The sequence below is a fragment of the Thalassophryne amazonica genome, chromosome 4, assembly GCF_902500255.1.
Source record: "Thalassophryne amazonica chromosome 4, fThaAma1.1, whole genome shotgun sequence".
NCBI classification, from domain to species: domain Eukaryota; kingdom Metazoa; phylum Chordata; class Actinopteri; order Batrachoidiformes; family Batrachoididae; genus Thalassophryne; species Thalassophryne amazonica.
The window spans coordinates 133,053,844-133,198,022 of NC_047106.1; the positions used below are offsets into that span (position 1 = coordinate 133,053,844).

Below are 144,179 nucleotides of genomic sequence, written 5' to 3' on the forward strand. Positions count from 1 at the left end.
GTATCGCCTTGGGTCCTGGATAGCAACCATCCAGGCAGACATCAATCTATCCCAACCTCTGTAAAGTTACCATCTACACTCACAGAAACATTTAACCCTAACTTTTAAGATTTATGTAATTTTATTACATGACAAATTGTCATTTACTTTTTTTTTTAGATAATTTTAATAGAAACCTACCAAAAAACCTTACATGATGCATATTCATTACTGTAATAAATCCTATTTATTTGAAATGCATAATCCTCAGCTTATGTATTTAGTATTAATAAAATATAATTACTCCTAAATCAATAATAATGATAGTTATTATTTAAATACATAAAGTATATTGTTTGAATTGCATACTAATTATCAAATCAAATCCATTTTTATTTATATAGCACCAACTCCAAAGAAAACAGTCGCCCCAAGGTGCTTTATATTGTAAGGCAAAAGCCATACAATAATTACAGAAAAACCGCAACGGTCAAAACAACCCACTATGAGCAAGCACTTGGCGACAGTGGGAAGGAAAACTCCCTTTTAACAGGAAGAAACCTCCAGCAGAACCAGGCAATTGGTGTCTTGTATAGGTAACAATTATGTTACCTATACAAGATAAATGGCATAAGTAACATAATTATATTATTTAGAGTAATATATTTATTAATACTAAATACCTAAAGCTGAGGATTATGCATTTCAACTGAATAGGATTTATTACAGTAATGAATATGCATCATGTAAGGTTTTTTTGGTAGGTTTGTATTAAACTTATCTAAAAAGTAAAATGGGAATTTGTCATGTAATAAAATTACATAATCTTAAAAGTTAGGGTTAAATGTTTCTGTGAGTGTATCTGACACTGCCAAGCTGACACGTGCATGTCCTCTTAGCCTTCTCCAGGCCAACAGTTTGGGGAAATGCTGAATTCTTATTGAGTATAAATCTACTTTACAAATTTGTCAAAAGAATAAAAGTAGTTTATTTGAAAACAAAATTAGTATTTAGTAAAAACATTCCAAAACTTAGTAATTCAGGTGGGCACAAAACTCAAAAATCTATTCCAGTAAGCTGCCTTGGAATTTTGAGTTTTGTTAACTTTTTAATTTATATTGTGTGCCAGATTGCAAAGTTTTTTTTTAAATTGTAGACATATTTGTCTTTCATCTTTCTTAAAATATCCTGTTCATCTTCTTACATTAAAAGTACTGCTTTCTCTCTCTCTCACTCTCTCACACCGTCTGACTATATGACCTATGACCTGGATGTGCAGGGTGATGGCGTCCCTCCAGCATGAATGCTGTTACATAATATTGCCGTGACATTGAGCCTTGAGTTCAGGTAAATAGAAAGAGTATTATTTAATCCATCTTGGATATATGACAAAAAAAAAAAAGAGATAATATCTCTGAAGATGCTGCCTGCAACCTGGGCAGATTAAAAATTTTTGTTTGGGCCTATCTGCTGCACTGCAACAACAACCTTCCAGCTGTGCAAGGAGACTAATCCCTGCGTTTTAATCTGCCTGAGCGGGGAGGTGATCCAAGCCCTGGTTCTGAGGCCAACCAGTGCCACAGCGTCGCTCAGACAAACCACAATGCAATGATGAGCGGTTTGGAACTGACCATATGTTGTTGTGTTGTGTGAAGGACTGCAGGTTGAGGATTAAATCTGTGCGTGCTCCTACACAGATGAGCGCTATGGGAGAAAATGTCCACATGACATCTGGTGAGAGTCAAGATCAAACCTCTAGATGGTTGTGGTGGGATTTATGCCTTGGTGTTGTTATTATTTGGCCTCTTATGCTCATATGATGTTTGTGTGTGTATGAGCGGGCACGCCTCCAGTACACTCATAACAGCACGGCTTTGAGGGAGGCCGAAATAGTGTGGGGATTTTTTTTCTCTCCCTCTCTTTCAGCCTAGTTTTCAGCAGTTCTCCTCGTTTCTGCCACACCACTGTGATGATTGCAGGAATGAACCCACCGGGCATTCATCGAGGCTTCCTAAGGAAATATGGTAGGACCATTTGATTACTCCATGAATGTCGTCTTGCGCTAAACCACAGGCCACACCTCTGTGCCACAGTGCATGTCGCTTTCTTTCTTTCTTTCTTTTTTTTTTTAATATTATTACTGTGGCTGTGTGTTTGTTACAGGAATGAGGTCATATTTTGTCATTGCCCTCAGGGGGTTGTTGTGACTTCATTTGGGTTGATTAAAACCACTGATACAGGGCTGGTGTTACTCAACTGTCAGTATGTGTGTGTTTTCTTCATATGCTGGTCTTAAAATGTATATTCTAATAGCCAAGTGGCCTCTGTGTGCGTGTATGTGTGGTATGGCTTAGAGTACGCAAAACCGGAGAGAGCTGACATTTGCCGTTTGGTATGCTTATGTATTTTGGGGTCAAAGATGAATACGGTAAAAACAGAAAGTTGATAGGACTAATATTTTTGGAGAAATTAGCAATTTTAGATTAACAGTGTTGTTAGTGTCATTGATTTATTGTGATTTTGTAGTTCAATTGGTTTAGTCACTTTAGTTATGTTATGTAAATTCATTCATTCATGTTGCCGTTACCATAATTGAGTTCAGTCTCATGTTGCTGACACCTTGAATGAAATGTGTATTGTGTTTGATCTCTACCTTGCTTGTGTCTAAAATTAGAAGCACCTGCATGCAGTGAAGACAAATAGCATGTACGCAACTTTTACCAGGAACAAACAGAGCACAGCTGACATTTGCCGTTTGGTATGTGCATGTATTTTGGGTCAAAGATGAACACTTCAAAAACAGAAAGTTGATAGGACTAATATTTTTTGGAGAAATGAGCAATTTTCAATTAAGTGTTGTTGGTGTCATTGATTATTGTGATTTTGTAGTCAATTGGTTTAGTCACTTTAGTTGAGTTACGTTATGTAAATTCATTCATTCATGTTGCCGTTACCATAATTGAGTTCAGTCTCATGTTGCTGACACCTTGAATGAAATGTGTATTGTGTTTGATCCCCACCTTGCTTGTGTCTAAAATTAGAAGCACCTGCATGCAGTGAAGACAAATAGCATGCACGTGTTATTAGTTCAAATTGTTTAAATTATGTCCAGAATGATTTCTTTATTAGTGCTTGCATTAACTTGGTCCCCCCCACCCTTATTTTTCGCATTAATATAGTTTAAAATGCTTTGTGTCACTTGTAGACTCACCTGTTTTACCTGAAGTAATCGTAGGGCAATACCCATTTGCGTCAGAGGGTGGCAGTATTGGCTTTGTAATGAAGCTGACTGGCGCTGTAATCCTGTTGTAGCAGGAAGCAAGCGCAGTCATTAAGCAGAAGACGGTCAAGATAGCAGCACAGAAAGCCGATAGTCACTGAAGGCTGCTTCTATTTTCTGTTTTACAGGTGAGCAAAGTGCCAAGCATCCCTACAGTTCTGTTAAGTTTATTGTAAGTTGTGGTGCTATATTTATATGTTTAGAATGTAGTCAACGTCCAGGAATAAGGCAGCTAACTACTGCTAGCCTCAGCTGCTAACACAGTGTGTGTGGTGCCTGCCGTAGCGGTCGGCTGAGAGCCATGTGTAAGTGTTAATGGCGTCCATGCTACAATGTAGTAGCCTTATCTTGTACTTTTGTTGTCATGTGAATAAATCATAAGCTCAGAGGTTATGGCAAACAGGAAGCAGGTGCTACAAAAGGTTTAAATCTGCTGCATCTAAATATTGTGTTCAGTAAGTAAGATGTTGAATGATTAATATGAGCAGTTTAGTAGGTACATTCTGTGTTTAACGGTAGAACAGTAATGGTTGCATTATTTGCTTAACGGTAATAATTACATTATTAGTTACTGTATTATTAGTTACTGTATTATTAGTTACTGTATTATTTGTGGCACTGTAATCCTGTTGTAGCAGGAAGCAAGCGCAGTCATTAAGCAGAAGACGGTCAAGATAGCAGCACAGAAAGCCGATACTCACTGAAGGCTGCTTCTATTTTCTGTTTTACAGTTTTACATTGTGAACCATACAATAAAGTCACTGGCACACCAGGTGGGACGTCGTCGTCATTGTACGAGTGTAACAACTTGGTGAGCCAGCCAGGAGGCAGCCGTAAGGACAAGGAAGACACGGCCCCTCTATTAGAGACGAACCTAGAGGAACCAGCACCAACACAACACAAAGATGGAGCAGCTCCAGGATGAGATCAGTGCAGTGTTGTGGACACTTGAGAACCACAGCTCATTAAGGTGTGCCAGCATCTCAAGTGCAGTGAAGCCAGCAAGGGAGGGATTCAGAGGACAGTCCCGTCGGGCCCTGATTCGGCTAGCTGATACCACTTTGGATGAAATCGAAACGAGGGAGGAATCTCATGTGTTCCAGCAGTTCATTCGTGATCTCCAGTCATTATACAGTCATTACAAGAGAATGTTACTGATGATCCAAAACTCAAACTGAGCCTAGTGAAAGACAAAGACTGCAACAAGAGTATATACAGCTTCAGCAGGTTCAGACAGAGGCATGATGTGTTTTAGAGGACAAGATTGAAGCATTGGGGTCCCAGCTCAGCAGCACAACATCTGTAAGAGAGGGAGAAATCAGTCATCCTCCCCCTCCCACAGCACCAGAAGTGACTTTGAGAAAAGACTTCCGGATCTGGGGTCAGATAGGGGAGGCTGGGCAAAAGGACAAATTATCTTTCACAAGTCTGACCAACCAAATTGAGTCTGGGCTTAAGAAAGGCTACTCAGAGACTGAATCATCGAGGCTGTGATTAAAGCAGTAAGCCCTGGCCTTCATCTCCGAGACCTGCTGGAAGTCAAGCAGACCTCACACTTCCCATACTAAGAACCATACTTAGAGGACATTATAAAGTGGACTCATCATCTGACTTGTTGCACAGACTCATGAACATATATCAAGATCCCAAAGAATCAGCGCAAGACTTTCTGTTCAGGGCAATAGAGCTCAGAGAAAAACTGCTCTGGAAGTCTGGTGGTGATGCAGAAGGGGAACAGTTCAGCTCAGACTTAATCCACCGCAAGTTCATGCGCTCACTAGAGACTGGTTTGCTGAGTGAGGCAGTGAAGTTTCAGTTGAAACCTCACCTTAGCAACCTCAAAGTTACAGATGAAGTCCTGATAGAAAAGATAAATGAGGCTGCTAGTCTTGAGCTAGAGCGGCAAAACAAGCTTAGGAGAAACATTACAGTCAAACCACCCAGGGTAAATGAGATGCACACAGGGCAGCCACCCAACATATTCAGTCACCTCAGAATAGTGGAAGAGATGCAAATGATGAAACACAGTTGACAGGGGGTGTGGAAGCCACCACAAAGAAAAAACAAGGACAGAGTATAGAGCTAGACTCAGAGACTGTTAAGTTGATTGAGGGTCTCAAGGCTGATGTTCTTGAGGTGAAGAAAATGTTCAATGAGGCATTAGAGGCAACAAAGTCCAGGCCCGGTACAACCACCCGGACACTGTCAGCTGCAAGATGGGTTAAAGGATGTCAAGTATGCAGAGAGGCTGAAGTTGGTGACACATGTAGACACTGTTATCGCTGTGGGCAGGCAGGCCACCTTTCCCGTGGTTGCAGGCAGAACAGGTTCTCTCAGGGAAACGAGAGGGGGCTGCTGAGCCGGGACCCACAGTAGTCCACCCACTCTCCAGGTCCCAAGCATCCTATGTGCCCCTCCAAAACGCCCCCTCTCCTGTACAGGAACCACCAAGTGACAACACAGCCCCACACTCTGCCATCTCTCAACCAGACAACAGCAGACCGACAGTAGCCCACTCATTCTCTGGGCCCCAAATAAAGTCTGTGTCCCTGCAAAACACCCCATCTTCACTTGGACCCTCAAGTGACCACAGAGACACCCTCCCTGGCATCCCACAGCCGAGCAGCAGCGACCCACCAAGTGGTTATGAGCCCTCACAACGCCAAACCAAGCTCATTAGTCTCATTGGAAGACGATGCCTGGTCCAGTGCCATTTGGACAACATACCAGCTGAGGCTCTATGGGACACTGGAGCTCAGGCGAGCCTCATCAACAATGATTGGCGCAAACAACACCTCCCACACAGCACTGTCAGGCCCCTTTCTGAGCATTTGGGGGCAGAACCACTGGTAGCCTTAGCTGCTAATGGGAGTGAAATCCCATATGATGGATGGGTTGAAATAGAGTTTTACCTGGACTGTGATGCATGCCCTGGAAAGACAGTCTTTGTTCCCATGTTAGTATCCAGTGACCCCAATGTTGCAGAACAACCCATCATTGGATTCAACGTGATTGAAGAAATAGTGGGCAAATGGGGCAAGCGGCAGCCTAAAACACATAATATTCAGAAAATGAGCGGAATCTTCTCAGTGTCGGTGAAAAAAAGCCAAATCAATGTTAAAAATACTACAGACACCAGACCCAAACCACAGTGTGGGGACAGTTCAGACAGGCAAGAGGGGAATACACCTGGCTGCTGAACAGATAACCACCACGTTTGTTCGTGCACGTTGGAGCACAGTTTGCAGGAGAGAGCCTGTTGTTTGTTCCTGATGTTCCATAGACAGAGACAACTGAACAACACACCACGCAGCATCCTGTCCAGCGAAATGAGGTAACTAGCGACCCACAACACAGCCATAAGCCATCTCATTGGGATCCTCCTGTGAAATTAAACCATCTCAGTGAGGACCAGCAGCAGGTTGTGAGGCAGCTGTTAAGAGAGGAGTGTCATGCTTTTGCTTATGACGACAAGGACGTGGGATGCATTCCCAGCTTGAGCATGCACATCACACTGCATGACACTACACCTGTCCAAAAAACCTACATATCCGTGCCAAAACCCCTGCACCAAGAGGTAAAAGAGTACCTCCAAGACCTCCTGAACCGTGGGTGGATTTCAGAGTCAAGGTCACCCTACTCCTCCCCAATCGTCTGTGTCCGGAAGAAGTCAGGTGAATTAAGGTTGTGCTGTGATTACAGGAAGTCGGTGCCAGACAGGCATCCGATTCCCAGGATCCAGGACATGCTCAACTCCCTGCAAGGCAGCTCCTGGTTTTCAGTTCTCGACCAGGGTAAAGCATATCACCAAGGGTTTCTGGACCCAGAGAGCCGGCCCCTATCAGCCTTCATAACACCTTGGGGCTTGTATCAGTGGAACTGCATACCCTTTGGCCTCAGCTCAGCCCCAGCAGAGTTCCAAAGGAGTATGGAGGACTGCCTGAAGGGTCTTTGTGATGTCATCTGCCAACCATACCTAGACAACAACCTAGTCCACTCACCCTCATTCAGCAGCCATGTGGACCACGTCCGTGCTGTCCTGCAGAGATACCAAAAACATGGTGTCAAACTCAGTCCACAGAAATGTGATGTCTTTCAGCAGAAAGTACGTTTTCTTGGCCGTGTGGTATCAGCAGAGGGGTATACCATGGATCCGGCTGAGACTGCTCCAGTTCAAGCTCTTAAAGACAAACCACCAGCCACAGTAGGGGAGTTGAGCAGAGTCCTTGGCTTCCTCTCCTACTACAGGGCCTACATTCCAGACTTCTCTAAAGTGGCAAAAACCGCTTTATCAGCTGCTGGCCCTGCCTCGAGACAGAACTCCATCACTTGTGTCAAAAACAAGGCAAAAAGAGTTAGTACGAAGCACAGGGGCAGGCCACCACCCACTACACCCATCAGTTGGACTCAGAACCACCAGGATGCTCTCAACAAGCTGATTGGCTGTCTAACAGAACCCCCCATTCTAGGTTATCCTGATTTTGCTGAGCCATTCATACTCCACTGTGATGCCTCACAAGAGGGCCTGGGAGCTGTGTTATACCAGCAAAAAGAAGGCAAGATGAAGGTGATTGCATATGGTTCACAGACATTAACACTCCCTGAGAAAAATTATCACATGCATTCCGGGAAGTTGGAATTCTTGGCCTTAAAATGGTCAATCTGTGAACGCTTCAGAGATTACCTTTACTATGCGCCCCATTTTGTTGTTTACACAGACAACAACCCCCTAACATATGTACTGACAACAGCAAAACTGAATGCAACAGGCCATCGTTGGGTGGGCGAATTGGCTGACTTCAACTTCACAATCAGGTATCGACCTGGTAAGAAGAATGCAGATGCTGATGGCCTGTCCAGGTTACCCCTTAACATCAACCAGTACATGGCCCAGTGTACAGCAGAGGTAAAGCAGGATGTAATCAGGGCTGCTGTGGAGAGTACAGTGTTACAGAAACAGAATGTCTTCTGGGACACCACTATAGTCAACCAGAGTGCCATCAGCCTAGTGCAAGACTCCACACCACTGTCTGCTGGAAAGTTGCTCTCCCAAGAGGAAATCAGAACAGATCAAGAGAACGATTGTGTGATTGGTCGTTTCCTGCACTTCAAAGCCAATGACTATCTGCCAAAAGGTCGTGCTCTGAAAGCAGAACCCCCTGATGTCAAAATCCTGCTGAGACAGTGGAATAGACTGCATGTAAATGATGAGGGAGTCCTCTACAGGAGAGCCAATGGCCGAGACCAGCTTGTGCTCCCCAAAGAACACCAGGACACTGTTTTCAGGGAGCTACATAAAGAAATGGGACATCTTGGGGCAGAAAGAACTCTGGGGCTGATAAGAGACAGGTTCTATTGGCCCAGAATGCAAAGTGATGTGGAGCATTTTGTGATGCATGCCTGTGAGTGTCTAAAGCGGAGACGACCAAGCAAGATCATCAGAGCACCACTGACCTCCATTACCACTACTTATCCCTTTGAGCTTGTGTCCATAGACTTTTTACATCTTGAGACCTGCAAACATGGGTATGAGTACATCTTAGTGGTAATGGACCACTTTACACGTTTTGCACAAGCATATGCAACAAAAAACAAGTCAGCAAAAACTGTGGTGGAAAAAGTCTTCAATCACTTTGCACTCACCTTTGGCTTTCCTGTAAGAATCCATCACGACATGGGGAGAGAGTTCGAGAACCAGATGTTTTCCCGGCTGCAAAAGGTCTGTGGTATGCGTGGATCCCACACAACTCCATACCATCCACAAGGCAATGGCCAAGTGGAGCGTTTCAATAGAACACTCCTGTCCATGCTGAGAACACTAACTGACACTGAAAAGGCAGACTGGAAAAGCTCGCTGGCAAAAGTAGTGCATGCCTACAACTGCACACGGAGCGAAGCTACTGGGTTTTCTCCATACTACCTGCTGTTTGGCCGCACACCACGACTCCCGGTAGACATCCTGTTCAACTTACCATCACAGGAGCAGCAAGTCAGCTATGGGGAATATGTGGCAAAATGGCAGTCACAAATGAAGGAGGCCTATGAAATTGCATCAGCAACAGCTCAGAAAGAAGCATCAAGAGGAAAAAATCATTATGACCAAAAGACCTACGGAGCCCAACTCCATCCTGGAAGCAGAGTCCTGCTCCGCAACCTTACTGAAAGAGGAGGACCTGGCAAGCTTCGTTCACACTGGGAGGATGCTGTGTATGTGGTGGTGAGTCAAAAGAGCCCTGACATTCCTGTCTTTGAGATCAAACCAGAGAGGGGAGGAAGAAGCCGCACAGTACACAGGAACTTGTTGCTCCTGTTGTGAAAGTGTAGTGACACGGACCCACAACAGGGGGCGTAAATGAACGGACAATGAAAGAGTCAAATATGAACACTTCACTGTTGTGAAAAGCACAACCAAACACAGCAGATTACAGAATATGTACAATAGTCAATTAGCAAAGGTGACGTGTGGGCAGGCTCGAGGATAGAGGACGTCTGTCCTGAGAAGAACCGGAACCACACGATTTCCTCCGCCACCGAACCTGGAGAATACTGGAGCCGCCAAATCCCGAACACCCCAGGTGGCCACTGTCTCCGCGTGTCGGATCTGGTACTGCTGGCGAGGAGCAGAGACAATCAGATGTGGGTGTGTGAACACCCAGTAACTACAACGGTGGGAATTCCACCTCCACCTCTAACACACACTCGTGCAGTGTCTGAGTAACCACTTATCTGGATATGCAGGCTGAGAAGGTTACCTCCTAAGGTAGACGATATCCAGGCAACGAGGTGGAGATGACGTCCGGTCTTTATGGAGTGGGATGATGAAGTGTAGCTGGGTGACAGCTGTCAAGAGATAATGAGTGACAGCTGTCACCCCCGGCTGTGTCCGTGGCGGCAGCGCCCTCTCGTGCCTGAAGCCCGCACTTCAGGCAGGGCGCCCTCTGGTGGTGGGCCAGCAGTACCTCCTCTTCTGGCGGCCCACACAACAGGACCCCCCCCTCAACGGGCGCCTCCTGGCGCCCGACCAGGCTTGTCCGGGTGACGGCGGTAGAAATCGGCCAGGAGGGCCGGGTCCAGGATGAAGCTCCTCTTCACCCAGAAGCGTTCTTCAGGTCCATACCCCTCCCAGTCCACCAAATACTGGAACCCCCGGCCCATCCAACGGACGTCCAGGAGCCGGCGCACTGTCCAAGCCGGCTCCCCGTCGATGATCCGGGCAGGAGGCGGCGCCGGTCCGGGAGCACAGAGGGGCGAGGTGTGGTGGGGTTTGATTCTTGACACGTGAAAAACCGGGTGGATCCGCAGTGAAGCTGGGAGTCGGAGCTTCACTGCGGCAGGACTGAGGATTTTGAGGATTTCATACGGTCCAATGTACCTGTCCTTGAGCTTTGGAGAGTCCACCTGGAGGGGGATGTCCTTTGTGGATAGCCACACCTCCTGCCCAGGCTGGTAAGCAGGGGCTGTGGACTGCGGTCTGCATGGGTCTTCGCCCTCGTCCGGGCCTTTAACAAGGCAGAACGGGCGAAGCGCCACACCCGACAGCACTTCCGCAGGTGGGCCTGGACCGAGGGCACACCGACCTCTCCCTCCACCACGGGAAACAACGGGGGCTGATACCCCAAACACACCTCAAATGGGGAGAGGCCGGTGGCAGAGGACACCTGGCTGTTATGTGCGTACTCGATCCAGGCCAGATGTTCACTCCAGGCCGTCGGGTGGGTGGACGTCACACAGCGCAGGGCTTGCTCCAATTCCTGATTGGCCCGTTCTGCCTGTCCATTGGTCTGCAGGTGATACCCGGACAAGAGGCTCACAGTGGCCCCCAGTTCCCGGCAGAATCTCCTCCAGACGTGTGAGGAAAACTGGGGACCATGATCAGAGACGATGTAGGTAGGTATCCCATGCAGACGGACGACGTGGTGGACCAGGAGGTTTGCAGTCTCCTGGGCCGTGGGGAGCTTCGCAAGGGCCACGAAGCAAGGACCTGAAGTACATGCTGGACATGAGTCTCAGGGTCCGGGGAAAAGATGAGAATATCGTCCAGATATACGAAGACGAATCGGTGCAGGAAGTCCTGCAAGACATCGTTTACCAAAGCTTGGAACGTTGCGGTGGCGTTAGTGAGGCCGAACGGCATGACCAGGTACTCAAAGTGACCTAATCGGGTGTTAAATGCCGTCTTCCATTCGTCTCCCTTCCGGACCCGAACCAGGTGATACGCATTCCGAAGATCCAATTTTGTAAAGATTTTGGCTCCATGCAGGGGGGTGAACACGGAATCCAACAAGGGCAACGGGTATCGATTGCGAACCGTAATCTCATTCAGCCCCCTGTAATCAATGCATGGACGGAGTCCGCCATCTTTCTTGCCCACAAAAAAGAAACCTGCACCCATCGGGGAGGTGGAATTTCGGATCAACCCGGCAGCTAATGAGTCCCGGATATAGGTCTCCATTGATTCGCGTTCAGGTCGTGAGAGGTTGTACAGCCTGCTGGACGGGAACTCCACGCCTGGTATCAAATCAATGGCACAATCGTACGGACGGTGCGGAGGAAGGGTGAGTGCCAGATCTTTGCTGAAGACGTCAGCAAGATCGTGGTACTCAACCGGCACCGCTGTCAGATTGGGAGGGACTTTGACCTCCTCCTTAGCCTGTAAACCGGGAGAAACCGAGGATCCTAAACACACCCAATGGCAGGTTTCGCTCCACTGAACCACCACCCCAGACGGCCAATCAATCCGGGGATTGTGTTTCAACATCCAAGGGAAGCCAAAAATCACGCGGGAGGTAGAAGGAGTCACAAAAAACTCGATCTCCTCCCGATGATTCCCAGACACTACCAGAGTTACTGGTTGTGTCTTGTGCATGATTAAAGGGAGAAGGGTGCCATCTATCAATCAATCAATCAACTTTTTTCTTGTATAGCGCCAAATCACAACAAACAGTTGCCCCAAGGCGCTCCACATTGCAAGGCAAGGCCATACAATAATTATGAAACACAGTCTACGTCTAAAGCAACATAACCAAGGGATGGTCCAGGGTCACCCGATCCAGCCCTAACTATAAGCCTTAGCGAAAAGGAAAGTTTTAAGCCTAATCTTAAAAGTAGAGAGGGTATCTGTCTCCCTGATCTGAATTGGGAGCTGGTTCCACAGGAGAGGAGCCTGAAAGCTGAAGGCTCTGCCTCCCATTCTACTCTTACAAACCCTAGGAACTACAAGTAAGCCCGCAGTCTGAGAGCGAAGCGCTCTAATGGGGTAATATGGTACTATGAGGTCCCTAAGATAAGATGGGACCTGATTATTCAAAACCTTATAAGTAAGAAGAAGAATTTTAAATTCTATTCTAGCATTAACAGGAAGCCAATGAAGGGAGGCCAACACGGGTGAGATATGCTCTCTCCTGCTAGTCCCCGTCAGTACTCTAGCTGCAGCATTCTGAACCAACTGAAGGCTTTTTAGGGAACTTTTAGGACAACCTGATAATAATGAATTACAATAGTCCAGCCTAGAGGAAACAAATGCATGAATTAGTTTTTCAGCATCACTCTGAGACCAGACCTTTCTGATTTTAGAGATATTGCGTAAATGCAAAAAGGCAGTCCTACATATTTGTTTAATATGCGCTTTGAATGACATATCCTGATCAAAAATAACTCCAAGATTTCTCACAGTATTACTAGAGATCAGGGAAATGCCATCCAGAGTAACGATCTGGTTAGACACCATGCTTCTAAGATTTGTGGGGCCAAGTACAATAACTTCAGTTTTATCTGAGTTTAAAAGCAGGAAATTAGAGGTCATCCATGTCTTTATGTCTGTAAGACAATCCTGCAGTTTAGCTAATTGGTGCGTATCCTCTGGCTTCATGGATAGATAAAGCTGGGTATCATCTGCGTAACAATGAAAATTTAAGCAATACCGTCTAATAATACTGCCCAAGGGAAGCATGTATAAAGTGAATAAAATTGGTCCTAGCACAGAACCTTGTGGAACTCCATAATTAACTTTAGTCTGTGAAGAAGATTCCCCATTTACATGAACAAACTGTAATCTATTAGACAAATATGATTCAAACCACCGCAGCGCAATGCCTTTAATACCTATGACATGCTCTAATCTCTGTAATAAAATTTTATGGTCAACAGTATCAAAAGCAGCACTGAGGTCCAACAGAACAAGCACAGAGATAAGTCCACTGTCCGAAGCCATAAGAAGATCATTTGTAACCTTCACTAATGCTGTTTCTGTACTATGATGAATTCTAAAACCTGACTGAAACTCTTCAAATAGACCATTCCTCTGCAGGTGATCAGTTAGCTGTTTTACAACTACCCTCTCAAGAATCTTTGAGAGAAAAGGAAGGTTGGAGATTGGCCTATAATTAGCTAAGATAGCTGGGTCAAGTGATGGCTTTTTAAGTAATGGTTTAATTACTGCCACCTTAAAGGCCTGTGGTACATAACCAACTAACAAAGATAGATTGATCATATTTAAGATTGAAGCATTAAATAATGGTAGGACTTCCTTGAGCAGCCTGGCAGGAATGGGGTCTAATAAGCATGTTGATGGTTTGGATGAAGTAACTAATGAAAATAACTCAGACAGAACAATCGGAGAGAAAGAGTCTAACCAAATACCGGCATCACTGAAAGCAGCCAAAGATAACGATACATCTTTGGGATGGTTATGAGTATTTTTTTCTCTAATAGTCAAAATTTTGTTAGCAAAGAAAGTCATGAAGTCATTACTAGTTAAAGTTAATGGAATACTCAGCTCAATAGAGCTCTGACTCTTTGTCAGCCTGGCTACAGTGCTGAAAAGAAACCTGGGGTTGTTCTTATTTTCTTCAATTAGTGATGAGTAGAAAGATGTCCTAGCTTCACGAAGGGCTTTCTTATAGAGCAACAAACTCTTTTTCCAGGCTAAGTGAAGATCTTCTAAATTAGTGAGACGCCATTTCCTCTCCAACTTACGGGTTATCTGCTTTAAGCTACGAGTTTGTGAGTTATACCACGGAGTCAGACACTTCTGATTTAAAGCTCTCTTTTTCAGAGGAGCTACAGCATCCAAAGTTGTCTTCAATGAGGATGTAAAACTATTGACAAGATACTCTAACTCCCTTACAGAGTTTAGGTAGCTACTCTGCTCTGTGTTGGTATATGACATTAGAGAACATAAAGAAGGAATCATATCCTTAAACCTAGTTACAGCGCTTTCTGAAAGACTTCTAGTGTAATGAAACTTATTCCCCACTGCAGGGTAGTCCATCAGGGTAAATGTAAATGTTATTAAAAAATGATCAGACAAAAGGGAGTTTTCAGGGAATACTGTTAAGTCTTCTATTTCCATACCATAAGTCAGAACAAGATCTAAAATATGATTAAAGTGGTGGGTGGACTCATTTACTTTTTGAGCAAAGCCGATAGAGTCTAATAATAGATTAAATGAAGTGTTGAGGCTGTCATTCTCAGCATCTGTGTGGATGTTAAAATCGCCCACTATAATTATCTTATCTGAGCTAAGCACTAAGTCAGACAAAAGGTCTGAAAATTCACAGAGAAACTCACAGTAACGACCAGGTGGACGATAGATAATAACAAATAAAACTGGTTTTTGGGACTTCCAATTTGGATGGACAAGACTAAGATACAAGCTTTCAAATGAATTAAAGCTCTGTCTAGGTTTTTGATTAATTAATAAGCTGGAATGGAAGATTGCTGCTAATCCTCCGCCCCGGCCCGTGCTACGAGCATTCTGACAGTTAGTGTGACTCGGGGGTGTTGAATCATTTAAACTAACATATTCATCCTGCTGTAACCAAGTTTCTGTTAGGCAGAATAAATCAATACGTTGATCAATTATTATATCATTTACCAACAGGGACTTAGAAGAAAGAGACCTAATGTTTAATAGACCACATTTAACTGTTTTAGTCTGTGGTGCAATTGAAGGTGCTATATTATTTTTTCTTTTTGAATTTTTATGCTTAAATAGATTTTTGCTGGTTATTGGTGGTCTGGGAGCAGGCACCGTCTCTACGGGGATGGGGTAATGAGGGGATGGCAGGGGGAGAGAAGCTGCAGAGAGGTGTATAAGACCACAGCTCTGCCTCCTGGTCCCAACGCTAGACAGTCACAGTTTGGAGGATCCCAAAAAATTGGCCAGATTTCTAGAAATGAGAGCTGCTCCCTCTAAAGTGGGATGGATGCCGTCTCTCCTAACAAGACCAGGTTTTCCCCAGAAGCTTTGCCAATTATCAATGAAGCCCACCTCATTTTTTGGACACCACTCAGACAGCCAGCAATTCAAGGAGAACATGCGGCTAAACATGTCACTCCCGGTCTGATTGGGGAGGGGCCCAGAGAAAACAACAGAGTCCGACATTGTTTTTGCAAAGTTACACACCGATTCAATGTTAATTTTAGTGACCTCCGATTGGCGTAACCGAGTGTCATTACTGCCGACGTGAATTACAATCTTACCAAATTTACGCTTAGCCTTAGCCAGCAATTTCAAATGTCCTTCGATGTCGCCTGCTCTGGCCCCCGGAAGACAATTGACAATGGTTGCTGGTGTCGCTAACTTCACATTTCTCAAAACAGAGTCGCCAATAACCAGAGTTTGATAGTGCCCGCACCTGCAATGGTGAAGGAAGATCACCAGAGGGAGCCCTGCTTCCCTAGCCCATCTGCTATCCAGCAGATTCCCTTCTGACCCCGTGTCCACCAGTGCTGGGGCTTGAAGGGTTAAATCCCCACTCAGGATTGTAACTGGGAGTCGTGTGGCAATACGTGTGTGTCCCATGTGCATGTTATGACCCCCCTTTAGCCCAGTCTCTAAAGGCGAGTGCTGTCGTTTTGGCCGTTTGGGGCAGTTTCTCTGTATATGCTCCTTTGAGCTGCAGAAAAAACAGTCCCCGTGGACCAGCCTCCTCATTCTGTCATTTGATCTTATATTGGTCCTGCGCATTTCCCTAGCAACACCAGCAGGGGGTGCTGTTGCCCCACGGAGCGCTGTGGCTGTGGAGCGTGGGGAGGGCGGAACCTTTTCACACCCGGAAGGGAGAGGGACGGCGCGTGCCCGGCCACGTCCTTCGTCTCGCTCCCGACGGCGTTCCTCTAACCGATTGTCTAACCGTATAACGAGATCAGTAAGTCCATCCAAATCCCGCGGTTCGTCCTTGGCCACCGGGTGCTCCTGCAGGACCGACGACAGTCCGTTTAAGAAGGCGGCGCGGAGCGCAGCGTTATTCCAGCCGGACCTCGCAGCCGCAATGCGGAAGTCGACTGCATAAGCGGCTGCGCGCCGGCGTCCCTGTCTCATTGACAGCAGCACAGTTGAAGCGGTCTCTCCCCTGTTAGGGTGGTCAAACACGGTTTTGAACTCCCTCACAAACCCAGTGTACGTATGAAGAAGCCGTGAATTTTGCTCCTAAAGTGCCGTAGCCCAAGCGCGTGCCTCTCCTCGAAGCAGATTAATTACATAAGCTACTTTACTAGCATCAGACGCGTACATGATGGGACGTTGTGCAAAGACGAGCAAACACTGCATGAGAAAGTCCACGCACGTCTCCACACAACCTCCGTACGGCTCTGGGGGGCTTATGTATGCTTCAGGGGATGGTGGGAGGGGTTGTTGAATGACCACTGGAACATTCATATCCTGCACAGGGTCGGCAGGAGGAGGAGCTGCAGCAGCGCCCTGAGCGCTCGCTGCCACCTGTGCGGAGAGAGCCTCCACCCTGCGGTTCAGGAGGATGTTTTGCTCGGTCATCTGATCCAACCGAGCCGTAAAGGCGGTGAGGATGTGCTGCAACTCACCAATCACGCCTCCTGCAGACGCCTGTGCACCCTGCTCTCCCATTGGCCATTCAATGGCTGGGTGACGCCCCTTGGAGTCCATGACGCTGGCCGAGATATCCTGTTGTGAAAGTGTAGTGACACGGACCCACAACAGGGGGCGTAAATGAACGGACAATGAAAGAGTCAAAGATGAACACTTTACTGTTGTGAAAAGCACAACCAAACACAGCAGATTACAGAATATGTACAATAGTCAATTAGCAAAGGTGACGTGTGGGCAGGCTCGAGGATAGAGGACGTCTGTCCTGAGAAGAACCGGAACCACACGATTTCCTCCGCCACCGAACCCGGAGAATACTGGAGCCGCCAAATCCCGAACACCCCAGGTGGCCACTGTCTCCGCGTGTCGGATCTGGTACTGCTGGCGAGGAGCAGAGACAATCAGATGTGGGTGTGTGAACACCCAGTAACAACAACGGTGGGAATTCCACCTCCACCTCTAACACACACTCGTGCAGTGTCTGAGTAACCACTTATCTGGATATGCAGGCTGAGAAGGTTACCTCCTAAGGTAGACGATATCTCGGCAACGAGGTGGAGATGACGTCCGGTCTTTATGGAGTGGGATGATGAAGTGTAGATGGGTGACAGCTGTCAAGAGATAATGAGTGACAGCTGTCACCCCCGGCTGTGTCCGTGGCGGCAGCGCCCTCTCGTGCCTGAAGCCCGCACTTCAGGCAGGGCGCCCTCTGGTGGTGGGCCAGCAGTACCTCCTCTTCTGGTGGCCCACACAACAGGACCCCCCCCTCAACGGGTGCCTCCTGGCGCCCGACCAGGCTTGTCCGGGTGACGGCGGTAGAAATCGGCCAGGAGGGCCGGGTCCAGGATGAAGCTCCTCTTCACCCAGGAGCGTTCTTCAGGTCCATACCCCTCCCAGTCCACCAAATACTGGAACCCCCGGCCCAACGGCCCACACAACAGCTCCCATGTGACAGCCTACCTGTGGAAAAGCCAGGGACAAGCAAGCAGGACAAAAGAAAGAGAGGCCTGAGACAAAACAAAGGGAGAGCTCAGCAAGAGTCGCAACTTCAGGAAACAGACATGGAAAGTGAGGATGAAAGTGAACTTGTGTGGAGGTTCTCACACCAACACAACTGTAATGGCAGAGATGATGCTCCAACTCCTGAAACTGAGGCCTCGAAACAACAAATGGAAGCACAGCAGACAAGAGACTGTGAGCCAGAAATACAGGCTGTGGAAGAAGAGGAACCTGAGCTGCAGACATCACAGGATTTACAGGGGCAACAAAAAGACCAAACATTTGATGAAGAGGAGCAACACCAGCAAGGAGAGAGAGACTCTGACATAGATCCAGGGCCATCACCTCGGGCCCAGCACATCCACCCCCCGAGAGAGCGACGGCGGCCAAGGATGCTGATGTACGACACGTTGGGACAACCAACTGTCAGGCAAGCTGGGATGGACAGCAATGAGGTGGGCGCAGCAACACCTTGCTCCTAGACTGTGGAGACTATGGGTGCCCACAGAAACACAGACAATTTGCTAGAGACTAAAGTAAGAAATTGCTAGCAGGTCAAATACACTAACATTAGGAATGGAAAATAGTTTGAACTGACATTGACAAGAATGGACAACAAAAACATTAATCTTTAGTACATACTGTAGTGCCACAGACGCTAATTTAGCTGATGATAAACATGTTATGGTGCTTCAGACTGTAGACACTGGGAGTGTGGTAACAGACTAATGTGGAGTGTTGGCCGATTAGTGAGTCTAGTTACAGTAGGATGTCTATAAGTCAAAAAAAAAAAAAAAAGAAAAAAAAAAAGGTTATCCTTTACGAGAACTAGTATTCTGCATCATTAGAGCAGTACAACAGTCTACTATGGGTTTAGATGTATTTAACACAGTATAAAAGGGTTCTGCCACTATACAGCATAGCGGTTGTTTGAGAAAAGGCACCAGTAGTGCAGTAATAAGTGTGTATGGAGTTTAAAAAAAAATGTATAACCTTTTTTTTTCTTTTGTTTAAGTAGGGGAGGGTGTGGCACCCTGGACATGTTATTAGTTCAAATTGTTTAAATTATGTCCAGAATGATTTCTTTATTAGTGCTTGCAATTAACTTGGTCCCCCCACCCTTATTTTTCTCATTACTATAGTTTAAAATGCTTTGTGTCACTTGTAGACTCACCTGTTTTACCTGAAGTAATCGTAGGGCAATACCCATTTGGGTCAGAGGGTGGCAGTATTGGCTTTGTAATGAAGCTGACTGGCACTGTAATCCTGTTGTAGCAGGAAGCAAGCGCAGACGGTCAAGATAGCAGCACAGAAAGCTGATACTGAAGGCTGCTTCTATTTTCTGTTTTACAGTTTTACATTGTGAACAGTACAATAAAGTCACTGGCACACCAGGTGAGACGTCGTCGTCATTGTACGAGTGTAACACACGCAACTTTTACCAGGGACAAACAGAGCACAGCTGACATTTGCCGTTTGGTATGCGCATGTATTTTGGGTCAAAGATGAACACTGTGAAAACAGAAAGTTGATAGGACTAATATTTTTGGAGAAATTAGCAGTTTTAGTTTAACAGTGTTGTTAGTGTCACTGATTTATTGTGATTTTGTAGTTCAGTTGGTTTAGTCACTTTAGTTGAGTTATGTAAATTCATTCATTCATGTTGCTGTTTCCATAATTGAGTTCAGTCTCATGTTGCTGACACCTTGAATGAAATGTGTATTGTATTTGATCTCCACCTTGTATGTTTGTGTCTAAAATTAGAAGCACCTGCATGTAGTGAAGACAAATAGCATGCATGCAACTTTTACTAGGGACAAACAGATCACAGCTGACATTTGCTGTTTGGTATGCTTATGCTTGGTATGCTGGGTCAAAGTTGAATGCATCAATTTTTATTTAATACACTACATGGCAGCTGCCATCTTGGTTAGGGTTATTATGTGTTGTCAGCCATTAGATTAAACAGAAATACATGATGTGCTGACTTAAACTTGGGTTAAAGTGATCTGGAAATGCCATTTTGTGCAGCGTTCAGGTGCAGCAACAAGCTGACAAAGGATTGTGGTGTGACCTTTCATAAGTGAGTATTATATGTAATATTAATGATTTGGGGAAATTACTAAAATCTCTGAAAAGCAGGGGTGGTGGCCAAGTGGTTAATGCGCTTGGTTTCAGTTCAGAAGGTTCCGGGTTCAAATCCCACCCCTGCCACATTTCTCCATGTAATGTGGAGTTGCGTCAGGAAGGGCATCCAGCGTAAAACTTGTGCCAATTAAACATGCAGATCCACCTTGGATTTGCTGTGGCGACCCCAAGTGCAAAACAAGGGAGCAGCCGAAGGGACTACTTTACTAAAATCTCTGAAAAAAAGGTTAGTAAATGATTTAGTTTTTAGCATAGATCTATATTCTGTAAAGTAGTGACTTCAGTTTTACTGCCTGAATGCTTTGTCGTGATAAATATCTCACCATTCGTTTAGTGATTCAGTTAGAAGTCTCACTTTCATAAATCTCAATTGATCCCTTTTTAATTCACCTCGGGTTTTTCCTTCACATCACGTTTTACATCTTGAGATTTTCTGTAAGAGCAAATTCATAGAAAGGAAATGTTGCTAACCATCTTTGACATTGTATATTTTGCTACTAATATAAGAATTTTCAGAAGTGAGATTAATTTCTGTTTGATATGTTTCCCAATGTAGTGTGTCAGTTTTCTTTCATCTTGGTCTGGAAATTATTTCCCATCTTTATCATGACTTCATAATGAAATTAATTCAGGATCAGACTAGTATCTTGTGTCATGGCAGACAGTTTGTTTATATATGTTTCTGTTTGACAAACTGATGGCATTATTTTTTTTATCTTGATATATATAAACAAAATTCATAACTCCAGGTGAACTCTTCACAACATCTGGACTGGGACTAACAAATTCATTCAAGTCTATTATATAAATAGATTATATATTAAAACTATATATATTGAAATTCATATAAATAGTCTGGTCCTCTTCTGTATTTGTTTTGACAAACAGTGGCTGCACAAATGTGGGACTGAGTTTGAATTAATGTAACAGCACAGAAAATACAGATTTATGGTATAATTCCCATTGATTTCTATTTATGCCTGGTTGATGGCGGCATTCTGGCCAGTGAAGGAGCTGATTGTCCTGGTTCTCCATCTAGTGATTAAATAGAAATCCATGGGTCAGACCCACAATGGATGAAAACTTTTCATGCTCAATTTAGTACTTTTGCTGTTAGCACTTATTTCTCCATACGGAAATGCAAAAACTCTATAGTCCATTTCATACACTCCATTAGTAACTGCTAGCTTCAAGCTATTATCCCTGTCTGTAGTTTTGTTTACGGTTGCACACATCTCACTTTTATAAGAGATTTATAGTTCCTTTATTCTAATAAAGGACTAATTATGCATGAATTAAGGACTAATTCATGCATTTATTTCCTCTAGGCTGGACTATTGTAATTCATTATTATCAGGTTGTCCTAAAAGTTCCCTGAAAAGCCTTCAGTTAATTCAAAATGCTGCAGCTAGAGTACTGACGGGGACTAGAAGGAGAGAGCATATCTCACCCATACTGGCCTCTCTTCATTGGCTTCCTGTTAATTCTAGAATAGAATTTAAAATTCTTCTTCTTACTTATAAGGTTTTGAATAATCAGGTCCCATCTTATCTTAGGGACCTCGTAGTACCATATCACCCCAATAGAGCGCTTCGCTCTCAGACTGCAGGCTTACTTGTAGTTCCTAGGGTTTGTAAGAGTAGAATGGGAGGCAGAGCCTTCAGCTTTCAGGCTCCTCTCCTGTGGAACCAGCTCCCAATTCAGATCAGGGAGACAGACACCCTCTCTACTTTTAAGATTAGGCTTAAAACGTTCTTTTTTGCTAAAGCTTATAGTTAGGGCTGGATCAGGTGACCCTGAACCATCCCTTAGTTATGCTGCTATAGACTTAGACTGCTGGGGGTTCCCATGATGCACTGAGTGTTTCTTTCTCTTTTTGCTCTGTATGCACCACTCTGCATTTAATCATTAGTAATTGATCTCTGCTCCCCTCCACAGCATGTCTTTTTCCTGGTTCTCTCCCTCAGCCCCAACCAGTCCCAGCAGAAGACTGCCCCTCCCTGAACCTGGTTCTGCTGGAGGTTTCTTCCTGTTAAAAGGGAGTTTTTCCTTCCCACTGTTGCCAAGTGCTTGCTCACAGGGGGTCGTTTTGACCGTTGGGGTTTTTCCGTAATTATTGTATGGCCTTGCCTTACAATATAAGGTGCCTTGGGGCAACTGTTTGTTGTGATTTGGCGCTATATAAATAAAATTGATTTGATTTGATTTGATTTATTCAGTAGTCGTTAGCATCGTGCACCATCTTGGATACCTATACAGTACAAATGAAGACAGATTCACTTGTCTTCATTCAAAGTAAGTCTCACCTGTTGTAACAATGACTGTGTTCCAATTTAGCGGCTGTACGTTGTAACGCTGTAATGGTCTGCCATGTCATACTGTTTGTGGCATGACTAGACTGTCCCATTTGAGAGGTTGCTTGTGAAGTGACCCATGTTCACAGCCTTCATTCACTCGCTAACGAAGGATACGTCAGGCGATAGAATTAGAGAGACTGGAAGGCCAACTCAAGATCTCGTTCCATTGTGTTCCGTTTGTGAGCTTCTAACCCAGAGATTTCAGCTACTCGGGCGCGAGAGTTGAGGTAATTCACTTCCAGTCATCTGGCAGCAATAACACCAGATGTGCTTGTAAAGGGCAGTTTCTGTGTGTTTTCTTATGCTTTCTGCCATGGCTTCAGCAAGTTATCCCCTCGAACTATGTTCAAAGTGTAGCTTGAGTGAAGTTCTTGTTGATTTGACATCGTATTCAGGCCAAAACTTGTTAATATTATTGAGCATGCAGACTGTCAGCAACTGTGGTGGAAAATCACGGTCAATAATAATAAATTTTTCATAAAACGTCTATAAAAGTACAATAAAAGCACAAATTCTTTGTCATTTAAAAAAGCATAATAGTGAAACTCATAAATATAACAGTATAAAACTCGTAAATAGCACAGTAAAAGTCCCTCAGATAAAACAGTATTTAGAGTAAAACAGAAATCAGCAGTATTCACAGAATTAACTGAGTTAATCTTGTTAAATCCATATAAACATACAGTAGAAAGGTGAATATATTAATGATACAAGGATGACACGATAAAGCATAAAGGCTTATTTCCATTGTGGTCCATGTGAGGCTAAAACTTGACAATGAGGAGCTCGATTAAATACATACAGATTGCAAAGACATTATAATCTCACCATTTAATGTAAGTAGCATTAAGTGTAAAGTTTATATATAATCTTTTGAACTGAATTACCAATGAAATAAAATAAGTACAAATTGAACAGAGAACAATACGATCTTAATAAATTAAAATAAATAGCAACTGTATGCCTGTGGAAGCGTAGACATCAACAAAATTAGCACCAAGTTTAAGACAAAAAAAACCCAGCAAATAACACAAGAGATTCAGACTAAAAAAATAATGGACTAGAAGATAAGATCATCTTTTGGACCAGAAATCACATAAAAAAAAATAAAAAATAAAAGGGTGGTGTGATCCTCTTCCCTTAGCTGACTGAATAAAATTGACTTCAACTGTCTTTTAAAACTTGCCTTGTTGCAGATCGACTGCAAGATCTATATTTTATGTAAGATATATTTTAGCTGAATAGCTCCCGACATGTGGGATACGTGGATTATATCTTGATCTTTCAACCAAACTGGTTGTTTCCAAACCTTTGCAGCAATAACAGTTCGGCACCGACGAAGCATTTTCATTTTGAGAGCAGCGTGACTTTGTGAACGATAATCGGGGCAGCTACAAATTGTAAGGCTCTGTAAATTATTCAGACTAATTGATCAAAATATATGTTAATGTTTAACCTTATTTTGTGATATTTGATGTCGTTGATTCCCAGCAGAATATTGGAGTTTATAATACTGTACCTGTGAACGCAGCACTGGCTGCAGAGCAAAAGATTGCAAGTGAAGAACCCCAAGTCCTCTCATGCATGCGGGGTACAACCTCAGCCCCGAGATCAAAAGTTGCAGTTCCATCTCTCTACTTCTATGATAAGGTGGATCCTTCAAGGCCCAAACAATTCCATGAGTCACTGCACAATTTTTTTTCAAGACAAAACAGTTGGTAAGTTTCAAAAAACACAAAAGGACACTTTAAGCTTTGTATGTACAACCGTAGATAAGTAATATTTATAAGTAAAGCATAAATAAATAGAGAAAATAATGACTAAACTACCTGTAACACCAATTACGTGATCTTGGTGTATGCAGTTGTACCAGAAAAACACTCCCTGGGCTAGAATGCCTCATTTCAGAATAGTGGAGAAGCTTGAATCTTCGACTGGACTGGGTTGCTTGACGCGAGGACGTTTCACTTCAAATCACAGAAGCTTCCTCAGCTAAAATTCTTGCTCTGGTAGTCTGACTTCTATCTTGTGAAACAAAGTGCAGAAGTCCCAGAGAACAAAGAGACCAGATAGAAAGGAGACGGAGACAAGAAGAAGAGGAGTGTCTCTCCCTTATTTAGCAGGAGTAGGGGAAAAACTACAGAAAATCTTCAGACAGCACAAAATCCCAGTTTACTTTAAACCGGTTAACACCTTGAGACAGAAATTAGTTCACCCTAAGGACATGATCCCTAGTTACAAACAGAGCAATGTAGTGTATTCTGTAACAAACACTACATAGGTGAGACTAAGCAACCTTTACACAACAGGCTATACCAGCACCGCAGAGAGGGCACCAGTGGATCTCAGTCTGCAGTTCATCTCCACCTTGAAGACACCAACCACACGTTTGAGGACAAGGAAGTTAAAATCTTAGCCAGAGAGAAGAAATGGTTTGAGAGAGGGGTCAAAGAGGCTTTCTATGTGAAACAGTTGAAACCCAGCCTTAACCGAGGAGGGGGTCTGAGACACGCTTTGTCCCCTGTTTACAATGGGGTACTCAGGTCAAAGCAGTTTCAGTCTTTTGTTCATGCTAATGAGTCAGCTGCCCTGTCATTAGGAGGGTGCTAACTAGAGCACAATAGGTGCTAATTAGAGCTATTGTTTAGTCACTAGCATATAGCAGTCTGTCTCTCGGTAGGAAAGGTCTGGTTAGGTTTAAAACTCCAGCTTTTGTGGCTTCTGTTTATTCTTCTCTACAAGAGTCAAGACAGAGGTCAGATTACCAGAGCAAGAATTTTAGCTGAGGAAGCTTCTGCGATTTGAAGCGAAACGTCCTCGCATCAAGCAACCCAGTCCAGTCGAAGATTCAAGCTTCTCCACTATGGAAACCACCTGGACAACTGAGAGCCTACACAGAAACATTTCAGAATAATTTGTTGTGGCCGCCACTGTGTCTGAAGGGCTGAAGACTGACGAGTTTTGTGGATTTTTATTTTTGTTACCAGAGGCCATCAAATATGGCCATCGGGTATTGCGAAGGCTTTGCGTCTGTCCGTCCTTTCGCCCGTCCGTCCATCTGTCTGTGTTCAGCATAAGCCCAGTCTTATTATTGCCAGAGGCTTCAAATTTACAGGGAATAGTCTTCGGACCCAGACCCTGTGTTGTGAAAGTGTAGGAACACGGACCCACAACAGGGGGCACAAATGAACGGACAATGGAGAAGGTAAATAACAAGTTTTACTGTTGTGAAACGAGCACAACCAATACAACAATCAACAATTTGGGGTTAAGCCGAATCCTGCTGGTGTCGTGTGGGCAGGCTCGAAGGTAGGAGACGTCCGTCCAAGTCGAACCGGAACCACCCAGATCTCCTCTGCCACCGAACCCTGGAAGTACTGGAACCGCCAAGTCCCGAATTCCCAGGTGGCCACTGCCTCCGCTCGTCGGATCTGGTACTGCTGGCAAGAGAGAGCAATAAACACACAGGTGTGGATGCGGCTGCACCCAGTAACACGGAGAGGGAAGAAGCCGCCTCCACCTCTCGTCACATTAAAGCAGGAAGGTGAGTACTTATCCAAGTAATCGGCTTTCGGTAGTCAGCTGTCCTGAAAGGTTTAACAAGTATTATTAGATAACACAGTATATGCTGCAGAGAAGGTTACCTCTATCTCAAGGCGATATCTCTGCACTGAGGTGGAGACGCCGTCCTGCTGATATACCTCCGTGCTGAGTGGAACAGCTGTGTCCAGTGATGGGTGACAGCTGTCACCCTGGCTGCTCTCGTGAGGCGGCAGCGCCCTCTGGTGCCTGGAGCCCGCACTCCAGGCAGGGCGCCCTCTGGTGGTGGTGGGCCAGCAGTACCTCCTCTTCAGCGGCCCACACAACAGGACCCCCCCCTCAACGGGCGCCTCCTGGCGCACAACCGGGCTTGTCCGGATGGCGACGGTAGAAGTCGGCCAGGAGGGCCGGGTCCAGGATGAAGCCCTTCTTCACCCAGGAGCGTTCTTCGGGACCGTACCCCTCCCAGTCCACCAGGTACTGAAAACCCCGGCCCATTCGACGGACGTCGAGGAGCCGGCGCACAGTCCAAGCCGGTTCCCCGTCGATGATCCGGGCAGGAGGTGGTGCCGGACCCGGGGTGCAGAGGGGTGAGGTGTGATGGGGTTTTATCCGGGAAACATGAAAGACTGGATGGATCCGCAGTGAGGCCGGGAGCTGGAGCCTCACTGCGGCGGGATTGATGACTTTAAGGATCTTGAAGGGTCCGATGTATCGTTCCTGGAGTTTTGGGGAGTCCACTTGCAGAGGAATGTCCTTGGTGGACAACCACACTTCCTGCCCAGGACGATACGTAGGGGCCGGGGCCCGCCGCCGGTCTGCATGTTTCTTCGCCCTCGTCCGGGCCTGCAACAAAGCAGAACGGGCGGCACGCCACACCCGACGGCACTTCCGTAGGTGGGCCTGGACCGAGGGCACACCGACCTCTCCCTCAACCACCGGAAACAAGGGGGGCTGATACCCCAAGCACACTTCAAAAGGGGAGAGGCCGGTGGCTGACGACACTTGACTGTTGTGGGCGTACTCGATCCAGGCCAGGTGGGTACTCCAGGCCGTCGGGTGCGCGGCTGTCACACAGCGTAGTGTCTGCTCCAGTTCTTGGTTGGCCCGCTCTGCTTGCCCGTTGGTCTGGGGGTGATACCCGGACGAGAGGCTGACCGTGGCCCCCAGTTCCCGGCAGAAGCTCCTCCAAACATGCGAGGAAAACTGGGGACTGCGATTGGAGACGATGTCTGATGGTATCCCATGCAGACGGACGACGTGGTGGACCAAGAGGTCCGCTGTCTCCTGGGCCGTTGGTAGCTTTGGGAGGGCCACAAAGTGGACCGCCTTGGAGAAACGGTCCACTATCGTGAAGACGACGGTGTTTCCCCGGGACGGCGGGAGACCCGTGACAAAGTCCAGGCCGATGTGGGACCAGGGGCGATGTGGAACGGGCAGCGGCTGTAGCAGCCCTGAGGTCTTTCGATGGTCGGCCTTGCCCCTGGCGCAGGTGGTACAGGCCTGGACGTAGTCCCGGACGTCGGCCTCTAGGGACGCCCACCAGAAGCGCTGCCGGACGACTGCCACGGTCCTTCGCACCCCAGGGTGACAGGAGAGCTTAGAACCGTGACAGAAGTCCAGCACTGCAGCTCTGGCTTCCGGTGGGACGTAGAGTCTGTTCTTTGGTCCGGTTCCGGGGTCCGGGTCTCAGGTCAGGGCCTCCTGGACGGTCTTCTCCACGTCCCAGGTGAGGGCGGCCACGATAGCGGACTCCGGAATGATGGGATCCGGGGGATCCGACGGTTCCGTTTTGACTTCGTCTTCGTGTACCCGGGACAATGCATCCGATCTCTGATTCCTGGTCCCGGGACGGTAGGTAATCCGGAAGTCAAAACGGCCAAAGAACAGTGACCAGCGGGCTTGCCTGGGGTTCAGCCGCTTGGCAGTCCTGATGTACTCCAGGTTCCGATGGTCAGTGAAAACCGTGAATGGCACGGATGTTCCCTCCAACAGATGTCTCCACTCTTCGAGGGCCTCTTTCACCGCAAGGAGTTCTCGATTGCCGACGTCATAGTTCCGTTCGGCCGGGGTCAACCTGCGGGAAAAATACGCACACGGGTGAAGGACCTTATCGGTCTTCCCGCTCTGGGAGAGCACCGCTCCTATCCCTGAGTCCGAGGCGTCCACTTCAACCACTAACTGGCGGCTAGGATCGCCGCCAGTTAGGTCAAAACGACCCCCCCTCACAGGGGGTCGTTTTGACCGTTGGGGTTTTACATCATTATTGTATGGCCTTGCCTTACAATATAAAGCGCCTTGGGGCAACTGTTTGTTGTGATTTGGCGCTATATAAAAAAAAAATTGATTGATTGATTGATAGGATCGGGCTGCACCAGAACGGGTGCAGACGAGAAGCGCCGTTTCAACTCCTGGAACGCGGCATCGCACCGGTCCGACCAGGTGAAGGGTACTTTTGGTGAGGTCAGGGCTGTCAGGGGGCTAACTACCTGACTGTAGCCCTTAATGAACCTCCTGTAGAAATTAGCAAAGCCGAGGAACTGTTGCAGCTTCCTACGGCTTGTGGGTTGGGACCAGTCTCTCACCGCCGCCACCTTGGCCGGATCAGGAACGACGGAGTTCGGGGAGATGATGAACCCCAAGAAGGACAAAGACGTGCGGTGGAACTCACACTTCTCGCCCTTCACAAACAGGCGGTTCTCCAACAACCGCTGTAGGACCTGACGGACATGCCGGACATGAGTCTCAGGATCCGGGGAAAAGATGAGTATATCGTCTAGATACACGAAGACGAACCGGTGCAGGAAGTCCCGCAAGACATTGTTTACCAACGCTTGGAAAGTCGCGGGAGCATTAGTGAGACCGAACGGCATGACCAGGTACTCAAAATCACCTAACAGGGTGTTAAATGCCGTCTTCCACTCGTCTCCCTTCCGGATCCGAACCAGATGGTACGCATTCCTAAGATCAAGCTTGGTGAAGATCCTGGCTCCATGCAAGGGGGTGAACACTGAATCCAATAAGGGCAACGGGTATCGGTTGCGAACCGTGATTTCGTTCAACCCCCTGTAATCAATGCATGGACGAAGCCCGCCATCTTTTTTACCCACAAAAAAGAAACCAGCACCCATCGGAGAGGTGGAATTCCGGATCAACCCGGCAGCTAATGAGTCGCGGATGTAGGTCTCCATTGATTCGCGCTCTGGCCGTGAGAGGTTGTACAGTCTACTGGACGGGAACTCACTGCCTGGCACCAAATCAATGGCACAATCATACGGGCGGTGAGGAGGAAGCGTGAGAGCCAGGTCCTTGCTGAACACGTCCGCAAGACCGTGGTACTCCGCCGGCACCGTCCTCAGATTGGGCGGGACTCTGACCTCCTCCTTAGCTTGGGAGCCGGGAGGAACCGAGGAACCTAGACACTCCCGATGGCAGGTCTCGCTCCACTGCACCACTACCCCGGACGGCCAATCGATCCGGGGATTGTGCTTTAACATCCAGGGAAAACCCAGAACCACACGGGAGGTGGCCTGAGTCACAAAGAACTCGATCACCTCCTGGTGGTTACCTGACACCACCAGAGTTACTGGTGGTGTCTTATGCGTGATCGGCGGGAGTAGGGAGCCATCTAGTGCCCGAACCTGTACAGGCGAGGTAAGAGCCACCAGAGGGAGCCCTATCTCCCTGGCCCATCTACTGTCTAGCAGATTCCCCTCAGAGCCTGTGTCCACCAGTGCTGGGGCCTTCAGGGTTGAATCCTCATACAGGATCGTGACTGGGAGTCGTGTGGCAATGTGGGTGTGTCCCACGTGAATGTTTCGGCCCACCCCAGGCCCAGTCTCTAGGGGCGGGCGTTGGAGTTTAACCGCTCGGGGCAGTCGTTTGCAAGATGCTCAATCGAGCCACAAACAAAACAAGCTCCGTGGGCCCGCCTCCTTTGTGCTCCAGGCGCCCTAAATGTTGCCCTGCTCGTGTCCATAGCTTCGTCAGCAGGGGGAGCCGTAGCCGCACGGAGCGCAGGTACAGGGGAGCGTGGGGAGGGCGGAGCTCGGTCGGAACCGGAAGGGAGAGGGACGACGCGTGCCTGGCCACGCCCTTCGCCTCGTTCCCGACGGCATTCTTCTAACCGGTTGTCAAGTCGTATGACTAGATCGATGAGCCCATCTAAATCCCGCGGTTCGTCCTTCGCCACCAGGTGCTCCTTTAGGACCAGTGACAGTCCGTTTACAAAGGCGGCGCGGAGGGCAGTGCTATTCCAGCCGGACCTCGCAGCCGCGATGCGGAAGGCGACTGCATAGGCAGCTGCGCTCCGACGCCCCTGTCTCATTGACAGTAGCACGGTTGAAGCGGTCTCTCCTCTATTGGGGTGATCGAACACCGTTCTGAGCTCCCGCACAAACCCATCGTATGTATGAAGGAGTCGTGAGTTCTGCTCCCAGAGCGCTGTAGCCCAAGCGCGTGCCTCCCCGCGAAGCAGGTTTATAACATAAGCTACTTTGCTAGCGTCAGTCGCGTACATCACGGGACGCTGTGCGAAGACGAGCGAACACTGCATAAGGAAATCCGCGCACGTCTCCACACAGCCTCCGTACGGTTCTGGAGGGCTTATGTATGCTTCTGGGGACGGAGGGAGGGGCCGTTGAACGACCAGTGGAACGTCACTATTACGCGCAGGGTCCTCGGGAGGGAGAGCCGCAGCGGCGCCCGGAGGGCGCGCTTCCACTTGTGCGGCGAGAGCCTCCACCCTGCGGTTTAGGAGAACGTTCTGCTCGGTCATTAAATCCATCCGAGTGGTGAAAGCGGTGAGGATCCGCTGCAACTCACCGATTACCCCTCCCGAAGACGCCGACGCGCCCTGTTCTTCCATTGGCCGTTCAACAGCCGGTTGACGCCCCTCGGGATCCATGACGCTGGCCGAGATATCCTGTTGTGAAAGTGTAGGAACACGGACCCACAACAGGGGGCGCAAATGAACGGACAATGGAGAAGGTAAATAACAAGTTTTACTGTTGTGAAACGAGCACAACCAATACAACAATCAACAATTTGGGGTTAAGCCGAATCCTGCTGGTGTCGTGTGGGCAGGCTCGAAGGTAGGAGACGTCCGTCCAAGTCGAACCGGAACCACCCAGATCTCCTCTGCCACCGAACCCTGGAAGTACTGGAACCGCCAAGTCCCGAATTCCCAGGTGGCCACTGCCTCCGCTCGTCGGATCCGGTACTGCTGGCAAGAGAGAGCAATAAACACACAGGTGTGGATGCGGCTGCACCCAGTAACACGGAGAGGGAAGAAGCCGCCTCCACCTCTCGTCACATTAAAGCAGGAAGGTGAGTACTTATCCAAGTAATCGGCTTTCGGTAGTCAGCTGTCCTGAAAGGTTTAACAAGTATTATTAGATAACACAGTATATGCTGCAGAGAAGGTTACCTCTATCTCAAGGCGATATCTCTGCACTGAGGTGGAGACGCCGTCCTGCTGATATACCTCCGTGCTGAGTGGAACAGCTGTGTCCAGTGATGGGTGACAGCTGTCACCCTGGCTGCTCTCGTGAGGCGGCAGCGCCCTCTGGTGCCTGGAGCCCGCACTCCAGGCAGGGCGCCCTCTGGTGGTGGTGGGCCAGCAGTACCTCCTCTTCAGCGGCCCACACAACACCCTGGACAAGTTGAAAGATGGCTAACCTTGACATATTTTAAGATTGGCCAAAGATTTTAAGATTTAAAATCAATATTTTAAAATTGATTGATTGATTGATTAAGGGGTATTTTAAGAGGCTAAAAAGGCTCACATTCTGTTTCAGTCTGGTTTGTCAGTGTTGGAGGTGAGACGAGCTGCACCATGACATCAGTGGCTGGTCTCTCCAAAACCGCTCTGTTTTGTGTGTTTATATATGTGTTTCTCATATATTATGTAAAAGCTAGCGAGAAATAACCACTTCTAAAACTGAAAACGCTGTTTCTGTAACCTGATAACACCTCTGAAGTCATTTATAAGACATTTTGTGGCCATTAGCATGCATGCTAACTTCCGCTAACTCAAAGCTGACTTCCTATGGAGTTAAATTTGTCTCATTCACTGATTTGTATATAACACTGGATAGCTCACTGGCCAACACACTACGTACAAACTGCTCAAGCAAACTGGCCGCCATCTTACCACTCACAAGTTATGTGCACCGCACACAGACGGCTTATTAGAATGTCAACAATTTCAAGTAATAACTGAGCTGATTCTCTCATTTCGTTATTTTTGTGCTCCAGATAATGTCACCTTCTTCCCTCCTAACCTATGTCTGCCGTGATTAGCTATTTGGTTTATTTCCTTTTTGCCTTTTAATACTTTGACACTTTCGTTCCTTCTATATTTAATTACTCAGATCTCACTGGGAGAAATACTCAATTCTATAAACATTATGATTCTTTAGTTTATAAACGTTTTGAGTAATCTTCAACAATCTTATCAGTACATACATATACAATATATTTATATATATATGTGTATTGGTACCATATCATGAACGAAAGTGAACAAGAACAAAAGTGGATGGATAACAAAAGTCATGATGGATAAAATAGCAATGTGGATTTTTTTTTTAATAGTTGCACTAAAGGAGTCCTTCCGGGATATGTTATCTCAGAGGACTCCAGAGGCAGTTGCAAGGTACCGACAGGCCCGAATGGCAGCAGCCTCAATTTACCTGGTCAAAGTCACTGAGGTAGTCAAACAACTCTGCAGTGGCAAGGCCCTGGGGGTTGATGAGATCCAGCCAGCAGCACCAGATGCAGCCAGCAGCGTTTTTTTCTGTGCCCTTAGTTTTTACTGCATTGTGTACACGGTGTCGTCATGACGACGCACAACGCAACTCGAGGCGGGCCAAAGTAGGCGTTGTATCGCGTTATCTGATTGGTCATTATGGATAGAAGGCATCGCTCGATTGGCTGTCAACTCGGCATGTGGTACAGCTCAGAAAGTGGCGAATGGGCCAATCAGAAGTTGGCAAAATCACGTACCATATAATAATTCAAATTATTGTTCATTACTTTCCATTGCAATCATACTCACAGGTGAAATGTTCTTCCACAGCCTTTGAACTGGCGATTTGAGCAGTTTATAGTTAGTTGCACATGAAGGCATTTTTTTTTTTACAAAATCACATGGCCGATTTGCTTCAAAAATATTGGCCATTGAGCTATCCAGTGTTATATACAGGTCAATGGTCTCATTAATACCTGCAAATCCACAGAGGGTGAGCTACAAATATTCCTTGAATTGCACAACATGAACAAAAAATGATTTAATCTGAACGTGTACAAAATGTACGGAAGACAATGCAAATTATAAAGAAAGCAATGCTTATATGCCCGAGGGTATTTCAGCATTACGTTATTTTTTTTCTTAATTCTCCACACATTCTTTACTAGGTACATGTCAGTAGTGGCCTAGGCAGTACAGCCCAGTAGCTATATCCTCTTTTTTAACCCCTCCCTGCCTTTGGAATGTGTGAAGAATGTGGTTTTGCATTGTCTTATGGAAAAATGATTGCACATCACTGAAAAATATGTCTTTTTGCAAGCAGCAGCTCTAAAATCTCAACGACTTTTCTGCATTAATATTACCGTCACAGATGTGTAAATAACCTTTCCCAAGGGCAGTGGCACCAACCCCCATACCATGACAGACCCTACCATTCGGACTTGTTGCTGGTATTTGAGTCTGGATGGCCCTTTCTACTGTGGTCTGGAGTGTGGTCAGGAATGTGGCTCTTGAGGACCAAACTTGGCCACCCCTGAACTAGGGGATTAAGAACCTTGCCCAAGGGCATTGAGTGATTTTCTGGTCAGGCTGGGATTTGAAGAGAGGATCCTTTGGTCTGAAGCCCAACGCTTATCCACTAGACCATCAACTCACATACAATTTATAAATACATTAAGACAGGAATTTAACTTTAAAAATGTACATAATTAACAAGAAATAGGGTTGAGTTCTTCTAAAAATTGTTGAGGTGTAAGGTTCTAAAAACATTCTGGACTCACACTCATTCCAACTAGAGTTGGGTAATACTGGGAATTTTGATATTGATCCGATATCAAGTAAATACAGGCCCAGTATCACCGATATTGATACCGATACCAATACTTTTTCATATTAAGCTTCATAGATCCAAAGGATCCAAAAGACCAAACATTGTACATGACAAAAAAAATAAAAAATTCTTTATCACAATCAACATTTTTGTTTAAAAAATATCACTCAACACAACTTAACACAAACCTCTCCTGAGGTAGAGGGCTGAGTCAAGGAGAGCACTGAGTGGGCGGGCCAGGCTGAGCCTACCTGCACGGCTGTTGGCTGGCACCAATGAGCCATGTGACAGCGCAACAACAAAAGAGCAGAGGGGGGAGGGTGCGCTGCTCCATGTTGTGTGACACAGCGCAGTGCTGCTCTTAACGACAGAGAGCAGACTTTGATGAATCTGCGTGCGCAGCACTCAGTGCGTGTGGGGGAAAAAAAGCTTGAGTATCAATCTTTTTACACGAGGATCGTTCAATATCAATACCAGAATTGGTATCGATATTAGAACCGATCCGCCCACCTCTAATTCCAAATGATTATAGAAATTTTGCTTAATTTATTACCACCCTTGAAAAATGTCAGCTACCTATTTTATAAACACTACGCAAGACCCCGTGGATCCCCACGGGCAACACGCGAGTGTGTGCGTGTGTGTGTATATATATATATATATATCAAGTTTACTGCAGTCAGTCAAAGGAACTATGGAACAGTGGAACAAACAAACAGAGATGCTGTTTGTGTGATAATATTTTGAAAGGTAAATAAAGCCGTCCCCTCGTCTGGCCCTGTGCTGTTTGTGTGCAGGTGGATTCATGTTTAAGCAGTGGAAGGAGAAGTACCTCATCCTGACCATAGAGGGAAACCTGCTCGTGTGCCGGGATGCTGAATCTTCTCCAGACCAGGTGGTGCTGCTGCAGAGCCACTGTGAGTCCATCGCAGAGGGCAGAGAGATCCTGGACCTGCCCAGGTTACCTCCAGGGGGCAGGAGAGACTGCTGCTTCGCCCTCATCCTGCCTCAAAACAAGTTCCTGCTGCTGCTGTCAGACAGCCCTGATGACTGCATGTGTGTGTCTCACACACACACACACACACACACACACACACACACACACACACACACACACACACACACACACACACACACTTTGCACGAATATAACTATGCTGTTGCTGTGAGGTTTGTATTTGGGTCAAAGATACTGACTGGTCACCTTTATCATTTACAGTCTTTGGCTCAAGCTCATCAGAAAAGTCAGAGAGGTGAGTCACTTCTTTCATGTTGTACTTGATATTTTAATTGATAACCGCTCACCATGAACACAAGTAAACAGGCTCAACAGCACGTCAGCACCCTGCCTGTGATCCTGTTGACCAGGATCACAGGCAGCTGAACCTTTGTACAATCTGTAAGACGATGAATTCAATTAACAGACAAAAAAGAGAATTCAATTCAAAGACAAAGTGATGCAAGACTGCACACTTGAATATCTGAAGGCAAATACATACTTCAGACATTGTTTACTGCTCAAAATAAATAAATAAATAAAATAAAGGAACACTTTTTAATCAGAGTATAGCATCAAGGCGGTTCAACTTCTGGGATGTTCCTCTGGTCAGTTAAGTAGCAGAGGGGGGTCTTAATCAGTTTCAGCTGCTTTGGTGTTAATGAAATTAACAACAGGTGCACTAGAGGGGCAACAATGAGACGACACCCAATACAGGAATGGTTTTAAACATGGAGGCCACTAGTTTTGCATTTGGCTGGAGTCAGTGTCACTACTGGCACCGTGGTGTAGTACCTGGACCTTACAGAGGGTGCACAGGTAGTCCAACTCCTCCAGGATGGCACATTAATAATTATTATATGGTATGTGATTTTGCCAACTTCTGATTGGCCCATTTGCCACTTTCTGAGCTGTACCACATACCGAGTTGAACGCTGGTGGAGCCGAGTATACCTCGCATGCAGCGTAGCGCTAGCCAATCGAGTGAAGCCTTCTATCAATAACGACCAATCAGATAACGCGATACAATGCCTACTTTCACTGTCAGTTTGTTGACAAGATTCTACATGATGCCTGTGCATTATTTCACAAAGACTATTCCTTATTAAGCCCCTTTCACACGGACCCGCTTCGAGTTGTGTCGTGCATTGTCATGATGACGCCGTGTACACAATGCAGTAAAAACTAAGAGCACAGAAAAAAAAAACGCTGGCTGCTGCTGCAGCTCCTTGGTCTTCTCTCACAAATGTGTTTAAATACAGTTCATAAAAGTCCTGCTCACAGACGGATTGCCAGAGACAGGACATGTCCACATCAAGTATAACTCCAGACGTCTCCACATTTACTCACAGACAGTTCATTCTGCAGCTCAGCACAAGAACAAATATAAACTAGAAGATAAACCAGAGTGCACAGTCTGTCTGCAGCGCGCACCTGACACAGACATTCCTGCGTCGTCATGACACCACAGGAAGCTCAAGGCAGTCCCGGTGTGAAAGGGGCTTTAGAGATTGTGCTCATGAAGTATTTTGGACCTGTTGGTGCAGTATGACAGTAATAACAAAGAACTAAATCTTGAGATTGATTTTTCAGTTTTAATATGTTTGACGAACTCACAATTTTCTTGTTTACCATATAATAAAACAGTTATAGACTTTTGATTTCGGCGTACTTGTGATTATGTGGACCTGGTCAGGATGGGGTTAATCCTTTCCCGGTCCATAACCATGGGTACACTGAAATCAAAAGTCTATAATTGTATAGTGTCATTGCCAGAAGGTTTGCTGTGTCTCCCAGTAAGATCATGAGAAGAGATTCCAGGAGACAAGAGATTCTAGGACAGCTGGGCAAGAGCGCAGAAGGTCCTTAACCTGAATCCGTGACAATATCCCAGTGGACAAAATCCCAACCCCTTATTACAAAAAATGGACAAAATCTCAGTCTCATTCCAAAGTCCCATCTCACTTGAACCCTAACCCTACATTAATGTAGTGCACTAACCATAACCCTACATTTATGTAGTACGCTAACCTTAACCCTACATTTATGTAGTACGCTAACCCTAACCCTACATTTATGTAGTATGCTAACCCTAACCCTTCATTTATGTAGTACACTAACCCTAACCCTACACTAATATAGTACACTAACCCTAACCCTAATGTAGTACGCTAACCCTAACCCTACATTTATGTAGCACACTAACCATAACCCTAAATTAATGTAGTACACTAACCCTAACTCTACATTTATGTAGCACACTAACCCTAACCCTACATTTATGTAGCACACTAACCCTAACTCTACATTAATGGAGTACACTAACCCCAACTCTGCATTTATGTAGTACACTAACCCTAACCCTACATTTATATAGTACACTAACCTTAACCCTACATTTATATAGTACACTAACCCTAACCCTTATCCTACATTAATGTAGTACACTAACCCTAACCCTACACTAATATAGTACACTAACCCTAACCCTAATGTAGTACGCTAACCCTAACCCTACATTTATGTAGCACACTAACCATAACCCTAAATTAATGTAGTACACTAACCCTAACTCTACATTTATGTAGCACACTAACCCTAACCCTACATTTATGTAGCACACTAACCCTAACTCTACATTAATGGAGTACACTAACCCCAACTCTGCATTTATGTAGTACACTAACCCTAACCCTACATTTATATAGTACACTAACCTTAACCCTACATTTATATAGTACACTAACCCTAACCCTTATCCTACATTAATGTAGTACACTAACCCTAATCCTACATTGATGTAGTACACTAACCCTAGCCCTTATCCTACATTAATGTAGTACACTAACCCTAACCCTACATTAATGTAGCATGCTAACCTTAACCCCACATTTATGTAGTACACTAACCTTAACCCTACATTTATGTATTACGCTAACCCTAACCCTACATTTATGTAGTATGCTAACCCTACATTAATGCAGTACGCTAACCCTAACCCTACATTATGTAGTACACTAAGCCTAATCCTACATTTATATAGTACACTAACCCTAATCCTACATTGATGTAGTACACTAACCCTAACTCTACATTAATGGAGTACACTAACCCTAACCCTACATTTATGTAGCACACTAACCCTAACCCTACATTTATGTAGCACACTAACCCTAACTCTACATTAATGGAGTACACTAACCCCAACTCTGCATTTATGTAGTACACTAACCCTAACCCTACATTTATATAGTACACTAACCTTAACCCTACATTTATATAGTACACTAACCCTAACCCTTATCCTACATTAATGTAGTACACTAACCCTAATCCTACATTGATGTAGTACACTAACCCTAGCCCTTATCCTACATTAATGTAGTACACTAACCCTAACCCTACATTAATGTAGCATGCTAACCTTAACCCCACATTTATGTAGTACACTAACCTTAACCCTACATTTATGTATTACGCTAACCCTAACCCTACATTTATGTAGTATGCTAACCCTACATTAATGCAGTACGCTAACCCTAACCCTACATTATGTAGTACACTAAGCCTAATCCTACATTTATATAGTACACTAACCCTAATCCTACATTGATGTAGTACACTAACCCTAACTCTACATTAATGGAGTACACTAACCCTAACCCTACATTTATGTAGTACACTAACCCTAACCCTGTTATATTTTATATTTGTATTTATTCATGAGACTGTGGTTTTGTTCACTTTTGTTCTAAGGAGTTGGAATTCTGTCAACTGGGATTATGTCCACTGGGAATATGTCCATTGGGATTGTGTCCTGTCACCCCGTAATCCATCAGCAGGACCAGTATCTGCTCCTTTGTGCAAGAAGGAACAGGATGAGCACTGCCAGAGCCCTACAGAATGACCTCCAGCAGGCCACTGGTGTGAATGTCTCTGACCAAACAATCAAAAACAGACTTCATGAGGGTGATCTGAGGGCCTGATGTCCTGTAGTGGGCCCTATGCTCACTTTTTCCAGTAAGTGGAGAACATCTGCCCCAGAACGTTTGAGACCTCAGGTGTACTATTTAAAGATGATCATTCAGATATTTTCTGTGAGGTGCGTGGGTTTTTGTGTCTCTGCTAATTGACATTGTGAATGACTTTGTGCGGGTTTACAGGGTGTCATGTCACCGTTAAGCCTGCAGAGGCAGCCTAGCATCACTCCCTGTATCACCGACCGAGACCCCCTGCCTGAAGTCTCCAGCGATAAGGAGCCTGGGTCGCCCAGGACGGGAGAGGGCACACCTCCAGTGTCACGAACCATTGAGCGAGGAGGATCTTTCAGAGATGGAAGACAGACACAAGGTCAGCCATCAGGTCATCATCAATGATAGCAGGGCACCAACGCCACCCTGATAACATTTGTAATATCCACACACATGTGAGACTGATTCACATTTTAGCTCTCATCTGGTCTCCACAAATGTCTGGAGGAAATGTACTCTCCTTCAGGTGCAGCATGATGGTCTGAGCTGTGACAACAGTACTAACAGTCATGTTAGCTTGTGTCACGTAGAAGGATGGGACACCAGTCTGATGCAGGTTGCTTCCCCAGCTGAGGCCCATTTACAGATGGGTGGACTCAGATAATGTAGATTGTCTTGTCCAAGGACATAGCCAGATGGCATGAGCGGGATTTGAACTCATATCAACATATTGCCAGACCAGCTCCTTATCCAATCAGCTACCTGCTCTACAAGCTGTATGAAAGGTAAATTGGTGAAACCAAAACTCAATTGTTGATCATCATTCACTTTACATTGTACATCAAACTGAAGCGTCTTCTTTACCTTTGATGCTGCTTCATCATCCAAGCCGACAAAGGCAAAGGTATCCACCATCCACAGATTGGAAAAAGTGTATTTTTGTCAAAAAGACACATGGAAGAGACTGCAGTGTCCAGAACATTTGACATAGCATCAAAGAACTAGAAGCAGATACACTTTCTGTGGCAAGCATCCCACTCAATTCATGGAGACTGGAAATGTGCCTATGAACCTGAACTTTGAAAGGCGAGATGATGGTGATGTCATTGAGGACACAATGTGTTTGCACAAAGTCAAATGGCACAGGACTTGCAATCTGAAATTCAGTCAGACTGCACTGGACAGACAGAAAGCAAAGGATCAGTCAGCTGGTCCATCCAGACATCCAACAACAAAAGAACCTATGTGTTTCTTTTGTGATGGACCTGCTGGTACTTCAGGTTTGCATGAGGCAGCAACTGAAGGTCTTGATGAGAATGTGTCAAAGTATACTGAACAACTACAGGACACCAAGGTTCTGGCCAAACTTGGCACTGGAGATATGGTGGCCCTTGAAGCAAAACGCCATCGCATATGTTTGACTGCTCTTGCCAACAAAGCAAGGCAAGATGCACCAAGGGAAGAAGCTGATGATCACCTCCATGGCATTTGTTTAGCTGAACAGGTTGCTTTTGTGGAGGACATGCAAGATGAAGATTGCTGTCTTGTTTTTAAACTAGCAGAACTTGCTCAACTGTACAAAGAATGATTGGAGCAACTGCAGTAGGTGGGAGGGTCGATGTTCATGTCCATACCACTCACCTGAAAACAAAGCTGTTCTCCATGCTTCCTGATATGAAAGCATATGGTGAGAGAAGCGATATCCTCCTTTCATCTGAGAGGGACATTGAGCCAGCATTGAAGACAGCCTGCAATTATGATGATGATGCAATGCATTTAGTCAGAGCAGCACAAATTACACACAAGGAGATGCTTGACATGGAATGCACTTTTGATGGTTCATTTCAAACTTGCTGTCAAGAAGAATCGGTGCTACCATTCGTGCTAGCTCTTGTGAAAATGATCGTTGAAGAGGCAAGCATCAAGAACCAGACAAAAGGGACAACTACCCCAACCCCAACTGCTGCACTCAATGTCCTTCATTTGGTACAGCCAGGACAGTTCATCCAACAGATTTATGGATGCGCTGCCATCAACATACACATCTGTGGTGCAAGTGGCCCTGAAGTTAAAGCAGCTCACACCTGCTGTCAAAGTTGCAGTTGTGCCACCAGGAGATTTATCTGCAGTCGCTTTGAAGGATGAGTGTGACTGATTAAACATGGAGGTGGAGCGACTGGGTATCATGGTCTGCTTACCATGCAGACAACAGCATAGAGAGCGTCCACCACCAGCCATCAATGCACCACTCCCTCTCTTTCCAGACAATGCACATTCAATGGCAGTGGTGGGCACAGACAACCAAAAAATTAACTTTGATAACAGATAATCAGATAACTGAAACGTTATCTTTGATAAAGTTAAAATGATAAACCACCCAAATATGTATCGGAAGTTACAGATAACCAATAACCGATAAATTCCAGTATTGTCTCCGGTACACTTGCAACTGCTAACAAGCTGATTTTGAGTTTTAACACCACGGTCGCTTCTGGAAGCATCAAAGGCCAAACAATGAGTCAGCACTTCTATCTTTGAGTGTCCTGCCCCCTGCTGGAAACTCCAGTTTACTACATGGCTTCCAGCACAGAAGCAAGCTGAGAGGAGCCACAAAGCTCAACTCTCTACCAATCACAACACTGCCGTCAGGCGGAGGTCTTGGAAAATAAAGCAATGCTGAGTTATGGTTTGGTGTATACTGATAGCATAACTCCATTAATGTCAGTTCTGTCATTTGTGCAAAGTTAAGATATATATCTTTTAATGTTGAATAATGCAGGTATTCTGGGTAAAATGTGCCTCCTCTAACACTGATTGGTTGACTCATTCATTCTATGTAAACCAACACATTAATGTGAGGTGTGTCGTGTGTTGGTGTTTACAGATAAATGTGCTTTTGTATAATATGCCATTTTTTATTTGTTTAAAAAAAAAAAAAAAACATTTTCAAAAAAAAAAAAAAGCCAAGTTGTAATGAGATAGCCATCTGATATAACCAGTGTCAAAATAAATAGAACACTGCCATGATCTACTGGTGCCAGTGTGAGTTTTGGCCCCTTTTCAGCTGATTTTTCATTCGTGCGAGAATTTTTTGGATCGCACCGAGTTTCAGGTTAATCACGCATCCTGCATCATTTAGTATACATGGAGTAACGAGCTGCATTTAACATCTCATGACTACCTCCTGATCGGTGATCGTATGGTCAGATAAAAATCAAACCTGTTTGATATTCTGGTTGGCCGTCGTGAGGGTATCCCGCTGCTGAAGCACGACAAGCATCCAACCGCTCGCACTGTGCCTGTGCAAACACCGCAGACCTGTCTTGTAATGTTTTTTGTTTTGTTTTGTTTTTTTAACTTTGATGTCTCCCATCGAGAGTTTTTGTAAATTAAGTTTGAAAAAAAGCTTCTGTTTACATTTTGCTTCTGGAAACACGAGTCCAGCGTGTGGTTTTTGAATGTACAATGTGTGTGAGAACATAAATCGTGCACTCTGAACTTTTACACTGTGTGGTTCTGGGGTACAGTTTGAGCTGGAACCAAGTACAGTGATTGAAAATATCAGCCCAGCATCAGGGCGAATACTGCCATGAACACTACAGGCCAGTAGATGGCAGTAGAGACCTTGAAACCTTGCCAAAACAAAATTCCAGATAATCTGTGTTGCTAAGTTAAGATGCGTGAAATTTAATAAACGCAATAACATCTATAAACCCAGAGAATATATTCACAAGAGTTTTAGGCACGAGAGTTTAATGCTGTTGTCCGTAGAGCCTGATCAGAGTGTCTCAAATGCATTTCTCATGTCATGAACGTACTGAGATTACTTTATCCGGGCTACTCGTAATGCACCTGGACACAGCATGTCCACACTAAAACCTTAAAAATTAGTGCATTACTTTAAAGTGTCCCTGCCACGCCATGACGTTTTTACATATTCTTGAAGAATAAAAAAAGCTTTTTCCACGTTGTCTTTTTTTTTTTTACCATAAAATTACACTGAACAAGGATTTAGACGTTTCGTTACTCATCTGAGAATTTGAATTTACTGCCTCTGAGTTGACCTACTTTTTCGCTGCGACGGATGTGACGTCATTCGAGTAGATGTGTCACAGCGCAGCTTTGTTTACCAATACGGCAGACACGGACAGCGAAGGCATAGTGAGCGGTTATAGCGAAGATTTAAGTGACATTGATTGTTTTTGAAGAAGATGAGGAAGTTTCTGATGAAGAGATTAATGGTGTAAATAATGAGCGGCTCCAAACCCTGTATGTTCCAGCCAAACACAACAGAAAGAGGATGAAGCGCAGCTGTCAGCTGACAGCAGCAGCGCTGAGGAGGATGACAGAATGGTTTGTTCACTCACCACCTTTTCTTATAAATGATCATTTATTCTTGGCACGGTGTGTTTGTGTATGAAAAAATTAATTGAGCAGCACAGCGTGCTTAAATTCAGGAGTTTGTTCTAAAATCACTGAAAATAAAGTTTCTGTACATTCTGTATATATTTAATCATTTATAAGTCAGTTTCTTTTTATTCAAAGCAAATGATTGCAAATCATTATCTGAAAAGCTGTAGACCCACATGGGATGGGGGGGGGTAAAGATTTCTAAATAAAAGAAAATTTTACTTCTATATCTGTTGTCAAATTTTATCAGGCATAATATTGTAAAAAAAAAATGTTTATGCTAAATGGAGACTTTCCTGTCTAAAATACACATACAGAACATCTGTAATCAAATTGTATCACATCTAATCTACTTTGAACAGACGTCTGAACAAAAAACAGGCTCTTCAATTTACATGCATATGTATATTTGGAAAACACAAAAATGTCAATGTTCTGTTTTTTTCAGGTGCTCATGTTGTGATTCTGACCCTTTTAAATCTTTTGAAGTTCTTATGTTTCTGTTTGTAATGACTGCCATGGCAATACAAGTACAGCATGGTGGCTTAGTGGTTAGCACTGCTGCCTCACAGCAACAAGGTCATAGATTTGATTTGTGTGGAGTTTGCGTGTTCTCCCCGTGTTTGCGTATGTGGAAACTTTATAATTGTCCAGGTCTCCCTTGCAAAAGATGTCTCGCTCTCAATGGGACAAACCTGGTTTAATAAATAAACCTGTCAGTAGTTGAGGTGGCTTGACACAGAAAGCGGTAGGAGGCAAATGCAGACTCTCAGACATGATGGTTTGAGTAAAAAGGCTTTATCAGGGAAACAGTCACCGTAGCAGAGGTATCAGGCAGGTAACACGCTGAGGCGAGGTCCAAAAACAAGCAGAGGTCAAACAACATGGCAATGAGAAGTACAACAGGCAGAGACAGAGGCAAAGTAAAAAAACGAGCAAGATTCAGGGATTCACCGAAGCAGAGGTCGGTTAACATAAGCAAGGTCAAAAATACTAAGCAGAACAGGACGTGAGGCTGGAAAGTGCAAAAATACAAAAATGTGGCGGTGAACTGTGAGACTGAGGGCTTAAGTAGGGAACAAGTTCATCAAGGTGTGATGAGGTGCAGGTGTGTGTAAGGCTCTGGAAGAGGGCATGACTAGGGAAGACGAAGGCAAGTGCAAGACAGTGCAGTAAGAAAAAAGCAAAGTGAACTGGGGCAAGATAACTAAGTGGCAGAAAAACCAACGGTGCAAATGTGACGTGCTTGACAAACCATAATAAACGTGAACAAAACAAAAGGGCAAAACTAAGACCTAAGGTGGCGAGTCAAAAAGTCGAAAACAAGAAAACTGTTGATTATAAGTAAAATTAGAGCGGACCTGATACAGAAAAGTGAATACAATAAAAGTGGCAAAACAAACTATTGGTTAAACAGAGACTACATGTTCAACAGAAAGAACAACCTGTGACTACATAATAAAGCAATGAATAATTGATACACAATAAATGATAACAGAAAATAAAACCCAAGACTAACAGAACACAACCTGACAATAAGACACTGCAGATAAATAAAGCAAAACCAGAGAATACATAACTACTACAGAAGCTCATGAATAAATTAATGACTACAAAACTAAATGATAACCAACAAATGAACCAGTGACTAAAGTATATACAAAGGAAAGCAATAAACAGAACTGAACAGACTTAAAAGACAAAGAATAAACGTATGGGAAATACAAAAAAAAAAAAAGAGAACCACAGAGGAATTTAGTCAATGAGCGCAGAGCCAAAACCCAGAGCTGGGCCGAGCATGACAAAAATCATGCCAATGATGCAGTTTGAATCAAATTGAATGGAGGGAGAGCGAGAGAGAGACTTCCTCATATCAAAAGGAATTTGTTCTATGTGTGCACTGTGCAGTGCTCATAGGTTTCAAATTTGGCTATAGACTGTTTCTGAGTAACACAAAAGCAGTGAGGGCACAGTTCTGCTAATCAGCTAACTGCTAATTAGCAAAGCTAACTTTTTTTTGTGAGTGGATTAACTTTTCAGCTAACTTTTGGAAACCATCAGCGGACCAATTAGCTTCCACTAAATAATAGTTCCACTAAATTTCAGTCCGCTGACTTTTTTTAGTGGTAAAGTGAGTAAAGTTTAATGGTCAAAAAACATTTGTAAACCTTAAAATCATACATTAGTTCCTGTCTGTTGTGTGTCTGCAACAGTCAGGCCAGGGTTTTGTTGAGATGAGCTCCTGTCGAATAAATCAACAGTGTGTCTGCTTTAAAGACAGCGTGTACATGCAAATCTTTACTTTTTAAAGTGAAAAGACACTTATTGCTGGTTTTTTATGTAAAGACAAAACTTATGTGGGTTTTCCTCGGTAGGGAAGCACAACGTGACGGGTTATGTGTAGATTTTACCAGTCGTGTTGAACGCAATATGGGTGAGCCGTTCCTGTAACAGTTTATAAATATGATACACAGATAAACTGACTATTGTGATTTTTGTTAATCAGTATTGTGACTTCCTGCTTTCATAAAGACGATGACCGTGTTTGGATTTTGTTTTTTATTTATTTATTTTCCGTGCATTTGTTTTGTATTTGTGAATGCAGCTCCATTAACAGTTTATAAATATATAATATACAGATAACCTGTGACTTCTAATACTGCAATTTCCTGCTTTTGATAAAGATGATGACAGTGTTTTGGATTTTATTTTTTATTTATTTATTTTTCATGCATTTCTTTTGTGTTTTTGAACGCAGCTGTTAATGGTTCATAAATATATAATATAGAAATCAACTGACTTGTAATATTGCGATTTACTGCTTTTGATAAAGACAATGACTGTGTTTGGGAGTTTATTTTTTATTCATTTATTTTTCATGCATTTGTTATGTGTTTGTGATCCTGTATCCCCAGCAGCCCCTGCGTCGCTTAAACTTAAACAAAATGGATTATCAGTAACTTAGCGTTATAAAAGTTAACTTTTCAGTAAGCGAATTAATGGTTATTGAAGCTAACTTTTTGCTTATCTGTGCCCACCACTGCACATAACTCGTGAGTAATGTAAAAAGTTACTGGCTTCAGGACAGGAATGAGAACTAGTTGCAGATTTTTCAGTCCATCAGAATCGTAAACCTCAACCGATATCAGTTCCTCTTCAATGCTTGTGTTTTTCTGACGTTGAGAAAACGTGCACAGTGACGCACATGATGTCATGACCAGTGTTATGCTGCGTTCACACCAGGCGCGACGCGAGCGACAGCAGCGACAGGTTGCCATGTAATCCCTATGTAAGGACACGTTTTGGCGCCAAGTCACGCAGCGCAACGCGATGGACGCGAATGAAGCGACGCGAGTGAAGCGATTTTGAGTGATTGCCGCATTTGGGGTACGATATTGCTCGCATCACGTTGCATTGCCCTCCTCCCCAAGTTGAAAAATCTGAACTTTTTCGTCTCGTCACGCTGCGATGACCAATCAGGGACTGAATATGTAGTGACGTGGAGATGTCTGGAGTTTGACTGAAGATGTGAACATGTCCTGTATTTGGTAGCAGCCTGTGAGCAGGACGTATGTCTCTTTTGTCCTTTATTTCACAATTATGACAGAGTTTTTGGAGCAAGCAGCAGCCCCACAGCAAGCAGCGGAGTTTCTTTTTTTTTTTTTTTTTTAGGTGCGCGCACGAGGGAATTGTCTGTGGAGATTATTTTACTTATTAACTACACAGATGTATAATAAAGCAAATGGTGACTGGTTTATAAACACAATTATGACAGAGTTTTTGGAGCGAGCAGCAGCCCGGCAGGAGGGGGAGCAGAGTTTCTTTCTTTTATTTTTTTTATGTGCATGAGCGAGTGAATCGTCTGTGGAGAATATTTTATTAATTAACTACACAGATGTATAATAAAACAAATGGTGACTGGTTTCTAAACACAATTATGACAGAGTTTTTGGGGGAAGAGCGAGGAGCAGCCCCACAGCAGGCAGCAGAGGTGGAAGGACCGCTGAAAGCAGCCGTCATCCAGACGCAGCTCCTGCAGCAAATAGTGATACTCCCTGAATTGGGAACATCTCATGACATTTGTCAGCTTTCCACAACAACTCGCTCCGTGTGATCAAGGTCCGTCATGTTAACTTGACTGACAACCAGAGCCGGCAAGCGGAAAGGAAGCTCCTCCTATTTGATGATGCACCGGGGCGGATTTTCGCAGCAAAAGCAGAGCGACACACCGAGCGATGGTGGTGCGTCCGTCGCCACGCGACCCCCGTGAATTTGTAGCGTCTGATCGTGCCCGGTGTGAATGCGGCATTAGGAAGGCTATTTTTGGTAACCGGTTACGAGTTACTCTGTTAAAAATGTGATACATCAGAGCAATTTTACTTATTAGTTTTGATTACTTTTCTTTTCTAATAGATGTTTTAAACTGGACAATAAAGCTGAAAAAAAAAATGTTAAAAATATAAATTTAAACCTAGCAGTGTTAACATCACAACCTGAACTCAGCCACATAGGGTGTGCAGCCAGTACATTCTGAGTGCCGGTCCCAAGCCCGGATAAATGAGGAGGGGTGCGTCTGGAAGGGCATCCGTTGCAAACCAAGCCAACCCGAAGATGACGAAGAAGAGGAGGAGAACGTTTCCACAAACAGCAAGAGAAGAAGAAAACTAGAAGAGTGGAAATGAGAGTGGGGACTTTGTTGATAGTATGACTGGTAAAGGAAGAGAGCTGGCTGATATGATGGAGAGGAGAAAGGCAGACAAATTGTGCGCGCAAGAGATCAAGTGGAAGGGAAGTAAGAGCAGGAGCATCGGCGGTGGCTTCAAGTTGTACCATGGTGAGGACAGGAAGAGAAATGGCGTTGGGGTCATTTTAAAGGAAGAGTAAGTTAAAAGTGTGTTGGAGGTTAAGCGAGTGTCTGACAGGGCGATGATGAATATCATCAGTGCATATGCCCCACAGGTAGGTTGTGAGATGAAGGAGAAAGATGATTTCTGGAGTGTGTTAGATGAGGTGGTGGAGAGTGTGCCCAAGCATGAAAGAGTGGTGATAGGAGCGGACTTCAATGGGCATGTTGGTGAAGGGAACAGAGGTGATGAGGAAGTAATGGGTAGATATGGTATCAAGGATAGGAATGGGGAAGGACAGATGGTAGTTCATTTTGCCAAAAGGATGGAAATGGCTGTGGTGAATATCTACTTTAAGAAAAAGGAGGAGCACAGGGTAACATATAAGAGTGGAGGAAGGTGCACACAGGTGGACTACATTCTTTATAGGCGATGCAAGCTAAAAGAGATCAGAGACTGTAAGGTGGTGGCAGGAGAGAGTGTCGTTAGACAGCATAGGATGGTTGTTTGTAGGATGACTTTATAGGTAAAGAAGAAGAAGAGAGTGAGAGCTCAACAAAGGATCAGATGGTGGAAGCTGAAGGAGGAAGACTGTTGTGTGAAATTTAGCGAGCAGGTGAGAGAAGCACTGGTTGGAAGGGAAGCAGTTTTGGACAACTGGAAAAGTACTGCAGATGTGGTGAGGGAGACAGCTAGAACAGTACTGGGTGTGTCATCTGGACAGTGGAAGGAAGACAAGGAAACTTGGTGGTGGAATGAAGAGGTCCAGGAAAGCATAAGGAGAAAGAGGTTGGCGAAAAAAGTTTTGGGATAGTCAGAGAGATGAAGAAAGAAGACAGGAGTACAAGGAGATGCGGCGTAAGGCGAAAAGAGAAGTGGCAAAAGCGAAGGAAAAGGCATATTGTGAACGGTACAAGACATTGAATAGTAAGGAAGGATAAAATCACTTGTACTGATTGGCCAGACAAAGGGACAGAGCTGGAAAGGATGTGCAGCAGGTTAGGGTGGTAAAAGATGCACATGGTAATGTGCTGACAATTGAGGAGTGCCTGCTGATAAGGTGGAGGGAATATTTTGAAGAGCTGATGAATGAAGAAAATGAGCGAGAGAAAAGGCTGGATGATGTGGTGAGAGTAAGTTACGAAGTACAAGAGATTAGTAAGGAAGACATGAGGGCTGCTATGAAGAGGATGAAGAGTGGAAAGGCAGTTGGTCCAGATGACATTCCAGTGGAGGCATGGAAATGTCTAGAAGAGATGGCAGTGGAGTTTCTAACCAGATTGTTTAATCAAATCTAGGAAAGTGAAAGGATGTCTGAGGAGTGGAGACGAAGTGTGCTGGTTCCTATTTTCGAGAACAAGGGTGATGTGCAGAGCTGCAGTAACTACAGAGGCATAATGTTGATCAGCCACAGCATGACGTTATGGGAAAGAGTAGTAGAAGCTAGGCTTAGAAAACAGGTGAAGATCTGTGAGCAGCAATATGGTTTCATGCCGAGAAAGAGCACTACAGATGCAATGTTTGCTCTGAGAATTCTGTTTGACAAGTACAGAGAAGCCCAGAAAGAGTTACACTGTGTGTTTGTGGACTTAGAAAAAGCTCATGATAGGGTGTCAAGAGAAGAGCTGTGGTATTGTATGAGGAAGTCTGGAGTGGCAGAGAAGTATGTTAGGGTAGTGCAGGACATGTACAAGAATAGTGTGACAGCGGTGAGATGCGCAGTAGGAATGACAGACTCATTCAAGGTGGAGGTGGGATTACACCAAGGATCAGCTCTAAGTCCTTTCTTGTTTGCAGTGGTGATGGACAGGTTGATGGATGGGATCAGACAGGAGTCCCCATGGACTATGATGTTTGCAGATGACATTGTGATCTGTAGTGAGAGTGGAGAGCAAGTTGAGTCTAGTCTGGAGAGGTGGAGATATGCTTTGGAGAGAAGGGGAATGAAAGTCAGTAGAAGCAAGACTGATTACATGTGTGTGAATGGGAGGGAGCCCAGTGGAATAGTGCAGTTACAAGGAGTAGAAGTGGTGAAAGTAGATGAGTTTAAATATTTGGGTCAACTGTTCAAAGTAATAGAGAGTGTGGTAAAGGTAAAGAAGAGAGTGCAGGCAGGGTGGAGTGGGTGGAGAAAGGTGGCAGGAGTGATTTGTGACCGAAGAATATCAGCAAGAGTGAAGGGGAAAGTCTACAAGACAGTAGTGAGACCAGCTATGTTGCACGGCTTAGAGACGGTGGCACTAATAAAAAGACAGGAGGCAGAACTGGAGGTGGCAGAGCTGAAGATGTTGAGATTCTCTTTGGGAGTGATGAGAATGGACAAGATTAGGAATGAACATATCAGAGGGACAGCTCAGGTTGGATGGTTTGGAGACAAAGTCAGAGAGGCGAGATTGAGATGGTTTGGACATGTGCAGAGGAGGGACCCAGGGTATATAGGAAGAAGGATGCTGAGGATGGAGCCACCAGGCAGGAGGAGAAGAGGGAAGCCAAAGAGGACGTTTATGGGTGTGCTGAGGGAGGACATGCAGGTGGTTGGTGTGACAGAGGAAGATACAGAGGACAGGGTGAGATGGAAACAATTGATCTGCTGTGGCGACCCCTAACGGGAACAGACGAAAGACAAGAAATGTTAACATCACAACAATTACTGTCAAACTTTTATTAAGACTGCTTCAATAACTTTTATTAAGATTCGATGGTGACCTGCAGAGACAAAGTGCTCCCCCGCCTGTATTTCCCAGTGACCCCTCTTGTCTGCCCCCTGAGCAACAACATTCCAAACAATCTCATTTTTACCAGTCTGAACAGTGTGTGGAATAACGGTCAACAAATTCAAGTTAAAAATTTTGCTAGATTAGATTCGATTAGATATACTTTATTGATCTCACAATGGAGAAATTACGTGTACACTCCAGTTACCTCAGACAGCAATTAGTCCACAATTATTACTTGTTTACCGTAATAATGGCACACATCAGAATTAAAGGCAACACATACACATTTGACATTGTTTATGTGCACTAAGTTTGAAGAAGGCTGTTATCCGAATTGAGGCAAGTGGGTGAAGGCCATGCAGCAACCCTGAGATGCGCCGCCATCAGCTTGGGGTGGGGATGTGGGCTGCAGCGAAAACTGCACCGCCCCCGCCGAAAGGGGAAGGAATGACGTTAGCGGGTGCCGGAAAGGGGAGGTGCTGATGGGGTAAGGAGGGGGGTGGGGGAAGGGAATGGGACATGCTTCAGTCCTGTGAAAAGCAGTTTATTGTCTTTGTGAGATGAGATAAGAAACAGCCAATGATCCCCAGGCCGAAACAAATCCCTCTGGAGGAAAAACAGTCAGGTAATTTGACCTTCAGGCTTGATAAGCCTGTAATGTTATGGTTACAGCAGTGAAAAACACTTTTTAACAGTTCAACTTGCACAACCAAATCCCATTTATGAATTAAGAATATTCCCAATTATGAATTAAGAATATTCACCGGCCTCTGAAATCTTCAGTTTCAACTGCAAGGCACGCATCTGCTTCCAGATGTCATCTAATTTGCGTCTGAGTTCAAGAGTCATCGCAGTCTGAGAATGCACTGCCTTGCCAACCTTGTTAATCATGACGGACAAGCGAGGGGCCGTGGTTCTTGATGCCGCTGTCTTGCCAATTTTCCGGTAGATCAGGGCAGCACATAAGCCAAAAAATACCAGCCCTCCTACCATGAGACCAAAAATGAATAAATCCTCGACGTCCTCAACAGAGAAAGGCACCAAGCATGCAACACGTCAAGACCCCCAAGAGTCGAGGACATAGCCCGCAGGATACGTTCCATCTGGGCAAGTAGGATCCCCCGGTCCTGACCTTCTTGTAGAAAAAATGGTGTCAATAGCGTTCAGAGACCAGCTGATCAATTCCATGGTTAATCCAATAGTAGTAAATGTAGCAGCAAAAATGGTAAATTGGCAACACTGAGACAAGGACGGCTTAACATACAGGTTGGGGTGATGCAAATGCAAAATAAAGTCCAAACAAATTTGTCTCAGCTGACCTTCACACGCATACTATGTGTGCTCTGTGGAGTGGGGCAGAGTGTCTGATTCATCCTGGTGTTCATCAGGGATGTGTTCTGGATCCTGCTTCCTTCAATATTTTCATGTTATTGATTTGTCCAGTGTTGATATGTTTTCTGTTGTTTTTTTCTTATGTATTTTTCCAGCTGGACCACGTCAGGCTGTGCGTAGTGTTTCTGTGGCTCCCCCTCATCGTGTGTCAGATTGTCTTCGCCATGGCAACAGCAGTGATGCTCGGGCAGTGAGGGCGGTATGCCTGCTTATGGGAGGGGCTGCAGCCTCCTCTGCTCTGGGCTACCTCAACTCATGCTCCCCCTCGTCTCCCCTCGCCAGCAGAGCCCTAGAGATGGCGCATAGCACAGGGGGATCCTCGGAGCTCTCCACGGATGGCTCGTTCCATGCCTGCAGCCAGGACGTCGACTCACCTCACTTCAACAGCTTTGACTTTGAGGGAGACTCTGACTTTGATGCATTTGACTGTGGAGGTTTTGCTTTTTAGTGATGGAGAGAGAGAGAGAGAGAGAGGGAGGAACTATTGTAAAAAACATGCTTTTTCATCCCCCGTATATGAAACAAAGCCACTGTTAATTAATTTTTCAGCTGTTTGGTGGATTAATGAAGGTATTCTTGCTGGTTAGATCTTGTCATTCCTGAGCCACACTCCTCCGTATCTTTGTGTTGTATCTCTCCATGCTGCAGAATAGGAAATTTTTCATTTCTAAATTATTATAATGAATCCTCTCCTATTTTTATGTCTCATCACTGTTCAAGCTTTGCAATTATTATTATTTAATAACCACCATGTACATTTTGATATGTTATCTGATGTATTCTTGAAAAAATCAAAATGATCCACACAGCACAACGCTCTCACTCAGAAAATTTTTATTAAACAGAAAAAATCAAGTAACGTTTTGGGCACCAGAAACGTTACTTGTTTTTTTTCTGTTTAATAAAAATTTTCTGAGTGAGAGCGTTGTGGCTGTGCGGATCATTTTGATGTTTTCATGGTGATATGCTGTTGATCCTGCACGTCTCTTTAGATGCTTGGGATGTGCGTGTCTCCACTGCATTATCTGATGTATTCTTGCCATTGCATTTGCCCTGCTTTTAGAAATTGTTTGAAGTGTCACGCAGTACAAAGATGAGTAAATGCTGCTGTCACCGTGACTTTGCATGTCTTTGCATCTGTGTATATTCTGGCTGTCATAGAGTGATGTGTGCACACACACACACAAAGGGGGGAGATATGAAGCAGAGATCGAACACGCTTATCTAGTGAGTGAAAGGGAATCCTTATCACTACAAGGAGGAGCCTAATGCTCAGATTGCATTTAACCTACATTTAATAAATGTGCAATAGCTACAGAAATACTGGTCATAAGTGAAAAGATTGAAAAAAAAAAAATTAAAGCAACAGAAAATTGCTAATTTTGGTTGCTGGCAAGGCAGGTCACAGGGGTTCAAATCAAATCCCTAAAAGCCACAGCTCCTGTGCGTATGGACATTGAAAGGTGCCCGTTAGGGTGCCAGATGTCCCACATTGTGCCCCAAAGAGATGGTTTCCAGCGTTGTTCTTGACAGTCAGGCTTCAGTTTTAAAAATGCGTGTTTCCTGACTGTCAAGAACAACGCCGGAAACCATGTCAATTCTTTAAATATTTAAAATTTAGCATGATGTTTGTAAATATAAGGCTAAATGTGTAAATACTTAGCATTAACTAATCTGCTGAAGTTTTAGGTTTGACAGAAATTTGATAATGTAATATTTGCCTTTTTTTTGTCCCTAATTTTTGGTCTTCATCTGTGGATCAGAAAAAAATCTAAACTGAAATATTACCAGCATTCCCATGCCAATGAAATCAAATGTGATTCTTTTTCTCCATCAAATAAACCACTTAATTATGAACATAAGGTTTAAATGTTATTATTATTATTATTATTATGAATTCCGTGTACATGACAACAAAAAGAGTTTCCAGCTGCTGGAAATTTTTCTTGTAAAAACACATAGTTCAGTCACTTCAGCTAGTAATGTGAACACAGCATAAGTTCTAAGACCTCTTTACAAATAGGCTCTCCTTTTTGCAAACGTTTTTTTCCAGGAGTGGGCAGTTTTGTTCTCTCCGGTGACATTCAAACCCATTCTTACACCTTCTCTCTCTGCTTTCCAAGGCTGCCTGCCTCGTTTGCTGGATGGTCTGCAGACCGTACCGGAGGACAGCACCTGTCCTCAGTGTCTGGTCGCGCCCAGCTTGGGATGCAGCTGAATCCTCTCAGTGTGCGGCAGGACATTTCACACAATTCAGAAACGTGCAGGAATTATAAGCCTGTATTTATACTATTATGAATGAGATGTGCATTATTTGGAAGAAAGTTGAGGTGTAACTGACTTTAGCCCACAACCCCCCACCACCACCACCTTGTCCCTTCCATTACAAAGAGGTGAACTGTTCCCCGCGCGCTCCTCCCCTTTCTTTCACCATCTCACTGCTTCTGTGCACCCGCAGCAAGCAGGGGCCTCTGAAGCTGCTCGCAGGGGGTGCCAATTTGCCATTTCTACACAAGAGTGACAAGAAAACCATTTTGTGGTGGAGATGATTTTTTTAAGTGCTCGTACCCATGGTGCCACCCTCCTATAAATGCCGTCCTGGGCGGTGGTCCGCATCGCCCATACTAAAAACCACCACTGCCACTAATCCCAGCCATAACCTCTAACCATAACAAGGCTGCACTACACACAAATACAATTTGGAATTATTAATACAGCTACATAAGAATAACCACTTCCAATTATATAATGCAACAACAGGAGTCCACAACCTCATTTCCACCAGCAGATAGAACTGACTAGAAAATAGAAACATATATTTCCACTTTGCAACATGAGATACAAAAGTGAACAATCATCTGAGTCATGTGGACAAGTGGTGAATGAGTTTTTGCAGTTTTAAAACCTGCTTTGAGCATATTCACCTCAGGTATTTAGTCAGTTTGTCTTGTCATCTGCCATTAACCTCACTTATTGTCAGTGAAAGCCAAGATTCAGGTGAAGGTGCAACAGTCAGTCACGTGTTTCACCTCTGGTATAGTGCTGGGCCCCTGTTAAATATCAACGCAAGCACTCAGAAAAACAAGCCACAAAGTATTGATCAGTCAGGCAGACTATATTAGTGTGATCTGTTCACCAGTGAGGAGACGCGCAGAAGACAGAGTGCAGACGACATGATGGAGATTTCTACCACACTGATCTTAGCAGGACTCATCATGGTTCTGTTGTTTCTGGTTAGTTTGAAGACAAGCAAGAAGTACAATCTGCCTCCAGGGCCAACTGGATTTCCTCTCATTGGAAATCTGCCACAGCTGGACAAACACAAACCTTTCAAAAGCATCCTCAAGGTGAGTTTGTCTGCCCATTTCCACTGGTATAGACTTAATTCGACAAGGTGGAAAGCATGATGGTTGATTTATTTCACTGACTTTAATTTGAAAGTCCAGCTCTCTGGATTTTCATTGCATGGATAAATGTATATTCTACAGTGGCCAATAAAGGCCACTACATTTCCAAATTAAGAAAACACTAGCAAATGCAGAAAACATTTACAAATACAAAAAACACCTGCATTAATTTAACAGCACCATCAAAAAATGTACTGCAGATTGAAAACCACTTGCAACCAAGAAATGCTCTGCAAAGCTTCACAACGCAACAGAAGGAGTGACAACACAGCTTGAGCACTCACAATATAAACAGAAGTTTCTGTCTGGAGGACTTAAATTGGACACTACTCTGCAGTGCATTGCAAAAAAATAAATAAATAAATAAATAAATAAAAGCCATTGCTATTGATATGATAACGTACACAAATGCTATTGCTATTAGTAAGACACCCATTGTTATTTAAATTACCTGTACTTCAACATTATGATGCCCCTCTTTATTAAACTGATTCTGATTCTGTTTAAAGTAACAGAATCAGAATTCTGATTCTGATTCTGTTATTTAAATTACCTGTACTTCAACATTATGATGCCCCTCTTTATTAAACTGATTCTGATTCTGTTTAAAGTAACAGAATCAGAATTCTGATTCTGATTCTGTTATTTAAATTACCTGTACTTCAACATTATGATGCCCCTCTTTATTAAACTGATTATGATTCTGTTTAAAATAACAGAATCAGAATCAGAATTCTGATTCTGTTATTTAAATTACCTGTACGTCAGCATTATGATGCCCCTCTTTATTAAACTGATTCTGATTCTGTTTAAAATAACAGAATCAGAATCAGATTCTGTAAATTTGCAGCAGATACATTATGAAAATAAGGTCATATTGTTGAAATGATGCAGATTATTTTATTTATTTTTCTGTGGGATATCCATTTTTTTTTTTTTTTTTGCATTTCTACCTGTTTTCTGCTTTAACTGGCACTGTCTTAAAAGTGTTATGGCCCCTCTCTTCCACCATATCAGTTCCACATACAAGATGTGTAAAAGTCACAGCCTTTCAAATTTCACAAAATTGACAAAATTTAGTTTCTATCGTAATCCAAGCATTATAATGTAGGTTTATTTTTGTAATAATCATGTTGCAAAATTTCAGCTCATTTTAATGCAGAAAACATATTTACCTGGGGGGTCGGGGGGGATTCTATAACAAATATCTTATTTTCCTTCTTACGGCATCTATAGGAGGAAGTGCCTGTGCACATGCATGAGATTCTGAAATTACCTTTGACCTTCCGTCAAGTGCATTCCCTGGGCATGCATACTGACGTGTAAAATCTCTTGTAAATCACTTTAGAGGTGTTATGTGGTTCATAAACAGCATTTTTAGATTTAGAAGCTTATTTTTCATTATAGAACGGCTGAGTGGATCTCTCATTTGATTGGTGGCTTGTATGTCATGTGACATGGATTATTGGTACCATTTGCCATTGTGTTTCATTGACCGTGCAATAGTTCTTTTTAACATGCAATTTTGGTGCTATATGAAATGTGCTATTGCATGCCCCGACCACCGCACATGCTCACACTACCGCTAGCTAAACATGGCGGAGTTTGTTTTGCTGGCAGACGACAATTTGAAGGAGCTAATTGACGCTGCTAATTCTTCAAACAAACACACAAAAAACTCAACAACAACAACAAAAAACAAATACACCACGCTGTAAGCCATCTGGAGGCATGAAGAACTGTTAGCATGAAAAGCTGGACAAATTTCTGATGTGATTTTTCGCTGGAGTGAGGAAAGCAAACAGCAGTCTGTACACGAAGTCAGTGGATGAAATCACGGACTACTGAGAACAATTTTGGATTCCTGTTTAAAGGTCGTGTTGGACTGTTAAGCACTAGTGATGAACACCAAAATGTAAAACCCTTTTCTGTTGTTTATAAATTAATAAAATATCAAATGACAAGGATCTATTTTTGCTGTTATATAAAACAAATAATGAATGTTTTTGCATTTTTTTCAATGGTACGAATACTTAATTCGGTGAAAGCTGGAACATACCATTGATCTCGGCTTTGCCTTGTTGAATGGTGCGCTCCAGCTTTCATCTCATGAAATATTCATACAATTGAACTCATAAACATTCATTATTTGTATACTATTTTTTACAAAATATATGATATATATATACTGTATAAGATTTATACAGAAATAAGCTGTTTCAGAGCGTTTTCCACCATCTTGGTTGACTTTGTTTGTTGTGGCTGGGGTGCCTGGCTGGCTTTTGTTTCTGTCTTCTGTTTTCTGTCTTTTGTTTTTCCTTCCAGGTGGCATGCGTTCAGGACTGAGTGGCTGTGTGGCTGAGTTATTAGGACCTCACCCTGATCACCTAAGGCTGGTCATGTGCAGCTCGTCGGGACTCACAGCTGTGGTGCATCTATATGGATTGGGGCATGGTTGCATTTAAGTCTGGAGTACACAGTGTGTATTTGCCAGAGACTCGACCTTGTGACCAGACGGGTGAGATCGACGTTTAGAGAACCATCTCATCATCATGGACGCAGAGACCGTACCAGGTTTGATGCCATGGTCTGTGAAAGAGGAGGGGGTGAGGTCTCACGCTCGTCAGCACACTTCCTGAGGTACTTTAGGTTTTGTGACAAACATGAGTACAGTCAGTAGATGTGGTGTCCCTCACACCTTATTATATTGAGCTGTTATGTTAGTCGTTTAATCAGCTTCCACTGCAGTGGAGAATTGAACTGGGTGTTCCATGCCTGCAGGGTGGGAAGCTGATTGGTGATTAAGCCAGGAAGTGTTTGCTGTTTATGTACACCTTTGAGTGGTCTCTCTGTGTGTGGAGTGGTGGACTCACATGATGGTTTCTTCTTTCACAGACTCGGTTGGTCGCGGCCACCTGGGGGGTGTCCGCGGGGTCCTTGGGTCCGAACTGTTCTGGCTCCGGACCGTTTGTGCTGCTGGGAGCGCACCGTTCTTCCACCTCGCCAGAGCGTGCACTTATTTGTTTAGCACTCACTGTTATGTCATTAAATTCTGTTATCCTTTGAACCGTGCTCTGTTTCCTTTATGCTGGGTCCTACTTCAAACGCTGGTCGGTACTCCGACTGCGTCTGACACATAACATTGTTTGAGCAAACAGCCAGCTGACGTCGCCCCACCTGTCTTTACTCTGACGGTCTGTTGCCGTGTGCTTCCCAGCATCTCTCATGTAAGTTGGGGGAAACCCCTATGTGGTCTGTGACGATGCTGTGGTCTCTACCATAGACTGTAAGGGTCGCTATCAAAATTAGTTCATGGCCATCTTTTGATTTGAAATTTTTCACCCCATCTGGGTGTCTGCAAATTTTACTTTTCTGGACGATAAGGAAAGAATGTGTTATTTGACTGAAGCCATTTGTTGGTGGTGTATTGGGGTGATCATCCATTCATTCATTCTGCAGTGTGGTCACCACAGACCGTGTGAGAAGCTGTCTGATTGAAACCATTTCTTGGAGATGTGTATTAGGGCAGGCTAGAGAACAGATACTACCTATCACATATAGGAAAAAAATCAACCTTTTTTTTTCTAGCAGAAACTTTTCCTTTAGCATTGGAATGGCAGAGATTTTCATTTAGCCACGCCTGGCTAATGTATTTTATTTAAAAAAAATTAAAAGACTTTGTTTTTTTAGTATTTCTTTACTGTTACTTTGTAATGCTGTCGTCATGGAGGAGTGCAGCAATTTCAGGAATATAATGATCCTACAGCTGAAAAAAAATTCTTGCAATAAGTAGTGTCATTTAACAAATAAAATTAATTTATAATTTAAAATTAAAATCGATCCAAAGCTTTGTGGCGGTGTCGTATCCTCCCAGTCAATCCAAAGCAGTGCGGCATTGTTGTATCCTCTCAGTCATTCCAAAGCAGTGCGTCGGTGTCGTATCCTCCCAGTCAATCCAAAGCAGTGCGGCAATGTTGTATCCTCTCAGTCAATCCAAAGCAGTGCGGCGGTGTCGTATCCTCCCAGTCAATCCAAAGCAGTGCGGCTTGTCGTATCCTCTCAGTCAATCCAAAGCCGTGCGGCGGTGTCGTATCCTCTCAGTCAATCCAAAGCCGTGCGGCGGTGTCGTATCCTCTCAGTCAATCCAAAGCCGTGCGGCGGTGTCGTATCCTCCCAGTCGATCCAAAGCCATGCGGCGTTGTCGTATGCTCCCAGTCGATCCAAAGCTGCACGGTGTATCGTATCCTCCCAGTCGATCCAAAGCCATGCGGTGTTGTCGTATCCTCCCAGTCGATCCAAAGCCGTGAGGTGGTGTCGTATCCTCCCAGTCGATCCAAAGCTACACGGTGTATCGTATCCTCCCAGTCGATCCAAAGCCATGCGGCGTTGTCGTATCCTCCCAGTCGATCCAAAGCTGCACGGTGTATTGTATCCTTCCAGTCGATCCAAAGCCGTGAGGTGGTGTCGTATCATCCCAGTCAATCCAAAGCTGCACGGTGTATCGTATCCTCCCAGTCGATCCAAAGCCATTCGAGGTGTTGTATCCTCCCAGTCGATCCAAAGCCGTGAGGTGGTGCCGTATCCTCCCAGTCAATCCATAGCCGTGCGGCCGTGTTATTTCCTCCCATTCGATCCAAAGCTGTTTCCTCCTGGCTGATTGAAAAGTGTGCTGGATCATGTGACCAGCACAGGAAAGCCTCACAGGAGTAAACCATGATGCTAAATTGTGACAAAGTAACCATAATGTGTAATCTTAAAAAATAAATAATAATAATAAATAAATGAGACACAATACATTTGCACTATCTTTCTTTTTTCACATTGCGGGTTACAAAGGAGGTGGAGACAGAAATGCTTTCGTCTGTCAACCTGGTAAAGTTCAGTCAAAAACAAGTAGTGCGCCCCCTATGATGGTATGTACAAGGGCTGTGATAAAAGTATCCGACCTTATTATTTTTTTCAAAAACCATATGGATTTGAATCATGTGTGATTACATCAGACATGCTTGAACCCTCGTGGGCATGCGAGAGTTTTTTCACGCCTGTCGGTTACGTCATTCGCCTGTGGGCAGTCTTTGAGTGAGGAGTCGCCCACCCTCTCATCGTTTTTTTCATTGTTTAGGAATGGCTCAGAGACTGCTGCTTTGTTTGATCAAAATTTTTTCAAAAACTGTAAGGCACAACTGAGTGGACACCATTCGATAAATTCAGCTGGTTTTCGGTAAAAATTTTAACGGCTGATGAGAGATTTTGGTGTGTAAGTGTCGCTTTAAGGATGGCCCACGGCGCCTGATGGCGATCTGCGCTTCGAGGCGGCGGCGTCTCGCTGTTTCAAGCTGAAAACTTCCACAATTCAGGCTCTGTTCACCCAGGTCATCGTCAGAGAACAGAGAAGTTTCAGAAGAAGTCAGCATGAGGAGTTTATTCGGACATTCCACTGTTAAAGGAGATTTTGTAATGAAAGAACGTGCGGGCAGATTCGCATGTCGGGCCGGACCCGACCGCGGGGGGTCGCGACAGGAAAAACACCTCCATTGGAAACCTTAACGGACAAGTTGGAACATGCCCAGCTGTTAAACAATTTCTCAGGTACTCACTTGTTGAAAGCCATCAAAAGCCGCCTGAATTTTACAAATGGTTTTCAACACGGAGGTGTTTTTCCTGTCGCGGCACAGACGGATTTGCGGCGTCGTCACGGAACCGACTCAGCGAATTTGCCCGCACGTTCTTTCATTACAAAATCTCCTTTAACAGTGGAATGTCCGCATAAACTCCTCATGCCGACTTCTTCTGAAACTTCTCTGATGACGTCCTGGGTGAACAGAGCCTGAAATGTGGAAGTTTTCAGCTTGAAACAGCCAGACGGATGCCACCTCCAACCGCGCCGTGCCGATCCGCTTTGTGAGCTGTCCTTAAAGCGCAAGAAACTCCACAATCTCTCATCAGCCGTTAAACTTTTTTACCGAGAACCAGCTGAATTTCTCGAATAGTGTCCACTCGGATATCCCTCACGGGTCCTGAAAAAATTTTGATAAAGCAATGCGCGCCGTCTCCAGCAGTGTCTCAGACAAAGGATTTCAGCTGAGAGAGCTGGACCAGTGCTCACTCAAAGCCTGCCCACAGGCGAATGACGTCACCGAAGCGTGAAAAAACTCACGCATGCGCACGAGGGTTCAAGCATGTCTGGTGTAATCGCATGTGATTCAAATCCATATAGTTTTTTTTTATATATATAAAACTGCCGGTTAGTTTTCTAATAGACCTCGTATGTACCTATATGTGGTTGGCAGAAGTGTGATACAAATACACCATATACTATCTTTAAAACACTAGTGTTTCAATGCCGAAATATTTTCCAGACTTCATTATCACTTCTACTGCTGTATAAAACCATACAGCAACTTAACATCTTTGGATCAGCCAGGAGGATGTGACTTAATGTTTTACTCGTACATTGCTCTTGTCCCAGTAAGTGATCAGGCTGCTCCGCGGGACATCCTGAGAATTCTTGGGTTTTCTTATATCTTGCTGCACATCACAGGTTCCTTGAGTGATGTGTGGAGTGCAGTGGTGGGCACAGCTAACCAAAAAGTTAGCTTCAGTAACTGGTAATCAGCTAACTGAAAAGGTTTCTTTTATAATGCTAAACTACCTAAAAACGTATTGGAAGCTACAGCTAACTGATAAGTTTCAATTTTGCCTCCCATACGCTTTCAGCTACTAACAAGCCAATTTTGAGATTAAACACCGCCAAAGCTTCTAATAGAATCAAAGGCGATCACAAACCCAAATAGCCAATGAGCCAGCGCTTCTGTCTTTGTGCACTCTGCCCCCTGCTGTAATAAAGCATCATTTACCCTGACAGGATACAGTGGTCCAGCAATGAGGCAGAGGTACTGAAATGGAAAGCAGGTTTGAATTATCGTTTTGATTTATAAATAAAAATATTCCAGATAGAATAACTGCATTAATGTAAACTCTGAAAATGTACAAAGTGATCTATAACACCTATTTGTTAATTTTAAAATAATGCATTAATTCTGAAGATTTGAACATTAACACACAAATGCCCAAAGGGATTATGGGTAAACTTAGCCTCCGCTCATACTTATTGGTTGATTCATTCATTCTATGTAAAAACCAACACAAGTGAATCAATGTAACATGTTGGTGTTTACAAATAAATGTGCTTTTGTAAAATATGTCATTTTTTAATTTGTAAAGAAAGAAAGAAAGAAAGAATAAAGAAAGAATATCCCGCTAGACAGCGCCTAAGCACACGTGTGATGACATCACAAATCTATCCGGTTAGGGAGACAAGGTTTCTTTCAATAACAAGAACTGTCAAAAAACTTTCTCGTGTGTGGTTGGAGTCGTGTGGCGATAGGAATAGCCTTTTGAATGCTTGAATAACGATGTCAGTTGCACAAAGAAATCAAAAAATAGTGAAAACATGTTCATTGCGCCCATGTTGGTATTTTGGCTGTTGGACTTTGCGGTGTGGTGTCATAATAACGCATCAATCAGTCGCTCCGTGTGGCATCATAACAACGGTCAGTCGTGCCGTGCGGTGTCATCACATCCGATCGGTTAGCGGCTCCGTGCGATGTCACAACAGATCAATCAGTCGCTCTGTGAGTCTGTGTGTCATAACATCCAATCTGTTAAGCCTGGTTCACATGGCAAGATAATAAGGCCCATATCGGACCCATTCTTCCCCTTCCGACAAACTTAAGGATGGCCCAACAATTGTGATGACACTAAATATAATCTTATCAGATATTCCTGTCGTGTGTGGTATGTTAAGAGCACTCTGATCTGCTTGGAAGGACGTGAGGAGCTAAATGTGACATGCAGCCAATCAGAAAGCGAGGTGTTTTACCTGGGAATGTTCGTGTGTGAAATCTGTTTGTGTGTGTTGTTTTTACCGTGTGGCTGCACACCACACACTGTACAACTAAACCTGTCAGATTTGGTGATTTTTTTTTTTATCTCCATGTGTGTGGTCTCTCAGGTTTTGGAAACCTACAGATAATTTTAAAATCCTGTGGTTGACAACACTGAGATATAACCTGTCACCAGTAGATGGCAGTGTTCTATGCCTTTTGATGCCAATTATATCACATGGCTTGAATCACATTTTAACAGACTTTCGGTTTTGCAAATACTTTTTTTTACACAAATGAAAAAAATGACATATTTTACAAAAGCACATTTGTAAACACCAACACACGTTACATTGATTCACTTGTGTTAGTTTTTACACAGAATGAATTAGTCAACCAATCAGTATGAGCGGAAGCTAAGTTTACCCATAATTTCTTTGGGCACCTGTGTGTTAATGTTCAAATCTTCAGATTTGTGCATTATTTTAAAATGAACAGATATGTGTTATATATCCACTTTGTACATTTTAAGAGTTTACATTAATGTAGTTAGGGAGGTGATGGTCTAGTGGTTAAGGTGTTGGGCTTGAGTCCAGAAGATCATGGGTTCAAATCCCCGCCTGACTGGAAAATTACTAAGGGCCCTTGGGCAAGGCCTTTAATCCCCTATTGCTCCCGGTGTGTAGTGAGCGCCTTGTATGGCAGCACCCATCGGGGTGAATGTGAGGCATAATTGTAAAGCGCTTTGAGCGTCTGATGCAGATGGAAAAGCGCTATATAAATGCAGTCCATTTACCATTTAGTTATTCTACCGTACGTCAAACCTGCTTTCCATTTCAAGACTTCTGCCTCATAGCTCAACCACTGTATGGGGTTAAGGAATAATGATTGATTGATTGATTGATTGATTGATTTGTTTGTGGCAGTTTGGCAGCCAGGCCCTTTCTGCTGGGGGCAGAGTTGAGCTCAGCTTTTCTTAGCTACGTCACTGCTGCAAAATGCATAGCAGATAACAGCACAAGGGATTATAAATGTTTTTCAAGTTACTAGCTATGTTAAAAAAAAACGTTAGCGGTCTAAAATTATTGGAACTAAATTCATCAGAAGATAATTGGTCCGATGATGATTTTAAAACTTATCTAAAAAGCTAATCTGCTAACAAAAATATTAGCTTTGATAATTATCGGATTAGCTGAACAGTGCCCACCACTGGTGGAGTGGAGAGTTGAGTGTCACAGCACAAGGAAACACAGCAAAAATCACAGACAGGAATATAGACAGTAAGGACTTTCTGTTCTGCTTTTATCATTGTTGCTCCGCAGGCTGTAGGGGTTCCTTAAGCTCACACACAAATGCAAAAAGTGCACAGATTTTATGACTGAGAAGTGCTTGGATTGTGCAGTAAATTTGCAATATCATAATTTCTTACTGTAACAAGTCGTGTTTTGCAGCTCAGTGAAACCTATGGATCTGTGATGACCATCTACCTCGGTTGGCAGCGGGTGGTGTTTCTTGTAGGATCTGAAACAGTGAAGGAGGCCATTGTGGACCAGCCAGATGACTTCAGCGGCAGAATGCCTCTTCCATTTGTGTACAAAGCGACTCGCGGCTATGGTAACACATGCAGAGTGAAATCAGTTGGCATGGAATCAAACATTCTTATGTCTTTGTATGTTTCTCTTCATCAACAAGTTCTTAGATAAAAACAGTCAAACTCAGCTTTCCATTACTGCACAAATAAAAATAATAATATGTGTATTAAGTCAGTCAGATATTTCAACATAAAATAATTTTAAAAAAATTCTCATGGGACCACTGTGTTGTCAATGCTTTTTATCCAATATTTCAGAAATTTCTGGAATTAATTTTAATGGCTTTAGTATGAGGGCAGCACGGTGGATGAGTGGTTAGCGCTGTTTGCCTCACAGCAAGATGGTCTTGGGATCGATTCCCACCTGTGACCTTTCTGTGTGGACGTTGCATGTTCTCCCCATGTTTGCATGGGTTCTCTCTGGGTGCTCCGGCTTCCTCCCACATCCAGACAAAATGCAGGTCAGGTGGATTGGAGACTTTAAAAGTGTTATTGTATTCGGCAATAACACTTTAAGTCCCTTTTGCTTTTCCCTTCTTTTTTTCCACTCGGGGATCTCCACAGCAGATCTGAAGTGGATTTGCATGTTGATTTGACACAGATATGGCCTCCTCCATCCTCCTGCGTTTTGGGTCTGATGGACAGATGTCATCACATTGCCACAGCAGGGCATTTAGCACAAACGGTTTACAGACATGCATGCGTGCTGTGGGACAGCTGGATATGAAGGGATTGTGCCGTTTAATGAAAGCATGTTGTCATATGTCCTCACTCACAAACAGCACATCAAAGAACGACACTCCGCTGCTGCACTTTAATTGCACAAGTCCAGAAAGCTCAGACAGGAGTCCTGATGTCTGATGCAACTGTAGCCAGGCTGAAAATGTGACACAGTGGGGAAAAAATTGAAAATAAATCAATCTGCCATTTTTAAATAACTTTGTATAGACATAAAGTTAACTGACTTTACATACAGAATGTTTGATCAAATTGAATTCTGGGCTGTTGGGAACTTTGAGTTTGATGTATCTACTAAGGGCATTAAATAAACGTTCTTCCATGTTACCTGTGATTAGTCAATACGCCTGATTTTTTTTTTACTTTTTGTCATCAGGTTTGGGGATCAGTAATGGAGAGCGTTGGCGCCAGTTGCGTCGTTTCACCCTATCCACACTCAGAGACTTTGGGATGGGACGGAAGAGGATGGAAGAGTGGATCCAGGAAGAGAGCCACCACCTGGTGGCTCGTATGGCTACTTATAAAGGTATGTAGGACACTTTACTTTCCACACCTCAGATTTAACACAAAAGATGATTCCGTCATCGTTGAATTTCAGTTCGTCTTGTCTGCAGCCCTTAGTGACAATGACTATTTAAAATGGATTCCTGCAGCAATACCTTTGGTAAATGAGTGCAAAACTAAACAATGCATCATCATCATCATCATCATCATCACAACAGTGAAACATTTAAGTATAAATCTATTTAAGAAATTGAACTTTGCAAAGTGAATATCTCCAAGGGAGTTAAAATCCACCAACCGACAAAGGACAGTTTGAAAACTCAGGGTTGCTGACTTTTGTGTTGTGACATCATAAGGTAGGCCATGTCAGGTTCTGCCCTGGCTCAGGGTTCCTGCGTAATTCACTGCGTAATTTCCACTGTGGATTTCTGGTTTTATTTTTCATATGTTTATACTTTGTCATTTAAGTCTCAGTTTGGTTTGGTTCATTGCTGTAGTTTGTTATGCTTTAGTCACGGGTCTCATTCTTTGGTTATCATTTATTTTGTAGTCAATCATTTATTTATGGTCTTTTGTTAATGATTATGTGTTCACTAGTTTTATTTCTTATTTAACTTCAGTGTCTTATTGTCTGGGTTTGTTTAATTTTTCATTGCATTATTCTGTAGTCGCCGGTTGTGCGTTCTGTTCATCATTTATTCTCTGTTTAACCAGTAGTTTGTTTGCCACTTTTATTGTATTTACGTTTCTGTATCAGCCAGTATCAGTTCCGCTCTAGTTTAAGTTATCATTAGTTTTCTTGTTTTCCACTTTTTGACTTGTGTTAGTTCTTATTTGTGCCCCTTTTGTTTTGTTCACGTTTATTATGGTTTGTCAAGTCATGTTTTGCACCATTGTTTTTTCTGTCACTTAGTTATCACTGCACTCTCTTGCCTTCCACACACCTGCACCTCATCACACCCTAATTCTGTTCCTTATTTAAGCCCTCAGTTTCACAGCTCACTGCCTGACTGTTGACTTCGTTCATGCTCTGGCCTTTTGTTCATGTTCTGCTATACTCCTCGATGCCGTGTGTACGAACCCAGCTCGGTTTTTGGACCACGTCCCAGCCTGTACCATGTCTGATACTTCTGCCTCCATGTCTGACTACCTGTGCACCGAATCCATTGCCTGGTTACAAGTTAAAGCCTTTAATTCATCTCAACCAACTATGTCTGTGAGTCTACTGCTACCTGTGTCACTACTAGTCCTGAGAGAACAATCAGGCCAGTACCAGGAGGCCACAGACTCAGATCCAGAAATAAACATGTCAGCAATTAAAGAGGTATTCGCTGACATTAAATTATTTTTTGCAACCCCAATTCCAATGAAGTTGGGATGTTGTGTAAAATGTAAATAAAAATGGAATACAATGATTTGCAAATCCTCTTCAACCTATAATCAATTGAATACACCACAAAGACAAGATATTTATCAAACTGATAAACTTTATTGTTTTTGTGCAAATATTTGCTCATTTTAATATGGATGCCTTCAACAAGTTTCAAAAAAGTTGGGACAACAAAAGAGTTGGAAAGTTAATGAATGCTCAAAGAACACCTGTTTGGAACATTCCACAGGTGAACAGGTTAATTGGAAACAGGTAAGTGTCAAGATTGGGTATAAAAGGAGCATCCCCAAAAGGCTTAGCCATTCACAAGCAAAGATGGGTTGAAGATCACCACTTTGTGAACAACTGCATGAAAAAATAGTCCAACAGTTTAAGAACAATGTTTCTCAACATTCAATTGCAAGGAACTTAGGGATTCCATCATCTACAGTCCATAATATTATCAGAAGATTCAGAGAATGTGGAGAACTTTCTACACATAAGCGGCAAGGCCGAAAACCAACATTGAATGCTCGTGACCTTTGATCCCTCAGGCGGCACTGCATTAAAAACCAACATCATTATGTACAGGATCTTACCACGTGGCCTCAGGAACACTTCAGAAAACCATTGTCAGTTAACACAGTTCATCACTACATCTACAAGTGCAAGTTAAAACTTTACCATGCAAAGTGAAAGCCATACATCAACAACATCCAGAAACCCCGCCGCCTTCTCTGGGCTCAAGCTCATTTGAAATGGACAGACACAAAGTGGAAAAGTGTGCTATGGTCTTTTGAGTCCACATTTCAAATTGTTATTGGAAATCATGGACGTCGTGTCCTCTGGACAAAAGAGGAAAAAAACCATCCAGATTGTTATGAGCACAAAGTTCAAAAGCCAGCATCTGTGATGGTATGAGGGTGTGTTAGTGCCCATGACATGGGCAACTTACACATCTGTGATGGCACCATCAATGCTGAAAGGTACATCCAGGATTTGGAGCAACACATGCTGCCATCCAAGCAACGTCTTTTTCAGGGATGTCCCTGCTTATTTCAGCAAGACAATGCCAAGAAACATTCTGCACGTGTTACAACAGTGTGGCATCATAGTAAAAGAGTGCAGGTACTAGAATGGCCTGCCTGCAGTCCAGACCTGTCGCCCATTGAAAATGTGTGGCGCATTATGAAGCGCAAAATACAACAAAGGAGACCCCGGACTGTTGAACAACTGAAGTCATACATCAAGCAAGAATGGGAAAGAATTCCACCTACAAAGCTTCAACAATTAGTGTCCTCAGTTCCCAAATGCTTATTGAGTGTTGTTAGAAGGAAAGGTGATGTAACACAGTGGTAAACATACCACTGTCCCAGCTTTTTTGAAACATGTTGCAGGCATCCATTTCAAAATGAGCAAATATTTGCACAAAAACAATAAAGTTTATCAGTTTGATAAATATCTTGTCTTTGTGGTGTATTCAGTTGAATATAGGTTGAAGAGGATTTGCAAATCATTGTATTCTGTTTTTATTTACATTTTACACAACGTCCCAACTTCATTGGAATTGGGGTTGTACTCCAATCGAATATAATTTAATCATTTCACCCTCTGATTGGGCATTTTACAAAAGTGTGTTTGTGCGTGTGTGTGTATGTAGAGAGAGAGAGAAAAAAATGTCATGAAATACAAATTAACAAAAGCGCACATGCGCACACACACATGCACACACAGTCTAAATACTGAGTATATACAAAACAGATCAGAAAAGAATGTAGGAGTGCTGCTCCTGGATTTATCAGCCGGGTTCTTTTAATCTTTATCTCCTTCTGGCAGCAAAGTCCAAAATGTAAATGTACCAGACTGTTACATAACCTACAAAACACATTTGTCATTACAGACGTAACCTAATGGAGCTGTGGTGTGTGCAAGATTGTGTGTGTGTGTTTTTAAATGTCATCTGTTTATTTTGTAGCTAAATTAATTCATTTTCTATACTTGATTTTTTTTCCATTTCAGGCTCACAGGGTCACAGGTAAGACTGAGTAATTGGGGTATACCACGGATGGGACGCCAGTCTGTCGCAGTGCCATTTAATAAAACACGACACAGATCATTTATTGACTGATTTGTGACCAATATTGAGGACTTCAGGTTTCTGGTTGTTAAGCTGCAGAAATTTGAGTCAGTGTGCATTTTACATATTCAACAATGTAAAACAAACATTAGTTGTTGACTTCACTTTGCAGCATTTTTACATGAATCAAATCAAATCAAATCAATTTTATTTATATAGCGCCAAATCACAACAAACAGTTGCCCCAAGGCGCTTTGGATTATTATAACAACGGAATTCATCATAAAGCCAGAAAGCTGCAGATATTACAAAGCAGGACAGAGGTTACGTCACAGTGGATTGGAAGCTCACTGGCAGACTGTTAGGTGGACTGTCTAAATATGAGATGCAGTCTCTGATATTTTGACCAAAATCTATTTGGTACAATGACATATGATTGATTGTGCTTATCATGTGTGGGTGTGTGTGCTTGAGAGAACAGGGTTTTTTTTTAATCAGATTTGGACAGTACTCTGTGGAATAACTGAGGGTCAATCAAGGACAAAGATATTTGATTTTGAGCAGAATTGGTAAAGTGGTGAGGTTGCGTGCCATAGTCAATCCAAATGTTTGTTGGGTACTTGAACTCATTCTCTGCCTCACCTAGAAAATGTCACAGGAGAAAGATTGTGCTTGTTGTGGGTATGCTTGTCTGTGCACTTTTCTGTATGTATTCGGTTGCTGGATTCTTTTAGCATTACGAGGTCTGTTAGAAAAGTATCCAAGCTTTTTATTTTTTTCAAAAACCATATGGATTTGAATCACGTGTGATTGCATCAGCCAAGCTTGAACCTTCATGCGCATGCGTGAGTTTTTTCACACGTGAAAAACGCGTGAAAAAACGTTTATGGTCTATGTAAAATGGTCTATGCAAAACGCATAGACCATTTTGTATATATTGTTCAAAATGTGCATTTGTGCTTATTGTTTGAACCTTGTTGTTGTACAGTCTTTCACATAAGACCTCAAATTACCTTTATAAAGTGTCAAAACAGTTGTTTATCATAGTTTGCTGTGTGTTTTGAATAAACGTACGTGGAAAATTATTTTTCGCTTTATTTTTTCCTTGCCTATTTTGGATTGTAAACCTTTATTACACTTATAAAACACAACAAAAACATATATATTCTGAAAGCACATGTTGTCCTGAAAAAAAGAGACATAAAACTTGATTGTGGGATGCAGGGAGAGCTGTTAACAGCAGTATAGTGCAGCAGATAAATTCGTTTTTTCAGTGAAATACTTCACTTATACAAAGAAACATGAAATTTTCTACACATCTTCATAGGTTAAGTAATCATTTTCACTGGATGGCCACTCAAAATTTCAAGATGGCTGCTGTTTTTCAAGATGGCCGTCATGAAGTTTTGATCATGTCAATTATGCCGTCCTGGCCATGTATTTGAGTTTCTTTGTTGGTTTTATAGAGCCTATGCAATGTCAGTTGGCAAAAGCATTGTGTTTTTTTCTTAAAATTTGGAAAAGCACACATGAAACAAGATGGCCGACAATATGGCCGTCAAAATCATTAGTTGTCATATTTAATTTGAAAATAAATATTCGCTTCTAAAATGTGAGAATGTTCTATGACAGTCATTCTAGCACATACATTTCTGACCATTTATTGATATCTTTGTATAATCTAGACAGTAGTTTTAGTGATCTATGTAGTTGGAAGGAGTGAATGTCAGTGCACAACCAGGGCACACTGGTGACTTCACTGCTGTGAAACTCAGCATGCGGTTCAGTGTCAGCTAATCTTACTTTACTAATGCTCCACCTGGCTTTACTAACTCCCAATATGGTAGAAAAGTACTAGTTGTAGTGTAGTTTAGCATAGCTTAGTTTCCCAAATGCTGTCTAACAGCCCCATATCAACTAGCTTGTAGAATGTAGTTGGTATATTTAGTTAGACAGCCGCACCTGAATTGACAGGATGTGCCAGCGCGGGAGAGCCGAGCCAAGGGTAAGTGGGACTATGCATGGTGTGTCCATGTACTTACCCGGATGGTGTACAGATCACACGGGACTTAAATGGCACTGGATGAATGATCGGGCTAGGTGTAGGTTACCCGAACCTAGTTGTATCCCATACATCAATGTGCATATGAGACTAAGGTGGTAAAAGGATAGCCCCTCGGCCTTAGTTTAATCATCGCAAATTCAGTTCAGGTGCAGGTATAGAGGCCACACTGCGACAAAACATGGCCAAATACCTGTAAGCTGTCTCCTGAATGAGTTTATGATTTTTGTATGGGTTTGCTGAGTTAGTCGGCCTAATGTCTTTTGGAAAAGGACACATCTTCCTATCTGGCCTGAAGTTTTTTTTCAGCTGCAAACCCACAAGCCACATAAATGAGCTCATACTTTTTTTTTTATTGATCTTCATTTGCTTATACTTACAGAATACAATTAAAATAGCACAAAGTGAAAGTGGTAAATATATTTTTCTTCCAAAAGGTGCACTAAATCAAATCATTGTCCGGCAAGACTGCCACTCATACAGTGCATATTTACCAGCTTGTAACTGCAAAACTGAGCCAGTGTTACAATGATGCACATCTGGATCAGTTCTATTTTCCCTAGATATCTATAGTCCATCTTTTCATTTATGAATTCTGAAAATATTTCATGACAGGCAGAGATTGCATCTATAGGTATCTCACAACTCTTGCATTCAAAATAATTTAGGATACGTCAACGCCGTAACGGAACTAAAATTCCAGCCTTATAATTTGGAGTTTTCAATGCATTGTTCTGATTTGCTTCTATCTTCTTTATTACCACCATACATTTGTGCATCATATATAGCAATACAAATCCTAGAAACAAGTTCTCTTACCAGACAAACAAAAAAGAAAGTTTTCTGTCGTGAAAGGGATTTTAGAGATTTTTCTCATAGCAAAAGGGTCCCTCGATGTTCATTTTGTTAAATATAATTCATCATAATGAAAAATATATTACTTCTGACTTATTAAATTAACTGTTCTGCAAAGTGGAACAGGAATGGAACACTTGAATGTGTATTTTTTTTATATGTATACGTATAAAATAAAAATAAAATGTAAAAATAAAATAAAATGTATACATATACATATGTACGAGGTCTATTAGAAAAGTATCCGACCTTATTATTTTTTTCAAAAACCATATGGATTTGAATCACATGTGATTACATCAGACATGCTTGAACCCTCGTGGGCATGCGAGAGTTTTTTCACGCCTGTCGGTTACGTCATTCGCCTGTGGGCAGTCTTTGAGTGAGGAGTCGTCCACCCTCTCGTCGTTTTTTTCATTGTTTAAGAATGGCTCAGAGACTGTTGCTTTGTTTGATAAAAATTTTTTCAAAACTGTAAGGCACAACTGAGTGGACACCATTCAATAAATTCAACTGGTTTTCGGTAAAAATTTTAACGGCTGATGAGAGATTTTGGTCTGGTAGTGTCGCTTTAAGGACGGTCCACGGCGCCTGACGGCGATCTGCGCTTCGAGGCGGCAGCGTCTCGCCGTTTCAAGTTGAAAACTTCCACATTTCAGGCTCTGTTGACACAGTAAGTCGTCAGAGAACAGAGAACTTTCAGAAGAAGTCGGCATGAGGAGTTTATTCGGACATTCCATTGTTAACGGTCATTTTGTAATGAAAGAACGTGCGGGCAGAGTCGCATGTCGGGCTGGACCTGACCGCGGGGGGTCGCGGCAGGAAAAACACCTCCGTTGGAAATCTTAACGGGCAAGTTGGAACATGCCCAAGCTGTTAAACAATTTCTCAGTTACTCACTTGTTGAAAGCCATTAAAAGCCGCCTGAATTCTACAAATGGTTTTCAACACGGAGGTGTTTTTCCTGTCGCGGCGCACACAGATTTGCCGAGTCGTCACGGAAACGACTCGGCGAATTTGCGCGTACGTCTTTCATTAAAAAAATGTCCTTAAACAGTGGAATGTCCGCATAAATTCCTCATGCCGGCCTCTTCTGAATCTTCTCTGGTCTCTCACGATGTCCTGGGTGAATTAAGCCTTAAATTAGGATGTTTTCAGCTCGAAACAGGCCGACGACAGCGCCTGGAAGCGCTGCAGGACGTCCCGCTCTGTGGGAAGTCCTTACACCGACAGAAACACCCCATAATCTCTCATCAGCCGTTAAATTTTTCACAGAAAACCAGCTTAATTTCTCGAATAGTGTCCACTCGGATATTCCTCACAGGTCCAGAAAAAATTTTGATAAAGCAACGCGCGCCGTCTCGAGCAGCGTGTGAAACAAAGGAATTCAGCCGAGAGGGCGGGACCACATCTCACTCAAGGCCTGCCCACAGGGAAATGACGTCACCGACACGCGTGAAAAAACTCACGCATGCGCACGAGGGTTCAAGCATGATTGGTGTAATCGCATGTCATTCAAATCCATATAGTTAAAAAAAAATAAAAGGGTCGGTTTATTATCTAAGAGACCTCGTATATGTATATGATGCATTGGTGTGGAAGTGTGGCATTTCCTAGTGACGGCATACCGCTGAGCGTGAAACCCCTACATGTCCTCCAGTGTGATAAACACAGCGGAGGAAGAAAGCACAGTGGAAGTTTGTGTGTTAGAAGAGAATAGAATAGCATTCTTTATTTTCCAGATGTACAGCATTTATACAAATTGATAAACAATGGGGAAGGAAACGCTTGATCATTTGTATATGATCAGGAACAGGTGGTGACTTGCCACCCGCGGTTCGTGGGTGGCATGAAGGAGATCTTTAATGTCTGGATCAAGTGCACGTTGCGCCCCGGCGTGTTAACATGCCAGACATGGGACATGAAAAGGCATTAACATGTATGAAGCAGGAGCAGACAGGAGGTCGCCACCCGGACCAGAGTTCTGTCGGCAGACACTAATTTGCATAGGATACAGATTTTTGTGACAAGCAGGAAAAAATACAATGAAATCACATATGACTTTGTGCTTGGGGACTTAAAGGTGCTTATGGTGAATTTGTGTCTCAAACGGTGTAGCTTGGTCACTACAATACAATCTAATCACAAGGAGCAGTGGGCAGCAACAGTCCGGTGGCCAAGGTCCAACTCCAGATATGGAGATGCTGCCTTGGTCAGGGGCAGAGAAAGAAGCAGAAGCTAAAGAAACATGTTTTTTATTGTGGGACCTGGCAGGATATGATACCAGGAGTTTTTTGCTGTGAGAAAATGCTGCTAACCACTAAGTAGCCATGCTGCCAATGATATAATATTATACAAATGAGTCTAAACAACAATTTTCCTTTGTTTTCAGGAAAAAGTTTTGATCCCAGCAACATGTTGAGCTGCACTGTGTCCAATGTGATTTGCTGTATGGTGTTTGGTGAACGCTTCAGCTACGACGACAAGCAGTTTGTGCGCCTCCTCAACATACTCACAGAAATTCTCAAGTTTGGAAGCAGCCCTCTGGGTCAGGTAAGTGGATATGTTCAGACACTGATGGTCCACAGACATCGTAATAATAAGTCTAGTCTGGGAGCACACACTGGTGCCTCAATTCGCTGCACCCAAGACACCATGCAGCCACCTGTGTTCTTGATGGCAACCACCAACACAGACAATAAGTCCATCCCCACCCGCTGGAAAATATCTGTCGTAGCTCAGGCACCTATGCGCTGGATCATGCATAGTGAAAGACACCGCATGGCCAAAATGTTGATGCTGATGCTCCCTCACAGATGATGGAGTGAAGCAGAGTCAAATCTAGGCTCTGGAAATTTCACGTTTGTTTTAAAGAAAATCTCCCTCTATTGCCCTGAAGCTGTAAAACTGGTGACACAACACACAAAACTTGCATTGTGTAAAGTTCAACCACAGAAACCATGGATGCTCAAGAAGACAATACAATCCTATATCTTAAATGCATTACAAAGGCATTGCTGTGGAAGCAGAGGGTACGGATACTGGACTGGTCTGCCTGTAGTCCTGACCAGACTGCAATACAGAATGTATGGAGAATTGTGAATGAACCCATACTCTCACACACCGTAAAATGTGTTTGCAGGAAGAATGGGTAACACTTGAAATGCTTGGTATCCTCAATGCCGAAACATTTTTTAAGTCTTGTGAAAAGGAATGTCAACATTACAAATTGTAAATGCTTTAGCACCCAAACTTTTTCTGATTTGGGACTGTATTATAAGGGCCCCTTCACACATAACATGAAAGACACAGAACATGGTTCCCAAACATTAAATGGAGAACCACAAACCATCCACCTGCTGTTGTGAGGGACGTGCAATCGCACAGGCATGCACTACACAACGGCGACGGTTTCGTGCACGTACACGAACACAGTGCAAGCAGCTGGGACGTGTTGCACCATATCTTGGTGGAAATCTTGGAGTCATTTTTGATCAAGATATGTCCTTCAATGCGCATATTAAGCAAATATGTAGGACTGCTTTTTTGCATTTGCGCAGTATCTCAAATTAGAAAGGTCTTGTCTCAGAGTGATGCTGAAAAGCTAATTCATGCATTTATTTCTTCTAGAAATAGTCTTGAGATCAGAAGGAATCTTGAGATCAGAAGGAATGTTAAGAACAGTGCTGGAGGGGAGAGCAGATGGAAAGAGAGCTAGAGGAAGGAAGAGGTTGGCAATGCTGGACAACATACAAGAAGGGCGTGGCTATCACATCATAAAGGAGATGGTGATGGATCAAGAGAGATGGTGTGCGGTTGTGCATGCTGGACCTGCACAAGAGCAGACCACCTAAGAGAGAGATTTCTTCTAGGCTGGACTACTGTAATTTATTATTATCAGGTTGTCCTAAAAGTTCCCTGAAAAGCCTTCAGTTAATTCAAAATGCTTCAGTTAATTCAAAATGCTGCAGCATCACCCATATTGGCCTCTCTTCATTGGCTCCCTGTTAATTCCAGAATAGAATTTAAAATTCTTCTTCTTACTTATAAGGTTTTGAATAATCAGGTCCCATCTTATCTTAGGGACCTCTTAGTACCATATCATCCCAATAGAGCGCTTCGCTCTCAGACTGCAGGCTTACTTGTAGTTCCTAGGGTTTGTAAGAGTAGAATGGGAGGCAGAGCCTTCAGCTTTCAGGCTCCTCTCCTGTGGAACCAGCTCCCAATTCAGATCAGGGAGACAGACACCCTCTCTACTTTTAAGATTAGGCTTAAAACTTTCCTTTTTGCTAAAGCTTATAGTTAGGGCTGGATCAGGTGACCCTGAACCATCCCTTAGTTATGCTGCTATAGACTTAGACTGCTGGGGGGTTCCCATGATGCACCCACTGTTTCTTTTTATTCACCTGTTGCTCTGTATGCACCACTCTGCTTTTAATCATTAGTGATTGATCTCTGCTCTCTTCCACAGCATGTCTTTTTTTCCTGATTCTCTCCCCTCAGCCCCAACCAGTCCCAGCAGAAGACTGCCCCTCCCTGAGCCTGGTTCTGCTGGAGGTTTCTTCCTGTTAAAAGGGAGTTTTTCCTTCCCACTGTCGCCAAGTGCTTGCTCAAAGGGGGTCGTTTTGACCGTTGGGGTTTTTCTGTAATTATTGTATGGCTTTTGCCTTACAATATAAAGCGCCTTGGGGCAACTGTTTGTTGTGATTTGGCGCTATATAAATAAAATTGATTTGATATCACGCCGCTAATGTGGACAAAAATAAACTAAAAACCAGCTGTATAATTAGTGAAAATCACTGGGTTAATATCAATAATAAATAAAAGGGGGCGCAATCCAGAACCCTACGGTTAAATAAAAAAATATATGCCACTCGTGAGATTCGAACCTGCAATTTACAAAAGCTCAGATTACCAGAAAGGAACTCCACCACTGCACTACAATCACTGTCTTATAAGAGGAGCATAAAATGCCATCAACAAGCAGATAAATGTTTTTTGTTTTTTTTTTTTGAAGAGAAAAAAGCACCATAATAACTGACAAAATGGCATTTGTTACGGTGTATTTTTGGTAATTCGTGAGTGACAGTGGCGTATTAGTGGTGCTGTTGGCTTATGTACACGTGCGGTACACATGCATGCGACATTTGTGTTGCTTTTTGCAATGCCACACTTGTGGGGGCACTTAGACAAATTTCACATCCAGCTCGAAAGTGATTGTCAGCTCACTATTTTCGTGCTAACAGGGCGAATGGCCATACATTTTCTAAGTGTCAAGCAAGCAGTGTTAAATGTTTGTTTGTGTCACCTGGAATTTGGCCAACACCTGCTGTGAGAGGGATCGAATGGGCTCTCACTGGGCACTCTCTGTCTTTCACTGGTGTGCTCTTTCGTATGCTAGTCTGCTTCAATCATGTTATGTGTGAAGGTCCCCTAAATACAGTTATCTTAAAATGCAAAATACACTTTGCTGTACATTTTGGACTTTTCAATAATTGTTTAAACATCCTGATGACATCGATACATCCTAATCAACTCTACAATATGTTTCTTTTCTTTCCCACAGATATACAATATCTTTCCCTGGCTGTTAGAATACCTGCCTGGCCACCAGCAAACTGTTTTTGCCATGTTGGAGGAGGTGCGAGCATTTATTAAGGTCAAGATCCAAGAGCACAAAAACACTTTAGACTCAACCTCTCCAAGAGACTACATTGACTGTTTCCTCATCCGTATGAATCAGGTAATTAGTGCTTTGTTTATGACCTTATAACACAAAAAGTGCTCAAAGTGTTCTACCTGAAGACTTTAACTATCATTCAGGTTGTCCCTAAATAGAGAGAGAAACAACCAAATACATTTTGATTTTTGATAAAAATCTTTTAACATACATCTATATTATAAAAGCCAAGTGGCCTCTCTGTGCATGCGTACGTGTGTATGGCTTCAATCACGGAGAAACTGGGGAGGGCTGACATTTGCTGTTTGGTATGCTTATGTGTTTTGGGACAAGGATGAACAATGCGAAAACAGAAAGTTGATAGGACTAATATTTTTGGACAAATTATCGATATTAGCGAACAAGTCAAAAATGGACTTTATGTTGCAATGCACCATGGGAGTTTGGGGTTTTAAATGTTATTGTGGTTCATGTTACTTTAACAGTGTTGTTAGTGTTATTGATTTATTGTGTTTTTTGTAATTCAGTTGGTGTAGTCAGAATAGTTAAGTGTCTTTTTTTTAATATTTATTTCATTCATTTAAAAGAAAAAAACAGAAAAGCAGAAATAAAACATTACAAACCATTGAATGAAAAGGAGCAGATTGGAAGAACAAGTCTTATATATTCTGCCCCTTTTTTACAATACAATCTTACAATATCAAACATCATTAATCGACATAATATAACAGATTACATTTCTATGACTTTGTCACATGCCACCGATTTATTTCATAATTTTAACATTATTAAAAAGACTACATCCCTAACAGATTACATTTTAAACTTCAAACATTCTAATCACTATTAACAGATTACATTTTTGGCTTTGTCACAGCCCACTGACTTATTTCATAGTTTTATACTTACGAAATACATCAAGTTTAATACGTTTTTAAAATAATTTAAGCAACCTTGATTCTTTGATTTCTTTGTTGTGGTTGTTCCATAATTTTACACCATTCACTGCAATACTCCGTTCCTTTATCTTGGTTCCGAATCTTGTTTTTTTAAAGACTTCTATGCCCTTCAAATTATAACTACTTACTCTTTTTTCAAACATATTTTGAATGTTTATTGGTAAGGTATTGTTATTCGCTTGGTACATTGTTTGTAATAATTTCAAATCAACTAAATGATGAAATGTAAGTACCCTTAATGAACAATGGACTAGATGGATCTCTAAAACGACTGTTGCTGATCACTTTTAAAGCTCTTTTCTGCAAAATAAATAAAGGTTGTGTATAAGTTGTACATGTTGATCCCCAGATTTCTACACAATAAGTCAAATATGGAACAATCAATGAATTCTACAATGTTAATAATCCATAACTATTTAATGAATATTTAACTTTATGCAAAACAGCAATGGCTTTCGCTATCTTTCCTTTTATGTAATTTATGTGTGACTTCCATGTAAAATCTTCATCAATCATAACTCCTAAAAATTTCATTTCTTTTACCCTTTGAATGTCCATTCCATCTATTTTTATTGACACATCACTTTTTTTTTACTCTGTCATTACACAATATGAAATTTGTTTTATTAAGATTAAGTGACAATCTGTTTATATCAAACCAATATTTAACTTTTTCCAACTCTGAATTAATCACTTGTGGTACTTCCTGTATATCTGATCCAGAGTAAAATAATGTATCGTCAGCAAATAAAATGCTACCAAGTACATTAGATACATTCACAAAATCATTGATATACAAAATAAACAGTTTGGGTCCAAGTACCGACCCTTGTGGTACTCCACAAATAATATTACACAATTCTGATTTAGTATTATTTATCTGAACAAACTGTTTTCTATTTTCTAAGTAGCTTTTTACCCACTGATGTGCAATCCCTCTTATTCCATATTGTTGTAACTTGTGAAGCAATCTTGAATGATCGATAACATCAAAAGCTTTTTTCAGGTCAATAAAAACACTTACAAAATAATCCTTATTATTTTGTATTTGTATTTTGTATCCTTATTATTATCCTTATTGCGGAGTGACATGTTTAGCCGCATGTTCTCCTTGAATTGCTGGCTGTCTGAGTGGTGTCCAAAAAATGAGGTGGGCTTCATAGATAATTGGCAAAGCTTCTGGGGAAAACCTGGTCTTGTTAGGAGAGACGGCATCCATCCCACTTTGGATGGAGCAGCTCTCATTTCTAGAAATCTGGCCAATTTTCTTAAATCCTCCAAACCGTGACTATCCAGGGTTGGGACCAGGAAGCAGAGTTGTAGTCTTACACACCTCTCTGCAGCTTCTCTCCCCCTGCCATCCCCTCATTACCCCATCCCCGTAGAGACGGTGCCTGCTCCCAGACCACCAATAACCAGCAAAAATCTATTTAAGCATAAAAATTCAAAAAGAAAAAATAATATAGCACCTTCAACTGCACCACAGACTAAAACAGTTAAATGTGGTCTATTAAACATTAGGTCTCTCTCTTCTAAGTCCCTGTTGGTAAATGATATAATAATTGATCAACATATTGATTTATTCTGCCTTACAGAAACCTGGTTACAGCAGGATGAATATGTTAGTTTAAATGAGTCAACACCCCCGAGTCACACTAACTGTCAGAATGCTCGTAGCACGGGCCGGGGCAGAGGATTAGCAGCAATCTTCCATTCCAGCTTATTAATTAATCAAAAACCCAGACAGAGCTTTAATTAATTTGAAAGCTTGACTCTTAGTCTTGTCCATCCAAATTGGAAGTCCCAAAAACCAGTTTTATTTGTTATTATCTATCGTCCACCTGGTCGTTACTGTGAGTTTCTCTGTGAATTTTCAGACCTTTTGTCTGACTTAGTGCTTAGCTCAGATAAGATAATTATAGTGGGCGATTTTAACATCCACACAGATGCTGAGAATGACAGCCTCAACACTGCATTTAATCTATTATTAGACTCTATTGGCTTTGCTCAAAAAGTAAATGAGTCCACCCACCACTTTAATCATATCTTAGATCTTGTTCTGACTTATGGTATGGAAATTGAAGACTTAACAGTATTCCCTGAAAACTCCCTTCTGTCTGATCATTTCTTAATAACATTTACATTTACTCTGATGGACTACCCAGCAGTGGGGAATAAGTTTCATTACACTAGAAGTCTTTCAGAAAGCGCTGTAACTAGGTTTAAGGATATGATTCCTTCTTTATGTTCTCTAATGCCATATACCAACACAGTGCAGAGTAGCTACCTAAACTCTGTAAGTGAGATAGAGTATCTCGTCAATAGTTTTACATCCTCATTGAAGACAACTTTGGATGCTGTAGCTCCTCTAAAAAAGAGAGCTTTAAATCAGAAGTGCCTGACTCCGTGGTATAACTCACAAACTCGTAGCTTAAAGCAGATAACCCGTAAGTTGGAGAGGAAATGGCGTCTCACTAATTTAGAAGATCTTCACTTAGCCTGGAAAAAGAGTCTGTTGCTCTATAAAAAAGCCCTCCGTAAAGCTAGGACATCTTTCTACTCATCACTAATTGAAGAAAATAAGAACAACCCCAGGTTTCTTTTCAGCACTGTAGCCAGGCTGACAAAGAGTCAGAGCTCTATTGAGCTGAGTATTCCATTAACTTTAACTAGTAATGACTTCATGACTTTCTTTGCTAACAAAATTTTAACTATTAGAGAAAAAAATACTCATAACCATCCCAAAGACGTATCGTTATCTTTGGCTGCTTTCAGTGATGCCAGTATTTGGTTAGACTCTTTCTCTCCGATTGTTCTGTCTGAGTTATTTTCATTAGTTACTTCATCCAAACCATCAACATGTTTATTAGACCCCATTCCTACCAGGCTGCTCAAGGAAGCCCTACCATTATTTAATGCTTCGATCTTAAATATGATCAATCTATCTTTGTTAGTTGGCTATGTACCACAGGCTTTTAAGGTGGCAGTAATTAAACCATTACTTAAAAAGCCATCACTTGACCCAGCTATCTTAGCTAATTATAGGCCAATCTCCAACCTTCCTTTTCTCTCAAAAATTCTTGAAAGGGTAGTTGTAAAACAGCTAACTGATCATCTGCAGAGGAATGGTCTATTTGAAGAGTTTCAGTCAGGTTTTAGAATTCATCATAGTACAGAAACAGCATTAGTGAAGGTTACAAATGATCTTATGGCCTCGGACAGTGGACTCATCTCTGTGCTTGTTCTGTTAGACCTCAGTGCTGCTTTTGATACAGTTGACCATAAAATTTTATTACAGAGATTAGAGCATGCCATAGGTATTAAAGGCACTGCGCTGCGGTGGTTTGAATCATATTTGTCTAATAGATTACAATTTGTTCATGTAAATGGGGAATCTTCTTCACAGACTAAAGTTAATTATGGAGTTCCACAAGGTTCTGTGCTAGGACCAATTTTATTCACTTTATACATGCTTCCCTTAGGCAGTATTATTAGACGGTATTGCTTAAATTTTCATTGTTACGCAGATGATACCCAGCTTTATCTATCCATGAAGCCAGAGGACACACACCAATTAGCTAAACTGCAGGATTGTCTTACAGACATAAAGACATGGATGACCTCTAATTTCCTGCTTTTAAACTCAGATAAAACTGAAGTTATTGTACTTGGCCCCACAAATCTTAGAAACATGGTGTCTAACCAGATCCTTACTCTGGATGGCATTACCCTGACCTCTAGTAATACTGTGAGAAATCTTGGAGTCATTTTTGATCAGGATATGTCATTCAAAGCGCATATTAAACAAATATGTAGGACTGCTTTTTTGCATTTACGCAATATCTCTAAAATCAGAAAGGTCTTGTCTCAGAGTGATGCTGAAAAACTAATTCATGCATTTATTTCCTCTAGGCTGGACTATTGTAATTCATTATTATCAGGTTGTCCTAAAGGTTCCCTAAAAAGCCTTCAATTAATTCAAAATGCTGCAGCTAGAGTACTGACGGGGACTAGAAGGAGAGAGCATATCTCACCCATATTGGCCTCTCTTCATTGGCTTCCTGTTAATTCTAGAATAGAATTTAAAATTCTTCTTCTTACTTATAAGGTTTTGAATAATCAGGTCCCATCTTATCTTAGGGACCTCGTAGTACCATATCACCCCAATAGAGCGCTTCGCTCTCAGACTGCAGGCTTACTTGTAGTTCCTAGGGTTTGTAAGAGTAGAATGGGAGGCAGAGCCTTCAGCTTTCAGGCTCCTCTCCTGTGGAACCAGCTCCCAATTCAGATCAGGGAGACAGACACCCTCTCTACTTTTAAGATTAGGCTTAAAACTTTCCTTTTTGCTAAAGCTTATAGTTAGGGCTGGATCAGGTGACCCTGAACCATCCCTTAGTTATGCTGCTATAGACGTAGACTGCTGGGGGGTTCCCATGATGCACTTGTTGGGTATTTTCTCCTCCAAACATTCTTAAAACCTTTAACAAGACAAACAGAGTCAAGAAACACCAGTGAGACAGAAAGTCAAATTTAGCTCGCGAGGAGTGCAGACAGTCCGTACACGTAGTACCACTGAAAGCACTGAGGACTGCTACGCATGCTCACTCTTTTTATTAGGAGAAAGCCCTACCCACATTGTGAAACTTGTCCTAAGGGTGGGGGGAAACATCGCAAGACAAGTTTCTTCCTGTAAAACAGAACATCTTATGGCACGTATACTAATGATTGCAGCTGCGTGGAGAAACTTTTGTTTAATCTTATCAATGGAGGTCAGCACATCCTATTCTTGCAGGCTCGTCTGTTGTACTTATCATCTGTTCTTCATCTGCTTGGAATGTTCCTGTACTGCACAAGACAAGGTCATAAATTTACAACAGTCAAAAACAACCTCCATCTCTTCACTCCCAGTTCAGCCTGACCCCAGCATGCTTCACTCCCAGTCGTTAGTGGCTACAAAAACAAAGTTGAGCTATCAGTGTAATAATAACAAGTACATTCTCAGGGTTGCGTTAAGACAGGTGCAAAACAGCTCAATAACGTTTCATCAGAACAAAGACAAAGGAACAAATGTTTAACAGTGATAATAATATATATATATATATATATATATATATATATATATAAAATCTTTAACATTTCCCTCCTGTTATCGCTTGTTAAACATATAGTAGGCATCACCTAGCTTAGCACTTCTTTTGAGATTTTCACTAAGAGGTTCATCATGGTATGTTCTACAGGCTTACACCCCAGAGGTTATGTCATCATTGTCATCATCATCGGTGTCTGGGTCATCATACTTCCATTGGTCTGGGTACAGGTCATGAGAGTCATCTTCCTCCTCGTCATCGTTTTGCCCCAGGAGTGGATATGAAGCTGGTCCCCCTCCTGGTCCTGGACCTATTGCTGTGGTTATCATTCTATTTACAAGGCCTCGAAGACATGGAATACAACAACATCCACACAATGTTAGAATCGCAGCAAACACTGCTATAGACACTAATAGTGAAGGAATCAAAGACCTCCATTTTCCCATCCCTTCCAGCCACCAATCCCAGCCTTCGGTGTTTACTCCACTGTGCTCTTTCATCTTCCTGTTCAACGTCCTCAGCCCGTCGATGGCTTGAGTGAGGCTGCCATCTGCAGCTGTGTTGTTGGGAATGAATGTGCAGCATTGTTCTCCGAACATGGCACAAACACCTCCTTTCTCTGCCAACAACATATCCAGAGCAATCCGGTTCTGGAAGGCCATAAGTGATGTGGCTGCTAACTGTGAATGGACAGCCTTAAATCCTTCCTCAGTCCAATTTCCTAATTTCTGTACATTGTAGTGGATGTAGTTTATTCTGTCTACATTCTTATTAATTGAACACCACCAACAGATGGAGGATTCGAATCCAGCTGCTATTTGATCAGCCAGTTTATACTCGTCAGGCACTCCTCTGGGGACTCCTATCGCATCAATATATGTTGGATCTCCCACTCCTTTCCAATCTCTTTTTACTCTATGTCTGGCTATGCCTTTCTGCCAGTCTTCAGGAATAAGAGAAGCTGCATATGTCATAACGTCTTCAGGGGTCATGGGTATAGCTTTAACTGGTAACAATAATGATATTAATGCACAATAACCTGACACATTTCTTGGCAGTCTGTCAAAGATTCTGTTATCACCACACCACCACCATATATCACTCCTACTGACAGGTTTGAATGTGGACTTACTATGGACCACATCCTTACACCAGGCAGTGTGGTTTAAGCTACCCAAAGTCGTGCTTGTCCCTGTCAAGTTTACACATGTATGGTTAGCATGCCCAACTTTGCTTGAAAATAAAGGTTTAATCTTACTCAATTTGGTCAATGGATAGATCTTGTCCCACTTAGAACAATTGTTGTTTGCTGCAATGTATGTCTGTGTCATTACAGTCAACAGACAGTCTGTGGTTAATGTTGCCGGTATTACCTGTAATATAGGTCTGGGTCCCATACATACAACACAGTCCCTTTTTGTAGCTAGTCCTGCTTGTTCTGCCATTAAAAGCCAATTATTATTTTGTCCACTAATTCCTGTAGTTACTAGGAACCAGTCATCTGTTTTCATGTCTTTTGTATTTCTTATGGATGCACCCTTTGTCCTGCTGAGATCAGTCATAACTGGTTGCTTTAATGTCTTGTTAGCTGTAGCCATGATATTATCTTTACACAATATCAGGGAGAAGTAGGGGTCAGACCCTGTTTTGTGGACCCACAACAAAAACAACCAACATTCTGGATCCGGTGTTCCTGGTGGGATAATGGATTTGTTTTTTGTATCCACTACAATCAGCAAGCTATCCTCTGTTTGATACATTTTGAGAAATTGGCTTTGGTACTTAGCCCACCCGGTTTGTGCCCAACTAGGTGTCCATCTGTCATACCTATCTGCCACCAAGGTCTCCCATCTCTCATCCTGTTGATCATTTGTCATATACCAATCATAGCCACTATACCATGATCCCTGTTGATCATCCTGTGTCCGTGTCAAGGATATAAAAGGGACATTGATTACTACTGAAGCATTTCGGGGAAAGCAGGCCTGTACACCAAATTGATATGCTCTTTGTTTACTACATCGATGCCCTACAGGTATACGTGGATTGGGGCCTCTGTCCTCTCTTTTTGGCCTATTTAGTTTGTTGATGTGTCCCTTACCATCGTGTCCTGTGCTTATGGTTTTCAATAATAAGCCCAATCCGAAAAAGAAAAGTAGCATAATAAGGACTGTCCATGGGGTCCAGGGACCCTCGTTCTTTTTGTTTTTTACTTTCGTCATTTATACACACTACAGCACACCTATGTTCAGAACAGTGGTTTCTAAAGTCTTCTGCTAGCTTTCGTGTCTAACCTGGATCTTAACACCAAGCTCACACACTATTACTAGTCTTATCCTACTGTTCTTACTGTTTGTCTGTGTCTGCAGAAATGACTTTCTTACAGTGAGTTAAATGAATCCATGTACTTCTTTCCCCAATTTTCAAGGCTGTGGGTGTTGTGAGTAGTACTTGATGGGGCCCTTCCCACTTAGGTGAATGCCAGTGTTTTCTCTTGATGCTTCTTATCAACACCCAGTCTCCAGGTACCACTTTAGGGTCATCCTGTGGAGAAATGGGATCATCAGTGTTTGAAACTCTCCCTCGTTGTCTTTCTAACATCTTCCTCATGTAATCTGCCAAATTGGCTTCCTCAGGTACATCCCAAATTTGCCCATAATATGGTAGTCGATATTTTCTTCCAAACAATGTTTCATAAGGTGTCAAACCCGTGGTGCAAGTTATGTTTATGTACATCTTCACCAAATCTATACAGTGTCCATGGTCTGCCTGTTTCGTCCATAGTCTTTCTAAGTCTGTTTTTTACTGTCCCATTCATCCTTTCCACTAATCCGGCACTTTGTGGATGATAAGCACAGTGATTTTTGAGATTAATCTGTAGCGCTTCTCCTACATATTGCACTATTGTATTAACAAAGTGCGCTCCATTATCTGAATAGACTGTTTCTGGTATTCCAAATCGTGGAATGATGTCTTTGCACAGTGCTTTAGCCACTGTAAGTGCATCTGCATGTTTTGTGGGGAACAATTCTACCCATTTTGAGAAGGCATCAATTATGACTAAACAAAATTCCTTCCCTTCATGTTTACTCAACTGTATATAATCCATGTGGATCACTTGAAAGGGGTATTGTGGTGTTGGAAATTTGCCTCTTTGGGGTCTCAAATTACCCTGTGAGTTGTGTTTTGCACAGGTCATACATGCTCTACAATGCTGTTTTGCATATGCATCGAACCCATAAAGACAAAAAATAGATTGTAATTGCGATAACATACCCCCTGATGAGACATGCGTCACGCCATGGCTCATGATAGCTGCCCATTTAAACATATTTTTTGGCAATATGGGTTTCTTTTGTGGTCATAAGTACAAGTTGTTTGCATATGTAGCTCCTTTGTTTAACCACATTTGTTTTTCTTTTTCAGTTGCCTGCTGTTGCATGTCAGCAAGCAGTGTGTGACCTAAATGCAAATCCGGAGAGGTTTCGTGTAGGAGAAAAATAGAAAAAGCTGCTGCTGCCTTTGCGGTTTTGTCAGCGAAATCATTCCCTTTTGAAACACTGTCAGAGCCTTTGGTGTGAGCTGCACATTTGCATATAGCAATTTGTTTAGGCAATTTCACAGCTTTCAGTAGTGCAGTTAGGAGTGTGGCATGAGTCACTGGCTTTCCAGATGATGTCACCATTCCACGCTCTTCCCACAGTTTTGCAAACACATGCACTGTGCTGAAAGCGTACTGGCTGTCTGTATAGATTGTTACAGCCCTTCCTTTAAATAAATGACAAGCTGCAGTTAGAGCCACTAATTCAGCTGCTTGCGCTGAGAATGATGATGGCAACGAAGTAGAATCCAATACTTCTGAATTTGTGACAACAGCATATCCAGATTGTGTTTGTCCATAAGCATTTTTAGTGGAGGATCCATCCACATACACAATTGTACTGTGTGGGATGGGCGTATCCAAAAGATCAACACGGGCCTTCATACAAACAGTTGCTACATCAAGACAATTGTGCGGCTCACCATCCTCAGGTAAAGGTATCAATGTGGATGGATTCAATGTTGTACATCGCTCTACCGTAAGGTGTGGTTGTGATAATAGCAAGGACATACACGAAAGATGTCTTGCTGGGGACAAAAAGCTCATGTTTGTCTGCAACAGAAGTGCAGAAACTGCATGTGGAACTTTCAATGTCAGCTGATGGAATAGAACAACATTTGAACAGCCATAGAGGCTGCAACAACAGCTTGTACGCATGGTGGTAGAGCACTTGCTACTGCATCCAATTTAGATGAGTAGTAGGCAACTGGCCTTAATTTTGAGCCATATTGTACCAAAACACTAGTCATGAACTTATTCTTACAATCAACTGTTTGAATGAATGGTTTACTATAATCTGGTAGTGCCAAAACTGTGGATGACACTAATGTTTGTTTGACTTTCACAAAAGCTTCCTCAGCTTCTTTGTTCCATTCCAACACGGTTGACATTGAAATATCATCTTTGTACATCAAATCAGAAAGTGGACTAGTCAACTCTGCATAGCAAGGAATCCATGCCCTGCAGTAATTTGTCAGTCCAAGAAATGACATCATCTGCTTTTTGGTTTGTGGTTTTGGAGCATTCAAAATTGCTTCTTTCCTATCAGACAAAATAGCGCGCCCTGTTGCTGACAATTCATGTCCTAAATATTTTACTTTATCCCTACACAACTGAACTTTGTTTTTACTCACTTTGTGGCCATTATCAAATAAGAAACACAATAATGCTACTGTGTCTGTGCCCTCAGGGTCAAGCTCCCCATCTAATGGAGGTGCTGTGGGTGTTTTTGTCTGACTGCGTGTTTGTGGCTTTTCTTGTTTTTCACTTTTTACTTTAGGTCGCACTGCCATATCATACTGCGGTGGCGGCACATCATCATCCTCTGGTAGAGGAGGGTACAAATGCGTTGTTGCCGACGGTCCAGCCGTCGGTGGTTTCTGAGGTTGTTCAGGTTCTTTATGTTGAATTATTACATCTTCCTCTGCCTTACCTTCCCCTTTCTTTTCCCTTTCTTTTTCCACCCTCCTCTTCTCTGCTCCTTTCTGTCTGCTCTGCGCCTCTTCCTCCCAAAATGCCACTAAGTCTGCTCCTATTTTCTGCTTCTTTTTCTCATCACCTTTATGTTCTTTTTCCAGCTTCTCCTTCAACTTCTGAATACTGGTCAAGTTTAGTCGTCCGTCAAAGTCATGTTTATTAATCCAGGTCTCCAATTTCTTTGTTGTCTTTGGATTTTTTGCTTCCATAAATTTCCAGTCGTCAGTTGATAAATTTTCTTAGACGTCTTTCCCCCCATTTTTATTATTCTTTGTTATAATTTGGACTTCAGACGGGGGCACACCTAGGGTGTTCTAAATCTGAAGTTTTCACTTTCTTTGGACGTGACAATTAACAGTCCGTCGTGTGGTTGATTCCTTTCACCTCCCCGTAGGAAGCGGAATCACTTGCCTCTGCTTCCACACACGGTTGTCACTTACTTTGTCCAAAGTATTACACTTTCACACAGTTATTTTATTTACACAAATACATAGAAACACTTTTAATAACCGTACGCGTATTCTTAGGCCAGGGGAGCTCGCCCTCCCGTGGAATTTAACTAATGTCCTGCATTAGGGGACTCCACCGTCCCTGCGAGATTTAACTGCCTTTTCACTGTGCACGTATTTCACTGTGCACGTATTTCTACCCGGTATTTCCTTTACGTATTAAAACAGAGGAGTCCGTTCTCTCCTTCGGAATTTAACTACGTGCGTTCCTCGCTACCATAGAGGAGTCCGCCCTCCCCGCGGAGTTTAACTGTGTTACATTAACAGACGATTCCACGCCATCGCTTACGGAGTTTAACTGTTTTATGTGATCTGATCACCACTCACTCAGTACTGTTACAAAGAAATTCTACTCACTGACTCGACCTCCTGTCTGTCTTCTTCGGGAAAATCTCGTCAACCAGACGATGCCAACGGCGGTCGACAATTGCAGACACGATCAATCGATCGGACCTTGGCCAAGGATTTACGTCTGGACTTGACGACCTCCGCCGGACACCTCCGGTGTTGTTGAGATCCCGGACGAGCCCCCAGTCAATGTTGGGTATTTTCTCCTCCAAACATTCTTAAAACCTTTAACAAGACAAACAGAGTCAAGAAACACCAGTGAGACAGAAAGTCAAATTTAGCTCGCGAGGAGTGCAGACAGTCCGTACACGTAGTACCACTGAAAGCACTGAGGACTGCTGTGCATGCTCACTCTTTTTATTAGGAGAAAGCCCTACCCACATTGTGAAACTTGTCCTAAGGGTGGGGGGAAACATTGCAAGACAAGTTTCTTCCCGTAAAACAGAACATCTTATGGCACGTATACTAATGATTGCAGCTGCGTGGAGAAACTTTTGTTTAATCTTATCAATGGAGGTCAGCACATCCTATTCTTGCAGGCTCGTCTGTTGTACTTATCATCTGTTCTTCATCTGCTTGGACTGTTCCTGTACTGCACAAGACAAGGTCATAAATTTACAACAGTCAAAAACAACCTCCATCTCTTCACTCCCAGTTCAGCCTGACCCCAGCATGCTTCACTCCCAGTCGTTAGTGGCTACAAAAACAAAGTTGAGCTATCAGTGTAATAATAACAAGTACATTCTCAGGGTTGCGTTAAGACAGGTGCAAAACAGCTCAATAACGTTTCATCAGAACAAAGACAAAGGAACAAATGTTTAACAGTGATAATAATAATATATATATATATATATATATATATATATATATATATATATATATATATATATATATATATATATAAAATCTTTAACAGCACTGTTTCTTTCTCTTTTTGCTCTGTATGCACCACTCTGCATTTAATCATTAGTGATCGATCTCTGCTCCCCTCCACAGCATGTCTTTTTCCTGGTTCTCTCCCTCAGCCCCAACCAGTCCCAGCAGAAGACTGCCCCTCCCTGAGCCTGGTTCTGCTGGAGGTTTCTTCCTGTTAAAAGGGAGTTTTTCCTTCCCACTGTAGCCAAGTGCTTGCTCACAGGGGGTCATTTTGACCGTTGGGGTTTTACATAATTATTGTATGGCCTTGCCTTACAATATAAAGCGCCTTGGGGCAACTGTTTGTTGTGATTTGGCGCTATATAAAAAAATTGATTGAATTGATTGATTGTACTCTTACTCAATTGTTCACTATAATAATATTTTTGTTTCCTAATTATTGTCAATAGTTTATTTTTATATTTTTTGTATCTGTGTTTCCTTTGTTTGCATTTTTAAAAAGCACCTATATAAATAGTTTTTCTTTACACAAGCGTTTTTTTATTCCCTTAGTCAGCCATGGTTTATTTACTCTTTTCTTACTAGTTTTTATTAATTTACAATTTTTATTATATGATTTCATCAGTATTTTAATAAATGAATTATATGGTACATTAACATCACCAACATAAACTTCTTCCCAATTTTGATTTTTAAGATCATAATTTAATGCCTCTAAGGCTTTTAATGACTTATCTCTTTTAAAGTTCATAACAGTTTTTTTTGTACCTATTTTTATATTTAAATATTGAAAAAACTGGTAAATGATCACTAAGATCTGTCATCAATATCCCATTCTTAATAATTTCATCTATTCTATTTGTGAATATATTGTCAATTACAGTTGCACTTTGCGATGTAATTCTGGTTGGTTTTGTTATCAAAGGGAATAAACCCAAGCTATTCATTGAATTCACAAAATCACTTACTCTTTGGCAACCGGAGCTTTCCACATTAACATTAAAGTCTCCACACATAAAGAGCGTTTTGTTTTTGATTTGATGGAATAATTCTATTATTTTATGTGTAAATTTCACAACACAAGAGTCTGGTGCTCTGTATACACAACTGATTTGAATATTTTTAGATGTTTCATGTACAATTTCCACTGTTACAATTTCTATGACATCATCTATAATTGTCATTTCTTCTACAATTTTACATGTCAGATCTGTTTTTATGTACAAAGCAATACCTCCGCCTTTTTTTATCTCTTCTATTTACAAAATATAACTCATATCCCTCCATTTGAACATCAGCCATGAGGTCATTTTTAAGCCAAGATTCTGTGATTGCAACAATGCTGAATCTATTTTTAAATTGGTTTAAATAATCTTTTATTTTTGACATTTTACAGTACAAGCTTCGGATGTTTATATGTATGAGTGACAGGGTATCTTCAGTAATTTTTGTCACTATTTAACTGTTTTTCCATATAATACAACCAAATGTAGTCAAGTCAAATATACTTTCATCAATATTGGTGTCTATGTCATATATTTTATCATCTGTTTCCATATTTGATCTGATTTTTTTGTTGGTCATACTACCAACTGACGTCATATTTATTTGTCTACTCAGGTCTGTACTTTGTAAGGTCCTCCATGTCTCTGATTTGTATACCCTTTGTTCCTTCTTTCACTCTAATCCAAACCCTACAGTTCCAGACCCATGTAGCAACAATGTGTTTCTGTTTTTTTAATAGTCTTACTTCCCTGGCAATATCTGCATTTTTTTTTTTCGTTAGATGCTCATTTATATAGACATTTGTTCCTTTCAGATTCTTTGCCTGTCTTAATAATTCATTTTTGTATTTTCTGCTTGTAAATCGTATTATAATATTAGGTAGTTTATTTTTACTGTCTTTGGATGGAATTGTGTGACAGTCTGGTATAGTATCTTGATGTATGACAACACCTTTTTGATATAAAAAATTTGTAACTTGCTGTTCTAGTGTTTGTAGTTCTTCAGGTGGTGCATCCTCCCCACTGGCTCCACCAGAATCCACCACCCTCGCGTACGACCGATGTTTTGTTTCCAAACCAGTTATTATAACATCATCTTTTCTAGAATATTGTTCAAGTTCATCCACCCATTGCTCAAGTTTCTTAATAATCTTGTCCTTTTCTTTAACAAGATTTTGGAGCTCCTTGATCTCCATCAATTTGTCTAAATTGGACACGTCTTTTGAAATATGGTTTAATGAGGACTTTATCTCCTCCATGTCTTCCTCCAATTTATCTGTCTTCCTAGGTGGTGCCATATTAACTCATGTAGTTCAGTACAGGCCACTATAAATTTTTTTATTACTGTATTTTCCAAATTTTCGCTTGTAGGATTTTTCAACAAAGAGGGAACCATTTGTAGTTCTCTGACCAAAATTAAATCAGTCCTGAACCTGAAAACTTGGTTTGCTACTGGAAAAAACAAACAAACAAACAAAAAAGTTAATATTTACCTCCACCAACGAAGGTGGAGAAGGTAAGGATGGGAGAGAGGGGGTGGACTATCAGCCCAGCCAAGCGTAGGCCACAAGAGGGCCCATTGCTTCCCCCATTATGAAACTTCTTAGTTAAACCTTTTGGTACCCTTTAGGGCTGCAACAAACGATTATTTGGATCATCAATGAATCTGATGGGGTTTCAACACGATTAATCGATTAATCGGATTAGCGGGTAAATTTTTGAAAATGTGCCAAGGAAACAATTTTTCTCTCCTTCCATCACTTTATTTAACAACAGAACATTATTTGAAAACTTAAAATACTTGAAAATCAACAAATCATCAGATGTCCCTTGGCTGTTGAAATATAAAATAATAAAGAGTAAAACAGTTTATAATAAAGAACAAAAATAATTATTTCAAATGACATTGATTTATCAAAGTGCTGAGTTGGCATAAAACAACATTGAAACATATAAATGTTATAAAATATATGGTGAAAAATAGGTATTTTTGTTGCTGCAAATGAGCAATTAGCATAACCAGTTAACCATAAAACCTAAATCAAAAACTGTAGCCTGACTCATTATATGCGCAACATTATCTGTATAAGGCAGATGAAACTATGGTGTCATTTGATGTGACATCGTTGTTCACCTGCATCCCCACTGCTGAGGCCGTCTCAGCTGTGAGGCAGAGACTGCTGGAGGATGTGTCTCTACTTGAAAGGACCAAACTCACACCAGACCACATCTGCCAACTCTTGGACATCTGTCTCAACACCACGTATTTCCTGTTTAGGGGGAATTACTACAGACCGATTCATGGTTGTGCGATGGGGTCTCCGGTATCCCCCATTGTGGCCAATCTGTACATGGAGCGAGTGGAGAAGACAGCCTTGACGTCTTTCACGTGTATCTCTCCCAGTCACTGGTTCAGATATGTTGATGACACATGGGTTAAAATCAAGCAACAGCAAGTTGAGGACTTTACAGAACACATCAACTCGGTGGACGGCAATATCAAGTTCACACGTGAGGATGCCAGAAACAACCATTTAGCCTTCTTGGACTGTGATGTTACGATTGGAGAGAACAGGCAGCTCCAGACAGAGGTTTACAGAAAACCCACTCACACTGACCAATATCTGCTCTTTGGCTCAAACCACCCCCTTGAACACAAGCTCGGGGTGATCAGGACGCTTCAACACAGAGCCCTACAGGTGCCCACAACTGCAAAGGGAAGGGCTAAAGAACAACAACGTATCCGGAAAGCCCTCACAGTATGTGGGTACCCACGATGGTCCCTGGACAAAGTGCAGAAGTCCCAGAGAACAAAGAGACCAGATAGACAGGAGACGGAGACAAGAAGAAGAGGAGTGTCTCTCCCTTATTTAGCAGGAGTAGGGGAAAAACTACAGAGGATCTTCAGACAGCACAAAATCCCAGTTTACTTTAAACCGGTTAACACCTTGAGACAGAAATTAGTTCACCCTAAGGACATGATCCCTAGTTACAAACAGAGCAATGTAGTGTATTATATCAGATGTCAGGAAAACTGTAACGAACAGTTTTCCTGACAGTTTTTCACAGAGTGCTCCAAGGCACTCTGTGAAAATTTAATTAAAAAGAGTTTCGGCATTTCGGCATTTCAGCCCAGCATGGCCTTGGTGGCCTACGCGTTGGTGCATATTTTAATTATATAGCCATGCCACAATAAAGGCGTTTTAATTCAATTTTCACAGAGTGCCTTGGAGCTTTGTTTTTGGTCTTCCTGAGGTTTTCACACAAAAGAGCTCTTTTTCGTTTTTTCATTTTTTCACCATTTGAAGATAAAAACGCCTGTTTTCTAAGTGATGAGCCATTAATTATTATACAGAAAACAAATGCAAAAACATGCTGAAATGCCAGCAGCTTAATGCTAACTTTAACATTGAAAACGCCATATACATGGTAATTAATTAGCATCGGCATTAGCATAAAATACATCTATCAACTGTTTCAGAAGACCATAACAGGTCAGTTTAACATAAAAAGGTAACATCGTTAACCTGTCATGTTTTGAAAGTACCTAGACAAAATCACAATGTAACCTTTAACAAGTGTGCTCATGTCTTCCTGTAACTGAGCAGCATTTTCACACTCGACTGCCTGTGTGATTCCAACAGAATCAGTTATATTCAGACAAAGATTACCGTGAGAACATTCATTTTGTTTCTGTTAAGACTCATAGTGTGTGCTGTGGCAGGATAGTTTTTTATTCTTTGGCCAGTTTTTGGCTGAGCTGAGAAGTTGGGAAGTCCACCAGGAACCAAAGCCAGATAGGAAGCTTTCCAGGTTTTCCCATCGTCCAAGATGCAGGTGGTAGGACCCACTTGCTTTTTGATCTCAGTGGATACAGAGAATCCCTGATGTCCCTTTGGAGCAGGCACCAGTTTTCACACCTGCACTCTATCCCCTTCTCTGAAGGAATGGAGTGCAAGCTCCCTGTTTTGCATCACAGTATCGTTTCACGTGGGACTGGTGAAGCGACACTCTGCCTCTCACACCATTATCATGAGCTGTCACAGCCGGAGGAGTGAGAATGTTGATCTTAGTTCTCATCTTGCAGCCAATGCAACAGTTCAAATAGTAAGATGGTGGTCATGGCATGAGGTGTGGTACAGTATGCTTGGAGAAACTCAGTTGTCACACCTTTCCAAGGTTTGTTTTGGATGATGGCAGCTTAGATGTAGCCTTTGAGGACTCTGATGAACCTCTCGATTGCACAGATGGGGGGCACAGAGAGGAACGGATGTGAGCGATGCCTCGATCCCTGAGGACTGAGGAGAATGCAGCAGCTGTAAATTGTGGCCTGTTATGTATGACTATGGATGTTGGGTTACCATAGTGGCTGAAGATATTACTAAGGAATCAGAATACTGTTCCAGTGGTAACAGTTGATGCAAAAGCAACTTTGAGGCATTTTGAGCAATAATCAGCGAGGGCGATCGCAAATTTGCAGTTTCGAAGGGCCCAATGATATCTATGCCCAGCTTACTCCAGAGGGCTTCAGGTAGAGGTGGAGACTGCAGCGGTGCCTCAAACACCTTTGCTGACTTGTCCAACCTTTGACACAGTGATATCTCAGAGCGTACCAGTGCATCCAAACCAGGGAAGAAAAACAGCTCGTGCAACTGATGTTTGTCTGCACAATGCCTCGATGGCCTTCAAGTGCTAAAGCAATGAGACCAGTATAACCAGGCGTGACCCCTGAAACAGTATGTTGTCCTTCACCGACAAGTTCTTGCCTAACCTTGAAGTAAGGCTCGATTCACAGTCTTTACAGAAGGTGCCACTGCTGGTTGATTTGCACACACAGAGATGCAAGCTTGGAGCAGGAAGCATCTTCAAACTCACCAGCAGTCACTGAAACAGGTGAGGTTGACAGCAAAGTCATTAACTCAGGTTTCTGTGTTTGCTGTGAGCGGAGAGGCAGTAGACAAAGGTCATGTTAAAGCAAATCCACGAATGCAGGCAGTAACCAGAGAGGGTGTAATGAAAAAACACAGGTGATTTATTCTTGTCAGACACACGTGAAAACACAATCCAAAACCCACAATGAAAAAAACCTAACCCGAGTCCCAATAACGAGCACAATCAGGATGCGGGCAGAGGGTGGAAACACACAAACAGGATAAAAAGGATGGAGCAGGTGGCAGAACACACAGAGGAAAAATCACAAAAGAAAACGCACAACCAAAAGACACGGGGTTAAACAAGAAGATCCAAGTAACATACCAATACTCATCACGCGTGTCTATGAGAATGAACGCTCCTCCCCACAACATTGGTCAACCCTGCCTTCACTACACATGCGTCACTTGGGACCCCAGCAGCACGTCTGAGTCTCTCTACACCCAAAGTGATCAAAGGGAATAATGTGATTATTAACCACCTGATGACAAAGTAAAATCTCTTAAATCATTCTAAAGTCAGTTTAAAACAGAAATGAGGCCATTTTAAGCAGAAACGAGGCGATAATCGGTGAGTCGTGAACATCAATCAATCAATCAATCAATTTTTTTTTTTATATAGCGCCAAATCACAACAAACAGTTGCCCCAAGGCGCTTTATATTGTAAGGCAAAGCCATACAATAATTATGTAAAACCCCAACGGTCAAAACGACCCCCTGTGAGCAAGCACTTGGCTACAGTGGGAAGGAAAAACTCCCTTTTAACAGGAAGAAACCTCCAGCAGAACCAGGCTCAGGGAGGGGCAGTCTTCTGCTGGGACTGGTTGGGGCTGAGGGAGAGAACCAGGAAAAAGACATGCTGTGGAGGGGAGCAGAGATCAATCACTAATGATTAAATGCAGAGTGGTGCATACAGAGCAAAAAGAGAAAGAAACAGTGCATCATGGGAACCCCCCAGCAGTCTACGTCTATAGCAGAATAACTAAGGATGGTTCAGGGTCACCTGATCCAGCCCTAACTATAAGCTTTAGCAAAAGGAAAGTTTTAAGCCTAATCTTAAAAGTAGAGAGGGTGTCTGTCTCCCTGATCTGAATTGGGAGCTGGTTCCACAGGAGAGGAGCCTGAAAGCTGAAGGCTCTGCCTCCCATTCTACTCTTACAAACCCTAGGAACTACAAGTAAGCCTGCAGTCTGAGAGCGAAGCGCTCTATTGGGGTGATATGGTACTACGAGGTCCCTAAGATAAGATGGGACCTGATTATTCAAAACCTTATAAGTAAGAAGAAGAATTTTAAATTCTATTCTAGAATTAACAGGAAGCCAATGAAGAGAGGCCCATATGGGTGAGATATGCTCTCTCCTTCTAGTCCCCGTTAGTACTCTAGCTGCAGCATTTGAATTAACTGAAGGCTTTTTAGGGAACTTTTAGGACAACCTGATAATAATGAATTACAATAGTCCAGCCTAGAGGAAATAAATGCATGAATTAGTTTTTCAGCATCACTCTGAGACAAGACCTTTCTAATTTTAGAGATATTGCGTAAATGCAAAAAAGCAGTCCTACATATTTGTTTAATATGCGCTTTGAATGACATATCCTGATCAAAAATTACTCCAAGATTTCTCACAGTATTACTAGAGGTCAGGGTAATGCCATCCAGAGTAAGGATCTGGTTAGACACCATGTTTCTAAGATTTGTGGGGCCAAGTACAATAACTTCAGTTTTATCTGAGTTTAAAAGCAGGAAATTAGAGGTCATCCATGTCTTTATGTCTGTAAGGACAATCCTGCAGTTTAGCTAATTGGTGTGTGTCCTCTGGCTTCATGGATAGATAAAGCTGGGTATCATCTGCGTAACAATGAAAATTAAGCAATACCGTCTAATAATACTGCCTAAGGGAAGCATGTATAAAGTGAATAAAATTGGTCCTAGCACAGAACCTTGTGGAACTCCATAATTAACTTAGTCTGTGAAGAAGATTCCCCATTTACATGAACAAATTGTAATCTATTAGACAAATATGATTCAAACCACCGCAGCGCAGTGCCTTTAATACCTATGGCATGCTCTAATCTCTGTAATAAAATTTTATGGTCAACAGTATCAAAAGCAGCACTGAGGTCTAACAGAACAAGCACAGACATGCGTCCACTGTCCGAGGCCATAAGAAGATCATTTGTAACCTTCACTAATGCTGTTTCTGTACTATGATGAATTCTAAAACCTGACTGAAACTCTTCAAATAGACCATTCCTCTGCAGATGATCAGTTAGCTGTTTTACAACTACCCTTTCAAGAATTTATGAGAGAAAAGGAAGGTTGGAGATTGGCCTATAATTAGCTAAGATAGCTGGGTCAAGTGATGGCTTTTTAAGTAATGGTTTAATTACTGCCACCTTAAAAGCCTGTGGTACATAGCCAACTAACAAAGATAGATTGATCATATTTAAGATCGAAGCATTAAATAATGGTAGGGCTTCCTTGAGCAGCCTGGTAGGAATGGGGTCTAATAGACATGTTGATGGTTTGGATGAAGTAACTAATGAAAATAACTCAGACAGAACAATCGGAGAGAAAGAGTCTAACCAAATACCGGCATCACTGAAAGCAGCCAAATATAATGATACGTCTTTGGGATGGTTATGAGTAATTTTTTCTCTAATAGTTAAAATTTTGTTAGCAAAGAAAGTCATGAAGTCATTACTAGTTAAAGTTAATGGAATACTCAGCTCAATAGAGCTCTGACTCTTTGTCAGCCTGGCTACAGTGCTGAAAAGAAACCTGGGGTTGTTCTTATTTTCTTCAATTAGTGATGAGTAGAAGATGTCCTAGCTTTACGAAGGGCTTTTTTATAGAGCAACAGACTCTTTTTCCAGGCTAAGTGAAGATCTTCTAAATTAGTGAGACGCCATTTTCCTCTCCAACTTACGGGTTATCTGCTTTAAGCTACGAGTTTGTGAGTTATACCACGGAGTCAGGCACTTCTGATTTAAAGCTCTCTTTTTCAGAGGAGCTACAGCATCCAAAGTTGTCTTCAATGAGGATGTAAAACTATTGACGAGATACTCTATCTCACTTACAGAGTTTGGTAGCTACTCTGCTCTGTGTTGGTATATGACATTAGAGAACATAAAGAAGGAATCATATCCTTAAACCTAGTTACAGCGCTTTCTGAAAGACTTCTAGTGTAATGAAACTTATTCCCCACTGCTGGGTAGTCCATCAGAGTAAATGTAAATGTTATTAAGAAATGATCAGACAGAAGGGAGTTTTCAGGGAATACTGTTAAGTCTTCTATTTCCATACCATAAGTCAGAACAAGATCTAAGATATGATTAAAGTGGTGGGTGGACTCATTTACTTTTTGAGCAAAGCCAATAGAGTCTAATAATAGATTAAATGCAGTGTTGAGGCTGTCATTCTCAGCATCTGTGTGGATGTTAAAATCGCCCACTATAATTATCTTATCTGAGCTAAGCACTAAGTCAGACAAAAGGTCTGAAAATTCACAGAGAAACTCACAGTAATGACCAGGTGGACGATAAATAATAACAAATAAAACTGGTTTTTGGGACTTCCAATTTGGATGGACAAGACTAAGAGTCAGCTTTCAATGAATTAAAGCTCTGTCTGGGTTTTTGATTAATTAATAAGCTGGAATGGAAGATTGCTGCTAATCCTCCGCCCCGGCCCGTGCTACGAGCATTCTGACAGTTAGTGTGACTCGGGGGTGTTGACTCATTTAAACTAACATATTCATCCTGCTGTAACCAGGTTTCTGTAAGGCAGAATAAATCAATATGTTGATCAATTATTATATCATTTACCAACAGGGACTTAGAAGAGAGAGACCTAATGTTTAATAGACCCACATTTAACTGTTTTAGTCTGTGGTGCAGTTGAAGGTGCTATATTATTTTTTCTTTTTAATTTTTATGCTTAATAGATTTTTGCTGGTTATTGGTAGTCTGGGAGCAGGCACCGTCTCTACGGGGATGGGGTAATGAGGGGATGGCAGGGGGAGAGAAGCTGCAGAGAGGTGTGTAAGACTACAACTCTGCTTCCTGGTCCCAACCCTGGATAGTCACGGTTTGGAGGATTTAAGAAAATTGGCCAGATTTCTAGAAATGAGAGCTGCTCCATCCAAAGTGGGATGGATGTCGTCTCTCCTAACAAGACCAGGTTTTCCCCAGAAGCTTTGCCAATTATCTATGAAGCCCACCTCATTTTTTGGACACCACTCAGACAGCCAGCAATTCAAGGAGAACATGCGGCTAAACATGTACAATACACAATACACAATACACACCAATTCAATGTTAATTTTAGTGACCTCCGATTGGCGTAACCGGGTGTCATTACTGCCGACGTGAATTGCAATCTTACCAAATTTATGCTTAGCCTTAGCCAGCAGTTTCAAATTTCCTTCAATGTCGCCTGCTCTGGCCCCCGGAAGACAATTGACTATGGTTGCTGGTGTCGCTAACTTCACATTTCTCAAAACAGAGTCGCCAATAACCAGAGTTTGATCCTCAACGGGTGTGTCGTCGAGTGGGGAAAAACGGTTAGAAATGTGAACGGGTTGGTGGTGTACACGGGGCTTCTGTTTAGAACTACACTTCCTCCTCACAGTCACCCAGTCGGCCTGCTTTCCCGGCTGCTCGGGATCTGCCAGAGGGGAACTAATGGCGGCTAAGCTACCTTGGTCCGCACCGACTACAGGGGCCTGGCTAGCTGGAGAATTTTCCACGGTGTGGAGCCGAGTCTCCAATTCGCCCAGCCTGGCCTCCAAAGCTATGAATAAGCTACACTTATTACAAGTACTGTTACTGCTAAAGGAGGCCGAGGAATAACTAAACATTTCACACCCAGAGCAGAAAAGTGCGGGAGAGACAGGAGAAGCCGCCATGCTAAATCGGCTAAGAGCTAGTAGCTGCGCTAAGCTCGCGGATTCCTAAAAACACGCAAAGTGAATAATGTGTAAATAATTTAGAGGTGATTCAGCAGAAGGAGTGCTTTAGTTAAGGCACGTGAAGATTACACTGGGAAACAAATCGTTATCTAGATAACTAGATCAATCTAACTGCGCAGATTAAACAGCTAACAGATACAGCAAAACACCGCTGTGCTCCGGAACAGGAAGTGATACAATACCGCAGTGAGAGCCAACCACCAGTAGAGGCAAGCAAACATCACTGGTAGAAGGATTTGCGCCTTCAGGACTCAAATTATCAGTATATTGTACATCAGCAAACGCACTGGAACAGGAGGCTGCCATTTGGACCCGCGACTGCTCACACAGATAATCAGTCAGGCAGAGACGTCTGGCAGCTAACATAAGCGACCCAGCCTTTAATCAAGTCCGGCGCTTATTAAAGACAGGTGTTTATTTTTTTCCAGCTGAGTATTTAAGGTCAGACATTTAATCAAGGAAATTTGGTCTATGTTCTGAGGTCAAAATATAAACTCTGGGGCAATCATGCTTCTGTTGTACAACCCCAATTACAGTGAAGTTGGGACATTGTGTAAAATGTAAATAAAAACAGAATACAATGATATGCAAATCCTCTTCAACCTATATTCAATTGAATACACCACAAAGACAAGGTATTTAATGTTCAAACTGATAAACTTTATTGTTTTTGTGCAAATATCTGCTCATTTTGAAATTGATGCCTGTAACACAGTCCAAAAAGGTGGGACAGTGGTATATTTACCACTGTGTTACATCACCTTTCCTTCTAACAACACTCAATAAGTATTTGGGAACTGAGGACACTAATTGCGAGTGTCATGATTGGGTATAAAAGGAGCATCCCCAAAAGTCTCAGCCGTTCACAAGCAAAGACTGGGTGAGGATCACCACTTTGTGACCAACTGCATGAAAAAATAGTCCAACAGTTAAAGAACAATGTTTTTCAATGTTCAACTGCAAGGAATTTAGGGATTCCATCATCTACAGTCCATAATATAATCAGAAGATTCAGAGAATCTGGAGAACTTTCTGTGCGTAAGTGGCAAGGCAAAACCAACAGTGAATGCCCGTGACCTTCGATCCCTCAGGCAGCACTGCATTAAAAACCGACATCATTGTGTAAAGGATCTTACCACATGGCCTCAGGAACACTTCAGAAAACCATTGTCACTTAACACAGTTCGTTGCTACATCTACAAGTGCAAGTTAAAACTCTACCATGCAAAGTGAAAGCTATACATCAACAACATCCAGAAACACCACCGCCTTCTCTGGGCCCGAGTTCATTTGAAATGGACAGACACAAAGTGGAAAAGTATGCTGTGGTCTGATGTGTCCACATTTCAAATTGTTTTTGGAAATCATGGACTTCGTGTCCTCTGGACAAAAGAGGAAAAAAACCATCCAGATTGTTACGAGCGAAAGTTCAAAAGCCAGCATCTGTGATGGTATGGGGGTGTGTTAGTGCCCATGGCATGGGCAACTTACACACCTGTGATGGCACCATCAATGCTGAAAGGTACATCCAGGTTTTGGAGCAACACATTCTGCCATCCAAGCAACGTCTTTTTCAGGGATGTCCCTGCTTATTTCAGCAAGACAATGCCAAGACACATTCTGCACATGTTACAACAGCGAGGCTTCGTAGTAAAAGAGTACTAGACTGGCCTGCCTGCAGTCCAGACCTGTCACCCATTGAAAATGTGTGGTGCATTATGAAGCGCAAAATATGACAATGGAGACCCCGGACTGTTGGACAACTGAAGCTGTACATCAAGCAAGAATTAAAAAGAATTCCACCTACAAAGGTTCAACCTTTAGTGTCCTCAGTTCCCAAATGCTTATTGAGTGTTGTTAGAAGGAAAGGTCGCTTGTACTCGCGACCTTTCCTTTCGCGAGTACAAGCGGCCGAGATGGGTTTCCTCCGCAGGGTGGCTGGGCATCCCTTAGAGATAGGGTGAGGAGCTCGGTCACTCGGGAGGAGCTCGGAGTCGAGCCGCTGCCCCTCCACGTTGAAAGGAGTCAGTTGAGGTGGCTCGGGCATCTTTTCCGGATGCCCCCTGGACGCCTCGCTGGAGAGGTGTTCCGGGCACGCCCCATTGGGAGGAGGCCCCGGGGAAGACCCAGGACATGCTGGAGGGACTACATCTCTCGGCTGGCTTGGGAACACGTTGGGGGGAGGTGTGTGTGGATCGGGAGGTCTGGGCGGCTTTGCTTGAGCTGCTGCCCCCGCGAACCGACTCCGGATAAAGCGGAAGAAAATGGATGGATGGATGGATGGATAGAAGGAAAGGTGATGTAACACAGTGGTAAACATACCACTGTCCCAGCTTTTTTGAAACGTGTTGCAGGCATCCATTTCAAAATGAGCAAATATTTGCACAAAAATAATAAAGTCTTATCAGTTTGAACATTAAATATCTTGTCTTTGTGGTGTATTCAATTGAATATAGGTTGAAGAGGATTTGCATATCATTGTATTCTGTTTTTATTTACATTTTACACAACATCCCAACTTCATTGGAATTGGGATTGTAGCTGAACCCAGACTTTGGAACAAGTTACATCCCGATTTATGTGCTATTTCTGACCCAGCACTTTTTAAATCAAAGCTCAAGACTTATTCATGTAAAATAGCTTTTAACACCTGTTGGCGTTGTGACGCATTTTGTTTCTATGTGCCTTTTTAACTCTATTGTATGCTTGTTTTTGTGAATTCTTGTTCCTTGATTCTGCTGTAAAACACTTTGGACACCGCCTGGCTGCTGTAAAGGGCTACAGAAATTAATATTGATTGATTGATAGTAATATTATCAAACAAACATTTAGGTTGTGATATCAATTTGGGGTAAAGGCAAAGAAAAGGTGAAAACTAAGCAGTACAAATAAATTGGGGTCAGGGGATAGTCAGCAAAACGCTCCAGAATGCATCACCAAGGACATCAAAATCCCAAAATTTACCAGACCCCCTGCTGACAAAACATCACTTTTACCAAAAAAGACCCCCCCCCCCTTTTCAGATCATGGCTGTGGTCTTGGCTATTGTTGTTCCAGTCCTTTATGAAGCCTCAGAATGCCCCATTTTGCCCTCAAATTTTCAAAAGCTCTGCACCACATAATGGAACCCACCCCCCCCCCCCCCCCCAACCACCACCACCACCACACACACACACACACACACACACACACACACACACACACACACACACACACACCATAGTGTAGGTTGACATTGCTGTTGAAATTTCATTGTTTTACACTGGTAGCAGAATGTCTATTTCAGCATGTCTGTATCAAGTAGTAAGTGAATTTTTGATAACTGTAGCAATTTCTTTTCAGGAAAAGGACAATCCATCAACTGAGTTCCACTATGAGAACTTGTTATCTACAGTGATGAACCTCTTCCTTGCAGGAACTGAAACCACAAGTTCAACCATCAGATATGCCCTCAGTGTGCTGATCAAATACCCCGAGTTACAGGGTAGGTCATATTGTCCATCTGGTGACATTCATGAAAGCAGGAGTGTGTTCACGTTCTGGCTCTTTGTGTTCTGTAGCGAAAATACAGAAAGAGATTGATACTGTTATTGGACAACAGCATTGTCCCAAAATGGAGGACAGGAAGTCCCTGCCCTACACAGATGCAGCAATCCATGAGGTGCAACGTTTTTTGGACATTGTCCCCTTTGGCCTTCCCCGCTACGCACTCCACGACATCTCCTTCAAAGGTTTCACAATCCCCAAGGTACAAAGGATTCTTTTCAGAGTGTAGCCTCCTCCTTAGATGTTGAAAGCTAATTAAGACTTACGTGATGTCTTGTGCCATCAGAACACTGTGATTATTCCCATGTTACACTCTGTCCTGAAAGACAAGTGTCAGTGGGAAGCTCCATTCTCCTATAACCCCCAGCACTTCCTTGACCAAAACGGAAACTTTAAGAAGAATCCAGCATTCATGCCATTTTCTGCAGGTACTACACGTTACAGTTCACTCACAAACATCAAGAAATGCACCAATTACTACAAAATAGGGTTCTACTGATCTAAACATAGAGATCAGAATCGGGCTGGATCTAGGCATTTTTAATGGAAAGCATTGGATATAACAACACAAGTTACACAGATCAGTCTGCATTCTGTCTCATTCCATTTCATAAGTGTGGTGACAGCACTAACAGCCACCACTCTATCCATGCTTGCTGCTATGATATCAGCAGTGACACAATACAGAAATTGGCATATTTATGCTCTGTTTCACTTCACATATGAGCCAAGACTGTTTCTGTTGGTTGATGAATGTAATGCGTTTCTAACAACAAGTCAGGTAGCACTTTCCACATGAATACATGAGACTCTTAGTCAGAATCCCCACCCTTTTGGAAAAAAAAATCACTTTTGAAGAAGAAGAGCCTTTACTGTCATTGTACATATACAACAAAATTTGTCCTCTGCATTTAACTCATCCTTATTAGTACAGTTAGACATAATCCAACCACTAGGAGCAGTGGGCCTCCACAGTCTGGCGCCCTGTGACCAACTCCAGATGTAGAGACGCTGCCTTGCTCAGGGGCAGAGAAAGGAGCAGACCCTAAATAAGCATGTTTTTGATTGTGGGAGGAAACCCGAGTGCCCAAAGGAAACCCACACAGACACGGGGAGAACATGCAAACTACAACACAGAAAGGGCGGGAAGCGATCCCACGACCTTCTTGCTGTGACGCACCACTGCCAACCACTAAGCCACTGTGCTGCCAGAAAGAAAGATTTTAAAGACTTTTTTGGGTATTATAATAATACTAATGGCAGCACAGCAAGAAAGTTGTGGGATCGCTTCCCGCCCTTTCTGTGTGGAGTTTGCATTGTGTCCCTGTGTCTGTGTGGGTTTCCTCCGGGCACTCCAGTTTCCTCCCACAATCAAAAACATGCTCATTTAGGGTCTGCTCCTTTCTCTGTCCCTGACCAAGGCAGCGTCTCTGAGTTGGTCTCTGGGTGCCAGACTACTGGCTGCCCACTGCTCCTAGTGGTTGGATTGCTATGGATGAGCTATAGAGTTCCAATGAAGAAATTGAGACTTGTTTTTTCAAAGAAAATCCTCCTGTATACCTCTTCATCATGAATCTGTTTAAATAATGATGCCAAAGACAAAGGTTGCACTATGCACAGTTTCTCCAACCACAAGCAGAGATGTCTGTGACTCCTTCAGAGTTGTAATGGGTGTCTGGGCTTCCCTCGCTAGTCTTCTTCCAGCATGGTCACTCATGTTGTGAGAACTGCTTACCTGACAGATTCACCATATTTCTTAATGATTGATGTAAATGAAGTCCAAGACATATTCAGTGTCTTGGAAATGGTCAGGTGTCCATCCCCTGACTTTTCTCAAGAAAATAGGCTGTAAAGGTGATGATTTAATCTTTACATTGAGAATAAATGGCCCTGTCCAAGCTATTTTTTGGAATGTGTTACAGGCCTTAAATGCAGGAATGGATGTATATTATTAAGTAGTATTATTAGACGGTATTGCTTAAATTTTCATTGTTACGCAGATGATACCCAGCTTTATCTATCCATGAAGCCAGAGGACACACACCAATTAGCTAAACTGCAGGATTGTCTTATAGACATAAAGACATGGATGACCTCTAATTTCCTGCTTTTAAACTCAGATAAAACTGAAGTTATTGTACTTGGCCCCACAAATCTTAGAAACATGGTGTCTAACCAGATCCTTACTCTGGATGGCATTACCCTGACCTCTAGTAATACTGTGAGAAATCTTGGAGTCATTTTTGATCAGGATATGTCATTCAAAGTGCATATTAAACAAATATGTAGGACTGCTTTTTTTGCATTTACGCAATATCTCTAAAATCAGAAAGGTCTTGTCTCAGAGTGATGCTGAAAAACTAATTCATGCATTTATTTCCTCTAGGCTGGACTATTGTAATTCATTATTATCAGGTTGTCCTAAAAGTTCCCTAAAAAGTCTTCAGTTAATTCAAAATGCTGCAGCTAGAGTACTGACGGGGACTAGAAGGAGAGAGCATATCTCACCCATATTGGCCTCTCTTCATTGGCTTCCTGTTAATTCTAGAATAGAATTTAAAATTCTTCTTCTTACTTATAAGGTTTTGGATAATCAGGTCCCATCTTATCTTAGAGACCTCATAGTACCATATCACCCCAATACAGCACTTCGCTCTCAGACTGCAGGCTTACTTGTAGTTCCTAGGGTTTGTAAGAGTAGAATGGGAGGCAGAGCCTTCAGCTTTCAGGCTCCTCTCCTGTGGAACCAGCTCCCAATTCAGATCAGGGAGACAGACACCCTCTCTACTTTTAAGATTAGGCTTAAACTTTCCTTTTTGCTAAAGCTTATAGTTAGGGCTGGATCAGGTGACCCTGAACCATCCCTTATTTATGCTGCTATAGACGTAGACTGCTGGGGGGTTCCCATGATGCACTGTTTCTTTCTCTTTTTGCTCTGTATGCACCACTCTGCATTTAATCATTAGTGATCGATCTGTGCTCCTCTCCACAGCATGTCTTTTTCCTGGTTCTCTCCCTCAGCCCCAACCAGTCCCAGCAGAAGACTGCCCCTCCCTGAGCCTGGTTCTGCTGGAGGTTTCTTCCTGTTAAAAGGGAGTTTTTCCTTCCCACTGTAGCCAAGTGCTTGCTCACAGGGGGTCGTTTTGACCGTTGGGGTTTACATAATTATTGTATGGCCTTGCCTTACAATATAAAGCGCCTTGGCGCAACTGTTTGTTGTGATTTGGCGCTATATAAAAAAATTGATTGATTGATTGAAGCTGACCTCACAAAACATGAAATGTCACCTCTGTTTTATATATGTGATATGACAGAAAAGTAATGCATGGATTCTTTTTTGCTGGCATTACTCAATAATCATTTTCTTATGCAGTGCTTTTGGGATTATTTTTTGTTTTTCAGGAAAGAGATCCTGTGTTGGAGAATCTCTGGCTCGTATGGAGCTTTTTATCTTTCTGGTTGCACTGCTGCAGCACTTCACCTTTTCTTGCTCCGGAGGTCCCGACAGCATCAGTCTCATGCCAGCGTACAGCAGCTTTGCTAATGTGCCGCGCAGATATGAGTTACTAGCCACGCCCCGATGAACTGAACATCTGGAACTTTCAGTAGAACATGTGTGTGCTGGTACTTTGTATTACTATGTAGTAGAAAATTAAGGAATAAGATGTACAAACACAACTATCAACAGGCTTGGGGAGTAACGGAATACATGTAATGGCGTTATGTAATTAGGATACAACAAAAAGGTAACTGTATTCCGCTACAGTTACAGAAAAAAGACATATTCAGATTACAGGTATATTTAGTAAAAATGGGGATTACTTCGCAGGATTACAATTTTAATGCATTTTATGATATTATCCAGGGTTCTAGCTAGTGCAAACTTGCGTTACGGCCCGTTACGCTATAATTTTGGACAGTTACGCTTATTTTCAATACAGCGTCTGTAATCAACCGTTTCTGCAGCGCGACTCCAGTTTGAAGCATGAATCGAATCAATGCTTCGATATATGTATGTATGTATGTGAATCGAAGCAATACTTCGATTCAATGGCTCGTGGCTCGTTGATTCGCTGCTCTTCAGAAGCGGTAAGTCTGCTTCTTAACCCCTCTGAAAGCTATTAAAATATCACAAGACAATAAAGACAGACAATAAACTACAATCGACTAAAATGTTTTTTCCTCCCAAAATGAGACGTCTTGCATTCTTTATAAACCTGACCTGCAGCACATCTGCAAGAGCTCAGCTCATAGATATGGAAATACATTCATGCCAATAATAACGTCTGAAAGGAAATGCTTTTGACAAAAACTAACAGATTTGATTTCTGTTTATGTACAGAGATCAAGGATCCACCATGTAGAGTTTATTATGTCCAGAGTTTAAGGATCCAGTAACCAATTTCATATTTATTTACTTTAAGACTCAATAAAATGTTGTTCAATTTCAATTTAATCAGCTTATAAAGCGCCAAATTACAACAAAGCCATCTCAAGGTGCCTCACACAACAGTTCAACATAAAAAAAATTTAAATAAATAAAAATAAAAAAATTCAAATACCTAATTAAAAACAGAAGTAAAAGAATAAAACATAACAAAATAAAAACTACTCATAAGAAAGAGAATAAAAATAGGTTTTAAGTCTTGACTTAAAATGTCCACGGACTCCGACTGCCTCACTGAGGGCCATGTACTGGTAAACCCAGAATGAGATTGCCCACTCATCAAACTTCCCCAGTCTTCTGGGCATGATGAAGGGACTCGGGCTGTTGTACCTGGCTTTTTCCCTTTGGGTACCCCGAGAATGGCCAATTTTTACTTTGAATTTTCAAAAGCTTCCCCCCTTCCGCACCCCCCGTTTGCTTCGCTCCCTCAACATTACCACTGCGCTAAAATTTTATCCTAGCTAGAACCCTGTTATCTGTATATAATATTTTTTTTTCTTTGAAACGAAAACGTCCCTTCATGGTCAGTGACATGACGTCTCCTAACTGGGCGAAGTATTGATGAAGTTCTCGGATGTTAATGCATTTTCAATGTGACTGAACAATGCTCACAAAATACGTGTAAAAAAATGACATTTTGACCTGGATATCGAGCCAGTAAAATTAAATGACATTAAATTATGTCAGGAAAGTATTAAACTAAAGCCGTGGTCACAACCCGCCGTACTTGCACGTGCATGCAGTCTACTTGCAAAAACGTGGGCTAAATTTGGAGATCCGTATGTCGTAAGTACTGCCTCAGTACGAATTTAGGAGCATGCAGACACACAGACACGCCGTAGAGGTTTTAGTGCATGCAGAACTTTCGCTGCGGTCAGGCTGCGGATTCACCAGCAGTGCAGATGACACACGTTGTGAGCACTGCCTCAGTACGGATTCAAAGCAGCACAAATCCGTACGTAGGCAGTACGGATTTGGAGGCCGACAGACTTGCATGCACAACGCAGCTTCTCACTTGAACTTGGACTTTATTTCCAAACGTCAGCAACACACACACACTCCACAGCTTCAGTCTGTTAACTAGCTGTAACTTTTCGAGGCAAGTAAACACTCGTACAAGTGACCGCTGCAGGCTGGACATGCTCATGCATCGCCGACGCCGAAAAACACCTGCCGCTCCGGTCCCGCTCATAAAAAAAGCGACACCCCCCCAACACACACACACACACACACACACACACACACACACACACTGCTTTATTGTCAACTCTCTTTATCGTTACACTCCTAGAGACATGCGTTGAACGTACTCCCTCCCTCCTCTTGCTACTGCCTCTGTACGTTTTCACAAAAATGTAGTGGCCGTGGCAGCCGCAGAAAACGTACGGCGAAAAAAAAAATGCACAGTGGGTTGTGACCGGGGCTTTACTCGGACACACACACATTCCCAAATATTAGTGTTGAAAGTTACACGGATCTGCGCTGTTCAAGCTGCTGAGCTGAGGCGTCCTGCTGCAGCTGCTGCTCTGTTCAACACAGCTCCTAAAACCATTACAATACATTTATATACATATTATATTTTTACACAATTATCCTTTACTGACCGAGTTTCATTCATGAAGTCAGTGATGTGGGTACACATCTCTATGTGTGGGTGTGACTGTGAGCGGCACAGTGCGGGTGATTATAATCTCATTATTTTAAGGTGCAAATTAAAAAAAAAATCCCAGTCTTGTCGAACAATTTTAATCACTAATGACAAGTATTTTAACTAGACATTGGTCTAGCAGTAGAAAATATCAACTAGACATAAGTGAAGAGTTAATGGTCCATGTCATCGGGCGACACAGGTACGGCAGGAAACATACAGCTGTTTATCATCCAAATATCACAGACAGTGACAAAGAAGAACCAAAACCACTTACTTATGGAAGGAAATATTGTCTCCCTTGTTCCTTCGTTTGTGCCAACATGTGCAGCTTTCCCGCATATTCCACCTGTTTGTTGAACTTCTATGCACACAAATCACTAACTTGCCCGGAATTAAAATGGCGATCACGCCTCCTTACTGACAGTATTTACTTAATGGTTTTCATTATGCTGTTGTTCTTATTTTGAAAGTTCAATAAGTGGACTGATATGTTAAACATGGTGCGAATGTTATGTGAAAGACTAAAGTAAGATAATTTTATATTTAGTGAACAAGTAGCAGAATTTTTTTTGTTTGTTTTGTATATTGTTCTGCCACTTTTAATTAGAAATTCATCTGCACACCACCTGAGTTTTCATTATCCTTCATTTGTTTGGCATTTTTTGTGCCAGGTGAACACTGAGTGTGTTTAAAACAATATTGTGGTGCTCTTAATTCATAATGTGAAGTAAAACAGAGCATGCCATGTAAAAGAAACAGTTTTATTTTTGCTTAATAAACTGTACTATGTAGTCAAGACTGTTTTTATTTAGTTTCTTTTGTCTGTATTAGCATATATGATACTGGAGTAATCCAGAAGTAATTGAAAGTAATCAAATTACATTACTTAAATATTATGGTACTTGGATTACGTTACTGATTATATTTTTCAACAGGTAACTAGTAACTGTATCGGAATACATTTTTAAAGTAACCCTCCCAACCCTGACTATCAATACAATGAAGTGCTGCCTGTGTACAATATCAGTCAAAAGTTGGGATCCCCTTTCAAAGTGTATCCCAAATATTGACTGGTAATGTAAATTTCATCTTTGTATATACTTCAGTCATTTACGAATTAATTATTCTCATCAGTTTTTATGATTATTACTCAGAATGGAGGTATCTTTGTAAATGCAAATAAATGATTTTCTCAGAGGGAGACTGTTTCATGTCTATTCTTTATTATTTTTATTACATATACAGTGCACATTATGTTAAGTTATACTTTGGTTTAGTTAATTGTTACTCCACTATGCAATAATGTTTGCCTTTCACTGTACATTCTGATTAATGCTTTATTTTACATGCAGTGTAGTATCTCCTGTAATGTAGGTCATGAAAAGGAATTCAGCAAAGAATAGAAAATTTTGTGTACTGTAGATCATACAAGTCATTCTCAGAGATGCCCAATGCCAGTGGCAGTGTAATTAAAGTATGGTTCAGGCCTGGACTAGATGGAATTAGATGGATTAGACCAGATGGATGTAAATAACACCTTAAAAGATCCTTGTCATTTGATTGGGGGTTCATTTTGGTCCTATACGTTTCACTCCATTGAATGAATCCACCACTTTTTACTAAAAATGTGTTCATGGTGTGAGGTAGCTGTCCACAGCAAGTTGACCTTAACTATGATCTATCCAGGCGTCATATAAAACAAATAATGGATGTTTTCCATTTGTGCAGTGGAAAGAATATTTTCACGTGTTGAAAGATGGAATGGTCCATCTTTACACTCATGCAAATATTGTTACCATTGTACTCATAACCATTCATTATATGTATACTACAGTGTTTATATGTATGTGTGATCCTGTTCAAGGTAGAGAGGATGTTTACCTCTAAACATGAAGCAGTAGGTTACTCCATGTGTGTGCATACATGTGTGGCTAACCCACTTATGTAAAGTATGTCTGAGTGCTGTGCTTTCAAACACTAGACCTTAGACATGCTTTTAGTTTATCTCATGCTCAAAGTTTTTTTGAAACAGATGATAGGAATGCAAACAGGACATTTTTGTGGTTGACCACAATTTCTTTTTACACTGATTTACCAATGAGTGCAAGTAGATTTGGGGACTTATTTTCAAACCAGTGAAAACCTTTTAACTTTTCCCAAAACCAACTAATGGTCTCAGAATCATTCTCTTAGAAGTCAAAATGAAAATCCTGCTGAGCAATGATTACACAATACATCGAACAATGGAAGACACAGTGTACAGGGCAGGGCATATAGCTCCTGAAGTCTTTTTATTCATTGAAATCTAACTATAAATGAAATAGGGTAAATCTACAATCAAAAAATAAAATATTACAATAAAAAAAAGCTCACTGAACTTCATCATGCCTTTGGCCTGGGTCAGGCCACAAGACTTCATCAACATCACAAGCGATGTTCTCTCTTCTGAGGCAGCGGGAGAAGAAGGCTCTTGTGTGGCGTATCCAGCCTTGGCATGACTCCTCAGTTATGTTGCTACAAGTTAACTCCATGGCCTGCAGGACGTCCACTCTGATATAGGGTTGCTGGTCATATACCTTCCACCTCCAACTTGAAAAAAAACTCCTCTATGGGGTTCAGGAAAGGCGAGTATGGTGGGAGGTACATATTGATGACTTGCTCATTGATGTTAAACCATTCTCTTATTTGAGCAGCACGATGGAAGCTTACATTGTCCCATATGATCACATGTGTGTACTGGTCATTCACCTCATGCTGCTGAGCCACCAAAACATCCCAGAGACCTGCTAGAAATGTAGAAGGTGTTGAGTGTTGTATGGCCCTAGTGTTACATGTTGATGCAGGACCCCATGGTTGCTTATGGCAGCACAAATGGTCACATTGCCACCATGCTGACCAGGGACATCAACAATGGCACGCTGACCAATTATGTTCCGGCCCCTCCTTCTCCTCTTCGCTTGGCCAAATCCTGCTTCATCCACAAATATATATTCATGGGGCCTTTCGCTGGCCTCCAATTCAAATATTCTCTATATAAAGAATAGATAGATAGTTTTGTAAGTGAACAGAAAGACAGACAGATATGATAGTGTTTACAATATGCAGTACTTGTACTGTATCTGAATGTGTACTTACTTGGACATACTCATATCTGAGCTCTTTCACTCTGTTAGAGTTGCGCTCAAAGGGTACTCTGTACATTTGTTTCATGCGCACTCTGTTGCATTTCAGGACACGGTCAATGGTGGAGAGGCTTACGGTGTTGATTCCTTCAATCAATCAATCAATCAATCAATTTTTTTATATAGCGCCAAATCACAACAAACAGTTGCCCCAAGGCGCTTTATATTGTAAGGCAAGGCCATACAATAATTATGTAAAACCCCAACGGTCAAAACGACCCCCTGTGAGCAAGCACTTGGCTACAGTGGGAAGGAAAAACTCCCTTTTAACAGGAAGAAACCTCCAGCAGAACCAGGCTCAGGGAGGGGCAGTCTTCTGCTGGGACTGGTTGGGGCTGAGGGAGAGAACCAAGAAAAAGACATGCTGTGGAGGGGAGCAGAGATCAATCACTAATGATTAAATGCAGAGTGGTGCATACAGAGCAAAAAGAGAAAGAAACAGTGCATCATGGGAACCCCCCAGCAGTCTACGTCTATAGCAGCATAACTAAGGGATGGTTCAGGGTCACCTGATCCAGCCCTAACTATAAGCTTTAGCAAAAAGGAAAGTTTTAAGCCTAATCTTAAAAGTAGAGAGGGTGTCTGTCTCCCTGATCTGAATTGGGAGCTGGTTCCACAGGAGAGGAGCCTGAAAGCTGAAGGCTCTGCCTCCCATTCCTCCTCCTTCAAAATTGACATTGTCTTCAATCACTCGCTGTTGTATTTCGTGTAGTCTAATGGTGTTGTTTTGAATGACTGTCAACTATCAGGGTCTCCTGCTGCTGGGAGAACATAGGGGTTCTTCCACCTCCCCCTGGCATCCTTGCAATTCTACACAAGTGAATATACAATATATGCTTTGTCACAGTGGTCTACAAAATCTGCTGTAACTGTGTACTGTATACAGTATTGAACATTTACACTATACCTGTTCTGTTGTCTGAATGTCTGGATTATTGAAGCCACAGAGAAACGGCTGAGGTTAGGTTGGACTCAAAGTCCTGCTTCTCTCATTGACATCCCATGAACCAGAACATGGTCAATGATTGTGGCCCGAATTTCATCATTTACTATAACTTGTTGTCTTCCTCTTCCTCCTCTTCCTTCAGAATGTTCCAGAATACCACAGTCCTCCTCTGTAGACTTTAAGTGCACTTGTTTCTTTTCTTGTTACAGAATTACTTCTGCAGTTTCTTTTAACATGCATTGTTATATTTACATCTCTGCTATAAGTCCAGATGTTGTAGAGGATGCATTTTTCTCCTTGGATGCTCCACACGTTGTGTACCCACAGGATTTTCCACAGCTTGGTCCATTTCCACCAAATCCTGAGGAACATCATCCCGAGGACCTGCCGTATCCTTTGACTCATTGTAATACAGTGTTGCAAAGACATACCACCAAGTGCTCTACTTTTGGCTAAGGACCTTATAAGATTTTGCACCAGCTTCTCTATCAATCCATTTGAGGCCACTGGTAGGACGGAATTTTGCAGCCCAGTCTCACTTTTTTGTTGTTGTTGTTGTTGTTTATTTTTCGTGCTTCTGTGACGAAATAAGTCAAATTTTTGTGACAGGGTTTTTTTAAACTCACTATTACTAACCCTACTCCTACCCCCGACCCTAACCTTAACCATAATCTAATCTTACTCGTGCAGCCATCACGGAATGAATTAGAATGAATTTGTGCAGCTGTGATGAAAATGAGGAGCTTTTCGTCCCAATATCACAAAACAATAGATTAGTGTATATTTCGTGCTGCTAAATCACAACTTGCCATGAGACCAGGTTGGAATTTTGATGTGCTTAATAGCATTCAGCTTCAGAAATGTGTCTGTGGACTGATTAATCTGAATCCCCAAAGTAAACAATCATCTTCCATAGTCAGATCAAATTGTTGTCTCACATATGGGTGAACAGCCTCATCAAACACGTTTTGACCAACCTGACAAAACATACTCTCTCACTTTCGCCAGTGTGGGATCTCTCTCGGTTTCATGTGCAATCTGCTAAACTGTGATAGACAGACTGTCTAGATAAGAAGCTTGAAACACTGGATTTGACCTTGGAAATTTTTCATCTGCAATTGGCAGTCTAGATAATGCATCTGCGTGGGGGCAACAGCTCCTGCAGGGGACCCCAGACTTCCCTTTCCTGGGCCACATCTACCACCTCTGACTGTGGGATCCCGAGGCGTTCCCAGGTCATTGTGGAGATATAATCTCTCCACCTAGTCCTTGGTCTTCCCGAGGGTCTGAGGGGATGACTGAGCTTCTCACCCTATCTCTAAGAGAGACATCAGCCACCCTCCTGAGGAAGCCCATTTTGGCCGCTTGTACCCACGATCTAGTTCTGTCGGTCATGACCCAACCCTCATGACCATAGGTGAGAGTAGGAACAAAGATTGACCAGTATAGATCGAGAGCTTTGTCTTTTGACTCGGCTCCGTTTTTGTCACAACAGTATGGTAGCGCGAATGCAACACCTCCCCTGTTGTGCTGATTCTCTGGCCAATCTCACGCTCCATTGTCCGCTCACTCATGAACAACACCCCGAGGAACTTGAACTCCTTCACTTGGGGCAAGGCAGCATTCCCTACCCAGAGTAGGCAATCCATCGGTTTTCTGTGGAAAATCATGGGCTCAGATTTAGAGGAGCTGACCTTCATCAGCACCTCCCACAGTATCTCCAGGGGTACCCGATCATACACCTTCTCCAAGTCCACAAAACACATGTAGACTGGATGGGCATACTCCAAGGCACCTTCCAGGATCCTTGTGAGAGTGAAGAGCTGTTCGGTTGTTCCACAACCAGGACAGAACCTGTTTGTTCCTCTTCAGTCAGAGGTTCAACTATTGGCCAAACACTAATTTCCAGCACCTTGGAGTAGACTTTACCAGGGAGGCTGAGTAGTGTGATGGCTCTGTAATTGGCACACACTCTCTGGTTCCCTTTTTTAAATATGGGCACCACCACCACAGTTTGCCACTCCTTAGGCATTGTCCCAGACCTCAATGCAATGTTGAATTTACGTCTCTTCCAAGACAGTCCCTCCACAACCAGACCCTTCAGCATTTCTGGATGGATCTCATCAACTCCCAGGGCCTTGCCACTGCGGAGCTGTTTGACTACCTCAGTGACTTCCACCAGGGAAATTGATGAAAATCCTCCATCAGCTCAGACATTCCGGTCTGATGCAGGAGTTCATCAAAGTGTTCCTTCCAGCGGCAGATTACATCCCCAGGTGAGGTCAACAGAGTCCAATCCTTATTGTAGAAAGATTGGATGGTTCCCAGTTTTCCCTCCTGGGGTGCCTCACGGTCCATCAGAAGCACCTTGGTGCCAACTGAAATTCCTTCTCCATGGTTGCTCCAAACTCCTCCCACGCCCGTTGCTTTGCCTCCCCACAGCAAAGCCTGCCACCCTTTGAGCATGTCGGTACCTTGCAGTTACCTCCGGCGTCCTCAGAGATAACATATCCCGGAAGGACTTCTTCTTCAGTCGGATGGCTTCCCTGATCACTGGTGTCCACCACGGTGTTCTAGGGTTACCGCCCCTTGAGGCACCTAAAACCTTCAAGCCACAGCTCCCCACTGCAGCTTTAGCAATGGAAGATTTGAACATTGCCCATTCTGGTTCAATGCCCCCAACCTCCACAGGAATGCTAAAAAAGCTCCGCCGAAGGTGTGAGTTGAAGATCTGTCGGACAGTGGGCTCCTCCAGACATTCCCAGTTCACCCGTACTATCCATTTGGGCTCAATAGGTCTGTCCAAAGTTCTGCCTCACCCTCTGCTCCAACTCACCACCAGATGGTGATCAGTTGACAGCTCTGCCTCTCTCTTCACCCGAGTGTCCAGAACATGCAGCCTCAGATAAGATGATACAATCACAAAATCAATCATCGATCATCGATCTTTGGCCTACGGTGCTCTGGTACCATGTACACTTATGAGCATCCTTATCTTCAAACATGGTGTTCACAATGGACAGTCCATGACTAGCATAGAAGTCCCATAACAAACAACCATTCTGGTTTAGATCAGGGAGGCCTTTCCTCCCAATCACACCTCTCCAGGCGTCTCTGTCATTGCCCACATGTGCGTTGAAGTCTGCCAGCAGAACAATGGAGTCCCCCACAGGAGCCCCATACAGGACTCCAGTCACGAACTCCAAGAAGGCCAAATTCTCCAAACTGCTGTTCATTACATATGCACAAACAACAGTCAGAGTTTTCCCCTCCCCCTGCCACCCAAAGGCACAGGGAGGCGACCCTCTCATCAATCGGGGTAAACTCCAATGTGGCGGCGCTCAGCCAGGGACTCGTGAGTATCCCCACACCCGCCCAGCGCCTCACATCCTGGGCAACTCCAGAGAAGAATAAAGTCCAACCCCTATCAAGGAGAGTAGTTCCAGAGCCGAGGCTGTGCATGGAGGTGAGGCCCACCAGATCTAACTGGTATCACTCCACCTCCCACACAAGATCCGACTCCTTCCCCCACAGTGAGGTGACGTTCCACACCCCCAGAGATAGCACCTGCCACCCGGGTCTGGTCCGCTGAGGCCCTCGACTTTTACTGCCACTCATGGGACAGTGCACCCGACACCAACGGTTCCTCCTGTGAGTGGATGGAAGGTCTACGTTTCTTTTTCAGACTGTGCCCGACTGGGCTTCATGGCAAGCCCGGCCACCAGGCGCTTGCTGATGGGCCCTCCATCCAGGCATGGGTCCAGATGGGAGCCCCAGGCTTCCTCCAGGCCGGACCACATTTCCTCTACCTTGTTTTTTCATGGTGTCTTGTGAACCATTCTTTGTTTGACCCCTCGCCTGAGACCAATTTGCCGTGTGAAACCCTACCAGGAGCACGAAAGGCTCCAGCGAACAAAGCTCTCAGGTTCATAGCGGCACTCAAACCTCTCCAACCTTGATAAGGTGATGGTTCCCATGCTATCAATGTAGACAAATTTGATATGAACTTCCAATAGTAACTCAACGGAGAGAGGGAAGACCTTAAGTCAGTTACAGTGGCTTGCAAAAGTATTCAGCCCTTTGGTATTTCACACATTTTAATTTGTTTATGGCATTTCAATTACAAAAAGTAAATCAGGCTTTACAATATAAAAAAATTCTAAAATTATCTTTCTTAGACTCAAACTGAAAGTAAATCTCTACAACTTGATATAAATTAATTAAAAATATAAAAGCCAAGATGATGGGTTGCATAAGTAATCAATCCCTTTGGTATAATATCTGTAAATAATCAGTTTAATTGCCTGTTTTCTTCAGACAAGTCAGTTCTGAAGAAGTACAAAAATTATGTCACTCTATGATAAATCTGTGTGGAGCTGACAGTTCTCAAAAACTGAGTGACTGTACAAAAAGAAGAGTGAGGAAAGCCACCAAGACATGCAGACAACCCAGAAGAAGTTATAGGCTTCTGTGGCTGTGATTGGAGAAATTGTGCAAAGTACCTGTTTTGCATTTTGGATCCCAGTTATACATGACATTGTTCAGTTTAATCAAGTTTTACTTTGATCTGGGTTTAAGACACTGGGAGATTGTGCTGTCATTAAGTCATAGATGGTATTATCATTACTTTGTCGACTTTACGCAGGCACCTGAGAACTTTGCGGTTGTTGAGAAGGAAAGCCCATTCAGATCTGCTATACATAGCAGTTTTTCCTCCAGGATCAGTTGGACAGATACGGTATGCTCCATGTACACAGGATGATGCAGGCTGGAAACGTGGTGACTCTAGTAAAAAAAAAAAAAAACCCTGAAAAAAAAATTGTCAAAAAATAAAAAAATATATATAATAAATTACTCAGAAAACAAACCAAAAAAAATAAATTACTCAGAAAACACAAATAATTATTCCGAAAAACATACAAAAAAATAAATTACTCAGAAAAACACAAATAATTATTCCCGAAAAACAGACAAAAAATAAATTACTCAGAAAAACACAAATAATTACTCTGAAAAACAAACCAAAAAATAAATTTATAAAGTGAATGCAATACGCTTCTGTACAAAGAGGACATGACAGAAAGGAGGAAAAACAAAAGTGTCACTGCAGACTGGAACACACTCCAAACCAAAACACAAGAAAACAGGAAATGATGATCATATTACTCATACTCACCGAACTGGAGTTGTGGTTTGTAACCATTTCATTCCTTGCTCAAGCAGGACAAACGTTGTTCCTAATCAAACAGCAGATGTTTGTACAACTGAGCGTTCTGCAGTGAAACAGCAGAAAGGTTGTTCTGGGAGGAAGCACAATGGAGTTGGGTGGCACTCTGATTGTAGCAGCATTGGTCTTAATTTCGCTGTGGCTGCTCAGCGGGAAGAGCCGTGCACGCCGACCTTTACCCCCGGGACCTGCTGGCCTGCCTGTCATCGGAAACCTGCTCCAGCTCGACAAACGGGCTCCATTCAGATCTCTGCTAAAGGTGAGAGTTGGAGTCACAGCAGCTAAACAAACAGCATCTTCACACAGTAATGCTCAGAGTTGTAGGTTTGTGTGACTGATCCTGTTATTTGTGCTCCAATAAGCCCCACACTGTTGTTTTCATTAAGGCACCATGAAACGTGCATGATTTTCATGCCTGCACTGGCATGCAATCTGGAGTGCCAAAGCGTAAACTCGTCATAAAGAAAATTTTAAAACGTGTTGATTCTTCAGCAGCGGGTCTCTCACGAGCACCTGAACCTTCTTCTCGTTCAGTCTGTGAAGTTGACATCTTTTCAGATGTATCACTTAAACCACAAGTACATGAAGCATGACGAGAAGCATATTACTTTTGGTGTTGGTAACCACACTGCCCTGCACCAGACTAGTCTCTCGTGTGCAGGGAGGCTCCGCCTTTATTTAATCACTCTGCGAAACAGCATGTAACCTTACGCACAATAAAATAGTGCAGACATAACTCATTCATTTTAACACATTTTGTGGCATTCATTGTTCTCAACACCCCCATTCAATGATGCCACTTAAAATTACCATAACATTTAGTTTCCAAAAATAAAAGAACAAAACTTTTCAAATTTGGCCCTTGAGGCAGATTTTGTGAACACATCTGCGACCATATCATTAGTAGGACAGTAAACCAGTTCCACTTTGCCCTGCAAAACATTTGATCTGATAAAGTGGTATTTAATGTCCACATGTTTGCTCCTCTGGCGGTTTACAGGGTTTTTGGCCAAGCGAATGGTTCCCTGGTTGTCTTCAAACACCTTAGCTGTTTGATCAAAGCTTTGGTCCATGTCCATAAGTAGTTGAGTTAGGTAGAGTGTTTCCTGAACAGTAGTGGCGAGAGCAACATACTCTGCCTCACATGTTGACAGTGCAACTGTTTGCTGCTTCTTTGTTTTCCATGAAACAATAGCACCGTCCTTGTTTAGGCTAAAACAATATCCTGTAGTGCTCTTTCTGTCCTCAGTATCATTGGCCCAATCTGCATCAGAGTATCCCATCAGCATTAGTTTAGTGTCACACTTGTTATAACACAACTCATAGTCTTTAGTTCCTTGTAAGTACCTGAATACGTTTTAAAGCAGTCATGTGTTTCTCTTTGGGATTTGACATGTACTGTGACAGTTTGCTCACAATCCAACTTATGTCAGGTCTAGTACAGGTCATGATGTAGATGAGGCTGCCCAGCATTTCTCTGTATTTTCTTTGATCAGTTTCGCCCCCTTCTGGAGATAGATCACATTTGATTTCATTAGGTGTTGCTCTGGCTTTACACTCAGGCATACCAAACCTTTCCAGTATTTTCTTTATGTATCTGGACTGAGTCATTTTGACAATACCCTCATTTTGTGTGAAACCGATCCCAATAAAATGTGTGAGATTTCCGAGGTCTTTCATTTTAAACTTGATTTTTAGTTCTCCAATGTCATATACCAACACAGGGCAGAGTAGCTACCTAAACTCTGTGAGTGAGATAGATTATCTCGTCAATAGTTTTATATCCTCATTGAGGACAACTTTGGATGCTGTAGCTCCTCTGAAAAAGAGAGCCTTAAATCAGAAGTGCCTGACTCCGTGGTATAACTCAGAAACTCGCAGCTTAAAGCAGATAACCCGTAAATTTGAGAGGAAATGGCGTCTCACTAATTTAGAAGATCTTCACTTAGCCTGGAAAAAGAGTCTGTTGCTCTATAAAAAAGCCCTCCGTAAAGCTAGGACATCTTACTACTCATCACTAATTGAAGAAAATAAGAACAACCCCAGGTTTCTTTTCAGCACTGTAGCCAGGCTGACAAAGAGTCAGAGCTCTATTGAGCAGAGTATTCCTTTAACTTTAACTAGTAATGACTTCATGACTTTCTTTGCTAATAAAATTTTAACTATTAGAGAAAAAATTACTCATAACCATCCCAAAGACATATCGTTCTCTTTGGCTGCTTTCAGTGATGCCGGTATTTGGTTAGACTCTTTCTCTCCGATTGTTCATCACTTGACCCAGCTATCTTAGCTAATTATAGGCCAATCTCAAACCTTCCTTTTCTCTCAAAAAGTCTTGAAAGGGTAGTTGTAAAACAGCTAACTGATCATCTGCAGAGGAATGGTCTATTTGAAGAGTTTCAGTCAGGGTTTAGAATTCATCATAGTACAGAAACAGCATTAGTGAAGGTTACAAATGATCTTCTTATGGCCTCAGACAGTGGACTCATCTCTGTGCTTGTTCTGTTACACCTCAGTGCTGCTTTTGATACTGTTAACCATAAAATTTTATTACAGAGATTAGAGCATGCCATAGGTATTAAAGGCACTGCGCTGCGGTGGTTTGAATCATATTTATCTAATAGATTACAATTTGTTCATGTAAATGGTGAATCTTCTTCACAGACTAAGGTTAATTACGGAGTTCCACAAGGTTCTGTGCTAGGACCAATTTTATTCACTTTATACATGCTTCCCTTAGGCAGTATTATTAGACAGCATTGCTTACATTTTCATTGTTACACAGATGAAAATTCTTCTTCTTACTTATAAGGTTTTGAATAATCAGGTCCCATCTTATCTTAGGGACCTCGTAGTACCATATCACCCCAATAGAGCGCTTCACTCTCAGACTGCAGGCTTACTTGTAGTTCCTAGGGTTTGTAAGAGTAGAATGGGAGGCAGAGCCTTCAGCTTTCAGGCTCCTCTCCTGTGGAACCAGCTCCCAATTCGGATCAGGGAGACAGACACCCTCTCTACTTTTAAGATTAGGCTTAAAACTTTCCTTTTTGCTAAAGCTCATAGTTAGGGTTGGATCAGGTGACCCTGAACCATCCCTTAGTTATGCTGCTATAGACTTAGACTGCTGGGGGGGGTCCCATGATGCACTGAGTGTTTCTTTCTCTTTTTGCTCTGTATGTACCACTCTGCATTTAATCATTAGTGATTGATCTCTGCTCCCCTCCACAGCATGTCTTTTTCCTGGTTCTCTCCCTCAGCCCCAACCAGTCCCAGCAGAAGACTGCCCCTCCCTGAGCCTGGTTCTGCTGGAGGTTTCTTCCTGTTAAAAGGGAGTTTTTCCTTCCCACTGTTGCCAAGTGCTTGCTCACAGGGGGTCGTTTTGACCGTTGGGGTTTTTCCGTAATTATTGTATGGCTTTTGCCTTACAATATGAAGTGCCTTGGGGCAACTGTTTGTTGTGATTTGGCGCTATATAAATGAAACTGATTTGATTTTGATTTGATTTGTCTTTGACCCCATTTAGACACAACTCATTACTTGCAGCCACAACTATATCATCTAACCATACTAACAAAATTATCTTTTCTTCATCAGACAATTTGTGTAAATACAATGATCAGCTTGACTCTGTACAAACTCATTCTTGACCAGAAAATCATGTAGCATCATGTTTCAGTTCCGACCGGATTGTTTAAGACCATAGATGGATTTATTTAACTTGCAGACAAGCTGAACATTACCCTCCGATTTAACCTCAAAACCTTCGGGTTGGTCCATGTATATTTCACAGTCGATAGATGCATGCAAGTATGCAGCTTTAACGTCCATTTGGTCTAGTGTGAGGTCGTGCTGTGCGGCTAGCTGCATTAGTACTCGTAGTGAACATTTCAGAATAGTCAAGTCCTTCTACCTGACTATATCCCTTCGCCACATACCGGGCTTTGTATGTCTCATTCCCTTTTTCATCCTCTTTAAGAGCATACACCCACCTTCCCCCCACTGTCTGTCTACCCTCTGGTAATGGTACAAGTGAGAAGGTGTGGTTTTCTTTAAATGAGATCATTTCCTCTTTCATTGCCCTCTTCCACTTTTCTGATGTTGGGGATGTCATAGCCTCCTTATAAGTCTGTGGAAGCCCAACTGTAGCTCTGTAACAGTAGTCTACGGTTAACTCACTGTCCTGTACTGCACATTCATAATCCTGCAGGTATTTTGGTTTCATTCTGACCCTGCCTGTTGTATGTGGTGTCTGTGTTTCAGTCTGGTCAGCATCACTGTCTGAATCGGAGTTCTTCTGATCTGCTTGTTCATACAATGGCTGACTAGTTTGACATGGTGTGATTACCCATTCTACGTAGTGGTCCTCTGGTTGACTCGAGTCGGTCTGTGTGTGGCTTTCAGTCACGCTCTTTGTAATGAAGTGCACGAGTCTGTGCTTCTGCACTTTCCTTATCTCTGGAAAATAAACCATATGAGCAGGTGAGTACCAAATCAAAACCAACAAAGATTCCCCTTTTTGATTTTGGATCAAGCTTTTTCTTATTTTGTTCATACACCATGCACTCTGACCCAAACTTTCTCATTTTTGTTAAATCTGGCCTCTTTCCAGTGAAAAGATAAAAGGGGGTTTCCCCTGTCCTCTTGCAGTAACATCTGTTCCTTATGACAGTGGCAGCTCTGGCTGCATAAGGCCATAGTTCTTTAGGTAAACCTGACTCAATAAGCATGCAGCGCACCATTTCAAATAGTGTGCGCCAGTTCCTCTCTGCTGTCCCATTTTGATGGGGGGAGTAAGGTGCTGTTCTCTCATGTTTTATAGCATTATCCCTCAATAATGACTGATACTCTTCTGACACAAACTCCGTCCAATTGTCTGACCTTAGATGTTTTACTTTACCATAAGGGACTGTGTCTGCCAAAAACTGCTTAGTTGCCTCAACAGCTTTGTTCTTGTTTCTGAGGAAATACACATAAACAGCAGCAGAAAAATCATCTGTGAAAGTGATTGCATATTTGTATCCCTCTAATGACTCTGGGGCAATAGACCCACCCAGGTCAGTGTGTACCAGTTCTAAGGGTTCTTTAGCTCTTTCATCACTTTGCTTATTTCTGCTTTGACAAAATTTACCTTGTAGACAAATTTCACATTGCTCAGGTTTGACTGTTTTGTTTTTGATTTTCATACCATTTACAACATTTTCAAGTTTCACAAGATCATCGTATTTGCAATGACCCATTATCTCATGCCAAGTTTTTAGATCAAAGTAACATTGCAAATGTCCTCACCATTTACATCATCTTCTGTTGCCACATCTAGATAATACAGTCTGTCTTTTACCTTCATTTGACATGTTGTACCGTCAGGAAGAAACATTTTGTTGTTGTTTCTCTCGAAGTTGAACCTCACTCCCTTTGAAGTTGCAGCATCCACCGACAAGATGTTCTGTGGGCTAGGGCGTAATTTTGGGTAGGGACGCTAGGGTCACGTCCCTACCAATACTCAGCCCCCTACTGTGTAATCACGACCAATAAAACCGCTGTCCTCCATTATTATGGCACATAAAGGGTTAAATGTATGCCACTGCTCGAAGCCCCCCTCTTTAACGTAGATATCCTTGTCTGATTAGCTACCCGTTTCTCGCTAACTTGGTTGGCTATCCCAGTTGTCACTCCAAGCAGCACACTTCCCACAGTGGCCGGACCGCCCATCGACCCCCGTCCACCCCGCCCCTATCTCTCTCTTGAGCTAGACTTCGGTGATATTTGGTAATGGATGACCCCCCCCCCCCAAGAAACGAGATATTCGTTCATTCTTCACAGTCAGGAATGTAAGTGCAGGGTCTCTGTCAAGCTTTAAAAACTAAGCAAAATCCCTTTCATGAATGGAAACCCTTCTTAAAAGCATTAGACTTCTTCTGCTCTTTAGGCACTAGGCAGGTTTTAGCAACGTGGCAGGACGCATCGTTAGAGCTAAACTACTGCACAGTTGCAGAGAACTTATTAAAAGACTGCATGGGTGGACACAATAACAGACAGACAAACGGGAATCGATTCATTCATGAATGTCACAACACTAGCAGACAGGGTCATTGCAATACTTCGTGTTAAATATCCATCCTCGATAAATTCAATTTAAATGTATAGCTGGAGCAATGTTGGGTTAGTTGCTTTGCTCAAGGTTACTCCAGTCATGGACGGAGGTGTAAAGAGAGGTAAGTGTTGTGTGGGCTGCCAGAAGAGGAGGTACTGCTGGCCCACCACCAGAGGGCGCCCTGCCTGAAGTGCGGGCTTCAGGCACTAGAGTGTGCTGCCGCCTCACAGGAACAGCCGAGGTGACAGCTGTCACTCATCAACTGTGACAGCTGTCACCGATCATCTGCACTTCATCCCGGATAAAAGCAGGATGACACCTCCACCACGTCGCCGAGATATCGTTCTTCTAAGGAGGCAATATTCTCTGCCGTACTAAAGGAATTATAACTTACGTGTGCTCTGTTAGCAGCCGTTGTCCTGTGGAGCCTTGTCAGCTGATTGGTGGTTTGTGAGAGTGCCGATGTCTTTGCCTCTCACTCTTTCCAGATAAGTGCTTAAACAGGAGCTGCACGAGTGTGTGATTTGAGGTGGAGGTGGAATTCCCACCGTTGTTGTTACTGGGTGTACACACACCCACGCTTGACTGTCTTTGCTCTTCACCAGCAGTACCAGATCCGACACGCGGAGACGGTGGCCACCTGGGGGACTCGGGACCTGGCGGCTCCAGTATCCTTCGGGTTCGGTGGCGGAGGAAATCGTGTGGTTCCGGTTCTTCTCTAGACGGACGTCTCCTATCGTCGAGCCTGCCCACACGACACCTTTATCCATTGACTTTGTATCATTCTATAATCTGCTGTGTATGGTTGTGGCATTCACAACAGTAAAGTGTTCAAATTTGACTCCTTCTATTGTCCGTTCATTTGTGCCCCCTGTTGTGGGTCCGTGTCACTACACTTTCACAACAGTAAGGTTGGGATTTGAGCCTGCAACCCTGTGATTGAAAGACCAACTCCCTAACCATTAGGATGGCTTGTTAACCTATAACATCTGCATGACATGAACTTATGATTGGTAATGCAAAAAACATTCTTTGTCTTGGAGCACTTTTGTGTCCCCACCAATATCAAAATCAAAGTTACTCCCTTGTCTGTGGGTACCCCGGAATCAGGAGAGTGTCTGTGAGTTTGACATTGAACACTTTTCCATCGCAGTCGGTCAGCTTAATCTGTGCCACGCCTTTCTTCAGGACACTCCCGGTGATCCCCGTCCCATCAGCGAGCTGCATCACGTGTTTCTTGGGCTGGAATGTCTCGTCGAATCTGATGAAGGCTTTTTCATCAGTCATGATGTGAGTAGAGGCTCCACTGTCCACTAGTAGACCTTGTTGTAGTGTGCTGTGGGGCTTCCATTCCCTCACGTGGAGCACAAATGTCTCGTCTTCTTCCTTCACAGCCTTACATTTATTCTTCCCAGGAGAAAAGTTTTGTCCAGTGTCTGTAATGGTGGCTGCCTTATTATTCTTCTCCGCTGATTTTTATCTTTGTTTCTGCAGTCTTGTGCTTTATGTCCAACTTTCTCACAAATAAAGCATTCTCCGTTGAAATACAACCCCTGGCAAAAATTATGGAATCACCGGCCTCAGAGGATGTTCATTCAGTTGTTTAATTTTGTAGAAAAAAAGCAGATCACAGACATGACACAAAACTAAAGTCATTTCAAATGGCAACTTTCTGGCTATAAGAAACACTATAAGAAATCAGGAAAAAAAATTGTGGCAGTCAGTAACGGTTACTTTTTTAGACCAAGCAGAGGGAAAAAATATGGAATCACTCAATTCTGAGGAAAAAATTATGGAATCACCCTGTAAATTTTGGGTCACCCTGTTGATTCTTCAGCAGCGGGTCTCTCACGAGCACCTGAACCTTCTTCTCGTTCAGTCTGTGAAGTTGACATCTTTTCAGATGTATCACTTAAACCACAAGTACATGAAGCATGACGAGAAGCATATTACTTTTGGTGTTGGTAACCACACTGCCCTGCACCGGACTAGTCTCTCGTGTGCAGGGAGGCTCCGCCTTTATTTAATCACTCTGCGAAACAGCATGTAACCTTACGCACAATAAAATAGTGCAGACATAACTCATTAATTTTAACACATTTTGTAGCATTCATTGTTCTCAACAAAATGTTCAAAATTTCTGGCACGCATAAATTTTGCGCCACTTGCGTGAACTCGTCATGAACATTGCGCAAGCTATTTAAAAACACGGTGTGTCACCACGTGTCATTCCTTGCAGCACATCTGAAGCTGAAATTACAGTGGCTTGCAAAAGTATTCAGCCCCTTGATATTTCACGCATTTTAATTTGTTTATGTCATTTCATATCCAAAAAGTAAATCAGGATTCTCAATATAAAAAAAATCTAAAATTATCTTCCTTAGACTCAAACTGAAAGTAAATCTCTACAACTTGATAGAAATTAATTAAAAATATAAAAGCCAAGATGATAGGTTGCATAAGTAATCAGCCCCTTTGGTATAATACCTGTAAATAATCAGTTTAATTGCCACTTTTCTTGCGACAAGTCAGGGGATGGATACATGAACATTTCCAAGTCACTGAATATGTCTTGAACTTTATTTACATCAGTTAAGAAATACAAAGAGTTTGGCACTCTGTGGTAAATCTATGCGAAGTAGACAGTTCTCAAAAACTGAGTTTGGCACTCTGTGGTAAATCTATGCGAAGTAGACAGTTCTCAAAAACTGAGTGACTGTGCAAGAAGAAGAATGAGGAAAGCCACCAAGACACCCAGACAACCCAGAAAAACCTACAGGCTTCTGTGGCTTTGATTGGAGAAATTGTGCATGTTTTGCATTTGTATCACCAGTTATACAGCTTCACAATGAAGTGGTACAGAGGAGGATTTTATTAAAAAGAAGACCTGAAACTTTAGCTACAATTTGTCAGAAGGTAAGGTAGTGTTCAGAATAATAGTAGTGCTATGTGACAAAAAAGATTAATCCAGGTGTATATTTCTTATTGTTACATGGGAAATAAGGTACCAGTAGATTCAGTAGATTCTCACAAATCCAACAAGACCAAGCATTCATGATATGCACACTCTTAAGGCTATGAAATTGGGCTATTAGTAAAAAAAAGTAGAAAAGGGGGTGTTCACAATAATAGCAGTGTGGCATTCAGTCAGTGAGTTCGTGAATTTTGTGGAACAAACAGGTGTGAATCAGGTGTCCCCTATTTAAGGATGAAGCCAGCACCTGTTGAACATGCTTTTCTCTTTGAAAGCCTGAGGAAAATGGGACGTTCAACACATTGTTCAGAAGAACAGCATAGTTTGATTAAAAACGTATACGCAGGTGCAAAAAATTATAGGCTGTTCATCTACAATGATCTCCAATGCTTTAAAATGGCCAAAAAAAAAAAAAAAAAACAGAGACGCGTGGAAGAAAACGGAAAACAACCATCAAAATGGATAGAAGAATAACCAGAATGGCAAAGGCTCACCCATTGATCAGCTCCAGGATGATCAAAGACAGTCTGGAGTTACCTGTAAGTGCTGTGACAGTTAGAAGACGCTTGTGTGAAGCTAATTTATTTGTAAGAATCCCCTGCAAAGTCCCTCTGTTAAATAAAAGACATGTGCAGAAGAGGTTACAATTTGCCAAAGAACACATCAACTGGCCTAAAGAGAAATGGAGGAATATTTTGTGGACTGATGAGAGTAAAATTGTTCTTTTTGGGTCCAAGGGCCGCAGACAGTTTGTGAGACGACCCCCAAACTGAATTCAAACCAGCGTTCACAGTGAAGACAGTGAAGCATGGTGGTGCAAGCATCATGATATGGGCATGTTTCTCCTACTATGGTGTTGGACCTATCATGGATCAGTTTGGATATGTCAAAATACTTGAAGACTCATGTTGCCTTATGCTGAAGAGGACATGCCCTTGAAATGGGTGTTTCAACAAGACAATGACCCCAAGCACACTAGTAAATGAGCAAAATCTTGGTTCCAAACCAACAAAATTAATGCCTCGCAGATGTGAAGAAATCATGAAAAACTGTGGTTATACAACTAAATACTAGTTTAGTGATTTACAGGATTGCTTTAAAAAAAAAACAGTTTGATCATAATAGTTTTGAGTTTGTAGCGTCAACAGCAGATGCTACTATTATTGTGAACACCCCCTTTTCTACTTTTTTTTTACTAATAGCCCAATTTCATAGCCTTAAGAGTGTGTATATCATGAATGCTTGGTCTTGTTGGATTTGTGAGAATCTACTGAATCCACTGGTACCTTGTTTCCCATGTAACAATAAGAAATATACTCAAAACCTGGATTAATCTTTTTAGTCACATAGCACTACTATTATTCTGAACACTACTGTACATCTGAGATGCAAGCCTAGATTTAATGTTTTGGTGAAAGTAAACTCTCCTCTGTACCACTTCATCATGAAGCTGTATAGCTGGAGATACAAAATGCAAAACATGCACTATGCACAATTTGTCCAATCACAGCCACAGAAGCCTAACACTTCTTCTGAAGAGATGTTACATCTATAATAAACATAACCTTACAGATACTTTGTCCAACTCATGAGAAGGAATGAAAATGTAACCGTTTTACCAATCAATTTTAATATACTGTGGGAGCGATGACAGAATGATTTCAGCAGCCAACTTCTGTGCGCAAATGTGTCATCGGCTACAAAATGATTGTATGTAGCGTGGGGTCAAGCGAGACAAAGCAGGCACATTGGCATGAAGCGGCTCAAATTCATGCAAGTGTCAAGGTGGCTTTAGACTGCCTAGGACCTGCCATTCTCTGCACATATTTAAATGTGTTTTCAATGTGTTCCTTACATCCTTTTTTGCTTAACCTGCAGCTCAGTGAAAGCTATGGCCCTGTGATGACTGTGTATCTGGGCCCTCAGAGAGTGGTGGTTCTTTTGGGCTACGATACCGTGAAGGAGGCCCTGGTGGACCATGGAGATGATTTTTCTGGAAGGGCACCAATTCCTTTCATTGTCAGACTGACCAGCGGCTATGGTAAGGGCTCAATCACACCAAAAACAGTGTTTGGAGATTGCATCATGACCCACATTTACTCGACCTTGTCCAATCACCTTGCTGTCACATTGCAACCTTGAATTCCCAAAATGGGCATGTCAAAGATGGTGACCAATCTGCAGCCATAAGATGGAGTTTGACGAGTTTGTCAAGTCAGCAGTTACATGCAAACTGTGTGAAATAATATGACGAATGACTGGAACAAATGGGGCAATCGTGCAAACCTTTGCTGTCTGTTGCAAATCTGTTGCCATGTACACGCAACCATGGGTTTGAGGGTATTTATTTTTAGAGCCTGACCGATATATCGGCTGGCCAATATTATCGGCCGATATAAGCCCTTTTCAAATTACTCACTATCGGCCGAAATTTTGCCGATAGAACGCCGATAATTTCTCATAAACAGAACAGTTACTGAAATAATGTTTGTGTCGGCAATGTAAAATGTCCTTGCACCGTTTGTCCAGTAGATGGAGCTCTGACTCCATTCAACTGAGAGCTGCTTACAGCCCTGCTTAAATGTGTTCATCACTGGCCCCGTAGTTTGCCGTCACACTGCACTGATCGGCTGACAAAAGCATACAAGTAAGTTTATAAGGATCTATATCCTTATCCTGAACCTATATCTAAGTTGCAGCAATAAGAGGTACAAGATCAGATGTATTTCACAACTCTTTTTAAGGATATGTATTTTCTAATTTCACAAAGGTTTATTTCTTGATTGCATTTTTTGAACTTGAAAATTCTTCTCTCTTATAAAGTTAATCAATATGAGGACAAAGCTTCAGCTTTTAGCTCATACCTTTTTTGTTAAGGGTCCAAAAAAGAACATTTTATTCATTTAAAAAAATAATAATAATATCGGCTGATTTATTGGCTATCGGTTTATGAGCCGATTTATCAATTATCTGCATTTTTTCATCCAAATATCGTTATCGGCATCGGCCTCAAAAAATCCATATCGGTCGGGCTCTATTTATTTTGGCTGATTCTCAGTCTCGATGCCACTCTCCTTGTGGGTGTTGAGGTAACAGAGCCACATCATGTTGACCAGAGCACTTTGTTTTTTTAGTCAAAATCATGACAATGTCAAAGTTAAGACAAACATAAAGACACCTTTAAAACTCACCATCTATCCTTGGTGCAGAGGGTTTTGTGTGTGTGTGTGTGTGTGTCATATATTAACAGCTTATCACACTTCACCAACCACACGGCAGTCATAACATCTCCATTTAGTGAAATCATCATGTCCCGCTGTGATTAGGATGATCATGTGCCTGGCTGAGAGGATAAATCTGCACCTGTATAACATCAAGCAAGAAGGCCTCCGAAGGCTTTGTGCTGGTGCCATTTTGACATGATAACAGCATCGATTATATGTATATTAACTGGACAAACCCTGTGTAACGTCACCCAGAGGTCTACTGAATAACAGTTATGAAGCTCAAATATTATGGTTGACTAAGAAATTTTGAGCCTGGCCCAGAAAAAGTAGGGCGTGGTTCTCCATGGTTTGCATTCTGAGGGACCAAAAGTTGAATGTATGAATTTTTGACTCACTGGCTGCAATGTCGCAGACGCAATATTTCAGTGAAGCGAGTAGGGGCTGTGTCAGGTTGGTAAAATGGACAAAGCTGGTGGGTGTGCTGTGATTCAGTATCCCACAAAAAAGGGATGGTCTCTGAAGGAGATCCATGAGGACATGGTAATGACATTAGGGGAGGATGCCCCGTCTTACGCTACAGTTAAACGCCGGTCAGCCGAATTCAAGAGGACAAGCATGGAAGTTGAAGCAAGATAAGGAAGACCAGAACTGCCACCTGATATAGTCCTCGCTGACAGAAGAGTACGTGAGCGTCACATAACCAGTGCTGTCAGCATTTCTGAGAAGAGAGTTCGTTCGGTTCTGATGGAAGAACTGGGAATGATGAAACTTTCAGCATGGTGGATCCCAAGGCTTCTCACAGCCGATCAGAAATGCACAAGGTTCTAGATGTCCAGGTAGAATCTTCAGCTTTTTGAGGCAGATCCAGATAACTTCATGTGATGATGTGTGACCATGGGAGAGACCTGGGTCCATCACTTCAAACCAGAGTCCAGTCAAAGCAATGGAAACACGTGGGTTCTCCTTGCTGAAGACAGCAAAAGCTGTATCATCTGCTGGAAAGGTCATGGACTCTGTCTTCTGGGATGCTGAGGGCATCATAATGGTGGGCTATCTCTAGAATGGACAGTGTTGGGGTTCAGTTGAGTTGTTTTTGGTGTTCTTTTTATGTGATTGCTCTCCCTGTGTCCTTTTATGTCTCTGGTCACCTGTCCTGTCCTGCCCCCCTGTTGTCTGTGGATGCATGTGTGAGTGTGTCGCCTGTCTGTCATGTGCAAGTGTGTGTCTGACCCATGGTGTGCTTGTGTGTGTAGGTGAGCATGCCGATTTCTCCCAGTCCCTGGGTGTGTGTTCTTGGTGTGTCTGCGAGTTTGTGGTGTGATTCCTACCTGTCTCATCTCCCATCACTCCACAGCCTACACTGTTCCATCGTCGTACCGGATTTCTATTACTGTATAGAGATCTGGGGCAATAACTACATGAGTTTGATAAACTCACTAACTGTTCTTCAAAAAAGAACAATATGGGTCATTCATGTCACTATCAAGACCAGACTCACTCACTCTTCTTAAAGTCAAAACCATTAAAATGAACAGACATAGTAAAATTCTAAACAGCACAAATCTTGTACAAAGCAAAAAAATAACCTTTTACCAAAAACATACAGAAATTGTTCAGGGATGGAGAGGAGGGATATCAATTAAGAGGGAAAAACAGCTTTAAAATTAAAATGAACTTAAATTAAAATTAACTTTAAAACACAATTAGTGTCCTCAGTTCCCAAACGCTTATTGAGTGTTGTTAGAAGGAAAGGTGATGTAACACAGTGATAAACACCACTGTCCCAGCTTTTTTGAAATGTGTTGCAGGCATCCATTTCAAAATGAGCAAATATTTGCGCAAAAGCAACAAAGTTTATCAGTTTGAACATTAAATATCTTGTCTTTGTGGTGTATTCAATTGAATATAGGTTGAAGAGGATTTGCAAATCATAGTATTGTTTTTATTTACATTTTACACAACGTCCCAACTTCATTGGAAATGGGATTGTAAATATGTTTATTTTTACTTTAATGTTGGGCAATTTAACATGAGCTTCTATGAGGAGTAGCTCACTTTTGGAGCAAGCCTCAAGAGGCCATTCAACAAACTGCAAAGTTTATCATTTCCACATGAGCTTCATTTTTTCAGTCACGGGGTTGGGGCTTGGATAAGAGTCACACTGTAAGACATGCACTCAGTTGTTGGATGTTTGCTCAAACACAAAACGATTTTCAATCTAATGTGCTGAATTTAAATTTGCTGTGTTTTCTTTTGTTTGGGTTGACCACAGGTTATCTTAACTTTAACCACCACCTATTTATCTCTAAAGGTTTGGCCATCAGCAACGGAGAACGCTGGCGGCAGCTGCGACGTTTCACCCTGATGACACTGAGAGACTTTGGGATGGGGCGTAAGGGGATGGAAGAGTGGATCCAGGAGGAGAGCAAACATCTTGTACCTCGCATGGAAACTACCAAAGGTTTGCATCGAACTTTATTGATACATCTGTTTATTCCCTGTTATTAGCAAGGAAAGCAAATGATTAACAGAATCAGTCAGCAAGTCAGGAAATGTGTCTGCAAACTTTCTGTCGTCAGTCAATAACACTGCGACATATTCAGCTCTGAAATTTTGGGTTCTAATAGATACAGGTGAGGACCAGTGAACCTCATACTTTGGGCCATGATGACACCTTGTCACATGCAACATATAATAAAGGCTGATAGGCCTATCAGCCTGTTTATGAAGTCTAACGGTAGTTACTAATCTCAGGGTTCTGCTGGCTGCTATATTCACTGTTGCTTGGATGATACATGACAATGATCCCAAAAACAAGGAAACCTGCAACAAAACCCAAATTGTTGATTCAAAATATTATTTTTCTTTGCAGTAAAACATCACGGCTTCATCACAGGTGATCAACAACACTGTTTAATGGTGACTAGTACCTTTTGTCAAAGGTTGACTACCTGAGAGAATCAGATAATATCTTTACTAGAATAGCCAAGTGGCCTCTGTGCATGTGTGTGTGTGTGTGTGTGTGGCTTTGTTCACACAAAAAACAGAGTTGGTATTTGCCATTTGGCATGCTTATGTATTTTGGGTCAAGGATGAATGCGGCAAAAAGTGAAAATTGATAAGACTAATATTTTTGGAGAAGTTAGCAGTTTTAGTTAACCAATAAATAATGGATGTTGTGCTGCAATGCACCATGGGAGTTTGGGCTTTTAGATGCCGTTATTGTGGTTAATGTTATTTCAACAGTGTTGTTGGTGTTATTAATTTATTGTGATTTTGTAGTTCACTTGTTTTAGTCACTTCAGTTAAGTTATGTTGCCGTTACCATGAGTGAGTTCAGTCTCATGTTGCTGACACCATGAGTGAAACGTGTATTGTGTTTGATCTCCACCCTGTTTGTGTCTAAAATGAGAAGTTCCTACATAAACAGCTGCGTGCCAGCCACCCACCCACAAAAAGTGTGCAGCTGACATTTGCTGTCACGGATGAATGCTACTCAAACGGGATGCTGACATGTCAGTGTTAGTTTTGTTGAAGCTACAAATATTTGCTAACGTTGCTAATTACATTTTGGACTCACACGCCTTTCCAGGAGGGGGCAATAAATCATCTGTATATTAAAAGCGTGAGTGTGTGATTTTATTTAAGTTCAAAGTAAGTGCATATAATTTTAAATATATTAAAAATACATGGACGACACAAGAAAGTGAAAACACTTATTTCCATTGTGGTGACTGCAATATCAAATGACAAAATAGAAGTGATAACAAAATAAAATAATAGTCATAACATTGTGTATATGAAAATAACAACCTTAACCATTTATAAATATATTAAGACAGTAAATTAACATTAAAAATGACAAAATTAAAAGCGAAAATGAAAGGGTTGAGATCCTCTTCTAAAAATTGTTGAGGTCTAAGATTCTGAAAACATTCTAGACTGACACGCCATTCCAACTCACAGCTTAATGTATTACCACCCTTGAAAAATGTCAGCTACCTATTTTATAAACACCACCCAATCTAGAACCAGAGGATCCCCACGGGCAACATGCTAGTTTCTAATATAATTTCAACAAATAATACTGACTGTGATCATTTTATTGCAGTTTTTAAAATAGTAAAGAACCCAAAAAAGAATTACCATCAACATATTAGATAGGGCGAACGCCAGAAAAATTTGATAGTTCTCACGACCAAACTTTTATTATTATTTAGGATTATTTTCCCTGAAGAATCCATTTCCTCTTGGTGCATTTTTGCATTGTGCTTATGTAATGAAATAATAATCCTATTTGAATAAATAAGCAAAATTATTGATATAATATTGATCATTTAGCGGTAGGTAGACAGAGTAATGTCTCACTCACTCATCTTCAACTGGTTATTCGGGACCAGGTCGTGGGGGTAACAGCTCTGGCAGGGGGCCCCAAACTTCTCTTTCCCAGGTCACTTTAGCCACTTCTGTTTGGCGGATACCCAGGCATTCCCAAGTCAATTCCAGAGATATAATCTCTCCACAGTCCTGGGTCTTCCCTGGAGTCTCCTCCCAGTTGGACGTGCCATGAACACCTCCCTAGGGATGCGCCCAGGGGCATCCTTGCCAGATGCCAGAACCACCTCAGCTGGCTCCTTTCAACATAAAGGAGCAGCGGCTCTACTCTGAGCTCCTCATGGATGGCCAAGCTTCCCGCCTTATCTCTAAGGGACACACAAGCCACCCTCCTGAGGAAACCTATTTCGGCCACTTGTACCCGTGATCTAGTTCTTTCATTGATGACCCAACCCTTATGACCATAGGTGACAGTCTGAATGAAGACTGACCAGTACAACCCCTGGCAAAAATTATGGAATCACCGGCCTCGGAGGATGTTCATTCAGTTGTTTAGTTTTGTAGAAAAAAAGCAGATCACAGACATGACACAAAACTAAAGTCATTTCAAATGGCAACTTTCTGGCTTTAAGAAACACTATAAGAAATCAAGAAAAAAAGATTGTGGCAGTCAGTAACGGTTACTTTTTTAGACCAAGCAGAGGAAAAAAATATGGAATCACCCTGTAAATTTTCATCCCCAAAACTAACACCTGCATCATATCAGATCTGCTCATTAGTCTGCATCTAAAAAGGAGTGATCACACCTTGGAGAGCTGTTGCACCAAGTGGACTGACATGAATCATGGCTCCAACACGAGAGATGTCAATTGAAACAAAGGAAAGGATTATCAAACTCTTAAAAGAGAGTAAATCATCACGCAATGTTGCAAAAGATGTTGGTTGTTCACAGTCAGCTGTGTGTAAACTCTGGACCAAATACAAACAACATGGGAAGGTTGTTAAAGGCAAACATACTGGTAGACCAAGGAAGACATCAAAGCGTCAAGACAGAAAACTTAAAGCAATATGTCTCAAAAATCGAAAAATGCACAACAAAACAAATGAGGAACGAATGGGAGGAAACTGGAGTCAACGTCTGTGACCGAACTGTAAGAAACCGCCTAAAGGAAATGGGATTTACATACAGAAAAGCTAAACAAAAGCCATCATTAACACCTAAACAGAAAAAAAACAAGGTTACAATGGGCTAAGGAAAAGCAATCGTGCACTGTGGATGACTGGATGAAAGTCATATTCAGTGATGAATCTCGAATCTGCATTGGGCAAGGTGATGATGCTGGAACTTTTGTTTGGTGCCATTCCAATGAGATTTATAAAGATGACTGCCTGAAGAGAACATGTAAATTTCCACAGTCATTGATGATATGGGGCTGCATGTCAGGTAAAAGCACTGGGGAGATGGCTGTCATTACATCATCAATAAATGCACAAGTTTACATTGATATTTTGGACAATTGAAAGGATGTTTGGGGATGATTAAATCATTTTTCAAGATGATAATGCATCTTGCCATAGAGCAAAAACTGTGAAAACATTCCTTGCAAAAAGACACATAGGGTCAATGTCATGGCATAAGGTCAATGTCAACGAGCAGATCTGATTTAATGCAGGTGTTAGTTTGGGGGATGAAAATTTACAGGGTGATTCCATAATTTATTCCTCAGAATTGAGTGATTCCATATTTTTTTCCTCTGCTTGGTCTAAAAAAGTAACCGTTACTGACTGTCACAATCTTTTTTTCTTGATTTCTTATAGTGTTTCTTAAAGCCAGAAAGTTGCCATTTGAAATGACTTTAGTTTTGTGTCATGTCTGTGATCTGCTTTTTTTCTACAAAATTAAACAACTGAATGAACATCATCCGAGGCCGGTGATTCCATAATTTTTGCCAGGGGTTGTAGATCAAGAGCTTCGCCTTTTGGCTCAGCTCCTTTGTCGTCACAACAGTATGGTAGAGCAAATGCAACACTGTTCCTGCTCTGCCGAGTTTTCGGCCAGTCTCACGCACCATTGTCCCCTAACTCATGAACAAGACCCCAAGGTACTTGAACTCCTTCACTTGGGGCAAGACCACATTCCGTACCTGGAGTAGGCAATCCACTGGTTTCCTGCTGACAACCGTGGCCTCAGATTTAGAGGTGCTGATCCTCATCCCAGCCACTTCACACTTGGTTGCGAACTGATCCAGTGAGTGTTGGAGGTCACGGGCCGATGAAGTCAACAGGGTCACATCATCTTCAAATAACAGTGACGAGACCCTCCTCCCCGACTACATCAGTTTGCCACTCCTTAGGCACTGTCCCAGACCTCAATGCAATGTTGACGTCTCATCCAAGACAGTCCCTCCACATCCAGAGCCTTCAGCATTTCTGGACAGATCTCATCAACACCCAGGGCTTTGCCACTGCGGAGTTCTTTGACTATCTCAGTGACTTCCACCAGGGAAATTGATGATGATCCTCCATCAGCTTCCAGCTCTGCCCCTACGCTCCGGTCTGCTGCAGGAGTTCCGTAAAGTGTTCCTTCCAGCGCCTGATTACCTCCTCAGTTGAAGTCAACAGAGTTCCATCCTTACTCTAGACAGCTTGGATGGTTCCCCATTTTACACGGTAAATTCGATAAATTAGGCAAATTGTTGAGTTTGTTGTTAATGTATATGTTCCATAATAACAAGGCCCTGTCACACCATAACGATTTAGCCAGCACATGCCAATCGTATTAAAAAAATGCTGGCATAAGTCTAATAACTTAAGGATAAGTTTTTTTATAAGTTAAGAGCACACTGAAACACACTGAAGCTCACTGATATAAGTCATAATACGCTGAGCTCCTCAAAACATTTTGGGCATGCTGAAAATTTTCAACGCATGCCAGTGTGTGACTCATACATCCCACACATGTGGGACATAAATTGTAGGTAAGTTATGTGATTGTTGGCACACGTTTCTTGTAATTTACTCATAAGTCTAAATACGTCCATTAATGCTGGCCAATGATTGGCTGAATCCTGCAGTCCTCATGCGGACAGACTGTTTCATTCACACGGAAAAAATATAAAGTCTGAACTGTTTGCTTCAGTCCAATTCACCATCACAAATGGACATGAATCCACATAAAGCTCCCGATTTTAGGAAATGACGTCTGAAAATACTTTAGTTCTTGTTGTAGCTGGAAACATAGTGTTTGGTAGTTTTTCTGCTGCAGGTGCATTTCTCAGAGGATGCGCTCTGGTCACACAGAAGCGCTGTGATGATTTAAACTTTTAAAGCGCCAGTCAACTTGATCAATCAGGGGTGAGCAAATAAAGCGCTGTAACTCTTTTAAACTCTTTTTAACTTTTAAAGTGCTGTTGCTGCGGTGTGGTCATCAAACTACCTGATCGATCAATCAGGGTGATCACACCTGATTAATGCGCTGTAACTCTTTAAAGCGTCATTGCTGTCGGTGTGATCATCAGATGATGATCGATCACGTGTGGTCATGCTTGATTAATGTGCTCTTTAAACATTTAAAGCGCCGTGGCTTTCGGTGATCAGCACACAGACAGATCACACAGCACTTCATTCATTCACGGCAGCGTTTACCACAGCCAGCCCATTCATCAGCATTCTGTACACAATGAAAATGGTCCACCAAGATTAAAAAATGAAAATAAAAAAAAAATATGTTAAATTACTCTGTTTCTGACCTGCACCACAGCATGCAGTACCGACCTGAACCATTGGGTGGAAACATTGCTGTCGGCATACGCTGGTTAATCATCAAGGTGTGACAACTGCATTAATTTATTAGATGTACACCAGCCTGTGCCAGTGTTTTTAATACGGTTGGCAGTGGTGTCAAAAGTACACACATTTGTTACTTAAGTAGAAGTATAGATACTGCAGTTTAAAAACGCTCTGGTAAAAGTTGAAGTATCAACTTGACCTCTTTGCTCAAGTAAAAGTGAAAAAGTATGTGCTCCAAAACCTACTTAAAGTATAAAGTAACCTTTAAAAAAAAAAAAAAAAGGTAGATGCCACTATATGAATTGAAAGCTTAATTTAAAAACTGATTCGTTCTACATGTGGCCCAAGACCCCAAACCCAAAATTACTCCCCAACACCACCTGCACGAAAAAGTTTCAATTCTAGAAGCTCTGAAATACAATCTGGGACTATTCCAGACAATAAACTGCAGTGAGTGCAGCATCCATTTAGTAAGAAAAAAAAAAAAAAACTGTTGTGAAAGTGTAGTGACACGGACCCACAACAGGGGGCATAAATGAATGGACAATGAATGAGCCGAAAATATAACTCTTTACTGTTGTGAATGTGCACAACGAAACACAGACGATTACAGAATTTGTATGTAGTGAATCTACAAAGGTGACATGTGGGCAGGCTCGAGGATAGAAGACGTCCGTCCAGAGAGGAGCCGGAACCCACACGATTTCCACTGACAAGTGAACGCCCTTCACTTCGTCACCACTCCGTACTCCGACAGAACAACAACAGTGAGCAGACTCCTGAAACAATATCACAGAATAGAGAAAATAATGTGTGCACGGCACGATCACGGCTGAGGTATTACCTTCTTCGCTTGAAGATATCTCGGCAGCGAGGTGGAGATGTCATCCGGCTTTATGGAGTGATTGATAGATGACAGCTGTTGGAGATGATGGACAGCTGTCCTAAAGAGGCGGCAGCGCCCTCTGTGCCTGAAGCCCGCACTTCAGGCAGGGCGCCCTCTGGTGGAGGCCAGCAGTACCTCCTCTTCAGTGGCCCACACAACACCAACTTACTTTATTCAAATTCATTCCAGTAGTATTCTGCTCTTACTAGGATGCAGCAGTTTTCTAGTTTAGCAGATAGTGCTGGAGGAAATCACTGAAGAAATTAACACATTGAAAATATAGTTTGACCGAAACAAACTGTCATTAAATAAGACAGGGATGAAGTGGAGGTGTAAGAGTCACTAGGTGTTCACAGGAAACACTTATTTCTGTATGTATGTATTTATTTATTTATGTATGTTTATTGTTAGTTGCGTTTATATTTTCTGTTGTGTTTCTATTCAGGTTGTTTATGCCTCTTTCTCTAAAACTGTATAGAATAATCATTAGATTATTAATATATAAACAAAAATAAATTTAAGAAATATTACAATTTGAAAACAAATGCACCCGAACGTGATGACAGCTGCAACTGCTTCATGCTAACTTTTAACATTGAAAATGCCATAGACATGCTAACGCGTTAGCATCGCTCCCGTTTTTAAGTTATAAAATACATCTATCAACTGTTTCAGAAGACCATAACAGGTCGGTTTAACATAGAAAAGGTAAATAATACTCACAGAAGTATGCTCTTTAGGGTTTTAGTGGGGGAAAATTAAGCGAAAGAAAGAAAGAATAAACAAAGCAATAGGAAGCATTGCTTCAATCTGCGAACCACTGCTTCGATTGGTTCACGGTTCAAAGCAAAGCCGTGCTGTAGAAAAGTTGATTACAGGCGCACATGATGTGAAATATATATATATATATATATATATACATATATATATATATATACATACATATATATATATATACATATATATATATACATATATATATATACATATATATATATATATATATATATATACATATATATATATACATATATATATATATATATATATATACATATATATATATATACGAGGTCTGTGATAAAAGTAACGGACCTTATTATTTTTTTCAAAAACCATATGGATTTGAATCACGTGTGATTACATCAGACATGCTTGAACCCTCGTGGGCATGCAAGAGTTTTTTCACGCCTGTCGGTTACGTCATTCGCCTGTGGGCAGTCTTTGAGTGAGGAGTGGCCCACCCTCTCGTCGATTTTTTCATTGTTTAGGAATGGCTCAGAGACTGCTGCTTTGTTTGATCAAAATTTTTTCAAAATTGTAAGGCACAACTGAGTGGACACCATTCGATAAATTCAGCTGGTTTTCGGTAAAATTTTAACGGCT

The 144,179-nt window shown here is 42.4% G+C and overlaps 2 protein-coding genes and 1 pseudogene across 2 annotated transcripts; all 3 read left to right on the top strand.

The window, feature by feature from the left end:
• The first annotated feature begins 1,944 nt into the window (after window positions 1-1,944).
• On the top strand, window positions 1,945-53,044 carry LOC117509297. Its single transcript, XM_034168968.1, has 5 exons — window positions 1,945-2,003; window positions 35,025-35,283; window positions 35,447-35,480; window positions 39,388-39,574; window positions 52,654-53,044. The coding sequence occupies exons 1-5, from the start codon at window positions 1,949-1,951 to the stop codon at window positions 53,004-53,006; spliced, it is 888 nt and encodes a 295-aa protein (XP_034024859.1). The 5' UTR covers window positions 1,945-1,948; the 3' UTR covers window positions 53,007-53,044.
• A 2,350-nt stretch (window positions 53,045-55,394) lies between these two features.
• On the top strand, window positions 55,395-109,640 carry LOC117508768 (cytochrome P450 2F3). The gene is made up of 9 exons (XM_034168598.1): window positions 55,395-55,905; window positions 65,303-65,465; window positions 66,557-66,706; window positions 75,440-75,600; window positions 78,614-78,790; window positions 105,835-105,976; window positions 106,053-106,240; window positions 106,325-106,466; window positions 109,441-109,640. The coding sequence occupies exons 1-9, from the start codon at window positions 55,732-55,734 to the stop codon at window positions 109,620-109,622; spliced, it is 1,479 nt and encodes a 492-aa protein (XP_034024489.1). The 5' UTR covers window positions 55,395-55,731; the 3' UTR covers window positions 109,623-109,640.
• Window positions 109,641-121,456: 11,816 nt separating this feature from the next.
• Window positions 121,457-144,179, top strand: part of LOC117509040 — a 53,604-nt pseudogene continuing 30,881 nt past the window's right edge.

Coding starts and splice junctions, on each gene's coding strand:
- LOC117509297 (XM_034168968.1), top strand. CDS start 1,949: ATGATTGCAGGAATGAACCCACCGGGCATTCATCGAGGCTTCCTAAGG. Junction 2,004..35,024: donor AGGCTTCCTAAGGAAATATG/GTAGGACCATTT, acceptor GTTTGTGTGCAG/GTGGATTCATGTTTAAGCAG. Junction 35,481..39,387: donor TCATCAGAAAAGTCAGAGAG/GTGAGTCACTTC, acceptor GCGGGTTTACAG/GGTGTCATGTCACCGTTAAG.
- LOC117508768 (XM_034168598.1), top strand. CDS start 55,732: ATGATGGAGATTTCTACCACACTGATCTTAGCAGGACTCATCATGGTT. Junction 78,791..105,834: donor TCCTCATCCGTATGAATCAG/GTAATTAGTGCT, acceptor ATTTCTTTTCAG/GAAAAGGACAATCCATCAAC. Junction 106,241..106,324: donor AAGGTTTCACAATCCCCAAG/GTACAAAGGATT, acceptor TTGTGCCATCAG/AACACTGTGATTATTCCCAT.